Source organism: Cervus elaphus, chromosome 27 (genome assembly GCF_910594005.1).
Source record: "Cervus elaphus chromosome 27, mCerEla1.1, whole genome shotgun sequence".
Classification (NCBI taxonomy): Eukaryota; Metazoa; Chordata; class Mammalia; order Artiodactyla; family Cervidae; genus Cervus; species Cervus elaphus.
In genome coordinates, this window is record NC_057841.1 from 37,389,369 (window position 1) to 37,533,547 (window position 144,179).

The 144,179-nt window shown below is 44.4% G+C and overlaps 2 protein-coding genes and 2 long non-coding RNA genes across 12 annotated transcripts; 3 read left to right on the forward strand and 1 right to left on the reverse strand.

The window, feature by feature from the left end:
- Nucleotides 1-46,194: 46,194 nt before the first annotated feature.
- GATA6 (GATA binding protein 6) lies at nucleotides 46,195-79,026 on the reverse strand. 3 transcript variants are annotated; one of them, XM_043889321.1, is made up of 9 exons: nucleotides 78,886-79,026; nucleotides 78,703-78,779; nucleotides 77,937-78,045; nucleotides 75,355-76,526; nucleotides 70,981-71,147; nucleotides 67,205-67,330; nucleotides 66,055-66,142; nucleotides 65,859-65,962; nucleotides 46,195-47,603 (listed from the first exon to the last, which is right to left on the reverse strand). In XM_043889321.1, the coding sequence occupies exons 4-9, from the start codon at nucleotides 76,481-76,483 to the stop codon at nucleotides 47,436-47,438; spliced, it is 1,782 nt and encodes a 593-aa protein (XP_043745256.1). In that variant the 5' UTR covers nucleotides 76,484-76,526; nucleotides 77,937-78,045; nucleotides 78,703-78,779; nucleotides 78,886-79,026; the 3' UTR covers nucleotides 46,195-47,435. The 3 variants fall into 3 exon arrangements, with proteins under 3 accessions (XP_043745256.1, XP_043745257.1, XP_043745258.1); XM_043889322.1 differs by lacking the exons at nucleotides 77,937-78,045; nucleotides 78,703-78,779; nucleotides 78,886-79,026 and adding an exon at nucleotides 77,253-77,410; XM_043889323.1 differs by lacking the exons at nucleotides 77,937-78,045; nucleotides 78,703-78,779; nucleotides 78,886-79,026 and adding an exon at nucleotides 76,949-77,164.
- On the forward strand, nucleotides 77,987-87,237 carry LOC122684869 (translation initiation factor IF-2-like). Of its 7 annotated transcripts, none has more exons than XR_006338177.1 (6): nucleotides 77,987-78,210; nucleotides 79,456-79,483; nucleotides 80,467-80,548; nucleotides 81,882-82,172; nucleotides 82,300-83,569; nucleotides 87,182-87,237. XR_006338177.1 is itself a non-coding variant. In XM_043889324.1 (5 exons), the coding sequence occupies exons 1-4, from the start codon at nucleotides 79,153-79,155 to the stop codon at nucleotides 82,406-82,408; spliced, it is 597 nt and encodes a 198-aa protein (XP_043745259.1). In that variant the 3' UTR covers nucleotides 82,409-83,569; nucleotides 87,182-87,237. The 7 variants fall into 7 exon arrangements, 1 of the variants encoding a protein (XP_043745259.1); XR_006338176.1 differs by lacking the exon at nucleotides 77,987-78,210 and adding an exon at nucleotides 78,597-79,034; XR_006338179.1 differs by lacking the exon at nucleotides 79,456-79,483.
- Nucleotides 87,238-87,468: 231 nt separating this feature from the next.
- LOC122684871 lies at nucleotides 87,469-105,254 on the forward strand. Its single transcript, XR_006338181.1, has 3 exons — nucleotides 87,469-87,609; nucleotides 89,310-89,556; nucleotides 105,205-105,254. It is a non-coding gene; the product is annotated as an uncharacterized LOC122684871 (long non-coding RNA).
- Nucleotides 105,255-105,284: 30 nt separating this feature from the next.
- Nucleotides 105,285-108,736, forward strand: LOC122684870. The gene is made up of 3 exons (XR_006338180.1): nucleotides 105,285-106,819; nucleotides 106,971-107,039; nucleotides 108,138-108,736. It is a non-coding gene; the product is annotated as an uncharacterized LOC122684870 (long non-coding RNA).
- Nucleotides 108,737-144,179: the final 35,443 nt, after the last annotated feature.

Below are 144,179 nucleotides of genomic sequence, written 5' to 3' on the forward strand. Positions count from 1 at the left end.
CAGTTAAGATCCTGAGCAGCCAAATAAGTTAATTAGTTTTTTTTTAAAAAGATCAGAAGGGAATTACAGAGGCAATTGAAAAAAAAAAGAGCAATGGACAAGTCTTCCTTTATTTGATAAGTGCTTTGAAAATATTTATCCACTTCCTTCTATCCTAAGGAAATAACCTTTTTTGGAGGGAATTACTATTCACTTCCTAAAGACTAGAAATTCAAAAAATAAAGATGATACTCTGAGATTTTAATGTAAAAGTCACATCCAAACTTAGGAAAGAAATACTTGTAAAGCAGTCCTTGACTGTAGGTAGAAATCAACTCATTGACCAGGAAGTCCAGGGTCTTAGTGAGAAATGAAAGTGTAGAAGTAAAAAAAAAAAAAAAAAAGAAAGTGTAGAAGTGTTAGTCTTGTGTGACTCTTTGGGATCCCATGGACTGTAGCCCATCAGGCTCCTCTGTCCATGGAATTCTCCAGGCAAGAATAGTGGAGTGGGTTGCCATTCCCTTCTCCAAGGGATCTTCCCTACCCAGGGATCGAACCTAGGTCTCCTGCATTACAGGCAGATCCTTTACCATCTGAAGCCCAAATAGCGCAGAAACAATGCATAGGACTTCTGAGCTAGTTTATTTCTGAGGTGAGCACTGGAACCAACTTATTAGAAAATGCTCTTCCATCTCTCATGCAAGAGAAAAGACGCAGGGCCCTTGTGATATCGCCACCCCACCTTTTCCCACTGAGGGACGCCGCCTATCTCCATCATCAGGACCATCAATCAAAGGTTCCCTCTTTCACTGAATAAACGGTGAGGGTTTGGAGAGCTGCCTCCCTTTCCTCCGACCCACCTCCTTTCCCGGTGCCAACTCCCATCTGGAGGAGACTTAAAGGAATTGTTTGTGTAGGGCGTGGCTCAGCCTCTCGCTCAGCCCCTGCGGCCACCCCCTCAGCCCCTGAGCTCCACCATCTAATTCCCAGCAGCTGGCTTTGTTGCCGCAACAAATGGGAACTCTTTCTTAATGTGGCCCAGAGGTGTCTGTAGGCAGCCAGCCCTGGGACACCACTGGCCACAGCTGGCTAGATGTGGCTTTAGAAACATGTTTGTGCCCCAGCGTGACTAATACTTACCTACCGGCTGGCTGGCATGAGACCTCCTACTCACCTGGCACTTGGAATATAATCCTCTGGCTTCCCAGCTACTGGCAAACACTTTCACGGGAGAGGCCAGATGATGGGGGTTGGGTGGGACGGGAAGGCAGGGTCCCCTGAAGCCTCTGGACTCAGACACTGAGGTACTTTCTTCCCTGGAGAGTTTAGGTCTTCTCAGCTGATTGGGAGCTTACAGGCGGTCGGAGTACAAAGCAGGGAATACAGACAAAGGCCTTTAACTATTGCTGAACAAATGTCTGTTTGCAAAATAACATCACGGGTAAATACAGAATGCTGGCTCGGGAAGTAGTCAAGAACTTGAAGTGATAGGCAGCAAAACACAGGCTTTGGGGTTGAAAGACTTGGTAAATAAACACGCGAGTGAGTGAGAACAAGACTGATAAGGAGACACGGAGGAGCAGGGGAAGCAAACAGCCTTGTATTCTAGGAATTTACCCAACAGGTACCCTCTGTACAGGTACATGACTAACGACCAGGTTAAACAAATTGCAGTACATCTCTGCTATTGAGTACAACACCATGTGGCTCTTAAAAGAATGAAACATCTGTACACATATGCATGTGAAAATGTCTACAATCTACTTTGTGTGAAGAAGACTAACACTATGAACAGCACGCTAGTATCTGTGTGTGTAAAGATTTTTAAATATATGTTTGTAAACACATGGACTTTTCTGGAATGACATAGTGTAAACAGTCACAGTGGTTGTGTGTGGAAGGAGAAAAAGATGGCTGGGCTCAGAGGTAGATGGAGACTTCTTTGTCACTTCGATCCTTGTTCATATCTTTTTAATTTTACATATATTATCTATTCCAAAAAGTTAGTACTTTTTTATTAATAAAAAATGAAATTAAAAGCATAGGTAGCTTTATTAAGATATCTATAGAAATAAACATATATATGAGAAAAGTCACACAAAATATATACAGTATAAACTATTTATGTTTTAAAAATTACTCAGCATGCATGTGCATCTATAAATGCATGTGTGTATATGTGAAGACTTTTTTTTAAAAAGTCATGGGAGGGGAATGGTAAGAGGCCTTCACATTTTATTCTGTATATTTTTATATTATTTAAAGGTTTTATTACCTGTGATAGCTTAGTAAGTAAATATATAAATTTAAAAAGTGTAACAGCACTATACACATGAATCATTTATCATCTCTAAGATCTAGTGTTAGCTTTAAAAGGGACAACATAGTGTATATATTTTGCAACCATTTGAGTGGGAAATTTGACACAAATATGCAGGGAGTCTCTGAAAGGCTCTGTGTGGACCTGGCATAACAGTTCCCCCTGGGGAGGGAAAATGAGAGGATAAGGGACCCATCAATGGGGAAATTTCCTTCCATGATATATAATTTGCATATTTTGTAATCCTGTGCCTCATGTTGTTGTTTTCAGTTGCTCAGTCGTGTCCGACTCTTTGTGATCCCACGGACCAGTCTTCCCTGTCCTTCACCATCTCCCGAAGCTTGCTCAAACTCATGTCCATTGAGTCGGCGATGCCATCCAGCCATTTCATCCTCTGTCATCCCCTTCTTCTCCTGCCTTCAGTCTTTCCCAGCATCAGGGTCTTTTCTGAGTCAGCCATTCACATCAGGTGACAAAGTATTGGAGCTTCAGCTTCGGCATCAGTCCTTCCAAAGAATATTCAGGGCTGATTTCCTTTAGGATTGACTGGTTTCATCTCCTTGCTGTCCAAGGGACTCTCACGAATCTTCTCTAACACCACAGTTCAAAAGCATCAATTCTTTGGCATTCACCCTTCTTTATGGTCCAACTCTCACATCCATACATGACTACTGGAAAAACCATAGCTTTGACTAGATGGACCTTTGCAGGCAAAGAAATGTCTCTGCTTTTTAATATGCTATCTAGGTTTGCCATAGCTTTTCTTCCAAGGAGCAAGTGTCTTTTAATTTTGTGGCTGCAGTCACCATCTGCAGTGATTTGAGAGCCCAAGAAAATAGTCTGTCACTATTTCCATTGTTTCCCCATCTATTTGCCATGAAGTGATGGGACCAGATGCCATGATATTTGTTTTTTCAATGTTGAGTTTTAAGCCAGCTTTTATATATGTGCCTTATGTACATACTATCTTTTGTTGTTCAGTCAGTTCTGTCTGAGTCTTTTGTGATCCTGTGGACAGCCCTCCAGGCTCTTCTGCCCATGGAATTCTCCAGGCAAGAATACTTGAGTGGGTTGCCATTTCTTTCTCCAGGGGATCTTCCGGACCCAGGGATCAAACTCACATCCCTTGCATTGGTAAAATGGGTTCTTTATCACTGAGTCACCTGAGAGGCCCCCTAACTATCTGGTAATAGTAAATTTTAAAAATTGTCTTAATTTTTAAAATATAGCTCTTCCTTATTACATTAAGTTATGTCAACAATAAGATTAAAAGCCTAAGTGGTTTATTTCCCTCAAGACATGCACATAATCTAGAACATTCTAGAGCCTTGTGTTTTTGCAGGAGCTGGTGCTCTTTGGCACTCAGGAAAACACTTCCTCAAAAGACCAAAACACAACGCCTCTCCTGTGTTCTCAGCACTCACTGAGTGTCTTTGACACTCAGCCTAGAGGCTCCACACTGCATTAAACAATATGGAGCTAAGACTCAAATCAACTACCACATGTGCTCTGAGCTAATTATTCTAATGATTCAAGAATGGTTTGTTGAGTGACTCCATGTGCAGAGACTGGCAATTCACACTCGCATTTGTCTCTTAAATGTGCCAGGATCACCGATATTGAAAGCTACCAAAGAATTGATGCTTTTGAACTGTGGTGTTGGAGAAGACTCTTGAGAGTCCCTTGGACTGCAAGGAGATCCAACCAGTCCATCCTAAAGGAGATCAGTCCTGGGTGTTCATTGGAAGGACTGACGCTGAAGCTGAAGCTCCAGTACTTTGGCCACCTCATGCGAAGAGTTGATTCATTGGAAAAGACCCTGATGTTGGGAAGGATTGGGGGCAGGAGGAGAAGGGGACGACAGAGGATGAGATGGCTGGATGGCATCATCGACTCGATAGACATGAGTTTGAGTAAACTCCAGAAGTTGGTGATGGACAGAGAGGCCTGGCGTGCTGCGATTCATGGGGTCACAAAGAGTGGGACATGACTGAGTGACTGAACTGAACTGAACTTAAAAAAATCAAATTAATACAGTTTGCTTACAACACATAACACATATTATATATATATATATATATAATATATAATGATACAATGTTTATTCTTAATTCTATCTTCTTCAATGCATGGAAAGTGGGTAGAATGTAACCTGTCAAAATTCCCCTCCTCTGGACAAAGTCACAGTTTCATATGTAAGTTCACAATTTGTCTAGATGTTTAAAATAATTGCTGAAGAATCAGCCAGGGACTTCCCTGGTGGTCCAGTGGTTAGGACCCCGAGCTTCCACTGCAGAGGTCTGGGTTCAATCCCTTTTCGGGGAACTAAGATCACACATGCTGTGTGTGCAGTATGTATGGTGCAGTCAAAAAGCAAAAAAGAATTGGTCAACACTTTCAGGAGTCCTAGAAGAAAGTCCCTTCTGTTCCCCCTGCATCCACCCTGACCCTGGATGGGGGTTAGAGGTGGTCAGCTGCTGCTAGCCTCTTCGCTGGTCCCCCCCACACCTCTTCTTTCCTTGCCTCACTGGGCGCCCCTGACTAACAAGTGTGATTTGTGGTTCACCATGAATACCTCACTCTACCCGCATCAGCCCAACTGCTGCCCCTCTCTTCCACCATCCAGAACCCACCATCGAGACCAGCCTCAGCACTTCCTTATTTCTCCAGCCACCGTCCCGGACAGCCCTGTTATTCCTCACTAGAGTCCTTCGGTTATACAGACTATAGTTTCTTGTGTACATCTTGAGACACATGACGCTTCTCCAATTGGGAATTCCGTGACTCATATTTGCTGGTAATAATTACGGTGAGCAGAATCTCGGGCTTGGGAGACTGAAGAGAAGTGGGCCGGCAGGACAGGAGTCTGGTTTCTGTGGTTCAGCCTGGCAGAGAGGAGGGAACCAGGTCAGATGCCCCAGGGCCTTTTCACATCCTTCCTGTCCCTTGGGGAGAAATCTGAACCCTGGAGGAGAGGGTGGGTAGCCTGGCTCCTTGGGATGCCTCAGGCCCAGTTAGGGGAGGGGGTTGTCTAGGGGCAGACACTAGTGCTCCGCCCGCAACCCACCACTCCCTCCCTCCCTCCTCCCACCTCAAGATGCCTTCAAACCCACAGCAGCACCCTCAGGCCCTTCCCTGGAGAACCACCCTCAAGTTACTGGAATCACTTAATGCAAAGGGTAGGAAGCCAGAGGGTTTGGGAATCCTGCCCCCAGGGCAGCCCTGCCCAGTGAAAGACAGGTGATGGGACCATTCTGAGGGTAGCTCAGTCTGTTAGTTCAGTTCAGTCGCTCAGTCATGTCCAACTCTTTGCGACCCCATGGACTGCAGCACTCCAGGCCTCCCTGTCCACCACCAACTCCTGGAGCTTACTCAGACTCATGTCCAACGAGTCGGTGATGCCATCCAACCATCTCATCCTCCGTCGTCCCCTTCTCTTCCTGCCTTCAATCTTTCCCAGCATCAGGGTCTTTCCAAACGAGTCAGCTCTTCACATCAGGTGGCCAAAGTATTGGAGTTTCAGCTTCAGCATCAGTCCTGCCAATGAATATTCAGGACTGATCTCCTTTAGGATGGACTGGTTGGATCTCCTTGCAGTCCAAGGGACTCTCAAGAGTCTTCTCCAACACCACAGTTCAAAAGCATCAATTCTTCTATGCTCAGCTTTCTTTATAGTCCAACTCTCACATCCGTACATGACTGCTGGAAAAACCACAGCTTTGACTAGATGGACCATTGTTGGCAAAGTAATGTCTCTGCTTTTTAATATGCTGTCTAGGTTGGTCATAACTTTCCTTCCAAGGAGTAAGCATCTTTTAATTTCATGGCTGCAGTCACCATCTGCAGTGATTTTGGAGCCCCCCAGAAATGAAGTCTGCCCCTGTTTCCACTGTTTCTCCATCTATTTCCATGAAATGATGGGGCCAGATGCCATGATCTTTGTTTTCTGAATGAGGGTAGCTCACAGTCCAGGAATCTTCAGCAGAGTTGGGCTAAATCTACCCTTGGGGGACTCCTCCTGAACCACACCCCAGCCTGAGGACCCAGCTTCCTTGTCCAACTTCTGCTCCTTTACCTGCTTCCCAGGTGGCAGCAGTGGTAAAGAACCCACATGCCAATGCAAGAGACATAAAAGACATGGATTCAATCCCTGGGTCTAGAAGATCCCCTGGAGAAGGAAATGGCAACCCACTTCAGTATTCTTGCCTGGGAAATCCCATGGACAGAGGAGCCTGATGGGCTATACAGTCCATGGGGTCACCATGAGTTGGACTTGAATTAGCAACTAAACAATAACAAAGCAATATTGTTGGGGGTTGGGGGATTTTAAAAACCAGCCTTAAGATCACAGATTTCTATCACCCCTTTCCCCTGCTCCAACCCCCGCCCTGACTCTTCCGAAAAGGCCTGGATAGAAAATATATCTGAGGTCTCATGGCTCTTCTGATTTCAACTTTATAACTTGACAACTTCCACTTTTTCCCTAGTTATATGTGATTTTTAACTTCTTACCCTCTGTCCTCCTAAAGAAGCCAGGTGAGAATTTTTATAGAAATGTTCTTTGTACACATATAAAAAGTTCAGAGAAAAGTGAACGCTGAGCTTTTCTGGTTGTCAGGAAATGGTATCTACTTTATAAAACCAAACTCAATACATTATGGGTCATAAGAAAGAGTCCCACAAAGATACTGTGCAAAATTCTTCTCAAGAGGACTGCCCTGGTGGTCCAGTGGTTAAGACTCCAGGCTCCCAGTACAGAGGGTGGGGTTTCGATCCCTGGTCAAGAAGCTAAGATCCCATAAGCCTCTCAGTACAGCCAAAAAAGAGAGAATGAAATCTTGCCATTTGAGACAACCTTGATGGACCTTGAGGGCATTATGCTAAACAAAATGTCAGAGGAAGACAAATAACCCATGATTTCACAGAGATGTGAAATCCAAAAAACAAAACAAACATGCAAAGAAGAAACACACACTCATAGTTAGAACAGATTGGTGGTTACCAAAGAGGAGGGGTAGCAGGGTAGGCAGGATGTAGAAAAGGGTGAAGGGGATCAAGGGTACAAACTTCCAGTTATAAAATAAATAAGTCATGGGGATGTAATGCACGGCATGGACTACAGCCAATAATATTGTATTGACTTTGTATGGTGGCAGATGGTAACCAGACTTACTGTGGTGATCGTTTCACAGTGTATACAAATGTCAAATTACTATGTTGTATACATGAAACTAACATAATATTGTATGTCAATTGCACTTCAACTTCAAAAAGCCCATTAAATCATCGGAATTTATGTATCCATTCATATAAGTGTGAATATTGCATATCTCATGTACTATAACTGTGAATATTTTATACTGTGTGGGCTTCCCAGGTGATGCTAGTGGTAAAGAACCTACCAGCCAATGTGGGAGATGTAAGAGATCCCTGGGTCAGGAAGATTTCCTGAAGGAGGGCATGGCAACCCACTCCAGGACTCTTGCCTGGAGAATCCCGTGGACAGAGAGCCTGGGTCCATAGGGTCACAAAGAGTCAGACACAACTGAAACGACTTAGCAGCAGCAGCATACACACACACACACACACATATATATAAAACAAGCAAATAAATGGAGAAGGGAAAGTTCCGCTTACAATGGAATGTCAGTAGAAGGCAGAAGGAATTATAGAAATAGAGAACCATTATTGGAGAAACACCATAGAGGTGGTTGACCAGAAGGAAGTCATTGGTGGAGACTTGGGCTGGTGGGAACAGGGTATTGATGTGGCCTCCTCACAATATCCTCCTCAGTTACTAAGGGAAAATGGACACTTGGCGTTGAGAAACATCTCCCATGGTGAGACAGCTGACACCTGCTCAGTGTACAACATCATTTCTATAGGATTCCTGCTGAGAATACATGGCCGGAGTCTGGACAGGAGAAGGTATCAGACAGACCCAGGGCAGGGCCACCCTACAGAACAAAAGACCAATACACTTTCCACTCAAGGTCCTGAAAGAGAGGGAAAGACTGAAGAGCCATTCCAGATTAAGGCACTGGAGGGTCTTCCCTGGCAGTCCAGTGGCTAAGACTCCACACTCCCAACACTGAGGGCCTGGGTTTGATCCCTAGTCAGGGAAAGAGATCTCTCAAGTCACAACCAAAGATCCCACATGCTGCAACTAAGACTTGGCACAGCCAGATAATAAATAAATAAATAAAGATATTTTTAAAAAGCCACAAGACACTGGAGACACTTGACCACTAAATGCACCACAGGGCCCTGAAACATATGCAGGACAAGAAAAGAAGTGACATCTCTGGGACAGTTTGCAAAATGAGAATGAAGTCTATGGATGAAATGATGATGCATGTGACTTGAATGGCTGTATGCTGGTTGTATAGGGCTGTCCTTGCTGTGGCGAAATACATGAGGGGTGATGGCGCAGTAGGACTACAACCTATTCTCAAGTGGCTCAGAAAATGACTTCATAGGAATTATTTATCTATGTGCATTATGTGTGAATAAACTACATGGAGAGAGAGACAGCAAGACAAAGGGCCTGCACATATAAAATATTAATAATTTGGGAATCTGAAAAAGATATAAGGTTTTTTGTACTGTTCTTACAATTTCTATAGAGTTTAAAATTATTTTGAAATACATAATTTTTAAAATATAGGATCTAGGCAGGACTTGAGGTGACCAAGAGAGGAACTAGAATGAAGAAAGAAAAAAGAAACGCAATGAGAGGTGAAGAGAAGAAAGCAATAAAGCCATATATGACCTTCTCCTCCTTGTTCCTTTTTAAATAAGTTGTTTGTCTACAAATAACAAGTGCTGGGTATGGAGAAAAGGAAACCCTCTTATACTCTTGGTGGGAATATAAACTGGTACAGCCACTATGGAGAACGGTATGGAGATTCCCGAAAAAACTAAAAGTAGAGTTAGCTATGATCCAGCAATCCCACCCCTGGGGAAATATTCAGAGAAACCTATAATTTTAAAAGATGCTTGCCCCCAGGTGTTTATAGCAGCACTAATTACCATAGCCAAGATATGCAAGGAACCTAAGTCTCCATCAACTGATGAATGGATAAAGAAGCTATGGTACATAGATACAATAGAATATTACTCAGCCACAAAAAAGTATGCAACTTTCCATTTATAGCAACATGGATGGACCTGGAGATTATCATACTAAGTGAAGTAAATTAGACAGAGAAAGTCAACTATTAAATCACTCACATGTGAAATCTAAAGAATAGTTCAAATTAACAGATTTACAAAACAGAAACAGACTCCCATACATAGAAAACAAAGTAATGGTTACTAACAGGAAAGGAGGGGGAGGAGGAAGAGGGATAAACTGGCAGTATGGGATTAACAGACACACACTACCATACATAAAATAGACAAACAAGGATTTACAGTATAGCACAGGGAAACATATTCACTATCTTGTAATAAACAACAGTGGAAAAGAATTTTTTAAAAATATAGATATACACATATATATGTATGAGTGAAAGTCGCTCAGTCATGTCCAACTCTTTGCGACCCATGGACTGTACAGTCCATGAAATTCTCCAGGCCAGAATACTGGAGTGGGTAACCTTTCCCTTCTCCAGGGGATCTTCCCAACCCAGGGATCAAACCCAGGTCTCCTGCATTGCAGGCAGATTCTTTACCAGCTGAGCCACCAAGGAAACCATATACATGTATGTATAACCAGATCATTTCACTGTACACCTAAAACCAACCCAATATTGTAAAGCAACTATACTTCAACAACAACAACAAAAAAATTTTAAGCCAGGTGGCAAAGGAAAAAACAAAATAGATGGCTTGGAAAATATCTGGAATATAATTCCAACTGGCTCCCTCGCTGCCAAACCCAACTCTGTTTTCACATTGTAAAGTAAGACAAGCAAAGGTCTGTTGTCAGATGGACCTGTATGCAGACACTGCTGCAGCACTTACAGGTCTACTCCCGGGTACATCAGGGGCTTCCCTGCTGGCTCAGATGGTAAAGAATCTGCCTGCAATGCAGGAGACCCAGTTCAATCCCTGGGTCAGGAAGATCCCCTGGAGGAGGAAACGGCAACGCACTTCAGTATTCTTGCCTGGAGAATCCCATGGACAGAGAAGCCTGGTCAGCTACAGTCCATGGTATCCCAAAGAGCTGGACATTGCAGAGCGACTAACACTTTCACCTGGGCGCAAGAGCTACCTTCTAAACCTCAGTCTTCTCATGTGTATAATGGGGATGGGATGATCACATCTATTCACAGATGGTTGTGCAGATTAGGGAGACCACTAGGAAAACTCACTATTATTGTGGATTTACACCATGCATCAGGGAGGTTCTGATTCCTGCAAGCTTAACTTTCATCCGAGTTTGTCGCTTAACAGTTCATGTTTAAAGTACAGTTTGTGCTCTGAAACAATCCCCAAACTGTTGCAGTTAGACATCAGGATTGTTCTATGCAGAAGATGGGATAAAAGGAACTTCAGGCACATTTATGATTCCAATACCCGGGGAGACGCCCACTGTATCAACAAATGCATAACTTGCTGAATGTTATTTATTTACCCCATGCTTGGCAGGATGTGTGCAGCAAAATTACCTCCATCCACTTCTGAAACAGGTACTCATCAGTCACAGTCCTTCTATTATACCCTGAAATTTATGACATCTCAAATAAAATGTCTGCTTCTGACACTGGCTGGCCTTATGATAGTGTTTCCATATTGACCAATATTGACTAGTCAGGTTTTCTTTTGACTGTGAGCCCCTCAAATTCCATCTTGGTAACCCACAGAGGTAGTCAGCCATGGATCCAGAATTTCCATATCGTAGAGGAAGAGATTGAAAGGAGAACACTCAGGAACTTGCCTTGAAAAAGTGTTTTTCAGAGCAAGCCCTTTTTTTCCTGCATGCTAAGTTGATGTGAGAGTTGGACTGTGAAGAAAGCTGAGCGCTGAAGAATTGATGCTTTTGAACTGTGGTGTTGGAGAAGACTCTTGAGAGTCCCTTGGACTGCAAGGAGTTCAACCAGTCCATCCTAAAGGAGATCAGTCCTGGATGTTCATTGCAAGGACTGATGCTGAAGCTGAAACGCCAATACTTTGGCCACCTCATTGGAAAAGACCCTAATGCTGGGAGGGATTGAGGGCAGGAGGAGAAGGGGACGACAGAGGATGAGATGGCTGGATGGCATCACCGATTCGAAGGATGTGAGTTTGGGTATACTCCAGGAGTTGGTAATGGACAGGGAGGCCTGGCGTGCTGCGATTCATGGGGTCGCAGAGTCGGACACGACTGAGCTACTGAACTGAACTGAACTGAAGTCGCTTTAGTCGTGTCCGACTCTATGCAACACTATGGACTGTAGCCCATCAGGCTGGGATTGACTGAAGGGTCAGGCTGGCTGGGATTAATGGGGAAGAAGTCTGAGGAGGGGGCAAAGTTGGCAGACCCAGGGCTCATTGTTGCTTTTTGCTAATTGAAGACAAAAAGAATGTATCTGATTCATGTTGTTGTATAGCACAAACCAACACAACATTGTAAAGCAATTATACTCCAATTTTTTTAAATTAAAAATTTTAAAAAGAAAGGTAAATGTTCCTTCAGATCCTCTTGCTGAGGTAGATGATTAAAGTGGTCATGGGGAACTCTCTCAGTATTTAAAAAATTGATGACACCTCCCCAAATCGTCTAAATGACTGAGTCACCCCCAAATTCCCAGGTTCAGCCCTTTATTTTTCCCAGGGACTGCGAATAGCCTTGACTTGCCAGTCCCTCTGATGATCTTTCCTGCAAGAATGGAAGCAGGAAAAGCAGGATTTGGAGGTTTGGGCCAGTGGACCCCAAGGCAGGGCCTTCTGAAGGCCACCCTACATCCACAGCTCTGGATGCCATTGAGCCCATGGCCAGACCTCTTGAAGGAACAAAAACGTTTGAAGCTCAGAACATTCTCTCCCATCCACAGAAGCCATCCCATAGATCTGAAACATGTAACTAAGTGATCATGAATCACGAGAAACAGGTTTGGCGGGCAGTCTTTCCACCCACCTGCCATTAACCTGTGTGGCAGATGTCGGGAGGTGAGAACGCTGGGCTCTGAGTGCCAGGAATGCCTCTCGCTAGGACTGGAGGACGGCAAGGTGAAAAGAGAGATTTAGGCAATGCAAGCTCTCTCTTACTCTCTTTTCTTTCTTCCTTGGATTTTTCTCTATCTTGAGTAAAATTCGGTTTTTAGAAGATCAAGCCAGGTTGTAAACACAGTCTTTAAAAACCTTTGCACTGCTTTTACTGCAGAATTTATGATTTGTTTACATTTGAGGCGAGGAGCGGGTGCGCGGGGGTAATCCCGAGGCCTCCAGGAGACTGCTCAAAAGAAAAAAGGGAATGTGGGACACACGAATAAAAATACTTCTTTGTTCCAGCCTTGATTTGTAGGTGCAGAATTCCCCCAGGGAGAGAGGTCATGCCCTAAGGAAATTGGCCCAACCAGTCCTTTGTCACCATGAGAATCAGCCCCTGAGATTGCGAGAGAAACTTCCAGAAATCCACAGATTTCGGCATTCAGAAAGCGCATGTGATGAAAGCTAAGACAGGTGCCTCAGGTGTGTCTTCTGGGAACTACAGGACTATGGCCAGCTGGGCCTGGGATCCTCCCTGAGTGGAAACACAGTGCAGTGGAGTCCAGGACCACACATCGGACACCCAAAATGAGAACCTTCCAAGCAGAAACTCAGGCAATGAATGGGCCTTTTGGTGAAGACTTTCAAAAATCAGAGGTCAAAGAGAATGGCTTAGTAGGAATCAAATAATCCAAGAGTTTTTTCTACATTAACCACAGAAGATTTAAATTCCTCCCCCAGAGTTGGAGAAGGAAATGGCAACCCACTCCAGTATTCTTGCCTAGGAAATCCCATGGACACAGGAGCCCGGCGGGCTTGGAATTGCAAAGAGTCAGACACATTAGGTGACTAAATAACAACCCAGAGTTACACAAGGATTCGTCATCTCAGTAATGGAGGTTTTAATATAAGTGAATCCACCAAGGAAGTTGGGGATTGAAAAGACCTGTGTTCTAATGAGAGCTCATACCTGCTGGTTATATGACTTCCAGGAAACTACACGCTGGGTTTTACCAGCAATATGGGGACACCTAGCAGCTGCCTCTCCAAGCTATAGCAACAATAAGAGTGCATGTGAAAGTACTAGAAAATGTTAGCCCTGTAAAATGTAAAATACTTTATTATTCGTAATGATGATAATGGGGATGATAAATAGTTTTTCTGTTGTTTCGGAGTTTTTTTAGATTTTTTTTTTTTATGTGAACTATTTTCAGAGTCTTTATTGAATCTGTTACAATATTGTTTGTGTTTTAGGTTTTGGCTTTTTGGCCACAGGTATGTAGGATCTTAGTTCCTCGACAAGGATTGAACCTGCATGACCTGCATTGGAAGGCAAAGTCTTAACCACTGGAGTGCCAGGGAAGTCCCTGATAAGTACTCCTGAAATAAACTGTCAGTCCCTACTTTAGAACAAATGTGGTTTAGAAAAAGAGAAATGTTCCTCTTTTCTTAATAGGCCACCCAGGAGAACAGTGGCAGCTTCTCAGGTCAGCCTCACCTGTACGAGTGCCCAACTCAAAGTGAGTTTGAGACTTCTTTTTTCAGTGGGAGTGTTAAGGTCACAGCTGGGAGTGGGGTCAGGAAACCTGGGTTCTATTCCTAGGTCATCACTGTCTCTGAAATCTCTGGGAAAGTTTTGACCCCTTTGGACCTCCAATGTTTAGGTCCCAGATGACCCATAGTTTTCCTAAGTCTTTTCCAGTCCTAAATTCCTACAACTCTCTATCAGGTAACAATAATAAATAGTTGACTTCAGGATAGTTTGTTGTTTTTTTTTTCCCAGTATAAGTCGTGTTAAGTAACAAAAGGGATTAAGTTGAGATGGATTGTGAATCAACATCAAGCAAGAATTAACTTGGGTTTTGCTGAAAAGATTTCTTTTTTTAATTACTGTAAGACTCATATCTACACCAGGCTTGTCAGCCATTCTTACTGTGTGAAAGACAAGATTAAAAATCTTTAATCATTGATTTAAGGAATTTGAGTAATACTATTTGACTTTTTCCCAGGCATCCTCAATGTTTAAGAGAAAATGTGTCAATATTTGGATTCAACAAAAGAAAGATGCAAGAACTTAAGTGCCCTGTTGTTTACTGAGATAGCCGCCATTTCAGAAAAGAGGTATATCTTATGGCCAGCATAAGCTGTCCCTGGTGTCAAGCAGGAAGAAATAGAGCGGGAAGCAATTGGAATCCATGTAGACTCTAAATTCCTTAAGTCTTCTTTGCATCTAAAGTATGTTACCTAAAGTGCATTGGGTTAGGTCACATGAGTATGGAGGGAGCCTGCTATTCAGAGGTTTAGGTTGTACCATGTAAGTCCACAATATAAAGGAGATCATGTGAGGGAGAAACTATCAATACGAAGCTATATAAAAGGAAATTCCCTGATGGCCCAGTGGTTAAGAACTTGCTTTGCCGTGCAGACAATTTGGGTTCGAACCCTTGGTCAAGGAACTAAGATCCCACATACTCTCTTTGATCTGGATTTACAGCCCACCAAACTTTTGGGAATTGAAATTTCCAAGCAAACCTGAGAAAACATAATGATACATGACTTTTGAAACATTTTCAATCCATCAGAGTTTCCTGTTGTCTAATTTCTGGAAAGTTGCATCATTAGTTCATGAGTTCATTCATTCATTTGTGCCTAATAAGCCAGGGCTAGTCTATGGAAGGTGCAAGCTGGAGGAAGGGCCTGGCTAGTCCATCCCAACTTTGGTTGACTGTGAACTCTATTTTAGGATGGCAGGGTGGTAAGGGATCTCTTCTGCACTAGGCTCCTATTCTCTGACATGAATGGGGAAAATCAGTAAGGCCAGGGCCATCAAGGTGTCATATTCCCTGAGAATAAGAGGATTCAGTAGGACCATCAGGGAAAGAATGCTAACAATGTAAAATTCACTTTCTGGCCCCCAAAGACACCTTCATGAATTTCTTTAAAAAAAAAAAAAGTTATGTAGAATGGACTGAAGGGTTTTGTCTGCCTGTGGCACTGCTGAAAAAGTGCCTGACCCTTAGGGGATGTTCAAAACTGGATGTTGAGTGTGGACACTCAAAACACTTAAAACAGAGCTATTAAAAAGGTTAAGTTTCACCTTGTTCTTGGAACTTGATTTATTAACACAAGGCCTCAGACTCACCCACGTTATGGATTCATCAGATATTAAGGCTACAAGGAGCCTTATTGACTACAGTTCCCTTATCTTACAGACAAGGTATCTGAGGCCCAAGCTCCCTACAGTGTCTGGAACAAGATCCCTGGCCAGGGAGTCAGTAACAGATGCCAGGCCTCCTGCCTCTCTGCTCTTTAGCCAGAAGTTCATTTGTAAACCTCTGCAAGCAAGCGGTGCAGTGTGCTGGTGAGGACCACGGGCTCTGAGTGAATCTGGGATTCACCCCAGCTAGTTATATGACCTGAATATTTCTGAGCCTTAATTCTTCATCAGCAGAGTGGAGATCTTGATAGTACCTACCACATTACACTGCTGTAAGTTATAAATAAGGGAAAACATGTCATCCCATTGCTCCCTGAGGAACTAAGAGGAGAAAGACGATTCTTGGTAATTCCCTGGTGGTCCAGTAGTTAGGGCTCTACACTTCTACTGAAAGGGGCAGAGGTGCGACCCCTGGTCAGGGGACTAGGATCCCACAAGCCGCTTGGTGTAGCCAAAAAAAACAGGATGATTCTCTTGTATATACATGCTATAGTGTACATCTGACCCCAGACAGACCAAGGAACATCCGTGCTCTTTCTACGTGAGAAGAAATCATAACCACCATCAGAAGCATCATCTGAGGGACATCAGAACCAATCTCTGCTGGTGAACGGTGCCCACTCTTGGGCATCCACCCAGCCACTGAGGAGGGGACCCGAGAGGCTGGGGTCAGGGGAGGATGGAAGTGTCTAGGTCTCTCCAGGACCCCTGCTGCAGAAGACTGTTTGGAAGAGGGAAAATGATACAAAGAAATGATAAAAAGGCAAACTGGAGTGTCAGAGCATAACCACAGGATGTGCTCAAATTCCAACACTAACACAAAAGGATTAATAATATAATGTAAACTTGACACGGCATCTAAGAGAAGTGCTCCTGGGGCTTCCCAGGAGGAAGGGATTTCCAGGGCATTTGACTGCGGCAAGTTTAAAAATCTTTATTGAATATTTTTATGCAACCTTCTCACCTGCTGTTTCCCCCTCGGCCACCCCAAGCATTTCTGTGTCTGCTCCTACCCCAGGAATGCCTGATCCATGGGCTCCACTCTTTATTGGATTTTTCCTCTTTTGACCCCCAACTTCCAATTCTCCTTACCTCCACTGTGTAGAGCTGGTCCATACCCACCACCTCATATTCTAAACCCGGTGCATTTCCAAAGATAGCACCAGCAAGATGCCATCTAATGACACCCAGCATCAGACGGCAGCTGTGGTTATAGACAGCAAAAAATGACTGCCCCAGTGGCACTAGTGGTAAAGAACTGCCTGCCAAAGCAGGAGACGTAAGAAATGCAGGTTCAATCCCTGGGTCAGGAAGATCCCCTGGAGGAGGGCCTGGCAACCCACTCCAGTATTCTTGCCTGGAGAATCCCATGGACAGAGAAGCCTGGTGGGCTACGGTCCTTAGGGTCACAAAGAGTCGGACATGACTGAAGCGACTCAGCATGAAGCACACACATCTTAACATATTGCTTGTATCCTATAGTGAACATGCTTACTGGTCAACCCAGTAGCCACTTGACCCCTTTTCTTTCTTTTTTAAAATTTTTTCTGTTGAAGTATAGTTGAATTACAATGTTGTGTTAATTACCACTGTACAGCAAAGCAACTCAGTTATATATATATATATAAAATACTTTTTCCTTTTCTGTTCCTTTATGGTTTATAAGAAGTTATTGAATATAGTTCCCTGTGCTATGCAGTAGGACCTTGTTTATCCATCCCATATATACTAGTTTGCATCTGTTAATCCCAAACTCCCAATCCAACCCTCCCTCACCCCCGCTCCCACTTGGTAACCAGCAGTCTATTCTCTATGTCCCTGATTCTGTTTATGTTTCATAGATTGGTTCATTTGTGTCATCTTAGATTCCACATATAAATAGTATCATATGGTATTTGTCTTTCTGTCTGACTTACTTACTTCACTTACCATGATAATCTCTAGCCGCATGCATGTTGCTGCAAATGGCATTATTTTGTTCTTTTTGTGAGTAATATTCCATTGTATATACGAACTACATCTTCTTTATCTATTCATTTGTCGGTGGACATTTAGGCTGTTTCCAGTTGACTTCTTTTCAGTAGAATCTATATTCCCCTTCTGGTATCTTCCATGAAGGCCTACTTTTTGATGGAAGCTGACCTTTATCCCAGCTCCAGGGGTGAACCTATTAATGTGAGCCAGGTGGACCACTCCCATCACTGTTTACCAAATGCTTGGTTCAGGAATGGGTGTGTAACTAATTAGACCAATGAGAAGTGACAGGAGACTTTCCGAGAGTTTCTGGGAAAGGAATTCCCTTGCTCCTCTGAGAGAGCTATGAGAGAGATGACAGCTCTCCCCTACTGGACACAAAGGAGGAGCCTACTACCAGCTGCCATTCTACAGCCCACGACGAAACAGCTTTGGGATTGGCAAGGAGAAATGACTGGAAAAACCTGGGTCTTAAAGTTTTTGAGTCTCTAGATCTCTAGCCTAAAACCAGTCCTACCTCCGACAGCTTATTACGTGACCATCTACTTGGTTAAGCCAGTTTCAGTCGAGGTGTTGATTTCTCACAGTCAAAAGCATCCTGAGATAGGCTCCATTGTTTCCTAGGTACTGATCTTAATATTCAAATAGACCACAAATTCTTGAAGCACACAGGCTTAGACTGCTTTCGTATTCCCCACAGTTCTTGGGACAACACTGCATATACGGCAGAAGTTGGAGTGTTCAACAAGGGGCTGGTTTGTTGTTATAAGATCCTTGAAGCAAGAGTCCTTGGTTTTTGTACATTCACTCTGAAGTGTTAGTTGGAATTCAGACACACCTCAATAAACAATTCTTAGTTAATGAAAATAATGGCTCTGGATATTTTGAAATGTCAACCATTTGGAAGTCATGATTGTAAATTATAACTCTGAACCTTTTTCTCTAGCACATCCTCCATATTTCTAAGAATCAACTTCCACACTGGCAGGATCTGGCCAAAGCCGCAAAGTGGCAGAATCTCAGTGGTTTTGATTAAACATGTTATCAAATTTGGAAACATGGCTTTAATGAACATATTTTAATGAGCTTCAAAGAAATAACCCTTTCAAGGTAAATTCAGCTAAGATTTCTCCAAAGTCCAAAAGAAATAAAAACTAGCTTAATCCAGCAATCAGCCAGTAAGTGGTCGCTCCCATCCCTGAGCTCCTATCCCTGAGTGTAGACTGTATTTTTTTTCCTCAGGAAATGTACAGCAAGCAAAATATCCAGAAGGACCCAGAGCCTTTGCCAAACTCACAGTTCACAGAAGCACTGTAGAGTCTGTATTCCAAGGATCAACTCTGATTTGATGGCGTACATTTCAGTGAACACATTTTCGTTTGCACAGAAAGTCTGCTCAGAAGTCACATACATCTTCTGGAGTAAGACTCTGTGCATGTGTGTTTGCTCAGTCATTTCAGTCATGTCCAACTCTTTGCCACCCCATGGACTGTAGCCCGCCAGGCTTCTCTGTCCATGGGATTCTCCAGGCAAGAGTACTGGAGTGGGTTGCCATGCCCTCCTCCAGGGGATCTTCCTGACCCAGGGATCGAACCCACGTCTGCTGCATCTCCTGCATTGACAGGTGGGTTCTTTACCACTAGCACTACCTGGGAAGCCCAAGTAAGACTCTACTCGCACTTAAAGGACCTGGCATTTGTGCTAAGTTTAGGGGAAAAGATCTATTTATCAGGATTTCTGACAACACGTTGAAATTCTTCTGTGTTAACCCAGGACAGCGTCTTGGTAGTTGATGGAATATTTCCTGCATGTTTCAGTCATTAACATGCAAATTTCTATTTCAAGTTGTAAACCCTCTTTTGAACTTCATCCTATGCCTGGGACCCCCATCACCTCATCTAGACCCTCTTCCATGTTATAAGGGCTCCTAAGGTTATTGTTCCTTGCTGACTCCCTGGGAGGGGACATTTTCAGGCACCCCATATGAAAATGAACTTCATAAAATTTCCCACAACTCATCACCCTACTGACTGTACTTAGCATGAAGGAAATACTTTATTTAACAGGTATGTGTTAAATGTCAACACTATGTTCATATATTTCTCTGTTGTCCCAATGATATTGAGCATCTAAACGGCAATGATCCTGTCAGATTCACTTAAACTGAAAAACTGGGGAAACCAGTGAATATTGGTGCTAAGGGGGTTTTCACTGTTCCTTCTCCCTTGCTCTGTCCTTGCTGCTTCTCAGACTTCTAGTACCTAGGGCACTGCCAATCTCGGGTCATCAGCTCCCTCTCCCCACCTCCCCAGTTCAAAATACATCTGTCCTCTGCCCTTAAAACTGCTCTCAGGACTTCCCTGGCCGTTCAGTGGTAGATGAGTACTCACATGGTTTAAGTGTTAAAAGCCAGCCTTAGAAAAGGCCATCATGACACCCATAAGAAGCAGAGCTTACAGGTGGCGTTAGTAAGAGGACAAGAACAAGAATCACGTGTATTCATACTGCTTTTACTGTTTACAGAGCACTTTCACATATATGGTCTTATTTTGATAACTATGACACTGACACTCATACATGCCTGAAACTAAAATCTTGGTGGCTCTTTAAGCATGCCACTCAGCACATCAATCATCCAAGACAATGAAGTCATTTGTATTTTTAAGGCAGTTTTTACAAACTTTGGGAAACAACTATTTTTGTTTGTAGGTTGACTCTTCTATTTCCTCTAGATGGGCAGGAAGGGACTCGAAGCTGTCTTCTTTCCTATTCTACATCTCTGTACTGTGACCATCTCCATACCTTGGAATGTTCGTGGGAGGGAAGGGGAAAGCCGTACCTTCCTGCTAAGAAGCCTGACAGCAAGTCAAGCAACATGTCAGGAAGCAGCGTTCTTAAGCCAAAAAAAATGTTTATGACACTTTGACCCTTAAATACATAAAGGGAGACATCGTTCTTTGTCTCCTCCCCCTCCACCCCATTACCCCATCCAGGGTGGGATGAGGGAGGTGACTTCAGGGAGAGGGTGGAGGCTGGGGACCCTGGAAAATTGGGCATGGATTTCCCTAGGCATTGCCGGCATGGCAGACCCAACCCAAGACTTGAGTTTCCAGCCAGGACCTCTGCACCTTCACATGAACGTAAACACTGCAGGGGTGTGCCTACCGAACCTCCAGGTGGTGGTACAATTCTGCCTTCTCCCCAAACACACACGTTCACAACTCCCCGGATTCCAGTTAGGAGTAGGAGGCAGAGAGTGGAAAGGCAGGTCAATCAGATACTTCGAGATGAAACATCCCAGGTGTGAGGCCAGCGGCCAGGTGGCTCTGCATGAAAGGAAGGTGGCAGTTTTGTTTATCTAGAAAAGGCAGGAGGGGAGGCCTGGCATGCTCAGATACCCACGTCTCTATACTCTTCATCCAAACTAAGACTCCGGTGCCGCAAATCACTGGAAGAAGAAGAGATTTCACATCTCAGGGACACAACAAATTCTAGCCGCTGCCTTCCAAAATCTCGTTGTTGTTGTTCAATCTCTAAGTTGCATCCAACTCTTTTTGACCCCAGGGACTGCAGCACACCAGGCCTCCCTGTCCCTCACCACCTCCTAGAATTTGTCCAAGTTCATGTCCATTGAATCAGTGATGCCATCCAACCATCTCATCCTCTGTCACCCTCTTCTCCTTCTCCAAAATCTTACCCTTCATAAAATATCCCAGTAGATACAAAGGCTAGTCAGGTTAGGGTTCACAGGAGAGGCAATGAAGGGAATGCAAGAGTATTTCATAGATTTTAGTGTCTCCAAAACTCTGCTCCACAGAATATCTAGGGTTCCACAATCAGACTAGATGGGGAAATGCTGCATGTGATGTCCTGCTCATGAAAATTCCCAGTGCCTATGAGCATCTGTAGTGCTTTTTGGGTGGATGGATGGATGAAAGGATGGAAAGATAACTAAATAAAAATCTTTATATAAAAAAGAAAAGAGACCAATGTTGGTAAGGATCTGGAGAAAAGGGAACCTTTTTTCTTTTCTTTTGGTAGGAATTAAAATTGGTGCAGCCACTATGGAAAACAGTATGGAGGTTCCTCAAGAAATGTGAAATAGAACCATACGACCCAGCAATAACTCCACTTCTGAGTATTTATCCAAAGGAAGTGAAATCACCATCTCAAAAAGGTGTCTGCACTCCTGTGTTCACTGCAACATTATTTACAATAAAGAAAATATAATATATTATATATACATACACACACACACGTATGCATGCATGCTACGTCGCTTCAGTTTTGTCCGACTCTTTGCGACTGTAGTGATTGTATGGACTGTAGCCCACCAGGCTCCTCTGTCCAAGAGACTCTTCAGGCAAGAATACTGGAGTGGGTTGCCATGATCTTCTCCAGAAGAGCTTCCTGACCCAGGAATTAAACCCATATCTCTTATGTCTCCTGCATCGGCAGGCGGGTTCTTTACTACTAGCACCACCTGGGAAGCCTCTCTCTCTCTCTCTCTCTCTCTCTATGTATATATATACATATGGTGGAATGTTATTCAGGAAAAAGGAAAAATCCTGCCATTTGCAACTACATAGATGAACCGTGAGGACACTGTGCTAAGGGACACAAGCAGGACAGAGAAAGACAAACACTGTAGTATCTCATTTACATCTGGAATCTAAAAAAAATCTTAAAAAACAGTATACTCCAAGGGAAATAGGGACAGGTCGATAAAGAGGCTTAAAAAAAAGATGGATGAGGTCTGAGAATCCAATGTCTTATAAAATCATGCTGATGATGATTTTAGATATCTTACAATGTTATTTGTCAATTCTTCATCAATAAAACTGAAAAAAATCAATAAAAATAAATTCTAAAAATTAAAAAAAAAAAAAAAAAAAACACATTTACAGTGTTGTTGACGGCCAGGGCAGGGGATGGGAGTGAAGGAAATGGGTAAAGCTGGCCAAATGTTACATACTTCTAGTTATAAGATGAATAAGTGAAACTTCCGTGATGGCCCAGTGGTTAAGAATTCAGCTTCCAATGCAGGGGACACTGGTTCAATCTCTGGTCAGAGAACTAAGATCCTACATGCTGCAAAGTAACTAAGCCAATGCACCACAACTAGAAAGTCCCTACGCCACAATGAAAGATCCCGTGTGCCACAACTAAGACCCCACACAGCTAAATAAATAAATAAATATTTAACAACTACAACAAAAAAGAGATGAATAGATCCTGGGTATATAATGTACAGCACCATGACTAGAGTTAACAGTACTGTGCTCTATACTTGAAAGTTGCCAAGAGTCAATTTTAAAAGTTCTCAACAAAGCAAAAATATTGTAACTATGTGAGGTGACGGGTGCGTTAACAAACCTTACTGTGGCAATCATCAAGTGGTAGACACACACATAAAATCAGTACATGGTACACCTTAAACTTGCATGATGTCGTACTCCAATGATATCTCCATAAAGCTGGAAAAAAGTGAAACTCTCTAGCCCCGAGATGGCAGCATCTAGGTGTGTACACCTGGACCCTTGAGTCTGCCAACAGTTCACTCTCCGAGCTCCTAGAAACTGCTGGAGCATCCACCCTGGAGACAGCTGATGGCCTTTGATGTTTAATAGTCTGCCAACCGAGGATCTCTCACAGGTATTGAAAAGCTTGTGTCTGTTTGACACCTGCACATTAAACAGGCCCAGAAGAGTTAAATACCTAATTGAACACTAGGGATAAAAGGCATGTGCCCCCCAAAGCTACATTTTAGAAACTTCTCGCAATAAACCCTCTCTGGGGGAGATGAGATCCTTTCAAGCCAAATTCCAGGGACCACTACAATTTCTAGCACATGCTCAGTACACATTAGTTGAAGGAATACATGGAAGAGTAAATGAATTTCAAACCATCTCTCTGAGGCTGGATTTGCAGACACATGTGCCAAGCTTTAGATCAGTCCCTTTTCCAGCTGTTCTCATGCTCACTAGCTATGGGGCGATGGTGCCACTAGCAACTTGAAGAAAAAATCTGAAAGCTAGGGGATATAGACTTCCCATTTTTATTAAAGTCCATTTGCCCTCACAACCTTAAGATTTTCAGAAATTGACCTCTTTCTTCTTTTTTTTTTGCTATGATGGGTCTTTGTCCCCACACGAGGGCTTTCTCTAGTTGCAACTTAGTGGTCTCGAGGCATGTGGGATCTTAGTTCCCTGACCAGGTATCGAACCTGCATCCCCAGAATTGGAAGGCAGATTCTTTACTGCCTGAGACACCAAGGAAGCCACCCTCTAAACTTCTGGCCTTGTCTATCTCAAGGAATGCAGTAAAATCACCGAGTCCTGCGCCAGTCTTTATCCACATTCCCTGGAAGGCCAGAGCCATGAACCTCTGATGGAGAAGCATAGGTCTTCCAAACAGTTCTCTCTGCTATTGAGTTGCTAACATTCCAACAAATAATATCCACAAAATGAATCTGAACCCAGGCCTTCATTTCCCAAGTTCATAAAGTTCCAAAAGATTGAGCTAAAGAAGCCAGTGAAATGAAGAAAGACAGTTGCTCAGAGAACCACCAGACAATGGTCACCTGAATCTCTGTGCAAGACCCTGCTGACATCTGCGATGTGCTGTGCCCACAAATGCAGGCAGCAGAGGGGCCGAGACCCTCACTCACAGCAGCCACACCCACCCCTTCCCTGGTCCACTCCCCACTTAAAATAATGCATCCTGTACAACAGTGTGAATGTATCAGCACTTCATGTCATGGATCCATACACTCAAAATTGGTTAAGATGGTAAGTTTTAATGTTACGTGTATTTTACCACAATTTTTAAATGAAAAAAAATTGTACTCATCACCAGTGGAAGAGCAAATTTGGCATTGATAGTACATGTAAAGGCAAGTTAGCCATTATAATAGTAGTAATAGTTAACATTTATTGAGCCCTAACTAGGGGATTCCCAGGTAGTGGAATGGTAGAGAACCCACCTGCCAATGAAGGAGATGCAAGAGACACAGGTTCAATTCCTGGGTGGAGAAGATACCCTCAAGGAGGAAATGGCAACCCACTCCAGTATTCTTGCCTGGAAAATCCCCTGGACAGAGGAGCCTGGTGGGCTGAAGTCCATGGGGTCAGAAGAGTCGGATCCAACTGAGCACGCCTGCACACAACTAAGGGATTCATTTAAACACAATTGATCCACCTATTAACCATATGTGGTACACACTAATATTATTGCCACTTCATATGGAAATGAGGAAACAGAGGCACAGAGAGGTGAAGTCACTTGCCCAAAATCACACAGTAGTGATACTAAATGTAGTAAGAGACCCTAAAGACAAGAAAGGAATTTATGTAATTCAATTAAAATGCAATTTAAAAACTTACGTTTCTCCAATAGCAGAAAGCAAACATGTTTACTCCCAGAAGGGTCCAAATCTACCAGAGATGAATTCAGCATTATCATGGCAGCTCTGAAGCAGTTCTGGAGCAGTTACAGACTTCCAGAAACACCTTGAAAGAGCCAACCCTCCTTCAACCCACATGTCAGGACATTTCTGTTTAAACACTTCCTGTGGGAAGGATGTCTAATGGTCCTTTAGCTGACCAGGCTTTCCCTCCCTCCTCTCTTCCAAGTTCTGTTTCCTGAAAATACCTGAGGCTGCCATTTCCGGGCCTTCTGTATTGATTCTTTCACCAGTACAAAGTCCAATGGGGTCTCTGGTATTTTAACAACACAAGAATGATACCCAAGAGACAGATAGAAAAAGTGTAAGAATGGGACTTCCCTGGCTGCCCCATGGTTAAGACTGCACCTCCAATGCAGAGGGCAGAGGTTTGATCCCTAGTCAGGGAACTAAGATCCCATATCTGCCGCATGGTAGAGCCAAAAAATAAAGGAGAGAGAGAACATCAGAAAGACCGTAAGAAAAGACAATGGGGACTTCCCTGGTGCCACAGAGGATGAGAATCCACCTGCCAATGCAGGAGACCCATGTTCAGTCCCTGGTCTGGGAAGATACCACATGCTGTGGAGCAACTAAGCCCAAACACCACTACTGAGCCCATGTGTTGCAACTACTGAAGTCCATGTACCTAGAGCCTGCGCTCTGCACCAAGAGAAGCCACTTCAGTGAGAAGCCCATGCACCATAACTAGAGAGGAGCCCCTACTGTCTGCAGCTAGAGAAAGCCTTCATGCAGCAATGAAGACCCAGCACAACCAAAAAATTTTTAAAAAAAGAAGAAGAAGAAAGAAAGAAAATACAGTGGGAATAAATCATAGAATACTCACAAAAAAAGATGAGATTACCCCAGAAGTTACCGTCGTTTCCCTATCAGAGAGACAGCCCACTGGACAAATACAGAACACTGAGTTCAAACTCTGACCACCTGAATCCCTCTCTTCTGCCTCACTGTCCACTTCTGTAAATGGAAGCACACTTAAACTTCTACTTTACAAGTTGTTCTAAGAATAAAGAGAAAATGTATATTACAACACTTGTTGACTATAGAACGATATGTACATAGAATTATAGGTGTCCTGCCCATGCAACTTGTATAAAAATAACAGCAAATTCGTAACAGTCAACACATTTCAAGTACAAGAACAGATTTTGCATTAGAAAGAACCCATTTGTAGAGGCATCCTACTTGTCTAAGCTGTTTTGAATACTGAAGTGAAAGGCCCTGACTAGATGGGATTTTGATTTCTCTCCAACTTGTAATTTCTGTTTAACTCATGAAGGGCCTTGGCTAAAATTATCTAGGAAGGTTAAGTATTTATCACTAGTATTTTAGGATAATGTCAAAAGGGCTTATGGAGAATGGATGTCAGCAGAGAATGGATGGTCCCACCGGCTTGACTCAACAGGGGATTTTTATCCTTGACAAATCCTCTCCAGTTCAACTTCCCTTTGGAGACTTAAAGTATTAAAATATAGAAGCTGTCAAAGGAGCTCCAGTCCCACTGCTCAGTGTTACTGAATGATTATCCCAAAGGTTTGTGTGTCATTTCCTTGTCTATAGCCCTGGACTCAACTTGACAGGACTCAAGTGCTCCATGGAGCATATTCCAGTGGCCAGCACTCCAACCTAGCACCTTCTCTAATTCCAGTATCCGACCCCAGTAGCAGAAGCCCCAGACACTTTTCTGAAAACACGAAAGACACCCTCTTCTTGTGAAGACTCTTCCCTTCATGGTCCTCCCAGGAAGCCCCACTCACTCATTTCTAGCACAGGTCCTATCTCCCTGAACATCTATTCACATCTTCCCATCAACACCTTACAACGACAACATTCCACATTCACCCAGTGCCAGCGGGGCTCTCTGTTCTCCATGGCACATGTAGGGGCAGGGCTCTTGCCTTGAGGGCTTCTGATGTAAGTGGGACAAGAAATAATATTGAGATAAGACATCAGATGCAGAGACTGATATGATTCATATATGTGTTGTTCCCCTGCCTTTTCCACCCCTCTGAGAGCAGATCTTCAGCAAAGAGCCAAGAGTGAAAAGAAGGGTCAGACAAGACCCTTCCAGGGATGGGGAGATGGATATTTATGAGGGGTCCAAGGGGCAGATCTGGGCTGAGGACTGACAGTGAGAGAGGTAAGTGGGGGGGTGGAGGTGGGGAGAAGACAGGAATGAAGGCAGAAGCATAAGTAGGGACTGAGGATGGTATTTTATTGTTTTTTTCTTCCATTTTTTTTTTTTAAGATTTTTTGACTTGGACAATTTTTAAAGTCTTGATTGAATTTGTTATAATATTGCTTCTATTTTACATTTTGGGGTTTTTTGGGGGGGAGGGCCTGAGGAATGTGGGATCTCAGCTCTCCAACCAACAGTCAAACCCACATCATCTGTATTGGAAGGTGAAATCTTAATCACTGGACCACCAGGGAAGCCCCAAGGACAGATTGTTTTAAGGCAATTGAAAAAGCACTTCAAAGAGTAGCCTTGTGAGATGGTTTGAAATCCCTCAGCATCTCCCTCCAGTGGGGACAGAAGCAGAAGCGTGATATCATCTCCCCAGCTGCCTTGTTTTCAGATGCGCCTGCTGGTATTTCCTCAAGAAAACCATTTCAAAGAAGACAAAGTATCTATACTCCAAAATGTAGCTGGCCACCTCAATAACAAAAAAATCTAGAAACAATCAAAATGTTCATCAAAGGAATTGGTCAGTAGATTGAAACTGTCAATCTGATGAAGATGGTGTAGACACTAAAAATTATCACGGTATATGTATGATATGATATTAGGAGAAAAACCACAATTCTAAAAGGTTATGTTCTAATGAACTTGCCACATTGCCAAATGACACGTGTGGTTCAGTTCAGTTCAGGTCAGTCACTTAGTCATGTCCAACTCTTTGTGACCCCATGGACTGCAGCACGCCAGGCAAACCTGGAACATTAAGTCCATGAATCAAGGTGAATTGGAAGTGGTCAAATAGGAGATGGCAAGAGTGAGCATCAACATTTTAAGAATCAGTGAACTAAAATGGACTGGAATGGGCAAATTTAATTCAGATGACCATTATATCTACTACTGTGGGCAAGAATCCCTTAGAAAAAATGGAGCAACCATCATAGTCAATGAAAGAGTCTGAAATGCAGTATTTGGGTGCAATCTCAAAACAACAGAATAATCTCTGTTCGTTTCCAATACAAACCATTCAATATCACAGTAATCCAAGTCTATACCCCAACCTGATGTCAAAGAAGCTGAAGTTGAACAGTTCTATGAAGACCTACAAGATCTTCTAGAACTAATACCAAAAACAGATGTCCTTTTCATCATAGGGGACTAGAATGCAAAATTAGGAAGTCAAGAGATACCTGGAGTAACAGGCAAATTTGGCCTTGGAGTACAGAATGAAGCAGAGCAAAGGCTAACAGAGCTTTGCCAGGAGAACGCAGTGGTCACAGCAAACACCCTCTTCCAACATGTGTGGACAAATATAAATACGACAGCCATATTAGGATGGTAGTGTTGTGAGTTTTTTCATCTTCCTCAAATGTTTTTAGCCTTCTTTTTACATCTATCTTTTCAATTTTAAAAGTCTTGAATGCTATAATGGTTTCATGAATGGAGACTTCCTTTCAGTGTTAATCCAAGTTGCTCAGAAGGGAAGAGAATGGGAGGAGGAGCTGGTCTCCTTTTTAAACACCCACCTACAACCTCCACTGCTTTAATTCGGTAGAGGGGTGCTAATTAGTAATTTCTCACATTTGCTAATGAATAAGCCACCCCCGGGGAAACTGCTCCAGGTGTGGAACACAGGTCACTGGGGGGCCCAATTGAGTTACTGGTTTGGAATGGAAGCTGTAAACTCGAAGATGCTAAACAGCCACCTGGACCATTTGCCTCAAATCCTGATAACCCAGCCTCCCTGAGGGCCCTGTGGTTCCACCCAGTGTCTTCCTGGTTGAGATGAGACCTGAGTCCTGCCTAAACATTTCACTCAGCCTTGTTTTCCCTGGTAATCTGTTTCTTAAAACTTAGCTCCATGGATAAAAATAAGAAGGGCTTATTCAAGGACTCAGCAACAATAGCACAGCCAAATTGGGGGAAAAAAAAAAAAAAAGGCTTTTTAAAGAATGTTTCATTGTTATATTGTTTTTCATCCTGATCCTAAATCTCTTGTGAAAGTCTATCTTTGGAAAATTCCTGCAAATGCAAACACATATAGGGTAAATTGTCTTCTTCAGTGGCTAATAAGTAAAGCATCACCTATTTTGCTGACCTAGTTAGTATCTGGGCTTCCCTGGTGGCTCAGCTGGTAAAGAATCTGCAATATAAAAAAAAAAAAAAAAGAATCTGCAATATAGGAGACCTGGGTTTGATCCCTGGGTTAGGAAGATTCCCTGGAGAAGTGAATGGCTACCCACTCCAGTATTCTTGCCTGGAGAATCCCATGGACAAAGGAGGCTGGCGGGCTACAGTGCATGAAGTTGCAAAGAGTCAGACATGACTGAGCGACTAACACGCGGTGACTAATACACAGTTAGTATTTCAGCAGCATCAGTGGGACCCCAGGGCTTAGAAGACCAGAAACCTTGGGATGCCCAAGGAAGAGTCCTGGGAACTGTGGTCCACATTGCCTACATCACCCATGTTGCCCACCAGCATGCAGCTGAGGCAAGTCACTTCTCTGGCTGAATGTCTGTCTCTTCATCATCTGCAAGACAAGGACCGGCCACTCCGCTATCATTTACTCTCCCTGTTCATCAGACACTGTCGTGAGAATCAAATGAGATATGGGAATAAAAAGTTTTAAAAAACCTTTTTCCATATGTTAGTAATATTATTAAATAAGCCAAAAAGATGAACAAAACTCATCAAAGGGCATATTTCAGGCGTGTTAACCGCCTCCAGGAATTGACAGTGAAGGCCCAGTGTGGGAAACGGGCTGGAATGGCAGTAAACTAAGGTCTGGGCTATTCCGTGTTAGCCGAGCCCCTGAAAGAGCCACCACAGGTTACAACCGTCCACTGAAGAACACAGAGGAAATGCAGAGGAGAGAAGCCAAGGCCAGCAGCCGGCACGCCTGGGCGGGCAGCAGCCCCTGGCCGGAGCCTCCAGGCCTCATTACCCTCCGCACAGCCCCCTCCCACGGACTCGCAGCCCCGGCTGCTCACCGTCAGCGGAGCGGGCCCTGAGTCACCCGCATGTCGACGCCCCGGGTTTCCCTTGGATGCTCTCCCGCGGGTGCTGCCAGATGATGAGATCATGGCACTTGACAAAACCCTCTCTTTCAAAAGCACCTTTTATCCAAATGGATAAAAAAAGAATTTCACAGGCTTTATCTTCCTGGCAGCCCCATCTTTGGCAAAGCCCACAGCTCACACATTCAATTGCTGCTGTTGTTAATACACATCTTCAGAGCAGTTCTGGGCTCACTGCAAAATTGAGTGGAAAGTCCAGAGGGGCCCCACACACGCACAGTCCCAGAGGATGGACGTCCACACCCGGGTGGGACTTCAGTAACAAGCCCTGAAGCTCCTCATCACCACCGCCCAAAGCTGACAAGAGCTTCACTCTTGGCAGTCTGCATTCCGCGAGAGATTCCCTTTTCAAGGAAGGAAACCAGTAAGAGGGGACAGAAAATTCACCAATCAGTCAGCAAGCAAGGACGCCACTCTCCACAACCAGAAAGTCCCTCTCTCATCCTTTCTGGGATACTTTCCATCTTCAACCATCGAGTCAGGGAACACTTGATGTTTATTAACATGTGAGTGAGTGAGTGAGTGACTCACATGACTTTATTCTCTCATCATCACTAATGGCTCTGGGGTTCTCTGTAAGCTGTAGTAGACTCAAGACAAGACCCCACACTCAGACCCTGAGACTCTCAGGACTAGCCTTCTGCGTTGTGGCATGCATTTTTATGAGAGGAATAACAAACATGGGGCTTCTTCTCCTTTTGCCTGGACCCTGCCCATCCATGATAGGCCGTATCCAAAACAATCCCCACCCTCGTCCCCTTGCAGAAAAGCCCCAAGGCTAGAAGTTCATCTGAGTCCAGGACCAGAAAGCTCCACCTGGTGGTGTAAGGTCTTTGGGCTCTAGGAAGTAGACCGGGGAGAAGGAGAGGCCACTCTGAAATAAGATCAAGGAACACAGATTTAGGTCCATCTGGGTCTCAGATCCAGATCATTCTCAAAGCCCTGTAGAGAAAGCAGCAAAAGGTAGGAGAGCTAGAAATCAGTCCAGATTCAGCCCAGCAGCCGAGGGTATAGGAATGGGGTGGGAAGCACCTAAAAATTTTAGAAACCATGTCTGGTGACACACCCAGGAAATAAGAGATTGGCAGGAACACTCATACAACGATGTGGATGGGTGGAAACATCATCACTGCTTTTGAGTGATGAGCAATGGAAGATGCTTCTTGACCTTGAGCAGCAGGGAGACGTCAGAGCTGCTCAGAATGACCTCTCCAGGGGCTCAGTGGTAAAGAATTCGCCTGTCAATGCAGAAGACGCAGGTTCGATCTCTGGTCTGGGAAGATTCCACATGACATGGAGCAACTACACCCATGTACCACCACTGGAGAGTAGCCCCCACTTGCTGCATAGGAAAACCCCACTCAGCAACGAAGACTCAGCGCAGGCAAAAAAAAATTAAAAAGAATGCCCTCTCTGCCACCTGTCTGAAGATGACCGAGCCTACCTGCTCCATCCAAGCACCCAACTTGTATTAATAACTCCCCAGGTCACCCATGGGGCTTTCCAGGTGGCTCTAGTGGTAAAGAACCCACCTGCCAATGCAAGGGACGTTAGAGACATGGGTTCCATTCTCAGGTCGGGAAGATCCCCTGGAGGAGATCATGGCAACCCACTCCAGTATTCTTGCCTGGAGAATCTCATGGACAGAGGAGCCTAGTGGGCTATGGTTCATAGAGTTGCAAAGAGTCGGACACTACTGAAGCAACTTAGCACACAGGCACACAAGGTCAGTCATACAGAACATTTGGAACCATTTACGATGTCCCTCTGGAAAAGGCCAGACAAGGAAGAAGAGAATTCTTGGCAGCAAGACCCAATGTCTGTGTATTAAGGAGAGGAAAGTCATATTTGCAACCTACCCTTCCATCCCCCTTCTTTGAAAGACCCCAAAATATCAAGTCCCTTATGTGTGCTGCCAAGGGAGGTACTGCTGCTTCCTCAAGTCTATAAGGATTCCTGGCTGTAACATCACAGAATTTAGGAAGAATCAGGCAGTTAAGTGGATGTTATTCCTAGAAATAGGACTCTTGATATGGATTATCAACTTATAGTTTTTTGCAGATAAAAGTTGGGGGGAATCTTTAATAGTGGCAAGGGTCAAATAATGAATAGATTTTGGGGAGTAGGGATTTCAAGATTTCAAACCACTAAAACCAACTCTTATCTGGACAATGTTAAAAGAGGTGATAATTTGACATATTTAAACGTAAATGTCTGATGGATCCCAACATCTGGCTGTGGATTAAATAACCACAGGTAACTGAAAACTGCCCCCATGCCCCATAAAATACTGATAATGCTCTATTTCTTAAGCTGGGCTTATTATTATTATTAAAACTGATTTTACACAAACACATGCTCCTTTGATTGTATATTTCAAGAAAATAAAACATTTCATCTAAAATTCTTCTCATAGAATGGGGTGGGAGGTGGGAGGGAAGTTCAAGAGAGAGGGGACATATATATGCCTATGGCTGATTGATGGTGATGGATGGCAGAAACTAACACAATATTGTAAAGCAATTATCCTTCAATTAAAAAAAACAAAAAAACAAAGTGTGTCTGCTCTATTTCCATTGCCCACTCCATGTGAAGTTAACAGAATGCCAATTTCTAGACCAGATGTGAAAGCATATCTTTTCTGTGTCTTTAGGTCTCTCGCTCTGTACTTCTTTTCTTTGTTTGGCTTCCTGTTTCCTGACCCTGCTGGAATGTGAGCAGCAAACCTCCAAGAATTTGTGAGCAGGACTCGGGCCAGTCCCAGCCTTTGTGTGCTCAGGGACTGAGGCTGGACCACTGGAACCCCTGCCCTCCACGCCCGAAGGGAAAGACAGAGCAGATGAGGAGAACGGAGGACTCCCTCCCGGGGGCCCGCCTGCCGCGGTCTCGGCCCCAGATGAGAGACAGAAGCTGTAGGACAGATGACAAACGACAGCCTCTTGTAGCCCAGCCATGGGGAGTGGGCTCTACAAAAACCCCCAACCAAGGCCTGGTTAGCCCTCTTTTTCTCTCTTCCCTCACTCTCTTCTTCTTACCCTATAAACATCAGCACCTCACTGCAGGGAAAGATTCAGAGACTAGTGAAGGAGGAAGGCAAGATCTCCCTTGGAAAAGAAGAGCAAGACCCCTGAACACTTGGCCCTTGGTTACAATCACCCTTGTACGAAACATCTTCACATACACATGGGCTTGAGACTGGTGGCTGGTTAGTAACCAACCTGAAGAAAATGTACAGCTAAGGGCACAAGTGACCCCAAACTGCTACGGCAGCTCTCTGGGACTGACCGTTACAATCACATGACTTTTGGGGGTTTTTGTTTGTTTTTTGTTTTTTTTTTCCAGCCTCATGGCTTGCAGGATCTTACTTCCCCGACCAGGATTTGAACTGGAAGCTCAGAGTCTTAATCACTGGACTGCCAGGGAAATCCCCATTACAATCACATTTAGAATGTAGTGATGTGACCTTGCAGCCATAACTAAAGGAAGGAACAACTGAGAATCTATCTTCTTTGAAGAGCAGAACAGTTGAAAGAAACTGGTTAACGGTAACTGACAGTAATTTAGGGCTCGAATGAAACCAGTTGGAGAGAGGAGCGCACATGATGCTGTTAAGTGTGGTCAGGATTGTGCTCAGCCTGCCTGAGGGGAAGGCAAGCTGGCTCAGCGCCCTAGTACCACGGCATTTCCAGGCAAGTCAGAGATGCTCTCCAGTATCCAGGAGTCCTGTTTTTAGTTGTTCACTTAGTTAGTTAGAACATTATTTACCATTATTTCTTTCACTGACTGTCGTCTAAGTCTTCTGATAAAAGTTATATTTTAAGTAATTTTTTTTTTCAGTCTACAAGCCTTCCGAGGCCTTGAGGAGAGAGTGACAGGATTTAAAAGCCAGGATGAACTAACTCAAAGATGTTGACTCCGACCCTGGGATGGCAATCTCCACTCTGATGCCTCCCCAAATTGCTCCCAACTGAAGGTTCTATTTTTAATTACTCACATTGATAAGGTACTTGAGAAAGAAAACAGTGTTTCTTGTAATCATTCATCACTTCTTCCTAGAATGGAAGAACAGCCAATTCCTAGAAGACAGACTATCTGTTATAAAAGTAAAGCAACACAGCTTAACCCTCCTTTTTCACATCTGACAAGCTCAGAAGGTGACCACATCCTGATGCGGGTTTTTTTTTTTTTTCAAAGGTAGACTTTGGCATGTCAGAAAGTGATCATCTGGCCTCAGACCTCCTAGTGGCACTTCAGGGTCCTAGAATGTCAGAAAACACCCAAAGGAGGAAAAAGGAACTCATTATTTCACTCTGGGTCAAGCTTTATGCTTGGCAGTTCATATAGGCCATTTTATTTAATTTCATGACAACCCCATCATGACATCTCATTACTCCCATTTTACAGATGAGTACAGTGAGGCTCACAGAGGTTAAATACTATGACCAAGTTCACACGACTGGAAAGTGGGAAAGCCTCGGTTTAAGTCCGGATCAGTCTTATTCCAAAGCCTTGCTTCTTTCCAACACATTTTACAGATCACTAAACTCCAAGAAAATGAAGGCAGAGTGTGTGTCTACCTATCATTACCTTGGAGCTTCTATTATGAACATGTCTTTTAAATGACACATACTTTTAAGAATATTTTTTAATCCAAAAAATACCTATGATACTTACTGAAGGTATGACATCATCACATTACAATGATAAAAAGACTTCAGTGTTCTGATCAATAAACACATATGATGTCAATTTTTAATGCTATTTGAAAATCTGGAGCCATTTTCAAAAGAAGCAATCACAACATATAAATTCCTAACAAGTCTCTATGAATCTTGTATCAAAAGAGGAGCAGAGAAATTTGGTGCTAAAAAGTGAGGAAGGAACTTACAGCATCGAGTCTACTCATCCCTCTTTGTAGGCAAGTGGAGGCCCAAGGGAGCCCAGTGACTTGCCCAGGGTCACACAGACAGACCGTGCGAGCCGAGCCCAGAAGTGAGGGGATGAGCACTGGGAACTCCTGCACTTCCAGACAACAACCCCTTCCACAAAACTCCCCCTTGGTAGGAAGCCTGAGAGAGTCCCCAGGGAAATACCCAGCACAGAAAACTGATCCTGCCTGAGTTCTAAAGATCCTAAGGGCCCCTCCAAGCTGTGTCATCACAACATCCACCCCAATTAACCCCATCAACGTTAGACTGAAGCCCAGTTGCTAAGGTTCAATGGCCACGCCTGTGGGATATGATGGTAAACATTACGTGTCAAATTGGCTAGGCTATGGCACCCAGTTGTTTGGTCAAATATCAGTCTCTGGACTGAATCAAGCAGATTACCCTCTATAACATAGCTGCTGCTGCTAAGTCACATTAGTCGTGTCCAACTCTGTGCGACCCCATAGACAGCAGCCCACCAGGCTCCTCTGTCCCTGGAATTCTCCAGGCAAGAACACTGGAGTGGGTTGCCATTTCCTTCTCCAGTGCATGAAAATGAAAAGTGAAAGTGAAGTCACTTAGTCATGTCCAACTCTTCGCGACCCCATGGACGGTAGCCTACCAGGCTCCTCCATCCATGGGATTTCCCAGGCAACAGTACTGGAGTGGGGTGCCATTGCCTTCTCCATAACGTATCTGGGTCTCATCCAATCAGTGGAAGTCCTTAGGTGCAAAGACTGAGGTTTCGCAAGGAAAAAAAAAAAAATCCCCCCAAGGATACAACATAGACGCAGAAGACCTAAACAGACATTTCTCCAAAGACATACAGATGGCCAACAGCCACATGAAGGCTGTTGCTCAATGTTGCTACTTATTAGAAAAATGCAAATCAAAACTGCAATGAGGGACTGCCTCACACCAGTCAGAACGGCCATGATCAAAATGTCTACAAATAACAAATGATGGAGGGGGTATGGAGAAAAGGGAACCCTCCTACACTGTTGGTGGGAATGTAAATTGGTGCAGCCACTATGGAGAACAGTATGGGAGTTCCTTAAAAAACTAAAAGCAGAGTTACCCTTATGATACAGCAACCCTACTCCTAGGTATGTATCTAGAAAAGACAAAAGCTGTAACTTGAAAAGATACGTGTACCCTCATGGTCACAGTAGAACTAATTTAATAGCCAAGACATGGAAGCAAACTAAGCATCCATCAACAGAGGAATGGATAAAGAAGATGTGGTACACATATACAACGAAATATTACTCAGCCATAAAAATGAATGAAATAATGCCATTTGCAGCAGCATTGATGGACCTAGAGATCATCATGCTAAGTGAAGTAAGTCAAAACAAGTATCACATGATATCACTGATAAGGAATCTAAAAAAAAAAAGATACAAATGAACTTATTTACAAAGCAGGAACAGACTCAGAAATACAGAGAACAAATATTTGGTTACCAAAGGGGAAAGGAGGAGGGCAGGATAAGGAGTTTGGGATTAACAGATACACACTACTATATATAAAATAGATAAACAACAGGACCTACTGTATAGCACAGGGAACTGTATTCAATTTCTTAAAATAACCTATAATGGAAAAGAATCTAAAAAGAATATATATATATATATATATATATATATATATATATATATAACTGAATCACCTTGCTGTACATCTGAAAATAACACAACATTGTAAATCGACTATACTTCAATAGGAAAAAAAAAGAATGCAAGGTAGAAACCTTGCCTAAGTTTTTAACGGGCTACCCTGCAGAATTCAGACTCAAGACTGCAACATCAACTCATAACCTGAGTAACCAGCTCGCTGGCCTGCCATGTGGATTTCAGACTCGCCAGCCCCCACAATAATCCTGTGAGTTAATTCCTTAAAATAAATATCTATAGGTAAGTAGATGGATAGATGGATATCCACACACAGAAACGTTTATGTTTGTATGTGTATAAACACATACATATGGTTTCCTTTCTCTGGAGAATCCTGACCAAAAAATGGAGAATGAATGAATGATGCTGTTCTTAGCTGCACACAGAAATTAGAGAGCAACTAATTTAGTAACTATCTCATGAAGGCCCCGTGCTAGCTAGCCCCATGGTCAGAGATGCAAACTCTGCTCTTCCCGTCACAAAGCTGAAATTAAGTGAGGCTTCAAGGCCATCAGGTAATATTGCTTTTTCTTTTCTTTTTTTTTTTTTTGGTGGAGCCATGGCATGCAGGATCTTAGTTCCCTGACCAGGGATTGAACCTGTGTCCCCTGCAGTGGAAGCGCAGAGTCCTAACCACTAGACCACAAAGGAAATCTGCTCTTCTCCTTGAAGAAAGGACACTTCAGCCTGAGAGGTTAAGTAACCTGGCCAAGCCACAGAGCTGGTGTGTGGAGTCAGGGTTTTAACCCACGTTTGCATGACTCAAAAGTCCACAGTCTTTCCACTTCATTGCACCCCTGACTTACCTATAACATCATGAAAGTCAAAAGGAGAAGCTTCAGGAAAAATGGAGTGAGTCCTAGTGTCAAATGCTTCAAAGAGGTCAAGGGAGGCGGACTAAACCGGAAGCAGCTCCCTCCACCACCCTGATCCTAGATACAACCACCAACCAACAGCTTCTCACTGTCAGTTCCAAAATAAAAGACTCTCTCAACTGTTTGTGAAGGAAAGGAGACATCTTTGGGAATTTCTCCTAGAAGGACCCAACTGGAAATTCCACCACTGAAGCTAGTGGAATTAAAAAGTCAGAAATGTCTGTTGTAGACTCAAGTCAAAATGTAAGTGGGAGAATAGAATTTTTTAAGAAGTCCTACAAAAGTACAAAGAATAATAAGCATGTAAGAGAGAGAAAAATAGGGTAAGAGTTATAGAAACGTTAAATATTGTGTAATCATGCAGTGTGTTCCACAGGGACCAATGAGTGATAGGAAATACACAGCAGATGCTCTCAGTGTGATTCTCCATGAATAAGATGCCTTGTGTTCTCAAAATATAGGGTGCTATGAACTAAACAGGGCTTCCCTGGTTAGCTCAGTGGTGAAGAACCCACCTGCCAATGCAGGAGACCCTGGGTCAGAAGATCCCCTGGAGGAGGAAATGGAAGCCCACTTCAGTATTCTGCCCTGGAAAACCCCATGGACAGAGGACCCTGGTGGGCTACAGTCCATGAGGTCACAAAAGAGTTGGACACGACTGAGTGACTAAACAGCAACAACGATGAACTAAGCAGAGTGAGTTTACAAAGTTCATTCAACAAGAGTCATCACTCTCACCCAGCCAGCCCAGTCACTGGTCATTGCCCAGCTGATTGGAGCCAGAGATCTCCGCTCTTCCAGATTCAACAAGAGGAGAGCATGAAGAATGCAGTCTCTTATTTACAAGCTGTGAGGCCTGCAAAAACTCTGCAGCGTCTATCTCTCCATTTGGTGATAAGTGATCTCCAGGGGCTCAGAGAGGGAAACTGTTTGGGTTTGCAAGTGTAGGTGTTTGTCCCGATTTCCTGCTCTCACAATGCTCTCATTTATTCCAGCAAATGCAGCCTGATGATTCACTGGAGACCAACTGTCATTTCTGCAGCTCCTTGGAGGTAACTCAGAGCTGGTGTTTGGGGTGTATGTAGATTGGCCCAAGTCTCAATAGCTTGTTAATTCCTAAACTGATGAATGAAGCAATGCTCAGAGTAGGAAGAAGTTGCCAGACTCTGCCAAAAGCCAAGCTTTTGCTCACAGTGTTTGGTTCTCGAGTTTCATTCTACGATCTCTCAGCCTAGCCCAGAGCCAGGGCTATTGAACAAGGAATCTGGAAATCCAGGTTCCATATCAATTTGCAGGATTTAACCTCTTGAGACTCAAGTTTCCTCAGCAGGACCTCACCAAGGTCCCTTCCATCTCTAAAGTTAAATGAACCCATGATTTAAACAAACAAGTGCACTTATGTATTTCCTCGATCAGACAACACCAAGAATAGGGGTCTCCCATCAACACCCAATACACCAGCCATGCAAGTAAAAACTGTATCTTCTCCCAGAAAATGCAAGAGAAGCAAATGAAAATTCAGAATGAATTTCAGAATTCAGAAAAATTCTGGGAAACAAGCTTAATATACTTTTAGTATACCTAAAGACCAATGAGACGAGTTATACTAACATCAAAAAGTGTGAAACATCTTCCACACTTCCCTTGAAATAAACTTCCCTTGAAATATACACAAAATCTACATGAAGAAAAGTTTAAAATGCTGATGAGTATTTAAAGAAAATACTTAAACAAATGAAAACACACACTTCATTTTGGACCAGAAGACTTAACAAAATAAGATATTGATTCTCTCAAAATTAATTTCAAATTTTAATATTATCCCAATAAAACACCAATGGGATTTTTAACTGAACAAAATGGTTCTAAATGGTTCTATTTTTCTATGAAAAATAAATAAGCAAAAATAGTGATCAAATTCTTATTGCTTAAGAGATTAATAAGAATGGGCTAGCCCTCTAACTATACTGAAAGGTACAATAGTCAAAACATTTCATACCAAAGAATGAATAAATTAACGACACAGAATAGAAAAATCCAGAAATAAACCCAAATATATATAAAAATTTTTATGTTAAATATATATTCACATAAGAGTTTATATACATATGTATACATATACACATACAAGAATACATATACATATGAGAATCTACATTTTTTTTCAATTCCCATTTTGAATCAGTGGGAGGTACATGGGATTATTCAGGAAATGATGCTGGGACAATTAAGTTGCCATTTGGAAAAACATAGGTTAAATATATGTATACTCTACATGTCACAAACAACCAAAAACAAAAATTCCAAATGAAAATCCCAAAAGCAAAAATACAAAAGTCCTAGAAGAAAACATGAGATTTTAAAAAACAATCTCAACAGTGCAGACAGTTTTCGCAAATATTATACAAAATTGCAAACTCAGAAAAAGTTGATAAACTGAATTACCGTTTTTTAAAAATCCTGATTCTTTTAAAAACATAAAGTCAAATGAAAAACCAGGAATAAATATCTTTAAAGTATATTTTAGGCAAGAAGCTAATTTCCTTCTGGCAAAGAACTTCTCGAATCAATGAGATAAATAACCCATTAGAAAAAAGAAGTAAAAAGAGCTAAAGAATATGAACAGAATTGAGAAGAGTTCACACAAAAGGAAATACACCTGGCTCTTATCATAAGAAAAGATGTTCAACCTCAGTCACAGTAAGATAAATGCAAAACAAAGCTCGGGGATAGTAAACGGACAAAAACCAGAATGTTTGATAACAGGCTCATTTGACTAAGGTAAAAAAGGGCACTCAAAATTGCCCATGAGATTGCAAATAGGAAAAACCCCTAAGAGTAATTTGGCAATATCTATAAAAATTTTATAGGTAGAGATATCCCTTGACTCAATAATGCCACTTCTAGAAGCTGATCTTGTAGGTATATTTGCATAGGAGTGAAATGACACAGATATGGGATAGTTATTGCAACATTGCTTAAAAAGCAAATGATTGGAAACAAATGTTCTTCAGGAGGGTGCTGATTAAATAATGAACTACTCAGACATACTAAGTAAAAAAAGCAAAATGCAAAGCAATGTGTATAGTACACTACCACATGTGTAAAAAAAAATGACTATTATAATGCGTGTGTATGCATGGATAGTTAATGTGCATAATCAATGCAAGAAATAAGTTGTATCTAGTACAGGAACTGAGTATCGGGAGAAGAGATAAAAGAAGGGCAATTGTTTTTCACTGTATTCCCACTTATAACATTTTACTTTTACACTATTCAAGAAGTTTCGATGAACACAAAGGCCCCCAAACTGGAGATTCTTCAGCCTTCCACGACCTGCAGAATCAGATTCTCTGGGGCAGGAATCAGGGACTGCAATTCTAACAAGCACTGTGTGTGATTCTTGGGCAGAGAAGTTTGAGAAGCCCCAACGGATAACATCACTGGAAACGCAAGTTATCAAAATAATAATAGCAACAGTGATGTAAGCAGTAATGAACACTTCTTTGGAAAGATAAAGTCCAAAACACCACTGCCAAAATCTTGCACAAGCTTTCCTGAAAAAAAGAAAAAAAATTCTTTGGCACAGCCAAGCATAAAAAGAGTTTACTCCATGACAAATTATTCCCTGTTCTCTCTGGTGTTCGGCTTTAACCACTGTTAATCCTTTCACTAGCTTTTAATACTTTAGCAAAATGCTTTACTCTCATCTTTTGAGCTAGGTAAGAACATAACAAGCCTCACTTGAAATTACATGAAAAGGAGAGAAGTGAAATATTCAAAGACAGCACACCTCCCAATTCACCAACTTTTCAGCTAACAACTATGCACTTTCCGTGTTCTAAAGAAACTGCCGACTGGGAGAAAGGAAGAAGCGTGTACATTCAATAGATTTCTTCAGTCTAGGCATGTCTGTGTTGCAAAGCACAATTGTGTATTTCTGAGATGCTAGAGGGGAGGGCAAGGGCATAGCCTCAGGTTTCACACCGTTTTGGCTCCTCCTCGGTGTTCAGTTTCTTCCCCTTTAAATCAAGATGAAAAAACAGTATGCTGGGGGTGATTAGGAGCTCCAGAGCCAGACGGCCTGGGTTCAATTCCCAGTTCTGCCACTGTGTAACTTTGGGCAAGTTACTTAACTTCTCTGTGGCTCGGCAGACACAACTGTAAAATGGGGATAGCACCACCTCATTCACTTGGCATGGGAATTAGCTATGTTGATATAGGTGCAGCACTTTGTATAGAAACTGGTAAGTGCTGGATATATACCTGTAATTACTATTTCAGAGAAGTCGTAGACTGTCAAGTGGTAAAGAGACAGGGAAGAGAAATCTGTAATAGCTAAAAAGACACAGAAGGCAAACAACAATGAAAAGCTGGTTATTTCCAAGAAATAAAAACCCAACTACAAGATACTGAAGCAATGGGCCAAGCAAAGCAAAGCTGTTTTTTCCTTGTTCGGCTGATGCTCGGTGGCCAGACCTTTCCATTTTCCGGTCTGGGTCTGTATCACTGGATAAGTTTTATATCAGGAGCCTCCAACTCAGCAGGTCTGGCATTAGGGGGTGGCAGGACCTCTTATCGAGCCCCTGTGCCCATGAACATGACCAGGATCGCCACCCTCAGTGTCCCCAAAGGCAACAAGAGGACTTGACCTCCACAGAAAAACCTGAGGTGACAAGGAGCCTGGAAGAGCTCTAAAGGAATTCCAAATCCACCAGCTTCCCTGGTCATGGACTCTGGGAGCCCAGACCGGACCGCAGGCCCACCATGGCCTCATTGCAAATAATCTGCACATGGGATTGTGGGCAGAAAAAGCAGATGGAAGGGACCCCCCAAGACCACACTGCCTGCTTTCTCCATTTTATGGTTGCTGTGGAGACTGAGGTTCAGAAAGAGGAAACGACCCACCCCAAAGTTCAGCAATACCTAGATGATTATCTCACCACAGGGACCACTGATGACTGAAAATAGAAGCCCTTCTACTAATTAAGCATTATTTCATCTTTAATTGTCATATTTTAGCCATTCTTAAAAAAAAAGAATAAGTATTCTTATTACTATGCATAATAAGTATCTCATTAAAATAATGACATCAACCATCAAGCTAGCCCTTCCCTGTAATGACTGCTGAGCAGGGGGCATGGTGATGTATCAGCTGTCTTGCTAGTTCTCCAGGGCAGACTGCAGAGATGCTGCACAATGCCCGGAGGGGTCACCACTCTGACCCGAGTCTCAGAGCCGCCTCTCCATCATCCTAGCTTCCCTTTTGAAGCTATTTGGGACTACCAAGCATAATTTACTTATCCAAAGTTCCTACAAACTTACTTAGACTCTCGGCCTAATATCCTATAGTTGAACCAACTGAAAACATGACTCCTTTCACATTTGACTCCTTTCAAACCACCACATGACTCCTTTCCTCTGCAGGTCCAGACAGTTATCACCTTGACCATGACCCACTGGCCCCTTCCCCAGAGACCATAGCATAGAGGTCTGCTCAGAACCCAGCTCCAGCTAAAGGTTCAGCCACCCAGAATCCAACCTGGAGTTTCAACTGACCAAAGCTGCAGATACCAAATTTTTACCCTCAGACTATGTTTTGAAAGATCTGGACTAGCAAGTTGATTAGTATTTGTTTCTCCTTTTAAATAACCCAAGTCACATCCAATAGTCCATCAGAGCGTCCAAACAACAGAAGGCAACCAGTGTCGCCAAACTGACTTGCTATTTCAACTCAGAACACTGCATTTTAATTATTCTGAGCTGCCTTGTTCTGAAAGAACATTTGATCTCTGCTCTGACCTCCCACCCTCTGTCCACACACCTTCTCAGAGTCACAGGGATCCAAAGACCCCGGTGGACAATGCAGGTAGACACTAGAGCCACCACCCTGCCACAAATGGAGAGCAGCCTGGAATACGGCTGAGCCAAAGGCTGACTGTATTGCCCTCCCATCAGTCAAATTTATCTCTGATCTGAACCTACAGCAAATTTCCAAGGACTGGGGAAAACATTTCCCATGAGCAAGAAGTTAATTTATTTGCAGGGGAAAATGAATGGCTCCCTCCATAGGCACCGGGAAACAACATGAAGTGACCCTGAAGACAGACCCCAGACAGAGCCCTCAGTTATGTAAGATGGCCTAAACTCAGCCAAGGGTGACAGAGGACATAAATTTTGCGATGCTCAGTAAGGGGGTCTGAGGATTCTTTAAACTGAAGCGCACCTTGTATTTAAATATACTCCCTAGTGAGAAATGACTTGGGTTTTGTAGGTTATACTCTAGGGGAGAGTGCTGAATTTGTGTACTTAGAAGAAATTATCAAACGTCTGCTTTAGACAATTACACGTAAGCAAGTTATCACTGAAAAGGCCAGATTAGAGGAGTCCGCTGTGTTAGGACAGGTTACAAGAAGCCCTCTCCCTGTCTTTCTGCCCCTTATATTTCATGAACTCCTTCCCTTTGTGTGTGTGTGTGTGTGTGTTTAAAAAGAAGCAGCACTTTAGAAACTAACTGGTATCTTAGGATTAGAAGGAGCAATATTTGAGACCATCCTCAGAAAAAAAAAAAAAAGACCCTCTGGAAGACTCTAAGAAAAATTCATTTTCCAATCAAAGCATATTAACTTGAACATCTCCCAACCCTCCAGAAAGCACTCAAGGTAATGAGAACCGTAAGAGGAGGAAGGGGGAAAAGAATGAGCCAGTGGGGGTAATTCTCTTCTGCTGTCAGACCATACCAGTTCTACAAAACAATCAGCCGAAACCAGACTGGTATTTCTGAAGCGTCCATCTCTGCCACCAGCCACCTGGGCTGAGGGCGGGCAGGGGGAATCCCTCACTCCACTCTGCCCCACTTTGTTCAAAAGTGCAGGTAAGCCAAGGGACACAACTCTCACTGATCATAAACTTCAGGTACCCACATGGAGTGAAAGTGAAAAGTGAAAGTTGTTCAATCGTGTCAGACTCTTTGCCACCCCATGGGCTATACAGTCCATGGAATTCTCCAGGCCAGAATACTGGAATGGGTAGACTTTCCCTTCTCTAGGGGATCTTCCCAACCCAGGGATCAAACCCAAGTCTTATGCATTGCAGGGGGATTCTTTACCAGCTGAGCCACAAGGGAAGCCCAAGAATACTGGAGTGGGTAGCGCTCCATTTGGAGAAGTACCATATGGAGTGAGGCATAAGTAGCACCATATGTAGTGAGGCATCCAAAACACTCATGCACTGCTAAGAGCTCACGCCCTTCCTTCAGTGTCAGAGTTCACACCGTGCCGGTTATGCACCAGACACTTCACATGGATTATCTCAGTCCTATGAGTTATATGTGTATGTATGTTAAGTCGCTTCAGTCACATCCCTATGGACTGTAGCCCACCAGGCTTCTCTGTCCGTGGGACTTCCCAGGCCAGATTACTGGAGTGGGTTGCCATTCCCTCCTCCAGGGGATCTTCCCGACCCAGGGATCAAACCCGCATCTCTTATGTCTCCTGCGTTGGCAGGCAGGTTCTTTACCACTAGCGCCACAACATGCTTTATGTTATGAGGAAAATGAAAGCTAGGTAGCTTGTCCAAGGTCACCAAGCTCTCCTTGCAGAGCAGGGACTTGAAACCTCGTGGTCTCACTCCAGACCTCACTCTCTTAACCACTGTCCCCGCCCATCATAGGGTATCAGGGTACAAACGAGCTTCACTGCCTTTTCCCCACATACATCCCAGGCCTGCATCTGACTTCCAGCAACACCCCACCACAAAAGACTTCCCTTCTCCTGGTTCAGACTGGACTCCACAGACAGGCTGTAATCAGTACATCATTTACAAAGGCGTCATGTTTAGGGAGCCAAAATGAAAGGCCATCATTTTGTATTGTCAAACAGCCTCCCAATTGAAACTCATGGTGCAATGTAGAAAAAGAGAGGCTACTCAAACCATTTTCTATCTTCTGCTGAGTATAAAGACTTTAACTTCACATGAGCTTAGAGATGTCACCACACTCTGTAAAAGGGAGGAACTAGGAAAGAAATCCTGTCTCTGGACCACAGAGTATATTTCATTCAGTGGAAAAGAAACTCTGGATTTTTTCAATGTTTTTAAGCCTTGATCCTAAACAGAATGTTTGTAATTGCAGATAATGTTATATAATACTGGGTCTTTTTCACTTATAAAATTGTCCTCAATGCAATCAAAGTGGAAACTTGACTCCATGTGGCAACTTCAGATGAATCAAGGTATAAAGCAGCTCCAAGAGGAGAATTCATTGAAAGTCTGTAAGACCATTTGCAAATATCACATGTACTTGCTTTATATGAATGTCTAAAGCCATACACAGTATCAAAATGAAACTATAAGGGAAGGAATTCACTGTACAGAAGACAAAACAATACCCTTTTTATTTTTAAAACTCTGGTGAAATAGGTTTCCATATGACATCCCATTTTTTAAAAAATTAACGTAAACCAACCTGCCTGTGGGTTAGTCACACTATAGAGACTTCATCATGGTGTGTACAGATGCCTAAAGTATTTACAAATGTTATCTGTTAGGTAGTAAAGTTTTGTTGCCATTTTTCCAGCACATATTCCACAGTAAAATAAAGGGGAGATACTGATGTTCTTATACAAAAATTCTTAACAATTGGATAAAGGCAATTTACCTGAGAGAAGATTTGTTCTTGAAATATTTTTTTCACAACTGGAAATATAGAAATGGGATGTAGTTGTAAAAGAAGCATAAGAATGTCTAAGTTTACATTTTCTTCTTTTAAATTATTTAAGTACCATTAAGTTAAAATGTTTACATTCATTATAAAAAATGTTGTTAAATCTTTTATGCAAATGATTTAACACTGATTGCTGCAACGCAAATTGCACTTTTTAAAAAAATTATTGTTTACATGGAAGAAAAATATCTTTTGTTTGCTACCCTGTTTACAAATTCGGACTGACTTCGGGTCAGTCGCACAATGTGAACTTTGAGAAACGTCAGTCACAGTGTATGTTACAGTTACGATGCAGTCCTGCAAACTGAGTGATATTTTTGAAGAGACCTCAAGAACCGACTCAGCCTCCGGAGGTGTGTACCAAACGAAGGATCTTCTCCATGAACTCGTGGGAAATCAGGGAAGGGGGCTGTGGAAAAGGGGCGGAGAAATTCTGGAATAACCAAAACTGATCAGAAGAAGCACATGATTTGGGGCAATACACATAAAACTTTGGTTTAAAAATCTCTTTCGATATTCCATGGCAGGCAAGGCCCCGGGCGTAGTTCCGGTTTCTGCATGTGTCACGATAGACATCCAATCCCCTGGCCGACCCAGAGACCAGTTGCCTGGAAGTGGCCCCCGTGGCCAGGGAGACTGTGGGCTGCCCCGGTCCTTCCCTGGAGAGGCGGTCCCTCTTCTCCCTGGGTCTTCAAGACAGGGTCTCGGGGGCAAGGCAGAGCAAGCCTCTCGGGAGATTCATCTCTTTCAAATAAAGGCACAGAAATCATGTATCAGAGGAAGAAGTCTGGTCAGCATCCTCGGCCCAGTCCGGACTGCTTGCCAAGAGGATCCATGAAGGCGATCCCACGGGCCGGCAGCGTCCTCCTCTGGTCCCCGCGGCCGCTCAGGCCAGGGCCAGGGCGCACCAGGAATCCTGCCTCACCGACGACGTGACTTCGGCCGGCGAGGCCAGGCTGACGCCGATGTACAGCCCGTCTTGACCTGAGTACTTTAGCTCGCTGTTCTCGGGGTTGGTGCTGTCCCCGGCACCGGACATCACCGAGCCGCCTGCCTGGTGGAAGAGGGGGATGGAGAGAAGGAGAGAGATAGTTACCAATAAATGTGTCAGGCAGGGCTTCCCTGGGGGCTCAGTGGTAAAGAATCCACCGCCACTGCAGGAGACGCGGGTTCGATTCCTGATCCAGGAAGATCCCACTTGCAGCGGAGCAACTAAGACTGTGCACCTCAACTACTGAGCCTGTGCTCTAGAGCCGGGAGCCAAAACTCCTGAACCCCACGTGCCCCAGAGCCTCTGTTCCACAGCAAGAGAAGCCACCGCAACGAGGAGCCCAAGCACCACAACTAGAGAGTAGCTGTCGCTCATCTCAACTATAGAAAAGCCCATGCAGCAATAAAAAAAATAATCAAAAACATATTAAATTATTATTTTTTAAAAATATGTCAGGGAGAGACAATCGAGATGGTTAGACTAGCAGGCAGAGCTGCTCACTGGGCGGTGAGATGCCCTTGACCCAACCCTGGTGATTTTCAGCTCTTAGAATCAGCCTCCTGCTCATGTTATTAACTCATGGCAGGAACCACCCAGCAAGATTTGCATGGACACAGGTAGGAAGGGGAACTGGAGGCAGCCTATTTGTAAAAAGTGCCAAATGCTCAGATCTCTGACAGTGAAACAAACCACACCACGTAGGTCCACAGGCCCTAAGGATGCCCGCACATTCTAATCTCTGCAAAAGAGAAAGTGCAGAGCACTGCATGGACGCGCGCGCACGCGCACACGCACACACACACACACACACACACACACACACACACACACACAGAGCAGAACCATGAGGCTTAGCAGTTCTATTAAAGTCTAAGAAGGGAAAGATACATAGTTCAGCAAGGCCTGATAAATGAAATTTTTGGGCACTGACTTCATGGAAAATTAACCCATGCATACACAGGCTTTAATTCTTCCCAAGAAGAACAGATCATGTTTGAAGCAGGCCACATGATAAAGAAAATGCTAGCATCTTATATCTGCCACGATCATGACAATTATTTCTTGAAGCAAAAGGTCATTTTTCTCATTTCATTCCTTCCATCTAAATTAAAATGTCAAATAGCAAATGATATCATTTAGTAAAATCAAATCAAAATAACTAAAATCATGTTTAGATCATGGTTTGAGAATATAGTTGCATTTGGGTTTTTAATCTAATCAAATTCACATACTTTTAAATCACTTTGTCCTCCTTCTAAAGCACTGTAGTTGTTTAGTCATTAAGTCATGTCCAACTCTTTTGGGATCCCACGGACTGTAGCTCAGAAGGCTCCTCTGTCCACGGAATTTTTAAGGCAAGAATACTGGATATGGGTTGCATTTCCTTCTCCAGGGGATCTTCCCAACCCAGGGATCAAACCTGCGTCTCCATCGTCAGGCGAATTCTTTCCCACTGAGCCACCAGAGAAGCCTGGTATTTCTTCTTTTCAGGCTTTCCATAAACTACAGGATATTTGTTTTTCTGACACAGGTAGAACATCTTGCACTTTTCAAAGCATTTTTTTTTTACATTCACAAGCCCATTAAATCCTAAAACATCCATCTGTCTGGCCAAGCTGATGTTACATCCACTTCAGAGAAACACAGGGCACCAGACACAGAACAAATGAATGGAAGTTTCGCAGAGTGTCCCTGGCTCCACTCAGGGGCCTGGAAGTGGATGCAGTCCTACCCTCTCCTCTCCGGAGAAGATCTGGTTTTGTCTCGAACCCTCAGAATAACTGTATGGGGCCGAGAGGCAGGACTGCAGGAAGTCCGACCACGGAACTTCCCTCCAGCCGGACAGACCGAAACCGGCCCCTCCACGGCTAACCAACCCTTCCCCTGCCTGGCCAAAAATGAAGGTGTGTGAAAATCCAGCAACAGCACACCCCACCAAAACTTCTTTTTAAATAACACGAGCTTAAAGATGTAAACAAAGGGCTCTGGGTGCCTAAAAAAAAGGAAGTTTCACAAACTCATTGAGATGTCTAAAATTTAAAGTAGGTTCTTGTGAAATAGTTGAAATAACCCTGTTAAACAAACTAAAGCTATGGATTTACATACACATACAAATATGGTGGCCTTCCCAGGAGGCTCAGGGGTAAACAATCCAACTACAATGCAGGAGATCCTGGTTTGATCCCTGGGTCGGGAAGATCTCCTAGAGGAGGGCATGGCAACCCACTCCAGTATTCCGGCCTGGAGAATTCCATGGACAGAGGAGCTGGGTGGGCTAGAGTCCATGGGGTTGCAAAGAGTCAGACACAACTGAAGCGAATGAGCATGCAAATATGGTGATTCCTTTTAGAAAACCTCAGCTATAAGCAAACTAACCATGGATCCAGACTTAACTCCCAAAGAGATACATAAAAGGATGCTATTCAATTATAAAAGGAGTCTTCATTTTAGAAAAGAGCTATCACACAACTAGCAGAGTGAGGTCCCTTGTACACGATTGTCATACCCAGCTTTATATTACCTACCTATTCTCCGCAAAAAGCATTTTCTTCCCATTTGTCTGACCAATCTCACTTCACCACAGAGTGCTGCTTTCTGGAATGGAGGGGTGAATGAATGGACTGGCCCAGGAAGCAGCTCACCTCAAACGGCCAGACGTGCTGTGCTGTTACGGCAAGTCACAACCAGCAACATCAGCAGGGCACATCAGAGTCAGGCAGTGGGGCCGTGAGCCCCAGACACAGTCGCTCCCAGCTTGGGTGGGGAAACCAGGACAGATACACTCAAAAGTAAGTCCGCTCAACCCCTGTCATGAGTCTGACTGTCTGAGACAGGAAGGTGGAACCAGAGGTCGGAAAAGGAATTGCAAAGAAAGGATACCTGGGGGACAGCCGCAGACAGCCTGCCTGGTGGGACCAGCTCTGGCTTTCCTATTCTACCCTGGTTTCAGCCACCCACCTCCTGAGCCTCCTCCTCAGGAAACCAGCCCTACCTCAAGTATGTTCACGACAATTAAGTGAGCTTATGTTTGCAGACGCGTCAGAAGGCCTTGCCATGTTAAACATTCCTTCAAGGGAAGCTATTGTTGTGGGTAAGGAAAGGGTGTTCAAAATTGGAAGAATGCAGGATGTGGGGAGGCCTGCTTGCAAGACAAGACGGCTGAAAGGGAAGGACATGAAGCAATGAGTCAGAAGAGGCTATGGGAGAGGGAAACTGGAAAGTCTGACCTAGAACTTTCTCAGTTTCCTCACCTGGAAGATAGAAATAAACAGGCAGCTACATCAGGAAATTGTTGCAAGGGTTAAATTAGAATATATAAAGAGAGCCCTTGTCTCTGACAATAGTAAAGACTGAGTATATGCATGCTACTATGAAAAAGTGTTAGTCACTTAGTCGTGTCCCAACTCTTTTCAACCCCATGGACTGTGGTCTCCCTGTAGGGGAACCTGGTGGGCTACAATCCATGGAATTCTCCAGGCAAGAATACTGGAGTGGGTAGCTCATTCCTTCCTCCAGGGGAATCTTCCCGGCCCAGGGATCGAACCTGTGTCCCCTGCATTGCAGGCAGATTCTTTACCATCTGAGCCACCAGGGAAGCCCTATGCTACTCTGAAATCTCCCCAATGTCATTCTTCGCCAGGCAATTTGCAGCCATGGATGGGTGGGAGCAGCCCTAAGAACTCAGCCAGAGCTAAGTTCACTTCAACCAGGACATTATTCTAACCATCAACGACGGCTCTCCCCAGAAAGCAAGCCAGGCCCTCCTGCACCCCTTCAAAAGGGTCACTGGCCCTTTATCAAATAAACCGCATTAAAGAAATATTAATACCCTGAATACTATTCTTACACCTGAACACCAGTCCTAAAAGCTACTATTGAAATGTTTATTGTCTTCTTTGTTCAGACAAAAATGTTATATGGCAAACAAATCCCAAATTACATGGGTGATGTGCCCCTGAAAAAAATATCAACTTTGAAATCAAAAGCAATATCTGTTCCCTGTGAGAAAAAAAATAAGTACTTGTGCCCAGGGTTTGAGAAACTTAATTTTTAAATGAGGATATACTATTTAAGGGCTTCCCTGATAGCTCAGATGGTAAATAATCTGCCTGCAATGCAGGAGACCTGGTTTCATCCCTGGGTCGGGAAGATTCCCCTTGAGAAGGGAATGACTCCCCACTCCAGTATTCTTGCCTGGAGAATCCCATGGACAGAGGAGCCTGGGAGGCTACAGTCCATGGAGTCTCAAAGAGTTGGACACGACTGAGTGACTATCACTTTCACTCACCACATACTATTTAAGCAAGGAATGTGGCAATGCACAGCATTTTTTTTCATGTCAATCATACCTCAATTTAAAAAAATATTTATGTCATGATACATAATGAGATCGTGATGAGATCAGATGGGACAGATAACGCCAGACCCCTCCATCCCTGATTGGCGGGGCTACACTCTGGCACTAGCCTTAGAAGGCAGTTAGCAGAACCCATCAAGAACTTTATACCTTTCTGAGTGCTGTAATTTCACTTCTGGAAATGGATTATAAGGAAAGAATTCAAAGGGAGGGAAAGACGCCCCACAGGAAGACATCCATTGCAGGGTTATTATAACAGTGGAAACCATGGAAATAATCTAATGTCTCATAATATGGGGATGGTCTGGGAAAGCAAGGGATATCCGCTCAGTGAACAATTATGCAATTATTGAACCTAATAAGATCCTGTAATGCAATGTTAATCGAAAAACCACAGGAAAGACATTCTCACTAAGTCATAATTACAACGTATCCATGGGCATACATAGGTATTTCAAGAGAACCCAGGTGAGGAGGTGAGGGACCAGCTGCAAGGGCCCAACCTATTACTAGCCATCTGTAGCTTCCTTTTGAGTATTTTAATGGAGTGGCACAGCGCAGTCTAACTCTGGGGGAGAGTGGAAGACATTAGGTCTGGAAACGCAAGGCACCAGCGCTTGAGAAATGAGCCAGGCTGGACAGAGTCATAAAGTAGCATGAAAAACAAGGAGGAATCAGAATGTAGGGAGGATCAGAAGGGCCCCCACGCACCCAGAAGTCACCTCCACACCACCTGGCACAGACTGGAACCCAGCCAGTCATACATGTGTGAACACAGTTTCAGGTACCTGAAAACATCACAGAGAGTACAGAGATGGGCCCATCAGTATAACCTGAGCTCCTGAAACTGGCATCTAACTGCAGAAGAAGTCTAGAACTGGCATAACTCTCCTTCTTAAGAACCTGGCTTGTCACATTGTCATGTTAAGTATCTTCCCCTCACTGGGCATATGCGAGCTGCCTCTCAAAAAGCAGTTTATTATGTTTGCCGGTCAGAGGGGTGGGGGAAGGGATAGTTAGGGAGTTCGGGATGGACATGTACAGACTGCTGTGTTTAAAATGGATAACCAACAAGGACCTCCCTTATAGCACAGGGAGCTCTGCTCAGTGTTATGTGGCAGCCTGGATGGGAGGGGAGTTTGGGGGGGAATGGATATATGTATGACTGAGTCCCTTCACTGTTCACCAGAAACTATTACAACATTGCGAATCAGCTATGAAAGGGAAAGTCATTCAATTGTATCCGACTCTTTGTGACCCCATGGACTATACAGTCCATGCAATTTCTCCAGGCCAGAATACTGGAGTGGGTAGGCTTTCCCTTCTCCAGGGGATCCCCCCAACTCAGGAATCGAACTGAGGTCCCCTGCACTGCAGGCAGATTCTTTATCAGCTGAGCTACCAGGGAAGATTCTATAATCGGCTATATGCCAAAACAAGAAGTTTTAAAATAAAAGTTAAAAGGAAAAAAAAAAAGAGAGAGAATCAGTTCAATTTGGGGAGAAAATCAGAGATCACTTATTACGACCCCGGGCCCAGCACAGACACACACAAAGACAAGTCTAACTGTCAACCGGGTAAGGTTTTCTCACATCTACTTAAATCCCTGAAAGGATCAGTACGCAGACATCTCAAAGCAGGCACGTCACTAACCTAAACCAGTCTAATCCCCCAAAAGTTCCTGAACAAAAGCAGGAGAGAGCATTCCGGACGCCCACAGCCGAGCCATCCTTCCTCCTCCGGGAGGCAGCCTGGCCAGCCCAGGTCCTGGCTCTCTCTGATCAAAGTGCAACCCGAGGGTGGAGCAGAAATCTGTTCTGTGTTTCCACTCCCAGCTTATCGGCCTCCACCCTCCCACAGACTGAAAATGGAGGCACTTCCTGTTGAAAAGAATGTGTTATCAGCCCCGACCCAGGCCGGGCTTAGCACTGAAAAGCAGGCCAGGTCAGATGGGGGACCCAGAGCAATCAGCCGGACACCCGACCTCCTACAGGAATAAATTAATTTAGGGACAAGTAGCAGCTGCAGACGCGAACATGGAAAATCTCCCCTGGCCTGTGAGGTGACACAGTGATTTCTGGCTCACCCAGGCTGTTTTCCTGTGAGAATGAGCCTTCGCTCATTTTTCAGACACAGATCTGCAAAGTTGAGGATTTCTGACTCAGTGAGCTCCTCCAGATGATGCCCAGCGGCATCTGACCCACCATGGGGCTCGCCAGGACTTCCCTGGTGGCTCAGTCGATAAAGAGACCACCAGGAATGCAGGAGGCCAGGGTTCCACCCCTGGGTTGGGAAGATCCCCTGGAGAAGGAAATGGCAACCCACTGCAGGGTTCTGGCCTGGAGTCCCCACGGGCAGAGGAGCCTGGCGGGCTCCTGCCTGGAGTCTGTGTCAGTCAGCTCTCTTCCTTCACTCGTCACATCCCATGAGAGGCAGGCCCAGAGAAAGCCTCCTACGGTACCGAGGGAGCAGTCCTGGGAAGGTGACAAGTCAGAGCAAAGGGAAACCTTCAAGGACACAGCCTGTCCAGAATTACAGAGGTTCTCTGGCTTGTGGATTATAAATTTCGTTTTTGAGGAAGCAAACCAAAAAGGAATGGGCTGATCTGGAGAAACAAACCCAGCACCCCGGACAGGTTGGGGGAAGTGTGACCATTCCCAGAGCACAGGACTTTGAAGATGACCACACTGCCTCCTCCACGTGGGTTCAGGCTGTCAGCTTCCATGGCATCTGATCTCTCCTTCCTACACCTCTAAATGAGCTGTGGTTACAGCTATTTCCTGGGTGAGGGGAAGCCAGCCACCTCTCACCGCCAAAGCTGTCTTCTCGGCTAGGGCTTTCCAGGTGGCTCAGTGGTAAAGAACCCACCTGCCAAGAAGGAGACTCTGGATCCTTGGATCGGGAAGATCCCCTTGAGGAGGAAAGGGCAGCCCACTCCAGCATTCTTGCCTAGAAAATCCCGATGGGCAGAGGAGCCCGGCAGGCTACAGTCCATGGGATCGCAGAGTGGGGCACGAGTCAGCAACTAAACAATAATGCAGGTAGATAGGAGAGATGTGGATTGGGAAGATCCCCTGGAGGAGGGTACAGTAACCCACTCCAGCATTCTTGCCTGAAGAATCCCATGGACAGAGGAGCCTGGTGGGCTACAGCCCATAGAGTTGCAAAGAGTCAGACACAAATAGAGCCACTTAGCCCAGACTGCTTTTGTAACCTCTAGGTTAGACCCTGTGGGGCTTCACAGCAGCCTTCCTCAAGAAAAAAAAAAGAAGAAAGCAAGCAAGAAAAACTAAGTGTATGTTTCAGCAAAAGTAGAAACACTTTCAGATAAACCTTAACTTCCATGGTCATTTCAGTTTGGATGGAGGGAAGAGGGGCAAGACACAAAAGTGACCCAGTTGACAGTTGCGGAGGTAACACCAGGAAGCTACACAAACACACACAGGTTCCGTCTCCACCAGGACGTGTGAAAGCCATCCATCACAACAAAACCTCGAATTCTCCCACAACTGCTCAACAAAGCTCAAGAAGAGGGTGTCACGGTCACCTCAGCCGATGACCCAACTCAGTGTTTTGCAGAAGAGTTTATTTCTTTATAATTTAGCAAAGAAATTCCTTACTGAGAAGAGTTCATCAGCCACCCCTTTGACCCCTCTTCCCCCTTCCAGGCCTGAGTTGGCCGGGCTACATCCATAGGCTAAACGCTGCTATTTTTAAGGAGGAAAAGAATTCTTCTATAGACACACTCTACTCTGGGCAAAGGAGCAAACCGTTTTACACGTCCATACACACAAACAGCAAGAATGTTGTGATGAAGGCGTGGCCCCAAGTTTATAAGGAAGGACCCTGGGTTTATCAGTAAGAGCCTGATGTACTGAGTTGGCCAAAAAGTTCCTTTGTTTTCTTCCCCATAGCTTCCATAAGATGTTACGGAAAAATCCGAACTACCTTTTTGGCCAACGATACAAATTGCAGGGGGAAGAGGGTTTGTCCCACAGCTTGAAGTCACTGGCCTCCTGAAGAAAAGGTTTATCTTCTGAAATGAACCAAAATGGATGACTTAGTCAAATTCAGTGGTAAAAAGATCCAGTGGCAAGATAAAAATTAGCTATAGGAGCTTGGATGAGCCCCCTGCTCTGGCCATCTCTGCTAGACAAAATGGACAGCAGTCCATGGATCCAGCAACATTGACAAGAAAGCATTATTTAAAAAAAAAAAAAAAGTAAGCAAGCATTATGAAACTGCTAAGAATCACAACAAATGAAATATCGTTGCTATCAGGGAAATAAAAGTATCAAAACACAGTTACTTTGTTAACATAATAGCTTTATGTCTCTAAATTCCCTCCATGAAGAAAGTAAAGATTTATGTCTAATGTCTTGGGATGGAAAAAAAAAATGCCATGCAAATAAAGCACATCACTATCAACTTCCAAGGTCATATTTAAACAGTGCCAGTCATCCTGAACTTCAAAGCTGTCTGCAGGCATCTCCCACTTATGCTACACGCTATTCCTAAGGACCAGATGGTGGGAATTATTTTTCCCCTTTAGTGAAGGGAGGAAAACAGGGGCTTTACAAAACCTTGGCAGCTCACTATAGTCACACACAGAGCTGGAGCTAGCGCCTGGCTGCCTGACTGTGTCGTTCCAGCTGTTAATCCGTGAACCCAGAGAATAAACTTCAGACCATACTCAGGTGCCACCATGAATCAGGTGACTAAACGTAAGGAGAGCTTTCAATCACAAGTATTGGTTCCCTGGTGGTTCAGCAGTAAAGGATCCGCAAGCGATGCAGAAGACGCAGGAGACCAGGGTTCGATCCCTGGGTGGGGAAGATTCCCTGAAGGAGGGCACGGAAATGCACTCCAGTATTCTTGCCTGGAGAATCCCACGGACAGAGGAGCCTGACAGTCTGCAGACCATGGGGTCGCAAAGAGTCTGAAGCGACTGCGCGCTTGCTCATGTGCTACGTTTAACAGGATAAAAATATGATTGTGGAGCGTGTGCTCCAGCTCTGGTCAAACCATGCCATGCTAACAGCTACCAAAAGGGGCCGTACACCAAGCAAATTATCACTGAAACATTGTCAAGTAATGACTTGGAATTGTTTACTCAAAAGACTCCAACAGGACATTGAAATCAATCTGTTATTTGTTCAAATCTTTCTTAAAATCTGGGGTGAATAAAATCATCTCTTTTCGCTTCAGCTCACAAACGCTTGAGTATGTGCCCTGATGTTGTAGGTAGCTGAATCATGAATGATCGCCTGTGTCAAGACCTGTCTTTGGAGATGCTTTTTTAAATTATTCAAATTTCAAGGAAAATTAACAAATTGGTCTAAACGCAGAGCTAACAGATTGTATTTAATTCATATCCATTAGATCTTCATATTGCTAGTAACTCTTTTGGCAGACACCCATGAAATGCATAATAAATTACTTTTTGTTCCAGTAAAGGAATTCATTTTCTTCGAAGATTCATTTAGCAATAACATTTCAGGGCACCCTTAGCCAGATTTCTTAAATTTGGCTGTGTTTTCCCGTAACATTATTTCATGTTTTATGACAATTTTGTATATTCTTATAGAGGTGGAAGAAAAAAAATCGCAGAGTTGTGTGCTGAGATGAATCTGTCTAACTTGAGGCCATAACAAAAAGGCAACACCCAACCCACGCTTATTCTTTACCTAGCATTCTAGCTTTCAGATTGTGATAATGAGTCACTTATTAAACAAACCACAGTACTGTGATAAATTGGGTGGACACATAGGTTACAAACTATTTAAAGAGTGATACAGCTTTACTGTTGCCTAACAGACATACGGACTCATTGGATATTAGTGTAGTTAAGTGTATTTCTAACCACCATCCTCCTCAGGACACAAGCACACAAGAAGAAAAAGAAAAAACGGGAAGTCTAGAAAAGGCCCTCAAATCAAAACGAAACTATGCAAACTCCACATGCTTCCACGTTCCTTGCCAGGGTGACGTGTGACTTTCTCAGTGAAGGCCAATGTGGTCAGACAGGAACGTGAGTGAGTTATTAGAAGGGGCTGTGAAAGAAGAAAAGAAAGGGAGCCTGGCACGTAAGGAGCTTGAAGATAAAATGCCAACAAAATATTTATGTTCATGGCTTGCAGCAAGTGGCGAGTGGTATATTAATAACTGCGATGATGGGCCGACTCCCTGGGAGCGGTGGGAGACGTCGGCTCCAGCCCCGGCTGTAAGGCGGGCTTGTCTTGTGACCTTATGGAGTCACTCCGGATCCTGGTTTACAAATGAGCCCCTCATAATACCTAAGTGCAACTCTCTCCCAGACCCTCTTGCGAGATTAATGCCTTTTTAACTCTTTTTATTCATTTAGAGAAAAAAAAATATCTTGGACCATAAACTCTTGGGTGGGGGAAATGGATGCTTGTCTCTTTAAGAAATGCTTTTTAATGATTTTGTAAAAATTAAATTGAAGGCAATTTGCTTATTCTGCAAGTTCCAACTCACTTGGCACTCACTAAGCATGGGTTTAAATCCCACTTCAAAAGGATTTTGGTACCTCGATCTTGTATTTCAAGGGAGACTTTTTACCATCACATTAGGCATGTCAACAACAGTAAACTTGCCTACCTATTATTTTTTTTCCCATTACCCAACTAACAAAGCCCTAGAAATGCAATGGGTTTTATTGATAAGTATATTTAACAAGAAAATGTATACAATGTAGCTTATATATTTGGTCATGAGCAAATCATTTCTATGGTGCTATTCTCCTAGCTATACCGTCAGCTAAAACTAACCAAAATTAATCAGGTTTCTTTAAGAAAATGCCATTTCTTCCCTCTAAAGACTTCAACAGTGCATATAGTATCACATATGAACTCAGGGTGCTGTAAGGGTAAAAACACTGACTCTGCATCTCCCAGGCCTGGGTCCAATTCCAAGCCCATCGGAATAATAATAATCGGATTATAATAATAATAATAATAATAATAATAATATATTATTATATATATATAATCGGATTATAATCGAATAATCGGATACATAACCTTGGGCCTATTATTGAGTGTCACTCCCCAAAATAGAAAATAGAAAAAGATACCTCATTTGTCCAGTGATAATTGGGAATAAAAAAGATACATGAAAGAACTGGAACATAAAAGGTACTTGGTAGAAGTTAGTCTCCTGCCTTCCTACGTCCCAGAATCTTACAAATGAGAAAGTACAAGAAACAGAAAACGCCTCAAAGCAACCATTATGGTGATTAATCCACCAACACCCCGATTCTCGGAGCGCCCTAAAGGTGTGTGTGGAACATTCAATGTAAGAGTTAAGCAGGAACTTTTGGCCCCCACTTCAGCAGCCTCTTAAATCTCTTTCTGACACGTGAGGTCCGCTGAGTGAAAGCAACTCGGACTGTATGTGTGTAGGTCCTTCGTGAATGTTCCTTTGAGCTATCTAACCACTATAAGGATAATTAATAATAATAGAAGCTATAATTGTGTGACCAATCATTATGTCGAGTAAATCCAAAGTGATTCAACTACTCAGCGGAAAAGACAGTGGAATATAAAACTTACTAACAAAGAAAGAAGCTACGTGACTCAAGGGATGTTTTCCCGTTTTCATCATAGGATGCAAATATTAACATATAAAATCCATAAAAAGAATATAAAATATTAACTTGCCAAGTACCTAACCTTTCTTCAGAGGCCTTATAAAGACATCCAGACAGCCCAAGAAATGTCAGTCCCTAAATCACTGCCCCTCATCTAAGAGCACTTAAGCACTTAACTCTTTCAAACCACTTCTAGCATGAGATTTAGCACCATGCAGCCCAGAGGTATTGCTTCTGACAAGGTCATTGCATAAAGCTGTTACCAAGGGGAGGCTGCAGTAGGGAAAAGTTTCTCTAGGCAGACAACCTCCCTGAAGGTTAAACGAGGCAGGAACTGAGGTACCTATTCAGCACAGAGAAAGTGACCAATGAGCAAGGCCCGACCAATGAGCAAGGCCCATCCAAACGCAGAGAACCAGCCAGAGAGGAATCTGAGGCATGATCCCCTTGTCTCAGTCTAAGGATGCCTGCCTCTCTCCAAGGAAGCTGTCTATCACAAACCACCAACCACAAAGTGAGGAAATGAATCCCTATCACTAACACGCCCTCCCTAATAGTCTCCATTCCGAAGGGTCACCTGGCAGCCACCCTGAAACCATCTTGCCCCCAAGGAGCCCCTAGGGACCAAGAAACTCAACATTCTAAGGTCAGGACACATCACGAGTTTCAAGGAGGGAGTTTTCCTTCGTAATTGTGAGAGGAAAACCCGGCTTGTAAAATGTACAAAAAAGGATCATGCGAGCATTTGTTTACATTAATTATCAAAACACGCCCAGTTCAGGATGGTTTTAATTGTCAGACTATAACTACATGGTTGATGAGAAACCACAGTAGGGGTTAGAGAAAGTCCACCATTTAGAAATGAACTTAGTGTGGACCCTACCTAAGGCTTAATATGGACTTGAAAGCAGTTTGAAATATCTGCCTTCCACCTAATTGATCCATCTCATCTCCTGCTATATTGGCTTTTTACACCCTACGCTCAGCCATACTGAATTCCTGAAACTGTGCCCTTGAAGCATCATAGCTACCCATGCTCTTCTTCTTCCTGGAGATTTCAATCCCAATTTTTCCCCTACAAAAATCCTCCACAACTAATTTAGATTTCCTCTCCTCTATGAAGCCATTTCCAACCCTTTAGTCAGAATTCATGGCTCCCTTCTTTTGACTTCTACTTTGTTGTTCATTTATAGCTTTTTCAATGTACAGACAGACGTATGTCTGTACATACGTGCTCCCACCACTACCACCACATTATGAACAATTCAATGTCTGGAACCTTGTTTTACTACATGAAGAACAGTGTCACCCCAGCACAATGCTCCTTAAATAGAACAATGACTGCAAGGCAAAGGCTACTCAGATGGAGTTTGTGTTTATTTCAACATTATGTATTCAATGAGGACGTCAACATTATATTTGCAGTATTAATATAAATTTAAGTAGGCTTTAACTTTTTAAAATAATCATCAACAGAACTACTTTCAGGCGGGCAAAATAGGTCCAGTGATTTCTTATTCTCAGACATTGTCTTAGTGTTCATTTTCTCACCAAATTAATCCTCCCTGTCCCAAAGAAAATTAAGAGAAATATCCTTTATCTAAAAATTGGGGGATGAGTTATAAACATATGGTACATGCATATGTAGAATATATATATACACACACACTTTATGTGTGTATGTACATACCCAGAGTATCCTCCAGTTTTATAAATTTTTAGTTACAAGTCCTAAGAGGGATAGGAATCTACAGAGGCTACTTATTAAATCTTATTTGGGAATTGCTAAAATAAAATGTTATCATGTTTATCTAATAACAACAAGTACCATAAAAATATAACTCAGTCAAGAAATGGAATTCAGTGAAAGATTTAAATATTCTTACAATTCACAGAGAACACAAATGGCAAAGAAAATCTTATGTCTATTCAGGTCCACTAAAGACTCAAATTTTTCAGTAAATTTACAGGTATAAGCAGTTTTTACACTTTTTACACTGAATAAAAGAACTATTCTGGAGAAATTTAAGTTCCAAAGTCACAAAATTAATCAACATATCAAAAATTAAGTTCAACACATTTCTTAACCCAAAGAATTCCATACAAGAAACTGATTCTAAAATTCTGATCAACACAGGAAAAAAATAAGGAAAATAAAAATGAAAGATAGTACGGTCTAGTGAATAATAAGTGTTATATAAATGAAAGCAAATAAATCATTTATTGCAATCATTTTTTTAAAATTCTAAAAGGAACAAGACAGGGGTTATTTTACTATCAGGCTGCGCGGCAGCGGCAACAGGTTTTCCTGTTTTCATAAAGGAGACAAACTGCCCTCCCTCTCCCTCCCAAACCACACCCCACCACACGGGCACAGCTTGCAACAGAGAAACTGAGTTCTAAGGGATCCAGGTCGGCGAGCTGATGACCATGAGAAGGAATGAGACAGAAGTAAAGCTAAAACACAAAGGAGCATCGCTTCTCAGCCTTTTGGCTAAGATCAAGTGTAAAACACAAAGGAGCAACATAAAGCTAAGACATGCCAAAAAGTCAACAGCATGAAGCTTCAGAGCAGTGCAAAAATGATTCTCCTGTCTCTCCCCCCAGAATACTCCGTTCCAACCAGATCTGCTCAGGTTCCAGGTCCTGAGAGGACCACCGCTGAATGTGCCCACAGGCGGAGACCTCAGAAAGTAAAGAAAATCCTCTAGGACTGCCTGCTGCTGATCTCCAGCAGCTGATTCCTCAGACGGGAATTAACACAGCCAGTCTGATAGGTCTCTTCTCAGACTTCTCTGCTTTAACTCACTTTAACTCTCTAACTCTCTTTAAGGAAGGCTGGAGGAGCAGGTATGCAGGCACTGACGTCTCTAAGTAGAGCACATGGCCCGTTTCCTTGTTCCATTGGGAATGTTCCTATGATCACCCTTTGTTCTGGAGCTCGGCTGTCCCTATTAAACTAGGACTTCCCTGCAGGACTAATTTCCACCCCGCCAGTCACAGGGGCCGCTGGAGATCCACGGTGCAGACCCATCACCACAGGAGGTTTAAGGGTCAAGCCAAAAAAGGAACCCTGTGCTACAGACCAGATACACCTTTGCTACGGGGATATAGCAACATCCCCTTTACCTACAGCGCTCACAAAATCCTATAAGCAGTCGGTCACAACGACAGCTGTCCTCCAACATCATAAACTGAGACCTAAGTGGGAACATGTCACATCTTCGTCAACACAGCCGCCTTTCACAAATGCTTCTGCCAGCTGCCCACAGATAACACCTCCAGCAGACTCTTCATGGCACCCCCACTGCCACAATAGCCACGCGCACGCAGAACCAGTCAGCCCAGGAGGGTCTGAAAAGTGTCAAGGGACCAACAAAGACACACCCTGGCGCTCATGGGGACACCACGGAGTCGGCGTCAATTATCCTTGGAGGGGGCAGGTTCCATAAGGCGGCCAGCAGGTTGGCTTCTGCCAAATAAGCCTGCTTCCCCCAACGGCCCCGTCAGGAGGGCAGCGAGGACTCCATGCTGGGCTGGCCACCGGGGAACATCCAGGAGCCCAGATGCCAGCCCTGGCCGGGGAGGGGCGGGTGCATGGAGGGAGGAGGCGATGATGGGCCGTCCTTTCCGCCACTGGGCCACCCCCCACCCCAGGCCACCCCCCGCTCCGCCCCGCACTCCCAGCTCTGGGAAGAGCTATCAGGACGCATTTCTGAGGCCACCTGGGCTCAGAGAACTGCCCATCTGCGGCTTGCACGGCTGTCTCCCATGGAAGGTGCCCAGGCCCCGAGAGCAATGGGGACCTTGTAGGGAACTGCTCTCCAACTCCCCCAATCTCTAAAGTACTTTTTTTTTTTAATACTAAAATTGCTTTGCCGCCTGGCTGCTAGTGGAAAACTGAGCCTTCCTCCAACGGCACCGGCCGGCCAGCCACCCCCAGGAAGCGGGCTCCCAAGTGAGACAGATGCCGAGATACCAAGGCTGCCTTAGGACCAGCCTCCAGATTCCCAAGGTCCCACTTTCAGACGTGCTCAGGCTAGATCCCGTCACCGCTTTTGCACTGTTCCTCCCCTGGACGGCAAAATTGATTGGACTTGCAAATAGTCAATTTTGAATTTTTACATCACAGAACCACCACGCGAGCAAAACAGATTCCACCCACCTTGTTTCTAAAGCCCTTTGTCGGGCAAATATCTCTATTTCTGTGCCATTCATCATTCAAATTTAGCTTTTGCCTCACTAAGCTTGGACTACAGCACTGCCAAAAGTGAGCTGGAGCAGGCAGCAACCCATTTTTCAGCCAGTAAAGATGGACCACTGAGGCTGAAATGGTAGCTGGTCCCTCAATGATTTGGAAAATCAGAACATTGTTTTGCCTCACATAAGCCCCATAATTGGCTTCCGTGGCAGTTCAGATGGTAAAGAATCTGCCTGCAATGCAGGAGACCTGGGTTTGATCCCTGGGTCAGGAAGATCCCCTGGAGAGCGGAATAGATACCCACTCCAGTATGCTTGCCTGGGAAATAGAATGGGCAGAGGAGCCTGGCAGACTACAGTCTATGGGGTCACAGAGTAGGACACAACTAACTGACTAGCACACTTTCAAGCTACATAATTGCTTCTGAGGACTTAGGGCTTCATAAAGGAAATTTTAAAATAATATTGATCTTTTCATTTCCTTACAAGTAACTTCTATTTACCAATTTAGACCCTTTAAGTTACATGTTAGCCTCTTGTAAAAAAAAAAAAAAAAAAGTCCTTCACCAGCATTCACCTTTATGAAGGTTATAAAGGCAAGAATGTTCTTTAAGAACATGTGTCTGCAACAAATAAAAACAGCAAAAAAGCCTTTTCCATTTTGAAACTCTGAACTTTCTTGTATTAAAGAACCCCCCCCAAAAGAGCTTGAATTGGAGGATAAAGAAAATATCAAATATACTTTAAAGCAGTTTTTTAAAAGATTTTTTTAAATGTTAGTTTAAGGCAGCAAAAATACCAGCTCCAAGGTTCCCAGTTCAAAGACACCTCGAGGGCAGTAGTTTCAATTTCACCTGCGGTGATTGTTCAAAAACACCAATTTCCAAGCCCCACCTCTAGAGACGCTGACTCAGAAAATCCAGGGCGGAGCCCAGGAATCTGTAGTATTTCAAAGTACCCCAAATAAAGTAAAATTCAACAGAGAAAAGAATTACTAAGTAGGGATTTTAATGCTAATGTTTCATCCTAAACTAGTCTCAGTGTAATCCTCACCCGGGGCACTCTGGGAAAACCGGCCGCCCCGGGGGCCAGCGTGCATCTCTGAGGGCCAGGGTGCGGCTGGGTCATTTTTTTAAAGGGCATTCCAGGTAAATTTGGGAAACCCTAGGGTGGGAAAGTGCTCTACTGAAACTAACACTTGATCTGCACCAAAACCCAGGCATCCTCGTAGGGGTGTGAATCTCTCACAAACCCAATTGCTCACAGGCTGATCACAAGGCTGAAATAAGCCTGGGTACAATCAAGGAACATTAGAAGAAGGCAAGGCTGCCCAGCCCAGCAGAGGACTAACAGTTAGGTGAAGATCAGTGAATACAGCAGCACGTGACTCATGGTGATGACGTTTTACTTTGGGTAGATGCTTTCCAAAAAAAGAGAAAAAAGGAAAGAAGGAAGAGAAGAGGAGAACAGAGAAGGCTGGAGTCAATAAGATTTGTTGCTGTTTAGTTGCTCGGTTGACTCTTTTGCAATCCCATGGATCACAGCCCGCCAGATTTCTCTGTCCTTAGGATTTCCCAGGAATAATGGAGTGGGTTGCCATTTTCTTCTCCAGGGGGTATTCCCAACCCAGGAATCGAACCTGCACCTCCTGAGTCTATTGGCAGGCAGATTCTTTACCACTGAGCCACCAGGGGAAGACGTTGATAAGATAAGCAAAAACAATTTAAATGTCATGGGCACTGGGATACATAAAAACCATGGAGCTGGTACTTTTCCTGATCTACACTAGAAATACATTGATATACATACATATGTACGTATACACACACACACATATATAAACTCAGATAAAAACCTGGAAATAAAACAATTTAAAGCACTTCAAACCCAAACTCCTTGCTTTTACTTAGGTTAATTCAACCATAAAAAAATGATATAGATCTTAATTAAGAGGTTTGTAAAGTACTTAAGTTTGTCATTTTGTTGACATTTAAATGTAATTTCCTCTAAAAACTATTCTTAGGTATCAGCTAACTAAACTGAACTGTTGGTTTAGATTATTGTACTACCAGATAAGATAAAATTGGAGATAATATACAGGAGAGCAACTCACTAGCTCAGAAATAGTCTGTGCTGTTTTAACACTTACCCCTGAGGCTGCCGGTTGTGTGGTGGGGGAAGTATTTTTGCTGCAGTCATCTGCGTTAGAAGAGGTGGAAGTTGGAGTCATGGGAACAGAATTATTGCTATTACCTGCAACGGTCAAAATTAACCTCATAAATATACATATATTCTACTAAGGTTGGCAAATATTTTACAGTCAAACAGCATTTTCTTATATTTACCAGAGCAAGCTTTTGACTTATTTATGTTCTTAGGTTTTCGTTTCCTGGTTTGAATTCCCTCTTTTTTCATAGCAAGCGGTCGAGGCACCTAAAAATTTTTTCACATAGGCCATAAGTTTAATAAATATTATACTGCAGAAAAACCAAACTAACTAAAGCCCGAACGTCAGTACTGAAAGCCCTCATTTAAAAGAAGTTGGCATAAATTTCAATCCAATTTTTATACACACTTCATAGATTCCAACTGCACAAAGACTACACTTTCCCCATCAAATGCAGATTCCTCCAGGAAAAAAAAAATGGGGTGATTTGCCAGGTAGAATCTCTTCCCTCAACTTAATATTTATTGTTTTAAACAACTTCAATTACAGAGTGAAACCAATGAATTACATATTTTTATTTCAAAGAGATCGTGAATTCTTCTTTCTACATATGCCAAGGTTATTTTTCTTTTTAAAATTGGCATATTTTATAATATCTTGTGCTATGCTTAAAATGCAAAATCTTTTTAACTAGAGCTACCCAATGTTATGACTCTTCTGTATAGATGTGTTTGAATGCATTCACATTTTTAAGCTATAAACTAGTTAGTGTGCATTTCTAGTAGGTTCCATGCTTTTTTTCTTTTTAAGTGTACAGGTCTTTAAAATACACACTACTATATACAAAATAGATAACCAACAAAGACCTCCTGTACAGGGAACTATACTTAACATTCTGTAATAACTTAGGAGGGAAAAGAATCTGAAAAAGAATATACACATTCACATATGGGATCGCTGAATCACTGTGCTGTACATCTGAAACACAACATTATAAATCAACTAGACTTCAATTTTACAGCTTTTTTAAAAAAGATTACTACCATGTATCAGTTCTAAAAATGCGTATTTCCACATTTTTGTATTTCTACAATCTGGATGTCTGACTATGGATGTGTGTGAGTTTAACTGGCAGCATTTTTTTTGTTTCTTGCCAGTATGATAATAGTTTCTAGTATAATTGACAGGCCCCCTAGATTCACAAACATGCATATACAAAAATCAGATCCTTCACCCCATGCCCTCTCGTTTGCTGATTTTTTTAAGCTGAAACCAAGTACAAACAAGACACTGCAGGTGTATACACAGAAGCGGAGAAGGTAGCGCACCCCATGGAGCTTCATGTAGAGTCCACACGCATTGCACACAGGCTCGCCCTCGGCGTTTCTGCGCCACAAAGTGGTGGTCGTGGTGTGACAGTTGGCACAGGACAATCCAAGCCGCCGGGAGGAAGGCTAGAAAACAGCACAAGAGGGTGGACAGACATAAGTGCTTTTCACGTATATGCTACACACGTCCATGTGTCATGTCCCTGCCAGCAACAAGCATGTACCTGGTTATTATAAATAAGCAGTCCCCCTTGAAGCAAAAAAAAAAAAAAAACCTCTTTATGTGTAATTAGGTTGACCTTCCTGGACCAAAGTGTGCTCCATCTAATACAGATCAATGGATCTGCCCCAGCTCATTAGCATAGATTAGAGCAGTCACAATACTGGCCAATGCCGGCGCTCACTGTTGTTGTCAGAGGTCTGAGGGAAGAAATGCAGTCACAAACTGCCTGCCAATGTGTTAAGTGGCTTTGGGGAGTCTCTGCCTCATCTGAAAACTGAGATAACCAGGTCTATTTCTCAGATACGTGCAGAGGAATAAACCAGAAACTGTAGAAAAGCCTATATATATTAATAGAAATGAATTTTGGAAGATGCACAAAAATTTTGTAAAGGAACATATTTTAATACATCTCATTAATGATCATCACGATCGCCTATTGCCTGAATTTTCTGTATTATCCATTCTCCAAAGGATAACCAAATTCTACAACACTGTGTTAGTGCTGGCCTTCTCTTGGTGATGCTGTTTCATTTGATTTACCCTGTCGGTATAGTACTTTTCCTCACGTGGTGGTGGTGGTTTAGTCGATAAATCATGTCAACCTCTTGTAACCCCATGGACGGTAGCCTGCCAGGCTCCTCTGTCCTTGGGATTCTCTAGGTAAGAATACTAGCGTGGGTTGCCTTTTCCTTCTCAGTACAAAGGGTTAAATTTATCAGAAAAGGTCAACTGTCTGTCACTCTGATTTTTGTTTCCTTTATACCCATAACATCCTTATGTGGAGTTTATCTCCTCTGAACTATTATGTGTGAATTATAAAGAGGGACTTCTTAAGCTAGTCTAAGTTCCTACCTAGAATGACAAAAATCTAAATTTGCTTTTCAATTACCTAGATAGGCAACTAAAAAAATCTGCTATGACTTCAGTTAAAAAAAAAAAAAACCTATGGGGAAAATCCAGGGACCAAAACAAGTTTAAAGATATAGAATTAGGGAAGTTGGCCATGATGATTAATTTAAGAAAAGAAGTTATAAAGAATACACAACAAAAACATAGATTGAGCATGTACTAACTATTCAGATTAAAAGACAGATTTTCAAAATCTTTGTTGGCAAAGTCAAAGCTAAAAATTGAATTTTGTTTTTACAACTCACGTCCTGTTATTGCTACAGCATACTCTTTACAGACAAGTTGTAAAACCAAAGAGACACTGGGAAGCCTCTTAGCACTGCCACATTTTTAAGAAGTCGGTGCTAAGAAAGAATCACTTTGACTTTTGGTGGAAACGAGTATGTTTGGCTGGGAATTTGCTTTGTTAAAATGATGAAAACATGAAATCTTACACATCAGGGCTTCTTTTTTTTTTTTCTTTATCCTTAAAAGAGAATAATTTCCCAGAAGAGCACTCCTTTCTCTTCATAAATATGAAATAAGTAAATTAGGGACAGGAAAGTTCATTTTATAAACAGGCCATTTATGATAGTTTGCAGTGGAATTTGGAGCCAATGTGAGGCAAACTTGTTATCAGAATTTGCCATTATAACAAAGAACTTTATGACTGTCAACTGCAGATCATAAGTGAAGCCAGTCTCCATAAACATGTGAAATGAAGGTGAGCAGGTTATAAAAGTTCCTTGTAACAAGCGATCTCAGTTATATTCATCACTGACAAGGAATTCAAGTTACACCATAAATCTCTTATTTTGCAATGTATTACAAGTTCAAATTCACCGTGATTGGTCCTGTACTGCTAGCTAAACAAACTTGGGTTCAACATTCTATGTCTGAGAACTAACTAGATCCAGCAAAACCATAAATAAGAAGCCCACAGGAGAACTAATTGATAGACACACCCTTCAATTGGTATCATTTATAACCCATTTACAAAGCACACTGTCGGACCTTGGTCACTGCCAAGACACCTGCCATGCAGAAGGAAAACTAATAGATTCAGAGATGTTAAAAAAAAAAAAAAACTGGGTTTTGTGTTTCCTGTTATCAAATTTAAAATGCCACAAGAAACGAAATGGCTACTATTCTGCCAGTTTTTTGCTAAATCTTGAGAAAATGTTACCTTTCTAGGCTCAGCCAGGACTCTGTTCAATGTGCCTTTCCAAAAAAATAATAATCACTTTCATTGCTCATACACTGGCTAATGCATGAAAACAAGGAACTTCCTTGGAATATTTACCAGCAGTACTTTTTAAATATGATGCATGTAAGAAAAATGAAAACCAATGGGAGTCGGGCACAGAAGTTAAGGATGCCCTTTGAAGCAAAGTCTAAGCTTTGTGGGTGACTAACAAGTTTAAGGCACATACACTCATTAAATTAACCCCAGCCACTTTATTTTAAATGCATTAAAAACAAAACAACCATAAAACTAATTGCTTCTCTTTAAGGTGGCAGACTCAGATTGTGATGCAATTTCACTCTAATCTATTTAACACGAACAACATGTGTAGCATTTGTTCCTGCTAATTAGAGTATAACAATTAAATAAATTACTTGGATACTTAAGATGTCTGGCATCTAACTGTAAAATATTTTACTTTAAAAGGTATTAGAGTACCAGTACTTGGCTAAACAAATGTTAGCCTTACAGTGGGGCGTGTGAAAGCTTTCATTTATTTTCTCTAATCAGGACAGCAGTAAATAGCCTTTCCTTCTTAAAAACACAGGGGACAATAAGAGATTAATCCCTGAAGAAAATCAGAATTCCCACACTTTAAATCATAGTGAAATGTGTTGGGATGGTGAAAATCTTCCACTTGAGAAAAATGTGCAGACTGCATTTTTTCCCCCTCAAGTTCTATGATCAGTAGTTCTCTGAACAGCCAGATTTCAAAATAACAAAAGTTAGAGTAAATAAATTTTTCACTAGACTCAAGGACAATCCAAAGGACGGATGGAATTTGGAGCTAAAACTAGTCTGAAGAGGTGGAAGGGGCCCAGAGGTGGAAAGGACAGAGTCAAAGGGATTCAAGACAAGCCTGTGGGGACAAGAAGGCTGTGGGTTCCATTTTAACATCCATTTTACGGGATGTTACAGAGGAGCTAGGTCTCTTCAAGAATCGACTCCAAACCAGACAAGAGTCCACAGTGAAAAGAAGCCTTAACCTGACCTGGGGCTGTAGCCTCAGTTTTTCTCCCAGGAGGCTACTAACATTACTCACTCATTCCTTGGATCTCCTTCCAAAACTATTTCAGTGCATTTGCAAGTACATCTAGAGATGTGTAAAGATAGGGGGTTGGTACTTTTTTTAAAGGCAGTAGCACACCACACCTTCCTTCCTTTCTTTTCTTTTTTTTTTTTCCATTTAAGGATGTCACTCCCCGTGTGAATTTGAGCACAGGGCTGCCTTCGTTCCCCTGTGGCTAGTTTCGGGGACGATCTGCCCCGGTGGGCGCTGAAACTACCCGGGACCCCCAATTCGGGTCCGCTCTAGGCCGCGGGCACAGGTGCGGGCCGGGTCGGGCGGGCAGCCCCGCTCCCCGCGGGCAGCGCGCGGCTCCCGGCCGGGCCGCGGGGGAGGGCGGCGCCCGCACTCACCACGCGCTTCTGCGGCTTGATGAGGGGCCGGCTGAGGCCGTTCATCTTGCTGTAGAGACCGCAGGCGTTGCACAGGTAGTGGCCGGTGCCGTCGCGTCGCCAGAGCGGCGTCTGGATGGAGCCGCAGTTCACGCACTCGCGGCTCTCGGGCAGGTCCTCCAGCAGGTCTGCGGGACGAGAGGCCGATGAGGTCCCGCCGCGCGCGCGCTTGCCGGCCCGACCCCGCGAAGCCCCCAACCCGCACCCAGAGTCCCCGGGGCCCGCTCCTACGCCCTTCCCCAACCGGCCTTTCTACTCGGCGGCCCGGCCGGGAGCCGGCTGTTGATGTCACCGCGCCCGATCTGTTGACCAATTATTTGTCCAATACTTCTGCACCCCTGGGCGCGCCCCGTGCAAAGCCCTACAAAGTCTGGTGACAGAGCTGGAAGCCCGACCCGTATCATCCGCCTTCCGTCTCCCCAAGGACTTCGGAGTTGAGATGAGCCGTGGGGAAGTCGGTGTGGGCCCCCTGACCTCTCCTTTCCCGCTGTTCCCAAGCTTTTCAAAACTGAAATCCATCATAATTACAATATACCACTTGCCAAAACCCGAGCAAGCTTTGCAATATTAACAGTGATCGCTCACCCCAGCCCCCACCCGCAAATATCCCCACAAATACCCCGGGACATAACCAAGCTGTCTTCTTTTATCTCAAGTAATTTTTTGAAAGTATTTTCTATAACGACCACTCTTCCTTTTCCTCCATAAAGAACAGACAACTGAAATTAGAAATACTGTTCTTGAGCGCTTTTGCCAATTAATTAATAATGACTCCTGGGGGGAAATGCAGTAGGAAATTTGTAAGAACAGAGATGAATGTTGGTTTGATTTTCATGTCACAAAAACCAAACACTAAAATATCATTTTAAAATGGGTCTAATTGCTACAGTCTACAAAATTTCTACAAACGGTGGATACTGAATGGATTGAGAAAATTACCAGCACTGTTACAGTGCTAAATCAAAGTTTTTCCTACTTTCCTACACTAAAATTTCCAACTTATGTCATCTATTTAAATTAATATTTGTCATTTTACTGTTTGGTTAGTTTTCCAAAGTTCATAATTAACCTAAACCTGCTAACTTAAAAAAAAAAAAAAAAAGCCTTTAGAGTAAATGAGTTTAACATTTATTACTTCCCCTTAAATCAGCTAAATATGAACAATTAACTAAAGTGAGATGGGTACTTATCAAGTACTTTTAAAATACTTTTAAAAATATTTCCTTTAAAATAACTGTTTAGAGTTATTATATTACACAAAATTTAAATGTTACAATTTAGCTTTCTTCAAGGGGCATTTTGAATCAAATTTTAAAGTAAATAAACATTACACTTTAGAGTTTATTTGAAGACTGTGTTAGCAAACCTTTCTATTCTTTTTCTATTCATCAGTGGTTGGTTTATAGCTTGTGTCTATCATCAGCTTTTGTAAATATATTTCAGTCTGATTTGGATGCACAAAAATCTTTAATTCAATTAATATTATTTTCCCTGCAAAACAAGTTTCCTTCCTCCTCGAGAAATAAATTTAAAAGAAACTAGCACCCCCCATAACCCCAGTTCAAAGTTGTCATGGGGATACTGCAACTTAGAACACATCACAAAGATTTATTCTTCTCCGCCCTAAAAGCCACTATTGACTACGGTAATCAGTAAAATGCTCAGGACTTCAAGGACACTGAAGTTAAACAAGGTATTTGTCTTTGTTGTTGACTTTAAAATGTTACCTATCAGAGCCCCTCTCCATGGAGAAGTGGGGCATTCCCTGGAGAACCCAGCCCCATGCCTGGCCTCCTTCTCGCAGGCTGGGAACAATAAAGAAACTCCCAATAGAAGACTGTGAGCACCCCAGGTAAATCTCTTTGGTCAGCTGAAAACCCAGAGACAAAATGTAAAGCCCTGCTTGGATAAATAAAATTTAGGAAGTTTGCCTATTTTTAGTTAAGTAAAATCTACAGTTCCCATTCCCTCCATACTTTTCCTGCTCCTCTTTCAGTAGCTTCGATTTTACAACCGAAATAAGCAAAATGCGACTTTTTATAAAGCACAAAATCTAACTGTGCTGGAAGCTCTCTCACCAACAGGCCCCCAATAGGCCCCCTATTCATCCTAACTTGTCTGCTTTGGGTGCCCCGGGCAGTGACAGACTCTGGGGAGAAGGGTGAAGTCATCCCCAGACTGAGAATGGAACCCAATTCAGCAGGAGCTTGGAAGCACACTGGCCTCTGGGGACAGAGCTCACCCCCAGCCTCCCCATCACGCACCCACCAGCACCAGGGAGAGGTGAATACACCAGGTTTCCAGAGCACTCAACCACACCCCTGCCTTCGCACTGAGCCCAGCCATTCACTCAAATCAGTTAAAAGAGTGCCTCCATTTTTTTTTTTTTTTTTAAATCAGATTGGAGAAGCAGAGAATCAGGAACCTGGGAGGAGAGGGGCTGGGGGTCAAGGTCTCTCTAGCAGGGGAATATCTGTGGGGACAAGCAAAATTAGGGTCATTCGTTTCCCCAGCTCCCAGATTGGCTTATTCTCAGCAGCTTCCTGCCTTCTTAAAAGACTTTTTAAGTTTGATGTTCCCAAACTCCTCTCCTTTAAAAAAAAAAAAAAAAATTCTGAATCTATACAAGACTTTTGTAACTTTGCAGCGTCCTACCCAGAAAGTGAAAAAAATAGTGAAAGGATAGACTACGTTTCACATGAAATAACTTATAACTTGTCTGTAACTGCACCCAACCCCTCTAAGAGGGTTTTCTTCACAGAACCAATCAGTTTAAACATCCCAAGGCAGAATGCCTTTTGGACTGCTGCTCTTCCTCTGTCCCGTGAAATGCTGAAACGGGGCAAAGGGAAATGGAGGTCAGGCTAAGGTGTGTCCGCCAGGCCGGCAGAACTGCCCCCAACCCAATTCACACCACCTTTCAGATTCCCTGCTGGATTCCTGACTTGACAAGCACCTCACACCCCAACCACCACCTCCTCCCCATCCTTTGAAGATCCTGTCTCCCAGTCTCTCTGCTCCCAGGAGCCAGACATGGGTCCCCATGCAGCAGCAAGGGTGACCTGGCTCTGTCCTCTCCAGTCTCCAAACCTCAACGGGGCCCCTCCCCGCCCCTACTCTACACACAGACCCACAGGCTGTAAAGATTTTCCACCCAAAGTTACTGAGAGACGGAGGTTCGAGTCAGAGGCCACTGGTATTCCCAGACTGTCCCTGAGCACAAGGCTGGCTGTGCCTCACTTGACCCTCACTAATTAGGACCCCCAAAAGTCCTAAATGGAGGACCCCAGCCCTGGGGAGTGCGAGTCCCAGGTGGGATAACTTAGGCTGAAAGGCCTCCTTGCCTTTGCCACCTTCTGACACCCACAACACCCCTTAAAGAAGCAATGGGCCAAAAAACTTTTTTTTTTTTGGTCTTAGGAAACTGTCAAGTTACATCAAACGCGTGAAATACAAAGACAGACCCCTGAATGCACGAAGAAGGATCCAGAACCCTGCGGCTGAGGAAAGAAGCCAAAATGCCTCTGTCGGGCCAGACAACAGTTCACACCCTCCTGCTTGAGCAGGACAAACGCTCTTCAAGACCGCGCATTTGCAGGAATTTTGACAACTTTTCCCAGCTCACTCCAAACTGCCCCCAGACAGTGGAATGGAAAGCATGAGTGGGATTGGAAACTGAAAAATTATTGGCGTGCACTCTGGCGGAGGAATAGGTGTGGGTGCCGGCGTACCCCTGGGCCCAGCCTGGGGGTGGGGCGCAGACGGGAGCAGCAGCCGCAGACACCCTGCCTGTCGATGCCAAGCGAAAGGGCCCTTCCACCAGCTTTCCCTCGGGACAGTCACGAGGCTGACCTCTCTGCCTCCCCTCCCAGAGTGGCAGGGAGATGCCAACTAGGTCCTTTTTTCCACCGTGGAGCTTTTTTAATAAAAACACTGTCCTTGAGAAAAACACACTCAACTCCCGACCTTTGGAGAGGTGAATTGGGTACGACTCTATCTGAGAGGGTGACTGCCACGCTCAGCACTCACCTAAAGTCACCCTCCCAAATGGGAGTCCCGGGTGGAAACCCGGGAAACTGGGGTCTGCGACCAGGCTCAGGCCCTGTCGAGTCCCTCCTGGGCTCACTGTTTCCAACGGCCCACTGCAGTCCCTGGCCTGAGGCGTACCGGCGCATCTAGTCTCTCTCGTGCAAAACAGAAGCACCATCGCAACGCGGCCGGACTCCGGGCACCCACACCAGGAAAGCCCCGGAAACAGGGTCCAGGTCAGAAAGCTGCTCCACACCCGCCTCGCGCCCTCCAATCCGCACGCCGCGGCGCGACCCTGCCCCTTACCTGTGCCGGGGCCGCGCGGCACCTGGAGCGGGGCTCCGGCGCGGCTCTGCAGGCTGTGCAACACCGGGGTCTCGAAGGGTCCGGCGGGCCAGGCGGGCGTCAGCGGGGCCCCCACGTAGGGCGAGTAGGCGCTCGGGTGGTGGTGGTGATGGTGGTGGTACGTCCCGTTCAGCGGCCGCGCGGCCGACAGCGAGCCATACTGGTGCTCGCGGCCGCCCATGGCCGCTAGGCCGCCGCCGCCCCCGCTCACGCCGCCCGCGGCCCCACCGCCGGCTGCCGCGTAGCCCCCGGGGTCCCGGGCCGCGCCGTTGGCCATGGGCGGGCTGGGCGAGTAGGGGAAGCGCGCCGAGACGTGAGCCGCGGCCGAGCCGGCGCTGCCGGGCCCCGCCGCCCCGCCGGCTGCCGCGCCGCCTCCGCTGCCGTACGGGGGGCTGTCGGCCGAGGCCTGGGGCCAGCCGGGGTGAGCGCCCGCGCCCCCCGCATGATTGGCGGGCCCGCCGCCCGCCCCTTGTAGGTACGGCAGGCCGGGCAGCATGGAGCTCACGCGCGTGGTGGGGACGTAGACCGGGGAGCTAGCGGCGGCCGCGGCTGCAGCGGCGGCGGCCGCCGAGTGCACGAAGCCACCGGGCGAGCCGTCGTAAGCTGCAGGCCCCTGGCTAGAGAGGGCGGCGAGGGTCTGGTACATCTCCTCCGGCTGCTCGGGCGCGAAAGGGCTCAGCTTGGCGCCGCGGCTGGACCACAGCAACTTGCTGGCGGTCGCGGCTTGGTCGAGGTCAGCGAAGAGCAGTAGGTCCTCCCAGCTCGACAGGGCGCCCGCGGGGCCCGAGATCCCCGGCGCCGAAGGTCCGTGGGGAGCCCCGAAGGGATGCGAGGCGTAGGGACTGAGCAGCAGCGAGCGGGCCGTGGGTCCCGCCGCCGCCTCCGTGTCGAGCTGCGGCGTCCTGCAGTTGCTGGCGCCGCCCGGGCCGCGCTCCCCACCCCGAGAGCAGCAGGAGGAAGAAGAGGAGGAGATGGGGGAAGGCGGCGTGGAGGGCTCCCGCGCTGGAAAGGCTCCGGAGTCGCTGGCGTCCGCAGGAGGCGCGGCCCCAAGGCGCTTCGGCAGGCACCAGCCGCCGTCAGTCAAGGCCATCCACGGTCCTGCGCCGCTGCAAACTGACTTTTAGCTCCTGAGACTAGGTGGGGAGGGAGACAGGGTCGAGAAAGGAAATTTTAGGAAGGACTTATCAAAGGCGCGGGCTGCACCGCATCTCACCTCCACTGTTCTCTCCAGCTAATGAGATTCCTCAAAACTCCCATTTTCTGCCCCGGGTTCCAGGGGTGAGGAAGGAGCATGGAGCCTGCGCAACCGCCGCAGGGTCCTCCCAGGGCCAGGATACCGGCTCCTCCTCACCCGCAAGGCTTGTATCCCCTCTAGCTCCCCTCCCACCCCCGACGCAGCATCCTTCATCCGCGAGCGCCAGATCCCAGGGGTGCCTGGGAGACTGGCCGAGCTTTTCCTTCCGCCCCAAAGTGGCTCCCTCCGGGCCAATGGCACACACAAAGGAACTTTTTAAGGAGCCATGCGTGTCTGCGCCGCCTTATCCTGCCTCCGTACCGCGGTCGCTCGCCCGAAATGCCTCGGGGTGAGGGCTGCCCGCGTGAAAATCATTAGCGTAGGGAAGGCAACCTGTCCCCCGAAAACGAAACCGCCGCGTTCTCCTACTCGGGCTTTCCCAGAGCTTCCTGGACTGCGCTGACGAGACAGAACGCGAGCCCCGGAGTGAAATACAACCCAGCCTTGGGAAGGTGGGGCGCCAGGGCGGAGACCGGAGTCTCAGACCTTAGGGACACACAGGCTGTGCGGGATGTCCGCTGGGCCGGAATCTCCTGCCCACCCCCACGTCCCCGGCGCCACGCACCTTAGGTACCGCTTGCTTATGCAGCCGCCAGCGCGTGCGCTCACGCCGGCTGGGCCACGCCGGCCAGGCCACCCCGACCCACCCCGCGGTCATCCCCAGCCACGGAAAGGCCAAACCGTTCTGGAATCGGACGTCGCGGGGTGGAGCGGAGTGCAGAGAAAAGGAGGGGGAAATGCAAGGGGGGGTGGGGGGGACGTGAGACCGCCCCGGAGCCGAGGCCACCCCAAAGGGGAGAGCAGGAAGAATGACAGGGAGACTGGGAGGGGGTAGAGGAGGGAGTTGAACGCAGCCGGACTGGCCTTCTCGGGGCCGCTTCCTCAAATCGCTTCGGCTCATCGGAGATAACCATACTAAAATTAATACCCACACACACAGACCCGGGCTAGATAGCAAGAAAGAATTCTCTGCCTGCCTGACTGCCGGCTCCCGCCCCTTTGCGCCAAGATAACTCTGAGATAAGGCTGAGCGCAGATAAGCGCTTCGGGGAGAGGAAAAGACACCAGAAGTTGGTCCGCGGTGTCCCGGGAACCTGGGAGCCTGCCGGGAATGGAGAAGGTAGACACCCCCGGAGCCAATCGCGGCCCGCATAGGGCCGGAGAGCCGAGGCCGAGGGGCCTGCGACTAGGGAGGGGAGGTGCAGAGGAGGAAAGAGGGGAGTTGGGGCAGGAGAGGAAGCAGCCGAACCTCGGATGGGCGCTGCGCATGGAGAACAGCCGTGGCGGAGGGTGCTCCCGAGCGCGGAGAGAGGCCGAGGGCGCCGGCAGGCGAGCGCGAGTCCGGGGTCTGCGCGGTGCTGCTGGTGAATAAAAAGGAGAGAGGAGGCGCCTCTTACTGCTCTGCCGGAAAACTGCAGCCTGCGCTCCTGATTGGACTCACCGAGCCCTAAACAAACAGCGCTCGCCGAAGGGTGCCAGGCTGTGGGTCGGAACTGCGCTCTGCGAGCAGCTGGGCGCTGGAGGTGAAGAGGAGGAGGAGGGAGCGAGGGGAGGAGAGAAAAGAGGGTGGGGAGGGGACGCCGAGCGGCGGGGGGAGGGGAGCGCGCCGCCCCGGCAGACAATGAGCCCCGCGCAGCCTGCGGGTGTGGGCTGAGCCGCGAGCGCCGTCCTGGGAGCAGGAGGCCAGTCCACACAGGGGGCGCCGATCCCGGGGACGCCGGGGGAGGGGCGGAGGTGGCAGAACGCCTGATCTGGCGGGCGACCCACACCCATTCCTCCGCCCTCCGTTACACGCGCGCTCAAGGGGGCGGGCTGGAGGGGAGGGGAGGGCGATGGCGCGGGAGGAGTTGACCATGCACAGCCCCACGCAGCCACCGCCGCCGGAGCGACGCGCCAGCTCCCGGGTCAGCGCTCCCCCCGAATAAGAGGGGGACCATGCCTTCCTACGCCGGCCTTCCCCTCTCCTCTCGACCCAGTAAATGGGCTTTTTTGCTCCACAGTTGTGTGTGACCGACCTTAAACTCTCCCGATCTCTTCTCGAGACTCTGGGGCTCAGGTCGTGGTGGCCGTCGGGGGTCTCGTCTCCTGGGATCTAGGAAAGAAAGAACTCGAGTGTCCAGCTCCCTATCTCTGTCCTACTAAATGTGATAAATTCCTGGGAAGTTTCGGGAGGTTCCCGTCTGCACTCCCCAGCTAACCTGAAACTTTCAATTCGGGGTCACGGTGCACGAAAGGTTAGTCCATGAAGCGCGCAGAGTGGAAAGGGGTTTCCACGCCAGTCGCGCCCGGAGGTGCTCTCCGAGTTTGGGTGTCCCGTTTGCTCTGAACTTTCCCTGGAGAACTTCAGGTAAGTCTCAGATAAGTCGTTGGCAAGAGGAGGGGGTCACCTTCCCCGGTCCCAGCGAGAAATACCTCTTCCCCACGCCCCCGCCTTCACATACACACCCCTTCTTCGCTCCCTCCAAATGGTTATCACAACTGTGTACAAACTGATACGGTCCTTGGCCGGCAGAGGGGCTGGAAATGAACGTCTCGGGGTTATCAGCGCCGATCTGTCAGCAGGGCGTCGCGGGGCCGCAGGTTCGTCCTCGGCAGGAGCCGTGATGTATGTCTCGCTCCCTTTCACTCGCAAAAAGGATTTTTCCCAACAGATGTGACCTCGGGAGGCTGTCGAGAGAGAGAGAGAGAAGGAGAGAGAGAGAGAGTTTTAACTAGGGCAAGAGGAGTTGTTTTGTGGGAATGGATTTTTACACTTTTTTTTTTTTCAGATAAATCGAAGTAAATGATTTTCTAAAGGTCAGTCTCCCTGAAGTGTGTGTGTGTGTTTGTGTATATGTGTGTGTTTCCAGCTGGGGAAGGGAGAGGCGCCTTAGCAGAGTGGAACCAAGTTATGTAGAGGCTTAGTAAAATAGGGTTTCTAGAGATCATGAGACCTCCTGGCTAAATATATGTTTCCTCTGGATGTAACTGTGAACCTGTGGGTCCTAGGGGACAAGGGGACAGAGCCTGGCAGCCCGAGGGAGGAGGGAACCGAATGGAGAAAGTCGGCGATTCTTTTTTTTTCCCCCATTCTTCATTGTAAATTGCTGCTAAACACTTCTGAATTTCAAATTGCTACCGAGAAGGTCCATAAACCGTTCTCATCCAATTTAGTCACTTTTATTACATTCCTCTTTGCCTCCCCGGATCACTGCGGCGGCTCCCAGTTTCAGCGCGGCCGCAATTCCGAAAGGCTGAAGACAGAAAACTCTGGAAAGGAGACTAGCGACTGAAGCAGGATCCAGGGGCTTTAAATTTTAACCTGGGTTCGATCGAAAGCATCTACCCGAACAGATAACCCGGCGTCCACCGTCCACTTAGCTCCGACCAGGGCTTCCAATGTCTTTCTTTTTTCTTTTCTTTTTTTAACCTGAGTTCCGACCTAATTTTTACGCAGACTGTTTTGCAAAAGCTCATCTGTAAGCCGTTACAGAACGGTTGTGGGCATTTGATTTTCTCTGAGTCCAAGGGTTCTTAAATGTTTCTGAGGTCTGTTCTCAAAAGCAAAGTTTTTTTTTTTTAAATACATACTCAAGTGAAGTGATTTCTAATGAAACCAAGTTAACAAATAAATCCTTTGGTTAAGTTGGGAATACAGGCTGTGAATGGCCTCCAAGTTTGAACCCCAAAGAGACCGAGCCCCCTCCCCCACCCCCCACGCAAGAAACTGATTCCTGCTGTGTGTATTTCTTTATATTTGCAATTACGGGGGTAACCTTGTAAATTTCTTTGGACAACAGATGATCCCCAGAGACCTGCTTTTCCGGCCACTCCGCAGCAGCCGGGAGAGGGTGCCCTGGCCCCCGCACGGCCGGGACAGAGGTGAGAGGCGGGACGCACACCAGTTTCACTATATGCCATTTCTAAGGCTCGAGAAAGGACCTGACATTTTACCACCCCCACCCCCACCCCCAGAACTCCGATTGCATTTGAGTATTGCTCAGAACAAAGGTGGGGGCAGGGAGGTAATTGTTTGCTCTCTTGCAAGGTCACAAATTTTTTTTTTAAAGACTAGTTTTGTTTTTCTTGCCAATTAACTAAGAAATAAAACTGTTTGACCCATGGAATTGATTCAGACACAAAGCCAGATTGCCTGACCCTTTCAGTTTGCAGTTTTCCCAACGCGTCGACTTTGGCCCTGGGGACAACACCCCTGGGGAACAGCACATTTTCAAAGCCACCCTCCCAGGGGCCCCAGGCCCGGCGCTCTGAGCTTCCTCTGAGAGCCCCAGCTGGTCCGGGAAGGTGGGGGATATTAGGGGGCGCAGAGGAAGAAGGGCACCGCAACAGCTTGCGAAGGCCTCCACAATGCTCCAGGTAGACGGTCCTGTCCTTAAAAGTTGTTTCCTTTCCTTTCTTTTTTTTTTTTTTTCCTTTCCTTTTCCTAACGCCTCTCTCTTCCTTGGGGATTGGCTAATCTGGAACGAAATCGTTCCTCTCGGGACCATTTAGACCCGGGGAGTGGCCCCTCCAGAGAGAGCCTGCCTCCCCGAGCGGCCCTCCTCATCCCTGGAGGGGGGCTGGCTCCCGGGCGCGGCCTGTCCCCAGGGCTGATTTATTTGGGCCGCGCGCGCCACACCGTTCTTCAACACTCGAATCCAGACGAACCCAGTCGCCAATCGGGCGGGGGCCGGGGGCCTGGCGGCCAAACGGGGAAGGGTGACGGGGGCTGGGGGGCCGTCGTGCGCCGCTTCCGGAGGAGTAGCGAGACCCGGAGAGGACGCGCGATCACCCCCGCAAACGGCAGCGCATCCTCTGTCATTTCACCGATCTCGGGTGCTCCAGCGACGTTTCAGGAAGAAAACGAATACATGCAATTTCTGACTTAACAGCATGGTTTTAATTTGAGAGGTTTTTTCTCTTCTTTTTCTTTTTCTTTTTTTGGTTTTGGTTTTTATTTTTCAAACCAGATTTACGGGACCTTCTCGCTTGTACCATATTTCTTCCCTCCCCGGGGACGCTCTGTGCGAAGGACACGGGGTCACCTCGGCGCCCCCCTCCACCCCCGCCAGGGCCCGGGCCCACTCGCCCGGGTGGGATGGCGCGCCCCCCGACTCGACTCCACCGCCGTCACTCCGACGCAGGTCATCGCCCAGAGAGTGCTGACAGTGATGGTGATGGGGTTTGTTGTTGTTTTGTTTTAATTCTCGAAAAGCCCGAAATACTGCTTGGAAACGTCAGGTGGCGGCGGCTGCGGAAGCGTGGGCCGCGCGCAGCCTGGAGGTGGCCCCACCGTGTGCCCTGGGCCCCCCAGCCCCCTGCCCGCCGCCGGGTCCCGGGCTCCGGGCGTCAGGCGCTGGCGATCGCGGCCCCGCAGCCCCGCGCCGACCCCGCGCGCCGCCGGCGGCCGCCAGCGCGGCGCGGAGGTGGGCGCGCGAAAGGTCACCGCGGTGGCATTCCTCTCCGCGCGCTGTTTACGTGACTTAATGTACTTCGTCCGCCGCGGGTAAGTTAGGGCCGCGATAAGGGGGCGGCCGGGGGAGGGTCGTTGTAAAAGCCCCACGCTGGGCGCCTTCCAGCCCTCCCCTCATCCATTAACCTTTTTACTTTCTTCTTCCCTCTCTCTTTTAAAGCTTGTTATCTAGGCCACCCAATGACCGACGAAAGATTTTCTCCCTCGCTGCTTCTCCCCAGGCCGCTTTAAACCAAATAAATTTAGCTATTAAGGGCCAAGATGTCTGACAAAAGATCGAAAGGTGTCTCTCCGTGATCGCTTAAAGAAGCGAAGGAGAAGCTTGCGGCTCCATCTCGATAAAGACATTCCACACCGGCGCCGGCCTCCCTCCCCGCGGCCTGCTTGCCTCCCGACACCCTGACAGTCCCCACTTGGCGGCCCAGACCTCGGATGGGCCGGGCGGGACCTGCGGCCGCTGCCCGGTCAAAGAGTGCCGGGCCCTAGGGACCCGGGAGAGCCGGGGACTCCAGGCCTGAGCTGGACTCCCCAAACGTGCCCTCCCCCGCCGCCCGCACTAGACTGAAGACCTAAAGCGAGCTCTTGCACGCTACGTCGCTTCAATTATGTCCGACTCTTTTGTGACCCTTTGGACTGTGGCCCGCCAGACTTCTCTGTCCACGGGATTCTCCAGGCAAGAATACTGGAGTGGGTTGTCAATTCCTCCTTCAGGGGATCTTCCGGACCCAGAGATCGAACCCGGAGCTCCCGCATTGCAGGCAGATTCTTTACTGTCTGTGCCCCCAATGAAGCCCCAAATTAGCTCCCATTTGAATTATTTGCTGATGCTGAGTTTATACTACAAAGCCAAACCACACCTAACCTCTCGCCCACTTCTGCGGTTTTGCTGGGGGGCAGTGTTACTCCGCATCACTGGTCCTCCGAGGCAGACCTGTTGAACCCCAGTCAGAATGTAGTGGGTGGAAGGGACCCGGCATCTGGATCACACGGAGGCTAATGGGGAGGGTGTGGACGGCAGAACGACAGTGTGCACCTGAGAGGCAGCAGTCCAAATATTCAGGCATCCCCAAGTTGAGTTGGGTTATGAAGTGTGGGATATATTATTATTATTATTATTATTATTAAATTACTGCTGTAATCACTGCTTAAAGCCTTGGACTGCCAGCCATGCTGAGGCCCGCCCCTGAGTGATGCCTTCCCCTTCACCAAAGATGAAGCAAAGAATATCCAATTTCCTGATCAAGGGCTGAAAACTGGGCTGTGCGGAGTCAGATGCTGTGTTTTCAGTTTCCTTGCACTGAGTCGCTGCTTCATCCCCTAAGTGAATAAAGACTCCTCGTACTCCAGGTCCACATAAGCCTTTTCTAACCTCTTTGAAATGGGCTTCCCTGCTGGCTCAGCTGTAAAGAACCTGTCTGCCAATACAGAAGGTTCGATCCCTGGGTGAGGGAGATTCCCTGGAGGATAAAATGGCAATCCACTCCAGTATTCTTTCCTGGGAAATCCTGTGGAGAGAGGAGCCTGGTGGACTACAGTCCATCGGTTGGCAAGAGTCAGACCTGACTGAGCCACTGAACACCCATGCTCCACTTTGAAATATGGCAAGGCAAGAAACTGGGGGTAGAAGCTGAGAACCCTCTTGGCTTCCCTGCTATGGGGCCTCTTCCCACATTTTCTGCCTTTTCAGTCTTTTCTTCTCTGGCAGCGTTAGAGACAAGACTCAATTTCAAAAGGCCATTGAACATCTTCAGCTTCTTTTTGTCATCTCATGCTAGGCTCAAGGAATTAAAGATGCCTCTTTTTTCTCATCTCTTCACCGAAATAAGGTGAACTCCACCTCATTTAATTCTGAGGTGAGGATCATTCCCCTCATCTAATCCTGAACCCTCACCCAGCCTCCAAAGGTGGGAAAAATCAGACCATCAGACAGAAAGGGACCATTTATGTCTCAAGAAGATGAGAAAGATGCAGAAATTTCCATCCCACTAGACAGGTGAAACCCAGGCTTTCTCTGGGCTTTGCAGGTATCACTGGGTGTTTACTGATGCCCTTTCTAGAGTCAGCATCCCGTGCCACTGACCCAGGGCTGTCTCAGCCTAGAGACCTTTGTGACTGGTTTTCTGGTGGGGCAGGGGGCATTGGAGAAGCAGAAAAAGGCGATGATAGACATTTGGAAATTTGCTAAGTAACTTATGCTCCTCCATGATTCAATCAAAGGGGGGGGGAAAGTGCCCAAGAAAATTTTTTTTTAAGTACTACATTTGCTACCCAGAAATATGACCTCTCCAGCTATGTTGCAAATATGCAGAGAATTAGGACCAAAAGGCTGTCTGCCCATATGCAGTCCTCCAGTTTCCTGCCCTTGCCCAACAGGACTGAGTGTGCACTGCACAAAGAAGAACTCGGAGAGGCACCTACTGGTTCTGAAGTGTTTACAGTCTAGAAGGTTGGCACTTGTGCAGAGCCGGTTAGGCAAAGTACCACAGACAGCTTTCAAGATAGAGGAAGATGTCTGAGCCCTTTTTTCTTTCTCTAGAAAAGCACCCATGCTCAGATTTTCCTCTAGTCTTCATGATGAACATATGAAAAGGAGGGAGGGTGGTATTTGCTCTAGCTCACACACTGAGGGAGTCCTGTGTGAGCCCAGGGAGCTCAGACTCTGGGCCAGCCTTCCTGTTTGAGTCGTGACCTCACCCCTTCCTAGCTGAGTGACCAAGACAATTTGCCTGACCTCTCTGCCTCAGTTTCCTCATCTTTAAAATGGGATTGAGAAAAGCACTTCCCTTACAGGATGGTTGAGAGGGTTAAAAATGGTCTTGTGTGTGAGGGGCTGAGGGGACCCAGCACATCGGAAGCACTGTGTAATCATGAACTATTACCAACATCTGTATTGTAACGAACTCACACCTACTACATCAGATTTCAATTTGGGGGGTGACCCACCTATCCCCCTGGAGCTAAATTAGTTCCCAGAAAAGAACTTCGAGCACTCATTCAACTTTGAGACCCACCATTCACAAGGGTTCTTAGGCTTTTTCTATGTACAGCAGTGGGGACTTCTTCATCGCATTATGATAGGAAAGGAAGGGTGGGTGATACAAGCATAGATCTACTTGTTTTTGTTTTCTTTGAAGAGGAACAATTCCTTGTTTCCCTTGCAAATGCCATCAGCAGACTACTACTGGACAAAGATAGTAATCTTGAGCCTTGTCTCTGCTCCAAGAACTTCAATCCTCAGCAACATTGCCTCCCTAGAAGCTTCTTTCTGGCAGGAGATAGGAGCAAATTAACAGCTGGGGCCGTGAAGGAGGGCAGACTTGAGGATGGGCATTAGATATAAGGGGTGGGGGGAGAACTAATTAAATTGACCTGGTTATTCACTACTCTCATGCTTTTTACCTTTCAATTTTGTATTGCTGTTTATGCAGACTTACTCCACACTAATCACATTGTGTTAAGGAATAAAAAAAATAAATAAAGATCTATGAGAGAGAAGCTAGGGGCCTCAATATTGGTAGAGGAAAATCCAGATCATTCCAGACTTTTTTCCAACTGATTTCCTTTCTTTTTGTTTTTCTTTTTCTTATAGCATCCCATCTTCTAAAACAAGACCTAAACCTCAATAATGAAAACTTAAAAAAAAATAATCCATGGGACATAACAAAGAATACTGTTTCCTAGATAAAATGGCAGGGAAAGGGGTTTGTTTTTCAGGAGGCAAAGTCTGGAGGGAACATAGAAGTCTTCCCTCTGTGCAGGTTTTCAGCCAGGTTTTTGCCCAGAGTCTGTTTTTCTCTTGTCTCTGACAGTCTTGATCTTCTCTCCTTTTGATTTACTAAGTGCTGTCATTTCTCTGCTCTTTACTTTCACAATCACACATTCAAACCTGATAAAGTTCAAGACCCTGAAGAGTTGCAGCCTTCCCAGATTTACAGTCCTCTGCCCCCCACCCGGGCCAGTGGTCCCCTGGCTGATTGAATCCTCATGGACGGAAGCCATGCAGGATCAACAGGGGAACAACAGCACCCATGTCAGCTCTGTCAGTCAAGGCGAACCTTGGTAGCTTCCTTCCCCTGGAAAGTGATGGCAACCTTCTCTCATTCTATTTCTAACTTCTAGTTTGTAACCTTCCTGTGGGTAGGAACAGAAGTGGTAACTTGCAAATTTTACAGTTGGTAAGAATTAGATGTAAAATCCTGGTCAGCTTACATAATTTTCTTTCTTTTCTTAAAAATCACTTAATTATTAAATATTAACAAATTATTATTATATTTATTAATTATGAGTATAATTATTGACTTAGAAAACAAATAATAACATCATTGATATATATTTATTATTATTTATTTATTTATTTTTGCTGTACCAGTCTTAGTTGTGGCTCTCTGGATCTAGTTCCCAGACCGGGGTCAAACTTGGACCCCCTGCAGTGGGAGCATGGAGTCTTATCCACTGGACCACCAAGGAAGTCTCTCCATGGTTTTCCTGGATCTATGAAAAAGCCTTATGATCGAGGGCAAGCCACTTAACCTCAACTGGAGTTGCTCAACTGGAGCAACTGGAGTGTCTCAGTTGCTCCATCCATAAAATAGTAGAAATATTACTTTCTACACATGTTAATCACAAATCGGTGACTGGAGTCCTCTTCCCTGTGTTAGTTCTGTTAGAGCCCCAGGAAGACCACTAGCATGTATCTGGTCTGGCTGTTTGAATTCTGCCAGGCTAAATACAAACCTACTAGTTAATCTAAATACTATACCAAAGTGCTAAATGAAAGGAGTGATTCATCTTCAAAGACAGAGCAGTTAAATCAGGCTCAAGTTTTCAAACCACTTAAAGGTCTTCCAATGGAAAATGTCATCTAAATAATCTATTCTTTGCCTATAAATATGTCGTGTCAACTAAATTACAAAACAGTGACAAAAAGCAGTCACTGACTATGAATGTCCTTATTTCCGATATGGTGACTCTATGGGGACTTCATATTTACTACGTAAGTAAATATTTTACGTAATTTAATGTTTTCATTTATCTTGACCTAGTTGGACCATAAAGAAGTCTGAGCACCAAAGAACTGATACTTTCGAATTGTGATGCTAGAGAAGACTCCTGAGAGTCCCTTGGACAGCAAGGAGATCAAATCACTCAGTCCTAAAGGAAATCAACCCTGAATATTCACTGGTGAAGCTGAAGCTGAAGCTGAAGCTCCAATACTTTGGCTGCCTGATGTGAAGAGCCGACTCACTGGAAAAGACCCTGATGTTGGGAAAGATTGAAGGTGGGAGGAGAAGGGGACCCAGAGGATGAGATGGTTGGATGGCATCACCGACTCAATGGACATGAATTTGGGCAGACTCCAGGAGATAGTGGAAGACAGGGAAGCCTGGCTTGCTGCAGCCCATGGGGTTGCAAAGGGTCAGACACAGATTAGCGACTAAACAACAACAACAGTCAGAAGTTTATGAGTAAGGTAAGCAGAAATTTATGTAGGTCGTTTTTTTTTTAAATCACTGTTCCAAAGCCATAAATTTTAAAAGGTATATTTTTCCCCCTTTAAAGCTCATATTCTGAAAAAAAAAACCTAAACTCTCATAATATCTAAGAGGAAAATTATATTTACCTATTAGAGAAAGAAGCTGAATTATTGCCTATGTTCTTTCGAAGGCTTTTTTTTTTTTTTAACCTATCCAGTCAGGAGATGCCAATTAGAGTATATTATGATGTTGCTTTTCTTTCCTGATGGTAAGAATATTCGCTTCTACAGAGGTGTCTAAAAATAGAAACTTGACTTAGTGGATATCAAATAACTTTTTCTGGCTACTCCAAAACTGGGTTACTGCTCTGTTTATAATCCCACAAATTAAAGACATGCAATTATCCAACAAAAACGGTGGGAATATTACACCATTTTTTAAAAGACTGACAACCACATAGCCCATGCCCAGCCAGCTCTAGCCAAAAACCACAGTGTGGATCCACAAATAAAGCTGTCAACCTGTGCATTTCAAAGGCACCTTTCTGTAGAGAGCTCAGCTTGCTTTGGGCAGAAGTGAAAAAGTCTTGATGAATAGAAAAGAGCCTCCCCAGTTGTTGAGCTGGTGGGCCGGCAGCAGAATTCATCCACACCTGAGTACTATGGCTAGATGAAACTCTCCTGTGGAGGTTGAGAGCTGGAGGTCTGAGTTTAAATCCCAGCTCAGCAGCTCATTCTCTTTGTGTGTCCTTATACAAGCTCCCCAATATCTCTTTTTGTGATTTTCCTCATCTGTAACAAAGAAGGTGGTAAGAACAGTAGACTTGGGCTTCCCTGGTGGCTCAGCGGTAAAGAATCCACCAGTCAAAGCAGGAGACATGAGTTCAATCCCTGGTCTGGGAAGATTCCCACATGCCTAGGAGCAACTAAACCCTTGCACCACAATTACTGTACCGGTGCTCTAGAGTTTGGGAGCCACAACTACGGAATCCTGAACACCCTAAAACTTGTGTTCCACAACATGAGAAGGCACTGGATTGAGAAGTCCACGAACCACTAGATAGTAGACCCCACTCGCCGCAACTAGAGAAAAAGCCCACATGCAGTGACGAAGACCCAGCGCAGCCAAAAAATAAATAAAATTAATCAATTAAATCTTAAAAAAGAACAGTAGCCTCCTCCTCAAATAATTCTTATGAAGACCTAATGAGTTAATATTTATCAAATGCTTAGAAGAGTGTCTGGCTCAACAGGCAGACTATTTGAGCCATTTGATAAATAAGGAAAAACACAAATTTCCATTTCAGGTCACCTTTCTAGGGGAAGAGAGATGAAGGGAGAAGGGAGGATATCCCAAGGTCTCAAAAAAGTTAGGTAGGAAGGTGATCAAAGGCAGAAAGAAAAGGTATGGGAAAAAGCCTATAAGTATGTCAGACATTTCCTACTGGGGATTGTTTAAGGTCATAAACTCACTTTTCTGTGCGTAAAACCTTCCAACGTGCTGTCTTTACAATGATGAATGTGCCAATGTCTTGAGCAGTGAACAGAGTCATAGGTTCTCACCCAGCATATTGTGTTTATATCAGAGACAAGAGTGAAGGTTGCAGAGGCAGTAAAATTCTCAAGGTGCAAATATTTTAACAATGAGCAAGTGTAAAAAGTTCCTCCTGGCGAGTCAGTAACTTTTCTCACTCTAGGAAACCCTGCATGATGGCTAGAAGTTGGCCTTGGGGTTACATCCTCCACGTTGTCCTGGGGAGCTTCTGCAGTGTCCACAGTCATGACTGGTGTGACTCTGATGGTCGTGGGATCCATCCTAAAACCAGTGAAGGCTGTCATCACACAGTGGCCCTCTTCTTTCTCCACTCACCCCACGACATTTCCACAATTATGGCTGCCTTCTTGATGCTCAGGCAGTGCTTCTTGTGGTCACTGGGACACAAGGTGGGTCATAGGTGGCTAATCTTTACTGCATCCTTGTGCTGCTCTGGTCGGTGAGATCTCGGGGGCTTGGATCATGTCTTGTTCATCTTTGTATCCTCATGGATACACAGTGTCTAGCCAGACTGTTAAGTGTGATGACTTTGAAAGCTTTTTGTTGTCATTGGTGTTTGTTTTGTTTTTGGCTGCCCTGGGTCTTCATTGCTGTGCGTGGGCTTTCTCTAATTGCGGCGAGCAGGGGCTACTCTCTAATTGCGCTGTTGGGGCATCTCATTGCGGTGGCTTCTCTCATTACAGAGCACAGGCTCAGTAGTCATGGCACACCGGTTTAGACTGGGGATCGAACTTGTGTCCCGGTATTGGCAGGCAGATTCTTAACCACTGGACCACCAGGGAAGTCCTGAAAGTTTTAAGCTACCACGCTCTAAGCCCAAATAGTGAATTCCAACAATATTGATGTCACATCTTTCTATGCTAAGATAATTATCTCTTTATTTGAAGAGAGAAAATTCCTGGAAAATTCTTTTCTTTCTCCCTCTCTTATATCCTCCTAAATAGAATTCTCAACAGAGGTATGAACATCAACTTTGGGGGAGGATTCCAAATTGAATAATGCTGATTATCAAATGATACCTTTATAAGACACTTTCTGATTCAATCATCTTAATACAAACAAATCCCAGCTATAGCCTGTGCAAATTCTCTAATCCCAAGCATCATATCATTGGTCCTTAATAGGAGCCACTGTGAGGCTGTAACTGCAGCAGACATATTCCTTTACTTTCCAAACTCCATCTCAGTTTTTATGGACTTTATATTTCACTACATTCTACTACTTCCAACTTCTAAATACTTTCCACATTTTTTTCCTCTTAATTCAACCACTTAAGAATATTATATTGTCTGTGTTCAGAATTCTTTTTTGGCCAATAATTTATTAAGCCAATTAGAAAGAGCACTGTAAAAAAAATTTAAAAAAAAGAAAGAGCACTGTAAAAGGGGAATCAATGGTGAACAGTCAGCAAGAATGTATTAAGCAACGCCAGCATCGCCAACACCATGAACACGAAGTGAGGTGTAAATTCTGTTCTGAGTACTAGTCACATGTTCCTCCTTTGTTTTCATCATTCTAATGTTAACAAACAAATGTCAGTCTTGAGAATAACTGCCTTTTGCCAGTAGTTATAATGAAGGAACAGATTTATAACTGGCACCTGCCAAAAATAAAGTAGGATAAGTTCACATCAAAAAAAAAAAAAAAAAGGTTAAACAGTACTAGAGAAACAAGGGTCCCTTCTGAAGGATTCATTGGAATTCGGTGTCAAATGCCTTTCACCTACATTTTCTGTCCTGTGGTTCAGGGCAGTGTAGATGTCTCTTCAGTGGTAGGGATATGCCTAGTGTGAGAGCTGGTGACCTACCTAGAGAAAACCGGCCACCATCCACACCATGGTCCTCCCTCCCTGGAGGCCCCCAGATACATGGGAAACCAGGTCAGACACATTAAGAAAATGAAGTTCCAAAGTCCTCACACAACAAACACCATGAAAGATGGAGCACCTTACTAGAACACTGTCGATAAAGTTCCTCCCTACAGAATCCTTTTCTAAAAGAATTGTCACCCTAAAATGTCCCACCCAGTTAGAAGCACCCCAAATCGATTCACAGCACAGTTGCAGGCCCATATCATCAGCTATACTTCTCCTGTAACACACCATCAAGAGCAAACATCACTGCCTGTGTGCCACAACTGAAGCCTGAGCACCCTAGAGCCTGTGCTCCCCAACAAGAGAAGCCACCACATCTTCTCTTACCTGCTTCATCTCTCACACTGATGCAGGGACTATGGGCTTATCACGAGGAAGAGACGAAGGAAGAATTGTCTCTCGCTCCCTCCCTCCATGTACCAAACCAGGGGCTCACTGAAGTGATGTTAGCTCCGGGCATGACCCTAAGGAACTCATTCAAGAGAGAGAAGCTGCATCCATACAATTCTACCTACAGAGCAACTGCTAGGCCACATACAGGGGTCCTGGTGCGACTCCTTTGTAGGTGAGGTGGTTCAGATAGTAAAGAATCTTCCTGCAATACGGGAGACCAGGGTTCAATCCCTGGGCTGGGAAGATCCCCTAGAGAAAGAATGGCTACCCACTCCGGTAATCTCATCTGGAGAATCTCATGAACAGTGGAGCCTGGTGGGCTGTAGTGCATGGGGTGACAAAGAGTCAGACAAGACTTAGCAACTAACACCCCTTGGGGAGGTCCTGGTCCTATGTAATAAGCAACAACAGGGCAGAGAACAAGACTGATGGAAAGGGAAGAACTATTCCAGTCCATATCCTCTGAACTTCAAGAAAGAAGATGAGATGTATTGACTTCTTTAAATCAAGATATGTAGGGAAAGCCCAAAGCAATGCTATGAAATAGGTCGGATTATCTCCAGTCTCTTGTTTCCACACCCAGTGCTGTGAAATCAACAACAACTCCCATCGGTTACCCCACACTCAATCCTTCCTTTCTTCCCTTTCCCACCCCAAACAGGTAGACACCAGGCTGATCTAAGTTAAGCTACTGGGAGTTCATGGGCTTATAATAACCAGCCCATCAGAGGAGACATAATCTTGTTTCCATGGAGACTTTGTATAGTACAGTTTCTATAAGGTGTGATTGGTGAAATTTCAGACTTGTTGGCATCCTTGGGAGAAAGGTTTTGGAGGAAGGTCTCCTAGTCATACTTAATTCAGGTAGGTTATCACCCATGATTCCAAGCATGGATCTTTCATTTCAGGTCACCCTTTGAGCTCACTTGACCACTTGTTTTTCAATCTATAACTTAACTATTGAGCTCAAAGTTTTGGGGGTTTTTTTGTTTGTTTGCTTTTTTGCTTTTTTAAAAAGAGAACTTATAATTTAAACTGGAAAAGGAAATGGCAATGCACTCCAGTATTCTTGCCTGGGAAATCCCATGGACAGAGGAGCCTGGTGGGCTACAGTCCAAGAGGTTGCAAAGGAGTCAACTTAGTGACTTAAACAACAAAAATAGTTTAAACATGGCTTTTTACAAATTTCAAATTTATTACAAATTATAAATTTATTTACTTATTATTTATTTTGGCTGCGCTGGTTCTTCGTTGTGGCTCAGGCTTCTCTATTTGTGGTGCTTGAGCTCTAGAGCACGCAAAATCAGTAGTAGTAGCAACATGTGGGCTTAGTTTAGGCATGTGGGATCTAGTTCCCCCACCAGGGCTTGAACCCAGGCCCCCACAGTGGGAGCACAGAGTCTTATCCACTGGACCACCAGGGAACTCCCTGAACCCAAAATATTATGAACTATTACATTTTTGTGTTGAAACCATCTAAAGATGACAAATACCTCTATTCTTAGAAAAAAGTCCCTGCTTTGACTAACCCATGGGTGGAGAATGAGAAAATTACTATTTGCTTTTGCTTAGAAATGTGAGCCTGTTTGGGTCCTCAGGTTTTCATAAAACTGACAAATCAAAAACTGGGTTTACTGTAGGAAATAAGGTATTCTGTATATACATATTTAGAGGCAAGATGTGAGCACTGTACTAGAGTTTCAAAAGTGGTTAAAATAATGACAGCAAATTCTCAACTGCTGTGAAAATGAACATGATAGAACTTGCTGAAGGCCAGTGAACAACTGTCAGATGCCATATTATTCAAGAATGCCGCCCTGTTACAAGGACTCACTTTTACTTACTTTCAAATGGACCCATAAGAAAGAATCAAGAAAGCTAGGAAATGCCTTAAACCTCACCTCATATTACACTCTCGTGAGAAACCTAAGACCCAGAGGATCCCCCAAAGTTCATTGGTAAGTTGCTTATTTGGATGTTGGAGCAGATATTCTCATAGAAATAATGTGATAAATGATGGTTAGAACCCAAAATACCATCCTTTCCCTTATCGTTATACAATATTGTGTACTTGAACATTAATTGTTTTCTAATATTGTTCACTGCAAGTGTGTACTGTTTAAACTACATTCTTGGTTAATATGCACAATTGACTACCATTCCTAACATGTCAGAAGGAAGACACAGCCCTTAGAGATGGGCCATATGGTGGCTAGATAGAAGACACTTCCAACCCTCTCTAAAACTCCCAAGATGCAGAAACTCCTCTCTAACTGGATTGAGCAGTGAGAACATTCATGTGTTGATGTAACTAAAGTTCAGAGTCACTTTAATCCAGGAGTTCCTGCCCCGTTTCTCTGCCACGCCCCTGTATGTGTTTCTCCCATTTGGTGACTTTATCTTCAGGTCACTTCTCTCAGGTGGCAAAAGGACTTCTTACATCCAAAAGAAGAGAGAGGAAACCCAGGTCACAGGATTCCAAGCAGGAGTCCTGAAATTCATTTTAATTGGATCCTGTAAGTTATACATCCACCCTGAACCAGTGACCTTAGCTTGGGAATGGAATGGGCTAATTGGGTTAAGCTAATCAAGAATGATGCTTGAGAACATCTCCCCTCAAAGTCCACAGGTGAGAACGACGTAAACTAAGACAAAAATGTGGGTCCATTGAGTTGGGTGAAGGGGGGAAATGGATAGATAAGCAACAATATCTTCTAAACTATCTTTCCCCGTTGATCCCAGCCCCAACTGCTGCAGGAAGGTATTATGTGGCTGGTGGAGCTAAGGAAGCAAGGTTAGCAGGGCCAGGCACATGAGTGTCAGTCAGTGGGTCAGCTCAGTCGCTCAGTCGTGTCCGACTCTTTGCGACCCCATGGACTGCAGCACAACAGACCTCCCTGCCCATCACCAACTCCCAGAGCTTGCTCAAACTCATGCCCAGTGAGTCGGTGATGCTATCCAACCATCTCATCCTCTGTTGTCCCCTGCTCTTCCCGCCTTCAATCTTTCCCAGCATCAGGGTCTTTTCCAATGAGTCAGCTTTTCACATCAGGTGGCCCAAGTATTGGAGTTTCAGCTTCAGCATCAGTCCTTCCAGTGAATACTCAAGACTGATCTCCTTTAGGATGAACTGGCTGGATCTCCTTGCAGTCCAAGGAACTCTCAAGAGTCTTCTTCAACACCACAGTTCAAAAGCATCAATTCTTCGATGCTCAGCTTTCTTTATAGTCCAACTCTCACATCCATACATGACTACTGGAAGAACCGTAGCCTTGACTAGATGGACCTTTGTTGGCAAAGTGATGTCTCTGCTTTTTTCCCCACACGAGTGTGGGGAAGTGGAAATGTTCTACTCTGTTTGCTCCATCTTGGGGTACACTCTACCCCCATCCTCAAGGAGCCCTAGGCCATAAGTCCCTACTCTGTCCCAGATCCCAGCCCCTAGACCTTCACTCTACCTTAGAACTTTAGGATCTACCACCACCACTAGAAAGAAAAATACCAATGGAAAAATTATATCTTTTCCTACATCATTTAAAAATGTTTACATTTTCCATCTTCCTCTTCATTCCACTTCATTGTAGAAGGGAAACTCAAGGGCCATAGAAATTCGACTTACGCTTTGTCCCCTGACAAAGTGGCTTAGGCACCAATTGACTGATCAGTATGCTTTGGGACAAAATTGTGGTGGCTTTTTTTTTTAAGTTATTTATTTTATTTTTGGTTATTCTGGGTCTTGGCTGCTGTGCATGGGTTTTCTCTAGTTGTGGTTACGTGGGGACTGCTCTCTAGTTGTGGTACTTGGGCCTCGGGGTATCTTCTCTTGTTGTGGAGCATGGGCTCTAAAGCTCGTGGACTTAGTTGCTATGTGGCACGTGGAATCTTCCCAGACCAGGGATGGAACCCATGTGCCCTGCAGTGATAGGCAGATTCCTATCCAGTGTACCACCAGGGAAGTCCTGTGGCTTTTACAAAACATACATTTATTTATTTGGTTGTTCGGGTCTTAGTTGCAGCATGGAGGATCTTTGGTTGTGGCATTCAAACTCTTAATTGTGGCATGTGGGATCTAGTTCCCCAAGCAAGGATCAAACCCTGGCCCTCTGCATTAGGAGCATGGAGTCCTAGCCACTGGACCACTAGGGAAGTCCCTGTGATGGCTTCAAATCCACTGTTTAATGGTCTATCTGTAGTCAATCGGGTGCTAAAAATTGCAAGGTCAACATGAGACCATCTAAAGAAATGTAGAAAGTGAGATTAATACTTCTTTCCCAATTACCTCATGTTAATAAAGCTACATATGCCCAACTCTGCAGAGCATCCTCTTTTTGACTAATGCTGGGGACAGTGTTTATTCCTGAGCCATGAAGCTGTAAAATATAACAAATAGACTTCTGATTGGAAAAATAGTCTGGGACTGGATTTGCAACAATCAATGAAAACACAGGAGTGAAACAGAGAAAGGGTCAGATACTCGGGCTTCTCAGAGAAATTGTCCCACATAAAGACTGATTTCAATCTCACTCCACTGTACTCCAAAAATCCCACTTTCTAAAATGGTGGTTTCCCACTGCAGGACTGGCTCAGAGCCCAGGCTCCGTGTCTCTAGAGCTTTCCACCGAGTTCCAAGTAATGCAGTCTTCGCTTGACTGGAAGCGGAAGGCTGGAAATAAATTGTCCTATTAAGTGTTCAATGGAAAAGAGTCTGTTCTATTGCAATAATAATAATTTAGCTGTTTGCTATGACTCACTGTCACATGAAATGCTGACTTCATAAAGAGATGTGCAGCTGCCGTATTTAGAAACTGACTTACCTGCCGTAGATGCTGAGCAATGTTGACACCTGTTCTATGTCTTGGGGGTGTAGTATGCAGTTGTCGAAAAGACAAGAACCAGGAATTTTCTTTCTGATCACGGCAAATAACTCCTGAAAGTTTTGGCTTTTATTATATATTATTTTTGAAAATGAAGTTTTTGTTTCTGAGTAAAACACATATATTCTGCGGAGTAGAAGTGAATTCCCCCCAACTCCCCATCCCCCAGCATGGAAGATCTTACTTCTCCGACTAGGGACTGAACCCATTCCCCCAGTACTGGAAGCTGGAGTTATATCCACTGGACCAGGGAAGTCACTAGAAGTGAATGTTTTTTTAAAAATATTCCTTTTCCTTTTGACTAATTTCTCTCTCAAATAGTTTCTGCTTTTAACTAGCATGATTTTATCTTCTGTAAAGAAAATTGCTTTTAATTTGGGGCCATGAATACAGGGACAAAGATCAGTATAACAATATTAGTTGTTTTGCATTATTATCGCTCAGTTTGGGGTGTCATTGCCCCTTCACTTTATTACACAAGCTGTTTTTTTTTTTTTAAAGGGTGAACTCTCTCTCCTCAATTTAGATTGAGGTTTCCAGGAATGTTTTCCAAATTATCCCACTCCCCTGTGACTTTCCCTACCCTTCGAGGGGCCCATAGTTAAGCCTGGAGGAAAAGGTTAGTTCACAGCACACTAGAGGCTGTTTAAATGGAAAGGAGCTGTTTCGAAACCCTCATTTCTCAACTGTCAGCATTTAAAATATATGGGGCAGTCACAAATGGACTTAAATGGATATAGTCTTTTGGAAAGTAACGTGATAATCAGCTTTAATAGCCAGGGAGTTTATTGTGCAACATTACAACACCTACTCCAGTGGTGGCAAACTTTAAAGAATTTATATGACCCACAACAAGGAAATGTTAAACGTCGCACATGCATACAATGGACCATTCTATTGCCATTAAAAACAGGTTTTTAAGGAATATTTAGTCAATGGGCAAATGTTCACCTTTATGGCATAATCATCTCTGTGGCTGGTGAGATAGGAAGGGCTTGGTTTTCTCTGTGTGTGTGCTTGAGTTTCTCTGTTTCACATATGTCTAGAATGAGCGTGCATTGTTTTCGAAATAAGAAAAAATAAATTCCAGGAATTCAGGAAGGTTGAGTTTGGACCCTCACCCTGAGCGTGAAGTCTGGCTGTCAGTGGGTCAGTGGATCAGGCAGCAATATTTATCCAGCACCTACTTTGTGCCAGGAGCAGGGACGAACACTGGGAACACAAAAGGACAAAAAGAAAACAAAACAATGCCAATCAGCAGGGGTGGCTGGGCTGAGGCACTTAGAGTTCATGGGTCTTTTTTTTTTTTTTTTTTAGATTTTTTAAATTTATTCTTTAAATTTACATAATCTTTAAAATTGATTTGTATCTCTTTTTTTGGCCTCTCCATACAATATGTGGGAACTTAGTTCCCTGACCAGGGACTGAACCCATGCCCACTGCATTGGAAGTGTGAAGTCTTAACCACTGGACCGCCAGGGAAGTCCTCACAAGTCTTAATTGTGTGAACAAAAGTGGATGCTGGGTGTCCTGTTAGTCAGTTCTAATTGCTGGTACCCTAAGGAAAAGAAGCTGGTGTAATAGCAGCTATATTATCCAATCAACAGAAAGTCCACTTTATCAAAAATTTCTTTCTCCAATATGCTATTTTTAGGAGAAAAAGATAAATGGTTAAGGAAGCAAGGTACTGTAGAAGGTGATTAGCTCATCTCCCACTGTTCAACGAGAATCGCTTTTCATACTAATGTAAGATAGTGTCTGATTTTCTTCCATCCAAATCTCATTCTCTTTTTATTTATAGCAACTTGATTAATCCTGCACATCTAAGGAATGGCCTAAAATGTCTATTCAATTTTAAAGAAAACTTTTCCTTCATCTTTGTATTTGGATTCTTTGAAGAGTGGGGGGTCCTGCTACATACAGAAAAGTTTAGTTAACTAGAACCTCTCAACCATTCTGGATAAATAGAATTCTGTATTTAGAATGCCAGGTCACCTTGAAGAATTCAGCTTGAGATAAAAATAACTTTTATAAATTATATCTGCAAGAAACTTCTGTTTAAATAACTACTATTGTTGTTGCTTGTGAAGAGAAGACTGGATTATTATGGGTGAAAATATACATAATAATTAGCCAAAAGAGTGACTTCCCAGGTATTCCAGTGGCTAAGACCCTGATCCCAATGCAGGGGGCCCCTGGTTCTAATCAGCAAACTATTCATAGATCCAGCATGCGGCAAGAAGATCGAGAGTACTGCTTAAGACCCAACACAGCCAAATAAATCAATAAATATTTAATACATTTAAGAAAACACCTGTGGGTTTCACTTTTCTCATCTGTAGAGTGGAAGTGGCAATGGCTACTTTCTGATTACTTTACAGTGATGACTTAAGGATAAATCATATATTAATAAGTGCCCATAATTCCTTGACAGAACAAACTATAATTGGCTGAAACTCACAAAAGTGGTAGTCAATGCAGGTATGAAGATGCCTCACCAACTCCAAGCCTTTGTCTGTGCAACCCACCTTTAATGATCTGCCTGTGTTTGGATTACAGAGTGAGCAGAGGATAAACATTCTCTTGCCTTTCTTTTTTTTTTTTTTAAGGATAATCTAGGGCTGTATAGGTAAGGAAAATCTATAAAAACTGTCTGAGGTAAGTCACAACCAACATTCATAGTAAGAATAATGAACACAGAAAATCACCATCTGGAAAACACCACAATCATTGCTTAAGGGATGAATCATCACTGAAAGCTAAAATTAGTCAGTGAAAGTATGATAAGAAACAAGATTTCTATTTAATACATAGTCTCAAAGTAGAGCCCTACAATACTTATTAAGGAAAAAGCAGTAACTTGACAGCGGAGGAACCTAACAGATACCACCTTAACCAGATTGATTAAATTTATCATCTCTTATAATGAGATGGATCAACATAACATGCCTCCACACACAGATGCTCTGAGAAGGGCCCAACCTCATTCTGGTGGTACAAAAACTTCATGAGGAAATACAAAATGACCCAAGTTGAGGGTCCCTCTATTAAATACTTGGTCAGTACTTTTCAAACATGTCAAAAGTTGTGAAAAACAAAGGACTGAGAAAGTGTTCTAGATTAAAGGAGACAAGGAAATGCAGGCAGCTACTGCAACCTCTGATTCCTCATTGGATCTGGGGTCAGAAATCAATGGTGATATTTGAATCAGGTCTGGAGTTTGATAAGAGTGATGCCTCAGGGATTTCCCTGGTGGCCCAGTGGCAAAGACGCCATGCTCTCAGTTCAGGAGTCCTGGGTTTGATCCCTGGTCAGGGAACTAGTTCCTACATGCTGCAGTTAAGACCCGGCAGAGCCAAATAAATAAATAAATGTTTAAAAAAAAAAAAAAAAGAGTGATGCCTCAGAAATAATGTCTCAATTTTGATCATAATGATATGTAAAATGTTAACTTTGGGTGAATCTGGCTGAAAGGTATATAGGAATTCTTGTTTCTAATTATGCATTTTTTCTTTCTTTCTTTTTTTTTTTTTTGGTACATCTGAGGGGGGAAAAAAAAAAAACCTGTTCAAGTTAGGCAAGTAGATTTTTGTTGTTGTTCAGTCACCAAGTCATGTTCAACTCTTTGCGACCTCATGGACTGCAGCATGCCAGGCTTCCTTGTCCCAGATAGAAATTTCTTAAAATCATTTTTGTGAAAGTGATACTCAGAGGAAATAAGCAGAAATATGACTTGATGTACCATGTCAGGATGTCTCAAAAGGCCCCTCTTCAGAATTTGAGACAGAAGTTTTGAGAAGTGGTTTTCTCTTCCTTTTGCCAAACATAAAATCATGGAATCTCAGTACTGGAGGGAAACTTGGGGGGAGAATATTGATAAGGAGGAAACTAGCCACAACTTTAATATCCAGCAATAGGGAAATCATTCATTATGCTTCCCACACACTCCCTGTACTTACATAGCCAGTAAAGGTTGTTCTCATGAGAAATCATACAGCAAAATGGGAACATGTCTGCACTATAATTTTATTCCTTTAAAAATCAGGATGCAAATTACATATATACACTTTCTAAATCCAAGTACCTAAACTATACATCCATGAAGAAAGGCAAAAGAAATACTTGGTAAATTTGGATAAGATGATGGGATTGTGGGGACATTTTTTCTTTCCCTATTTTCCAAATTTCTTATGATATTTTAAATGTCAAAATATTTTTAGAAAGAAAAAAATGAAAGATCTCCTAACTTTGAGCCAAAATTTATTCTCTACAACAAACTCTAAACCTTCTTTCACATGACTGCCTTGCCCACAGTCCCTCAGCTGTAGGTACGGGAGACTTTCATATACACTCCAACCTGACCCAGACACTGGGCCACTCCCCAAGGAGGCAACTTACAAAGAATTTCCTAGGCTCTTCCTGACCTGAATTTGATGTCGGCTCTTTTGAGTTTGGGAGATGAGGCCTGGGAAAGCCCATGAGTGTAGCTTTAACTTCCCTGATTACGCCCCCAAATTCACTGGCTTTGTCTCAGTTCCCCTTTCACTTTCATCCATCCATGAGGCTGAAGTTTCACTCCCTCACTTGGTTGGTCCTTGCTGGTCCCCTGCCCCCATCCTCTGGGAGCCGAGCCCTGTTCCAGTGTATTGGTTCGCTAGCCCTGCTGTAACAAAGCACTACAGGCTGAGTGACTTAAACCACAGAAATCCATTGTCTCACAGCTCTGGAGGACAGAGGTCCAGATCAAGGTGTCTGCAGGGCTGGTTCTTCCTGAGGGCCGAGAGGGAGAGCTCTGGTCCAGACCTCTCTCCTTGGCACCAAATGTCCACCTTTTCGTTTTGTCCTTCACATTGCCTTCCCTCTACATGTTTCTCTGTGTCCAAATTCCCCTCTCCTTAAAAAGGCACAGAAGAGTCAAACTGAGCAACTAGTCACAACACAGTCATTGGATTAGGGCCCACCCTAATCCAGGATGACCTCCATGAAACTTGATTACATCAGCAAAGACCTTATTTCCAAATAAGGTCACATCCTGAGGTTCTGAGGAGTAGTAGGCTTTTCTACATATGAACTTGAAGAAGGGTGGGGGCAGGACAGGATTTAACCCATAACATCCTGAGGCACTGGTGGACAGTGACTCCAAATGAGATGAGAAGACCTGAGAGTATCAACAAGCCTCTGGCCTGACACTTTCTAGAGCTCTCAGATAGTGATTTTTTTTTTCTCTGTTAACCACACAGCTGAGAGGCTTGTGGGATCTTAGTTTCCCCCCCAGGGGCCAAACCTGCACCCTTGGCAGTGAAAGCGCAGAGTCCTAACCACTGGACCACCAGAGAATTCCCCACTGATAATGGATTTTTTATCAGACTCCTTTTTAACAGACTTGTGCTGCTTGGCTACAGGGAGTTATTCTGCCTGCTGGAGGGTTATCCCCATTGGATGAGTGACAAGTGTATCTGCCCATCATAAAGAATCTGCTTGCCTGGTCACATGAATTTCAGCATCATATTTATCAATGAAAAAAAAAAGGAATTACTGTTTGATATTCTATAGTCTCAACTGTACATTTTTTAAATCTTTATGAAAATATTTTAATTTTTTTCACCCACATAGACAAAGAAATTCTTTTCTCTTGATGGAGACAATTAGAATTTCAAGAGAACATTTTTTTAAAAGTCTTTTTAAGGAATGACATGTGCCTATTTCAAACATAGAAATGGGCATAGAAAAGTTGTGTTCGCAAAATCAGGGTGAGATTTTCCATTAAAGTTTTTGAAAGGATTTTATCAGAATATTTAATTCAGATTTGATATTTAATATTTTCCCACTCATCTTCTAGGCAAATGGTGTGTAGTAACTGCTTTTATGTTCTGATCCTCTCCTCCTAAATATTCATCATTATGCTCTTCCAGTTAGTTCCTCTGCAACATCCAGGTAAATATACCCTAATAAATAAGCTTCTCTGCCTCATAAATATGGGCATAGGTTTCATTTCATCACTGTATGTCAGTCTTTTTTTTTAAAAAAATAGTACTAGTTCTTTATTCTACCAAAATTGGATCTCATATTATGTACATCTATATGTAACTTACTTTGTTTACTGAATATGTTTTCGCATTTTTCTGTGTAAATGTACAAGAAGTTGCCTCATCTTTTTTTTTTCTAACTTTTTTAAAATTTATTTTTTTATGGAAGTATGCTTGACTTACAATGTTGTGTTAATTTCAGCTATATCCCGAAGTGTGTCTATAGGCCCCAAGCCCTGTCTACAAGGTTTCTATGAGGTCATCTTGTCTCTGCCTGGTGTTAAAATCTCAAGTTTCCTTTGCTTGTTACCTGTGCCCTATGTGTTTGTACTTAGACATCTGAGGCCTTAAGTATTGTTTCTGGCTTCCTTCCCAACTGGTTTCTCACATGAATCACCAGGCACCTCTCACTCCCTTCTTTCTATATTGTACCTATTACTCTTCAGAGTAACTAGATTCGAAGGTTTACCTGGCTGCTTTCCTCCCTTCCCTCACTTATTCTCTTTTCAAGCTCCATGGATAAATTACTATTTATCTGGTACACTCCTGGGTTAATTATTATTCCCAATCATGGGAGATGTCCTCCATCTCAAATCAAAAGTGCACCACTTCCATCACCTAACTACCCAGTACTAAGATCCATAAATCCAAATACAGTAAAATGAAACCATCTTCAGGGCCTGCCACTCAAGTCTCCGACCTTCAAACTCACAAATGTCACTGTGTGCTCAGTTGATCAGTCATGTCTGACTCTTTACGACCCCATGGACTGTATTGGCCATCTCCTGGATTGGCAGGTGGGTTTTTTACCACTGAACCGCCAGGGAAGTCCACTAATCAACCAATCGGGCTACCAACTCCTAGCCTTTGTAGTCTCTTTTTTTTTTTTTTTTTTCATTTATTTTTATTAGTTGGAGGCTAATTACTTTACAACATTGCAGTAGGTTTTGTCATACACTGACTTGAATCAGCCATGGAGTTACATGTATTCCCCATCCCGATCCCCCCTCCCATCTCCCTCTCCACCCGATTCCTCTGGGTCTTCCCAGTGCACCAGGCCCGAGCACTTGTCTCATGCATCCCTCCTGGGCTGGTGATCTGTTTCACCATAGATAATATACATGCTGTTCTCTTGAAACATCCCACCCTCACCTTCTCCCACAGAGTTCAAAAGTCTGTTCTGTACATCTGTGTCTCTTTTTCTGTTTTGCATATAGGGTTATCATTACCATCTTTCTAAATTCCATATATATGTGTTAGTATGCTGTAATGTTCTTTATCTTTCTGGCTTACTTCACTCTGTATAATGGGCTCCAGTTTCATCCATCTCATTAGAACTGATTCAAATGAATTCCTTTTAATGGCTGAGTAATATTCCATGGTGTATATGTACCACAGCTTCCTTATCCATTCGTCTGCTGATGGGCATCTAGGTTGCTTCCATGTCCTGGCTATTATAAACAGTGCTGCGATGAACATTGGGGTACATGTGTCTCTTTCAGATCTGGTTTCCTCAGTGTGTATGCCCAGAAGTGGGATTGCTGGGTCATATGGCAGTTCTATTTCCAGTTTTTTAAGAAATCTCCACACTGTTCTCCATAGTGGCTGTACTAGTTTGCATTCCCACCAACAGTGTAAGAGGGTTCCCTTTTCTCCACACCCTCTGCAGCATTTATTGCTTGTAGACTTTTGGATAGCAGCCATCCTGACTGGCGTGTAATGGTACCTCATTGTGGTTTTGATTCGCATTTCTCTGATAATGAGTGATGTTGAGCATCTTTTCATGTGTTTGTTAGCCATCTGTATGTCTTCTTTGGAGAAATTGTAGTCTCTTTAAAATGCTTCCTTTCTTTGCTGGTGAAGTCATTCATTCCCACAGGAGGCAGAGTGATCATTTTTCAGAGTCCTAGGTATTACCTTCAAGCAACCAATCTCCTCCACTCACTTCAGCCAATCCATTGTCCTGTTAATTCTTCCTCATAAATGCTTCTTGGGTCTGTGATATTTCTATCTCTACTGTATTGCCTTAATTGAAGCCCTCATTGTATCCTGTTTCGTACATTGCCCTGCTCTCTTTTGGGGCTTCCCAGGTGGCAGCAGTGATAAAGAATCCACCTGCCAATGCAGGAGACACAGGAGTCAATCCCTGGGTCAGGAAGATCCCCTGGAGAAGGAAATGGCAACCCACTCCAGTATTCTTGCCTGGAGAATTCCATGGACAGAGGAGCCTGACAGGCCATAGTCCATGGGGTCTCATAGAGGCAGACACGGCTGAGCACGCATGCAGCACAATGCTCTCTGCTCTCTCTTACGGTGTAGTCTCCACCCTGCCATCAGTTATTGCTCGAGGCTTCTCAAAAACTGTTAGTAGCTCACATTACTAACCAGTGAAATTCATCACCTTTGATAATATGGCCCCAACCCTCTGTTCTGGCCTCAATATACATTTGGTGCCAATAATCTTGTGCAAAGTGAGCAATCTTCAATTCACAGAATGTATCATATGCTTCCATGCTTTGGGGCCTTCCCTCTTGTTCCTTAATGATTATTCCATCTTTCCTCAAAGCTCATGTAAGGAAGCTACTCTGAGTCTCCTCCTTCCCCACACCTTGCCAGAGCTAATCTCGTCTTCCTCTAGTTCCTCTTTTAGCGCCCCCACTGTATTTTTGTTGTCTGGCAGACACGGATTGCATCATAATCTTTTCTCCATCTCTCCCCAGCACTTGACTCAGAGCCTGGCATGTAACAATTGCTTGAATTGTTAAATTTCCAAGAATTTGTGAGCTAGTTGCCTTGACTTTGGTTGCTTAAATTAGCCATGAAAGTGAAAATGTTAGTTGCTCACTCATGTCCCACTCTGTGACTCCACAGACTGTAGCTGGCCGGGCTCCTCTGTCCATGGAATTCTCCAGGCAAGACTACTGGAGTGGACTGCCATTTCCTCCTCCAGAGGATCTTCCCAACCCAGGGATCGAACCCAGATTTTCCGCATTGCAGACAGATTCTTTACCATTTGAGCCACTTGGGAAGCCTTAGTGGAAGTATTTACACCATGGAAAACACTGCGATAAAACAACACTACAGTATAACCTTTTATTTTTTGGAGAAAGTTGCTTCTTAAATGTTTTTTTAGAAATCACAGTAGAGTTGCTTCACAATGTTACGTTAGTTTCTGCTGCACAAGGAAGTGAATCAGCCATATGCAAACGTATCATCTCCTCCCTCCTCCTTGGACCTCCCTCCCACCCCACCCTCAATCCCACGACCCTAGATCATCACGGAGCAACAAGCTGAGCTCCCTGCACCATGTGGCAGGTTTCCACCAGCCATCTATCTTAGACATGGTAGTGTATATACGTCATTCCCAATCTCCCAATTCATCCTCATCCTCCATGTCCACACGTCAATTCTCTGGGTCTGCGTCTCTTTTCCTGTCCTTCAAACAGGTTCATCTGTACCATTTTCTACATCCCACATATATGTGTTAATACAGCACACCCCTGATTATACAAGTAATACTAGTCATTTTTTTATTGGACACAATCAGAATCAACTGTCCTCTTTAGTACCTCCCATACTCAATCCAATAAACAGTTTGGTGTGTTTCTTCCAGACCTTTTTCATACATTTATGTATTGTGACATTTGCTGAGTTTAAATGTACTGGCTTATTGCCTCTCAGCTGGGAAGCTTTCTCAGACTGCTCCTGCTGCCACTATTATGTCTTTCCTCTGATCTCCTTCTACACCCACTACATCTTTTCTAACTTCTGTGTGCCTTGTTTTTTCTTAAGATTTCAAGCTGTTTGGAGAAAGGTATCCTTAAATGCCTGTATTTTCTACTCAACGGGCAACCTTCATTAAAATGAGTACGTTCTAAGGATCCAATGTACAGCATGCTGACCACAGTTAACAATACGCTATTGTACACTTGAAAGTGGCTAAGAGAGCAGATCTTAAGTGTTCTCACCACAAAAAAAAAAAAGGCAGTTATATGAGATGATGGTATTAACTAATCTTATTGCAGTAATCATTTTGCAATGTGTATGTTCCTCACATTGAACACCTTAAACTTATACACTGTTAGGCATCAAATTATATCTCAATAAAGCTGGGGGGGAATTAAAATGAAATAAAAAGAACCGACCCTCCAAAATGTCACTCGTTTAATTCTTTGATCCAAAACCGGCTAGGAATCATCCAGTGCCGTCTGAATATAGCATTAGATAGACAGAATCCAAGCAATAAGCCCTTTCAAGGTGTTTTCTTTATTTTTTCTCTCTTTCTTCCTTTGGCTACCTCGAGTCTTAGTTGCATCATGCAGAATCTATCACAGTGATGCACAGATTCTCGAGTTGCTTCGTGTGGGCTCAGTAGTTGCATGCAGGCTTAGCTGCTCCACAGCATGTGGGATCTCAGTTCCCCAACCAGGGATCGAACTCAAGTCCCCTGCATTGCAAGCTGGATTCTTAACCGCTGGACTGCCAGGTAAGTTCCTCTTTAATTTTTTATATAAAGGGCAAACTGTTTCCTCCGGGTACTGCAGTGCCTCAGTCATGAAGTAAAAGACAAGAGAACGGTACCATGTTTTGATCTGTTATCATGTCCTCAGTTAGGCAAGGCTTCCATCTCTTCCCAGGTCACCCTGTGGACCGGGAGCCACACAGAGTAAGAACGAACCTTCCGGCTCTCAGCAGAGATTCTCATGGTAAGTAGACCCTCCCTGTGGGTGTGGAGCTGCCATCTGCCCAGTAAATCTACCCCTCTGTGCCCAGGAAAACACTGTGATGCAGCCTGAGGGCTGAAGTGGGATCCCAGTTGGATGGCAGACCTCAATTTCAGATGCAGAGAAGAGGTCTTTTTGTCTTACACTTGCTCTTGCCCCATGAGCCATGAGGACCTTGAGCTCAGGCAGCAGAACTCACTCATATTTGTTTATCCAAAGGCTACCAGAGCACCAAGCATACTGTTGGATGATCAATAAGCGTCAACAGAATGAATTATGAGTCTGTGTGAAGGATATCACAATGTCCCTTGTACTGTTCTTTCAACTTCTATGTAGGCTTGAAAGTTTTCAAGCAAAAAAGTTGAGGAAAAAAATATCCTCCCAACCCAAGGATCAAACCCTGGTCTCCAGCACTGCAGACAGATTCTTTACCATCTGAGCCACCAGGGAAACCTGAATTGAATGGTGGGAGGGTCACTAAATTTTTGAGTGACGGTGCCTAGGATGTTTAGTTCAATAAATTTAGTTCTTCCTAAAGAGCAGCCATCCTTACAGGATCTAAAAGCCTCTGAAATGTTTAAAGGTGATTCTGTCTGGCGTGAGTGTGCCCTGGAGGGGGTGGGAGAGGGAGGGGCAGGAGCTGCCAGGCAGGGGCATGATTATGGAGTAAAATATCACAGCTTCCGCCAGGGGAGGGGGTCCCTCCCCAGTCTGGGGTCTGTCCAAGGAAGGCTTGAATAAGGACATTGTAAGTGGAGTGAAAATCTGAGATGTGGAACTCCACCCACTCCATCCCAAGGAGCAACCGCTCTACACTCTGCCGCAGGTACAAGACCTGCCCCTGGGAAGTGGCCACCTTACCTGGCTCCACGGGTCTCCACCTCAGGGCTCACCTTCTCAAGTTCAGAGCCCTCTGCTAGCAGGCTACACCTGCTAATCTCAGTAAGTCAAGATCACCTACAGCTTTGATTTGGCCGTCTCTCTACCAACCTAAATCTTCATTTCAGATTCCAGGAGCGCTTGAATTGTTTGCCTCTTGAGAAACTAAACATTCACCATTTATCTTTGCTCACATTTTAGAAATCTCCAGCTCCAGGACTCAACCTCCTCTTCTCTTTTTCTTGACATCCAATGGTGATGTTGTCCGGGTGACCTGGTCTTCAGCACATGCCCAAGCCCTCCCTAATGTAATTCCCTCCTCCAAATTGTAAGCTGTGGTTGGTTAATATCAGTAGTAACCACAGAAGAACACATGAGAAGTCAAGACACTTTTCATTGAGAACTATTAGTGATATGATTAGTCATCATCTGTTGAACTCTAATGGGGCTTCCCTGGTGGCTGAGTGATAAAGAATTCACCTGCCAGTGCTGGAGACACAGGTTCAATCTCTGGTGCAGGAAGATCCCACATGCCTAGAAGGAACTGAGCCCGTGTGCCACACTATTGAGCCTGTGCTCTAAAACCCTGGGAACCACAACTAAGGAGTCCCCACGCCACAACTACTGAAGTCCGTGCACTCTAGAGTCTGTGCTCTGCGACAAGAGAAGCCACTGAAGTGAAAAGCCCAGGCACCATAACCAGAGAGTAGCCCCTGCTTGCTGCAATTACAGAAAAGCCTGTGTAGCAATGAAGACCCAGCACAGACAAAAATAAATTAATTAATTAATTAAAAAAAAAAAAGAATCCACCTGCAATGCAAGAGACATGGGTTCAATCCCTGAGTCAGGAAGACCCCCTGGAAAAGGAAATGGCAATCCCCTCCAATATTCTTGCCTGGGAAATCCCATGGACAGAGGAGCCTGGTGAGCTGCAGTCCATGAAGTCGAGAAGAGTCACATATGACTAAGCGCGTGTGTGCACACACACACAGACACACACACACACATGCACACATTGAACTCTAAAACCTCACATCTGCTAAACACTAATAATAACAGTGTTAGATATGTATTGAGCATTTACTATGTGCCAAGGATTGTGGTTAGTGTTACCTTAATTTTCTCATTGAATTCTAACATAGGTTCTTTCCAGTGAGTGTTATTTCTATCCTACACATAAGAAAACTGAGACATACAGAAGTCAATGAGTGGTAGAACCACAATTGGAAGCTGGTCACTGTTTCTAAAATCTGTGCTCTTCATGAGTTATGCTAAAGTGTCTTTCCCTAAGTAACTTATTTTGAAGTGAAATGAGTAACTTTAGTTTTAAAAGTGTTGCGGGAATTCTCTGGCAGCCCAGTGGTTAGGACTTGGCCCTTTTTCACTTTCACTGCCTTGGCCTGGGTTTAATCCCTGGTCGGGGAACTAAGATCCCCCATCAAAATAGTATGGTACTTGCATAAAACAAATGGAACAGAATTATGAGCCCAGAAACAAACCCAAGTGTACACAGTTAACTAACATTTGACAAAGGAGTCAAGAATATTCAATGGAGAAAAGGCAGTTTTTTTTTCAATACATGGTGCTGAGATAATTGGATAGTCACATGAAAAATAATAAAACTGAACCCAAATCTTACATCACTCATAAAAGTTAACTTAAAATAGATTAAAGCCTTAAATGTAAGACTTTAAATCATGAAATTCTTAGAAGAAAACCAAGGAATAAAGCTTCTTTACATGGGGGTTGGTAATCAGTTTTTAATAAGACAGCTAAAGCACAATTAGCAAAACAAACAACAAACAAGTGGTCCTCCATCAAACTAAAAAGCTACTGCACAGAAAAAAGAAATTATCAACAAAGTGAAAAGAAAACCTGTGGAATGGGAAAAAAAAAACCAACATGTGAACCATATATATATTGAGAAGCTAACATCCAAAATCTCATACAACTCAGTAGCAAAAAAGAGAAAAATAACCCAGTTTAAAAATTGGACAAAGGACCTAAATAGACATTTCTCCAAAGAAGGTATACAAAAGGCCACTAGGTACATGAGAAGATGCTCAACATCACTAGTCATTAGGAAAATGCAAGTTAAACCACAAGGAGAGGTTAAATCACCTCTTACCTGTTAGAATGGCCATCGTCAAAAGGATAAAAATAATAAATCTTCCTGTGAATGCAGAGAAAAGCGAATCCTTGTGCACTGTTGTGAAACTATAAACTGGTGTAGTCACTATGGAAAAGAATGTGGAGGACCCTCAAAAAATTAAAAATAGGCCAACCATATCATCCAGCAATTCCACATCTGGGAATATACCCAGAGGAAACAAAAATATCAACTTAAAAATATATCTGTATCCCCATGTTCTTTGTAGCATTATTTACAGTAGTCAAGATGTGGAAGCAACCTCTGTGCCCATCAATGGATGAATGGATAAAGAAGTTGAATACATAATAGGAGATCCAGTCATTTACAAAGAACTGTGCCAATTGACACTCTCAGGAGACTTATATGAGAGTCCTGCATCCTCGGCAACACTTCATATTATCAGTCCCTTTAACAGTCGTCATTCTTTTAGGTGTGTAGCAGTATGTTACTATGATTTTAATTTGTATAACCCTTATGATTAAAATGAGGTTGGGTACTTTTTTACATGTTCACTGGCCATTTAATATCTTTTTTAAAACATGGACCCATTCAAGTCTTTTGCCCATTTTTTTGATTGTCTTTTTCTTATTAATTCCTAGGAACTTTTTAATATTCTAGATATGAGTCCTTTCTCAGACATTTCCATTGCAAATATCTTTTGCCAAGTATGTTTCTGCTTTACCTTCTCACTCTCTATGCAGTTTGCCTATGTTGAATTTTTAAAATATCATTATGTGAAAAAAAAAAAAACTGCACAAATAACCTCAAAATATCACTTTAGATCTTTTGATTGGTGGAAATATATGTGACATTTTCCTTCTTATTTTCACTTCTTAATATTTTCCTAAACTTTTATTTCTCATTATAAATAATAAAATTTCTATTTTAAAACTAATTATATGAGACTCTAACAATGAAACCATGAAATGCTAATGACAATGTAGAAAGAAAAAAAAAGACAAGAAACAAATTTTATTTCATCATTTGAAGTGAAGAAGGAGTTTCTATTCTTATTATTAGAAAACAAAAGCTTAAATAGATGATTCTTAAAGTTCCCGTGGATAACACTATGGATTGAAGAGAGCATCCCCAAAGTGATACTTGTCTAAGGATTGTGTGTGCCTTGGCTTTCCTTGGCTCATCACTCGCCTGCCATGACATCCAGCTGCTTCAGAAAGCCCAGGAGTCACTGTTTCCTTTGTGGGACCAGAAGGACTAAAGCAAGTGGCAGATAGAGGGGCAGGCTAGTCGGTGGGAGCCCTCTTGGTCAAACTTGAAACATCCAGTCAGGACAATATATGAACTTGTTACTTATCTTGACATTTTGGAGCTTTTGGTTGAACATAAGACCTTGAGTTTAAAAGAATTTTAAATGCAATGTCTACTTAAAATTTTCTTTCCTGAAATGAATTAGAAGATCCAATTTTTGAGGAGGAAACCAGTGGAAATAAGAACTATTTGGATGTGTGGTGACATACTGTTCCATTAGAAATGGTTTTTTTAATCATGCAAATCTCACCCATTTGTGCTCAGACACAAGGCATAGCTTTCTTCCTTTGCCATTCCTAAAAGGTATTTTTCTTTCTTCTTTTGAATGGAGTTGTTTTATGGGGACACAGTTACTTTCCTACATTATCACATGATGCTGGAAATATCCTTGACCTGGAAAGTCTTTTCTTTTATTTTAATATGACTTGGAAGAATTTTAGAAAGTGCTACTGTCTGCTAAGAAACATAGTAATTCTATTTTGTTCTAGTCCCTGTCTACCTCTGTGCCTTAAATGCTCAAATAAGCTTATGGATTTCTTTATTTAATATTTTCCAACCATCTAAATCTACAGTTTCCAACTGTAAAATAGGGAGCAAGAGACAACATGAGACAATGAATGGAGATTCTTACGCCCTACCTTCCTTGTGCGTCTGTGATCATGGTGATAGCTTCCATTATTGTTGTTATTATTTTGGCCGTGTTGGGTATTTGGCTGTGAGGGGTTTTCCCTAGTTATGGCTAGCAGGGGCTACTCTCTAGCAGTGAATGGAGTTTTCAATACAGTGGCTTCTCTCGTCCCAGAGCTTGGGCTCTAGGGTGCCCAGGCTCGGTAGCTGCGGCCCCCGCGGGCTCTTAAAGCATGGACGGACTCAGTAGCTGTGGTACACGAGCTTAGTTGCCCGGTGGGCATGTGAAATCTTCCCAGACCAGGGACTGAACTCATGTCCCCTGCATTGTCAGGTAGATTCTTAACCACTGGACCACCAATGAAGTCCAGCGATACCCTTCTTTCAAATTTCATGTTCGAAAGCTTAAAGCAAAGTTTGATTTTTGTCCCTCAGATGTGTGTGTACTCCTCTTTGAAAATATTCATTTTTGAATCTGGAAAGTGTTGGGGAAAGAGGCAGGATCCTGGGCAGTTTGAAGGGGCCCCACACACCCCCCAAGCATCCTGCCTGGGTCAGTTAACAGGATAAACGTCCTTTCCACAGCCCACACCTGGACCTTGTCTAGAGTCCCCTAGCCCCACCTAGGAGGTGCTAGACCCCTCCCTTCTCACAGTTCCCAGGGCACCAAGCAGTTTCCCCACCCCTTTCCTCTGCTGTCCCCTCCAGCCTGACCAAACCCTTCCTTCCTACGTGAATATTCACAAAGCACCAGCACAGACTTCAAAGCTGCAAAGTCACATGACCACCACGCCTTGACCATCCTTTTATATTCCTTACTCAAGTCCATGCTGAAGTCTATTTTCTTGTTTGCTTGTTTTGAATTAGTTTCTTTCTTGCACCGTCTCTAAATGTGACTATATCAAATCTTGTCAGTGATCCGGCTCAGCCAGGGTGTGTAACCTTCTTGGTTGTGACTTCAATTAGATTTTCCTAAATGTCCTACACGTTCAAAGAGATGTGAATGCTATCAGCAGTTAACTAAGCAGTCTGTTTCTCAAGGCTTTCCTTTACAACATCACCACCAAGACATTCATCAAATGACAGTTACCCAGAGGAACGACAACCATGTGTTTTGGAATGATAAAAACCACGCTGGATTCCCAAACGCACCTGAAAGAGTGTTTCCCCATACAGTCCATCTGCTCTACCTTCCCAGGCTTTGGCTAAAGCTCCATTCAAACTAGGATACTCAAAAAGGCAGTGGCATCAGGATTTATATTCCCCTTATAACTACCTTCCTTGTGCATCTGTGACCACAGTGATCACAGATCTGTTATGGACTACCTGTAGCATCAATGGGCTTCCCTCATGGCTCAGATGGTAAAAAATCTGCCTGCAATGCAGGAGAACTGGGTTCGATCACTTGGTGGGGAAGATTCCCTGGAGAAGAGAATAGTTACCCACTTCAGGATTCTTGCCTGGAGAATTCCAAGGACAGATGAGCCTGGCGGGCTACAGTCCATGGGGTCGCAAAGAGTCTGACATTACTGAGGGACTAACACTTTCACTTTTCATTGTGCCATCAACAACAACAAAATTCCTTGAGTCTCTAGTTCTCTCGAGACCTAGTTTTCCCTCCCCTTCTTTTTTACTTATGATTTATTCTGCAGAAACACAAGTCAAGGCACACTTTAAAATCAGTCATCAAGAACAATTAAGTCCCGAGCTCTCCCTACTTCTGATTCTCCAGCCATCTGTCCCCTGGAGATTCCAGCTAGGATGTGGTATGATCATCATCTCTGAGAGAAAGTTAATCCTCTTCTCTGGAACACACCAGGGCTCTTTTCTCTTTTGTGGCAAAGCACAGAATGACATTTAGACAATCCCACTTCCGTCCCTGAGATGGCTTGTGCAAGAGAAAGGGGCCGTTTTCTTGCTCTTGACCTTCCTCCTCATTGAAGTGACTGCAAGCAGGTGTATAGATCAGGAGAATGCTAGGTTAGAAATGCCAGCACTTCAGACCCTGCAGGAGGAATCTTCAGCTGAGGGAAGAGCTGCTTCTGATTGGTCAGAGCATCCCACATTGACTTCTGTGTCATCAGGCGGGCATCATGCCTAGTTCTGTTTCCTAACACTGCCAGTGGGTGGCAGGTAGGGGAGGTGAATGAGATGAGATAGGCTTTTATTTGGGTCAACTCCAGGACAACTAATTAAGAGCAAGTGAGGCACTGGAGGGTGGTTTCAGAAAGAAAAAACCTGCTAGGATCACCGTTTTCTCTGATTTCAATTTATCGAAGGAACTATAAAATCCTTAAGATTTTGAGCTCTCCAGATGATTCTATTAGGCAGCCAGAGTTGAGAACCACTGGTCGACATCTACCATTGTATTTATTAATAAGGCTTTTAAAGATAGAGCAGCAAGCAAGTCCATATGTTTTTGAATGTATTCAAATAGGTAATTTCTGGAAGCTCACTCCCAGTCCAGAAACCAGTGTGCTAGAGAAGCAGCCATCCCTGGCCAGGTACAGGGCACCCACCACCTCTCTCCTTCCCACGAATATGTTCTTACAGATGACTTTGCTGCAAGTGAACTCAGAGCCCAAGGAGGGGAAAGATGCCTCAGGAGAACACCACCAAGCCAGAGGGGTGTGGAGGAGCACAAGACATTTGCCTCCTGGACTGGGATGCCGATTATTATGGGATGGTTCCCATAATACATAATTATTATATGTGTTATATATATGTATATATTATTCCCCATGTATGTATATATTCCCCATGTATGTATATATTCCTCATATATATTATATATATGGGGAAGCCCCCATAATACAGGGGCTTCCCTGGTGGCTTAAACAGTAAAAAATCCACCTGCAATGCAAGAGACCTGGGTTCAATCCCTGGGTTGGGAAGATCCCCTGGAGAAGGGAACAGCAATTCACTCCAGTATTCTGACCTGGAGAATTCCATGGACTGTATAGTCCATGGAGTCTCAAAGAGTCGGACACAACTGAGCTACTTTTACTTCACTTCACTTCTGACCTACAACCCATATACACAGCAACCATCCCATAATAATTGGATGCCCCATCATTTATTAAATAAAATATTGGAGCCCTGTAATTTTTCCTATGTGAAAGCCTTTGACTGTGTGGTGTGGATTATGATAAACTGTGGGAAATTCTTAAAGAGATGGAGATACCAGACCACCTTACCTGTCTCCTGAGAAACCTGTCTGTGGGTCAAGAAGCAACAGTTAGAACCAGACATGGAACAATGGACTGGTTCCAAATTGAGAAAGGAGTACATCAAGGCTGTATATTATCACCCTGATTATTTAACTTATATGCAGAGTACATCATGCGAAAGGCCAGGCTGCATGAAGCAAAAGCTAGAATCAGGATTGCCAGGAGAAATATCAAACATCCTCAGATATGCAGATGATACCACTCTAATGGCAGAAAGTGAAGAGGAACTATAGAGCCTCTTGGTGAGGGTGAAAGAGGAGAGTGGAAAAAGCTGGCTTAAAGCTCAACATTAAAGAAACTAAGATCATGGCATCCAGCTCCATCACTTCATGGCAAATAGATGGGGAAAAAGTGGGAACTGTGGCAGATTTTATTTTCTTGGGCTCCAAAATCACTGTAGATGGTGATTGCAGCCATGAAATTAAAAGAACTTAAAAAAAAAAAAAAAAAAGAACTTGCTCCTTGGAAAGAAGGCTATGACAAACTTATACAGCATATTAAAAAGCAAAGATATCACTTGCTGACAAAGGTCCATATAGCCAAAGCAGTTTTTCCAGTAGTCATGTATGGATGTGAGAGTTGGGCCATAAAGAAGGCTGAGTGTCAAAGAATTGATGCTTTCAAACTGCAGTGCAGGAGAAAACTCTTGAGAGTCCCTTGGACTGCAAGGAGATCAAACCAGTCACCCCCCCACCTCCAAACCCCACCCTAGACCTTAGTGAAGTTCCAAATGGACTGAGCAACTGAACAACAAGAAAGGAGAAGGCAGCAACCAAGGCTGGGACTCACCAAAAGACCAAAGTCAGTTGGACAGCCCAGTGGTCAGTCACCCTGGGGACAGGGCAGGAACCTCCACTGATCCAGAGTCAATGGCTAGAAGAAGACTTTAGAACTTTATGATGGTCTGGGGTGGGGTTTGGAGGTGGGGGGCGCCAAAGAAGGAGCAAGCCCACCCACTTAACCTTCGGGGGGGGCCATGTTCCCAAGAAGCGCCTAGTTTACTGTACACGGTGACATCCCTCACAGATCACTGAAAGAAGGTGCAAACCAGCAAGAACACAGTTTTTGAAAATGGAAAGTGTCCGATTCTGTGAGCCCATGGACTGTAGCCTGCCAGGCTCCTCTGTCCATGGGATTCTCCAGGCTAGAACACTGGAGTGGATTGCCATGCCCTCCTCCAGGGGATCTTCCCTGCTCAGAGATGGAACCCAGGTCTTCTGTGTCTCCTGCACTGCAGGCAGACTCTTTACAGTTGGAGCCATTGGGGAAACCCTTAAAAATGGAAGGAAAGTTAAAAGCCTGGCATGGCAAGCCAGGACTGAGCCAGCCCCGTCCAGGGTGAGGAGATTGTTTACCCAGGGACCGGCCCCAGCAGCACCATCTGTTGGTGAGCTCCCTTCCTTAAGGACATTTCACGTGGGATCAGTCAGGTGGTGTTTAAAAAACAAAGAAAGAAAAAAGCTGTTCAAGGACATATCCTGTGCAGGCGTGGTCATGTGAGGCAGCCACAGGGGAATGATGGGGGTGGGAGCCTGGGGCCCTCCCTGAGGCTACAGGGCCGGGAACCCAGGGACTCCTCCTCAGCCAGGACTCTGTTGGGGCAGGAATTGGGTGGGTCAAGTCAAGGGAAGGCTTCGGAAACTTTAGGCTGAGTGAAAGTTTCTGGCTTATCTTTCTACCATACCCTACGGTATTCTTCTCCATACCTGTTTTTAAAATATACAAATACCTATGCACAGAATATACATGTATGCGTAGCATGTGTCTGAAGTTTCAGGTGAGTGGGGCTGGACTGGGATGGTTGGTCCCTTCAAAGATCTTTCTGAAATACAGCATATTTCCTCTCAATTTTATCCAAAGACTCAATTTTATCCAAAGAAGCAATAAGCCTTAACATGGAAGAAGCTTAACTTTGCTAACGTCCAGGGATAATAATCATAGCTCATTTATATTTGTTTTAGAATCACTTTCAGTGTTGATGTAACTTTAGAGTTCAGGCCATCTTCATGATCTCCTCCTGCTCCCAGACCTCCAAAGTGATCATCAGAAAACACCAGGGTAATTCACACACACACACACAGACACACAGACACACACACACACAAAACCCTCCATGGCTCCCCATTGCCTACTGGAAAAAAGGTCACACCCTTTGAGTTGACACATAGTTCTGCCCCTGTCTGTTTCACCTCCTTGTTCCACCGCAACTAAAATAGGTGCCTTCTTTCCTCCATGACCTTGAACTCCCTGTTCCTTATTCCTAGAATTGCCTTTTCTCCTTGATCTGACCTTTAAATTCTCCAGGATTGTCTTCAAATATTGCCTGGTTCCAGATAATTTCTCATTCCCCAAAATGATCATTATTCTCCTTTCTGTGCCCCCACTTTGTAACTTAGTAAATTTATTTAATGGTCTGTTTGCCTGTCTCTGCTGCTATGTTGTGACCTTAACAAACAGGAACTTGGTGTTCACTAATGGATGCCACCAGAGCCTGTGTGCCACAGGCTCACAAGTGCTGACTAAGCATCACTGTGATGCTACTTCTCAAGATTTTCATGAGATTAATATCATATGAGTAGAAGATCTAGCTGCCTAGAATATAGATCTAGCTATTAGTATTATACATTTGTTAAATGAATGCTCAAATCTCACTTTATCAAATTTTACTCACATGGCCATGCAGAAAGTTCACATTTAAATTCGTGCAAAGTGGACTCAATCAGAGCAGGCAGAGCCTTGGGATGAGCCTGGAATGCTCACTCCCTTGGCCCCTCTACGGCTCAGCTTTCTAGCTCTACAGATTCACCAAAAGTATTAGTCACGCCTGCCCCACAAGACAAGCAGGTCCAGGAGTGCCTGCCGATAACATTCCTGGAGTTCTATCACCAGCATTGAAGACTTACTGTGACAATAACAACAAGCTAGAATTTGGTGACTGTTGTCAGACAGGTACAAGCAAAGTCTATTCACAGCATGAGGGAGGGAGAAGGTGGGAGACGGGAGCGGCGTGGGGGCGATGCTCAGGTATATTCTTTGCCTGTCCTGGGCTGTGGGGGTTATGTGTTGCCTTGTTTAGTCCTCATAATATGGCAAGGTGAAGATTGTTAGCCCATCTTAGAGATGATTGGAGACTCTGAGAGGCTAAGTCACTTGACGAAACCATGCTGATGATACACGATGCTTCCAGTTGTGATGCCAGCCTGGTCCCCAAGTGGGATGGAAAGGCCTCCTGAAGGTGGTGGGACCACACGGGAAGAAGGAGTATCTCGGGAAGAAGGAACCAAGAGGACAAAGATTCAGAGGATAAATGTAATTTGACAAAAGGGATAGCCTGTGTGTGTGTGTGTGCGTGTGTGTGTGTGTGTGAGATGCGGGAGTGGGAACAGGGAGTCATAGCTGAAAAAAAGACTGTGGACCAGTAGACTAGGGTCAGATTGTGGGGTGCTTTGGGTTTCAGGCCTAGGATAAATTTTTTCACTAATGATAATTATATATATATATATATATATATGCATATACAGGCCATACCACATGGCTTGCAGGATCTTCCCCAGCCAGGGAATGAACCCATCCACCCTACATCTCTGCACTGGGAGCTCATAATCTGAACCATCTGAACTGCCAGGCAAGTCCAATAATGATCATTTTTAAATTAATAGTAACCATACTTTGTGATGATCGAGGTGCCTTTCTTATGATCAACTTAAAGGTCTTTCCAAACTGTGAAGTCAAATTCCCACTATCATTCACTCCATTTTATGAATCTGGAAACAGAGACAAAGAACATTTCAGAAACTTGTGCAAAGTCATGACACACGAGGCGCCTTGAACACCTAGTCCCTGGCAATCCGAAATACCCTATGCAACACTTAACAGCATCTGAGCCCTGAGCCTCACTTTTCTCATCTGTAAAATGGGCATAATAACATCTACGAAGTGGTCTTAAAGGGCTTTTCCAGCTTTGTAAGATAGCACGCGCAGAGGTAGGATGCACAGATAGGGAGATAAGCAAAGTATTTCCTGTCATCCTGGAAATGTCATTAGGGCCCTTTGGAATAGGGGTCTAATGTTCAGAGAGATTTATCTGGAAGACAGAAATCTGCAGCTCAACGAGGCTGTGCTGGTGGGCCCTGGGGGAGGAAACCACCACCTTTGCACATTGAACCACTAACAATTGCTGAGTGTGCTCCTTTGCTCCCGCTAGTAAAATCTTGTCAAACAGGAAACAGGTTTTTAAGGCAATGGGGTCCCCGTGAGTTCAAACTTCTGCTTTCAAATGTTCTTCCAAGATGCACAATTGGCACAGACTTACAGGAAATATTTAATTGGAATCGGAAGGCGCTGGCTCCACGGGCCTTGTTTTATATTGTCTGCGGGCTTCTGCTGAAATGACTTCGGTGTGGAAGCAGCGGTCACTCGTTTTTATATTTGCTGATGGGGAGTGAACTCAAAGCAGACTCTGCGGGGGCGGCTGGGGCCCCAGCGCCGTCTCCCCGGCGGTCAGGAAAAGAAAGGAGGAGGAAAACTGTGGCAGGAGAATTACGCTCAGAGGAGAGACGGGCTGAGACGGACTCCAAGTGACATATTTATGAGCTTGGTATCAGTTGCTTGTGTTGATAAGCATTGGTCATTCGAGGAAGGAAAAGTCACCTTTGTGTATATAAAATACACAAGATTCATAGCCTGAAAGGACTGAACAGGAAAGCATTAGGTAAATAGAGGATTTCCCTTCAACTATAATGTGAAAATTAAATGACTTCAAGAAGGAAGAAGGGAGGTGTTTCTGAGTCAAATGTTGAGAAAACCAGCGATTCCTTAATTTGAAATCAAGCTTAACTGGCTTTCAACCATTTTTGGCCCACTTCCGAGAACACAGAGAAGACATTCCTTCTTCCCAAAAGCCCTTTGGTCTAGTCTCCCTTTTACATGTCCCCTGCTTAGCCTCAAAATGAATACACGGGTTTTAGAGTCTAATGGATGGAGTTTAGACTCTCAGATCTGCCTTTAACTGCCTCAGTGGGATTGGCAAATATTCACTGGAAGGATTGATGCTGAAGTTGAAGCTCCAGTACTTTGGTCACCTGATGGGAAGAGCCAGCTCATTGGAAAAGACCCCGATGCTGGGAAAGATTGAAAGTAAAAGGAGAAGGGGGTGGCAGAGGATGAGATGGTTAGATAGCATCACTGACTCAGTGGACATAAATTTGAGCTAACTTTGGGAAACAGTGGGGGACAGAAGAGCCTGGTATGCTATAATCCATGGGGTTACAAAGAGTCTGACACAACTTAGTGACTGAAAAACAGCAACAACCATCAAGTCTCCCTCCTGTATTTGCAAATGATGGTTCATCATCTCAGATTTTCGTGAGGATTACATGAGAAAATGCAATTTCCTTGCCTCCTGAGTGCCTGGCATCTAGGAAGTGTTCTGTCAAGGTGACCCACAATTATCCTGGTACCACAGACTACTAGTTTTTCCCAGAGTTTTCCAATCATGGGACACCCCAGAGTTTGGCAGTTATTCCCTGTGAGTGTTAAGAACTTCTCCCAGGGTCCTCCAAAACTAGATTTCATTTAAAAATCTATGTTGGATAAGACTTTCCTGGCAATCCAGCTGTTAAGACTTTGCCTTCCATGCACGGGGTGCAGGCTGGATCCCCTGGAACCCACATGCCTCAAAACCAAAAAACCAAAACATTAAACAGAAGTAATATTGTAACAAGTTCAATAAAGACTTTAAAAATGGTCCACATTAAATAAATAAATAATAAATAAAAATCCATGTTGGAGTCCAGAGCATTTTGATAGAGGAGGATGGTGGGGGAGGGGATAGAAGAAGAGCTTTTCCTGGAAATTCTCTTCTGATTTAGTTTCCCAATCCCCAAACTACCTTGATCCCTGGAAATGACCTCCATACTTTGGCTTTTAGAGTGTTCAATGACACCTGGATTAACCCTCCCAAGGTAGATAAAAGTCCTTCTGCCCCACTCCAGTGACCCCCTAAACCTTCCCCTTTCCTTCTCCCAACTTCCTCCTGGAACTAGCGAGATTCTGGTCTGATAAGCCTATCTCCATTCAAAGTCAGGCTTTGCATATCTCAGAATCCACCTTAGTGGCAGAATATTCTCCTCTGTGAGCCACTAGCTGACTGAGTCCCAGTTCAGGCACCCCTGTAGGTTCCTTCCTGATGAGGGTTTGTGACAAATGTTCTTCCCTCAGGCTGGGTTAGACAAGATATTCTAAGAAAAAAAGACAGGAAAAGACCTTATCTTTATAGAATCTTCTATCTCAGGGGATAACCTCCTGTTCATTTGCATCTACCAAGTATATTCTCAGAAGACCCCTCTCAGTGACTCCTGGGTGTCAACGAGCTGAATGCATGGAGTAAACATTACTCACAGAAATCCTTTTTATTTTATTTTTTGACTGTGTCACATAGCTTTCAGGATCTTAGTTCCGCTACCAGGGATTGAACCCAGGCTCAGGGCAGTGGAAGTCCACAGTCCTGATCACTGGACCCCCAGGGAATTCCCTGAAGCCAATGTTTTGTTTCTCTTTCTAGTTTATTCAAATTTTATTTATGATTCAGTGTTTGTAGGTTGTACATTTCAAGGAATTTATCCATTTTCTTCAATTTGTCTGATTTGTTGGCATGTAATTACCTCTTAGATTCTTTCCATATCTGTGGTATCAGTGGTAACATCTTTTTCATTTCTTATTTATTCAAGTCCTATCTCTTTTCTCTTTTTAAATTTTTTATTAATTTATTTTTTATTGAAGCATAGTTGATTTGCAATATCATGCTAGTTTCAAATAGACAACACGGTGATTCAGATACTCTTTCCTTATAGGTTACTATAAAATATTGAGTATAATTCCCTGTGCTATAGAGTAGGTCCTTATTGGTTATCTGGGGCTTCCCTGGTGGCTCAGATGGTAAAGAGTCTGCCTGCAATGAGGGAGACCCAAGTTCGATCTGTGGGTTGGGAAGATTCCCCTGGCAACCAGGGGTGGCAACCCACAACTGGAGTGGCCATCCACTCCAGTTTTCTTGCCTGGGAAGTCCCATGGATAGAGGAGCCTGGCAGGCTACAGTCCATGGGGTTGCAAAGAGTCAGACACAACAGAGCAACTAACACTTCCACTTTGTTGGTTACCTATTTTTTTTAATTGGAGAATAATTAATTTGCAATATTGTGTTGGACTCTGTCATACATGAATATGAGTCAGCTGTAGGTATACATATGCCCCTTCTCTCTTGAACCTCCCTCCCATCTCCCACCCCATTCCACCCCCTCTAGGTTGCCACAGAGCACTGGATTTATAAATCACCTTTTCCCTCCTCAAGCCTCTCCATGACCTCTGCCACAGTAAAATATATCTCTAGCTTTTAATTTTAAGTCACTGTCTCAGAACTCCTTACATGGGACTTGCCCCAAATGAATACCTCCAGGGCATCCTAATATTTATTTTTATTTCATACCCCACAGTCCATCAGCAAATTCCAGTTCACCTCCATTTATGTTTGGAACACAGCTCATCCTCTTCTTTGTTCCTAACCTGGGAACCATCATCTCTTACCCAGTTTACTGCCAAAGTCTCCTAACTGGACTCCCCACCTCCACCCTGCCCATCTTGAGTCCATCTCACGCAGAAGCCAGAGGGGCCTTTTAAAAGTTAAGTCATCACTTCTCTACTCAAAGCTCTTCCTGAGTCCCCATCACATTCTGAGTAAATAATGAAGTCCCCTGTGAGGCCCCCACATCTGCCACTTCACTTTCTATGGCTTCAGTTACCCTTCAGTCAGAAAATATTAAATATTAAATTCCAGAAATAAGCAATTCACAAGGAGGTATGTTTGTTTTGTGTTTTGTTTTTGCTACAGTGCGTGGTTGCCGGGAAGTTAAATGTTAGCTCCTGACCAAGGACTGAAGCCAGGCCCCTGCAGTGAAAGCGCTGGGTCCTAAGCACTGGACCGCCAGGGAATTCCCTTGTAAGTTTGAAGTTGCCCGCTGTTTTGAGTCATGTGATGACATCCACTCTGCCTCACCCAGGACGTGAGTCATCCAGGGTGTCTTACCTGTGAGTCACTTAGTTATCAGATGACTATCTTGGTTGGGGCTTCCCTGGTTGCTCAGACGGTAAAGAATCCACCTGCCAATGCAGAAGACTCGAGTTCAGTCCCTGGGTGGGGAAGATCCCCTGGAGAAGGAAATGGCAACCCACTTCAGTATGCTTGCCTGGGAAATCCTATGGACAGAGGAACCTGGCGGGCTACCGTCACAAAAAAGAGTCCGACACAATTTATCGACTAAACAACAACAACAACTATCATGGTAGCACAGGGCTTGTGTTCAAGTGACTTACTTTACCTAATAATGGCCCCAAGGCACAAAAGCAGTGATGCTGACAGTTTAGATACTCTCTTACCGTGGCTAGTTTATAAATTAAACTTTATCAAGGTGTGTATGTGAAGGAAAAATATAGCATATATAGGGTTCAGTACTATCTGATGTTTCAGACATCCACTGAGGGTCTTAGAATGTATCCCTTGAAGATAAGGAGGGACAACTGTATGGCCCACCCAGTCTGACCCCACCCAGGCTCCATGTACTCCTCTCGTCTCATCTACCACCCTCCCCCTCGATCAGCTACTTCTGCAGTCACACTAGTCTTCTTTGGTTCTGTGAATGTGCCAAGCACACCCTCACCTCAGGGCCTTTGCACGTTCCATCTGCCTAGATAGTCCTTCTCCAGATAGCCACATGGCTCACTTCCTCACCTCCTTCAGCTCTTTCTTAAAATCTCACCATATCAACTAAGCTTTTCCTGACTATTCCATTTAAAACTGCAAGCCCTGCTCTCATATCCCGTATATTCGTGTCCAGACTTATTTTTCTCCATATCATAGGTCACCACTTAACTGGTATGTAGTTGATCATTTATTTTGTTGATTTTACATCTCATATCACTGACCTCACTAGAATGTAAGCTCCAGAAGGGCAGGGGTTTCTGTCTGCACTGTTCCCATAGCTCCAGTGTCTGAGACAATGTCTGGTACCCAGGAAAAGCTATCATCATATTCAGGCTCAGTAATTGGATGAATAGGGTGAATGCCCTTCCTTCAGTGGCTCAGTTCTATGGGAGGCAGACATTATCATTCAAGTCAGAACAGGAGTTAGAACTGGTCTTAAACTCCTTTGGTTGCCCTTTACTACCTGTTTGACCTTGAGCAAGACACCTAAACTCAAAACTTTACGTTCTCAACAGTAAGATGGGAATAATAACATTACCCATCTCATAGGACTGTGTGGCTAAATAACTTCCAGAGAGTGCTTTGTCCAGAAATTCAATAAGTGATAGATATAGTTATTGTCATTGCTATCATTTTGAGGTGCCATAAACAACAAGAATAAAACTCTCCGGCCATGGAACGGAAGAAATAGAACACAGAACACTTTTTAAACTAATTAGCAAATAGAACAACTGTGACTCAGGAATGTGTTGGATTTCTCACTGGAAATTGCTGCGTTTTCATTATTGTAAAGCATACCACTAATAACTTCCTTAAAGAAGCAAAAAAGGGCATGGCAGGAAGTAGAAAAATATTTTCCAACCGCTGCAGACTCCCCGCATCAATCAAGTGTTTTCTTCTTGCAGTGGGGTAATCTCAAGTACATGACACAAGATAAACACAGAGCCATGCTCCATTGAATTTATGAAAGGATGTTGTTTATTTTTATCACATTTAGTAGACTTGAAAGATATCCTTTAGTTCTCAGATCAACATCGGCATCCATGTTTATTTCTGGGTTTCTGAGTGCTTTAATAAATAATAGAAGGCTGATCTTTCACCTTGTGCAGCCTAGTCAAGTGCTTGAGTGCCAGGGTTGAAGATGGCTCTGGGGGGTGGTGCACTGATGTGTTGGGGGGTTATTATTTTATGTTTGGCTGTGCTGTGCAGTTCACTGGATTTTAGTTCCTCAACCAGGGATTGAACTCAGGCCTTCAGCAGTTAGAGTGCAGAGTCTTAACCACTAGACCACTAGGAAATTCCCTGTTGTTATTGTTTTCTACATTTATGTATTATGTATTTATGTATTTGGCAGCACCAGGTCTTAGTTGCGGCACATGGGATCTAGTTCCCTGACCAGGGATGGAACCCCAGCCCCCTGCATTGGGAGCTTGGAGTCTTAGCCACCAGACCACCAGGGAAGTGTCCCCGTTGGGATTTTAAAACAACATTTTTTTTTCTGGTAATTTAAGGCAACCTGGAATTCTGTGAGATTCAAAAAAATAGGAATGGTTCTTCTACTTGCCGGGAGAATCAATCAACTCTGCTAGGCTGTTGGAGCCTACTGGGCATTTTATGAACGGTGAACATACTGTTCAAGACTCAGAACAGTTTGGCAGTCAGCCACTGCCTATGGGGCCAAGAAACGGTTCTCAGAATCCTTCCCCAGCCATCCCCTGCTCTCCTTTGCCCTCAGCACTACTGTCTTCCCTTCTGGAGAAGTCCAACGATGCAGAGGTCATGGCTAGGGCAGTGGAAGTGTGATCACACACGCGTCCTCTCCAGCCCCACGATTCTGTCTTGTGGGACTACTACACTCTCATTCGTTCCCTCATCTTGGGGTCCCTCTGCTCTACTTCTGCACTAAAAAGGGGGATGATGAGGGAGTTGTTAGGGAGTGAAAATTTCTCCATCTTTTATCCTTTACTATCCTCTTAATATGTGTGCTCAGTCGCTTCTGTCGTGTCTGACTCTTTCTGACCCCATGGACCTTAGCCCGCTGGGCTCGTCTGTCCATGGAATTCTCCAGGCCAGAATACTGGAGTGGGTAGCCATTCCCTTTTCAGAGGATCTTCCCGACATAGAGATCGAACCCAGGTCTCCTGCATTGCAGGCAGATTCTTTACCATCTCTGGAGACAGAAGACATTAAATATAGATATTCTTTTTCATGTCTGAAAAGGCTCTTGTCCTCCATGAGAGATGCTTTATGATTAAAATAACTTTTAAGGCTAATTATAAAAGGAGACTTGAAGCTTCCTGACTGTGCTGAGGATGCAGTGACTTGGGGAACTGAGTTAGGCGGGGTCTCCAATCTTCCCTGTTGCTGTCTAACAGCTCCTGCCTCCTGCAACCTCTGGCCACAGCCCGGTGGGCTGCAAAGCACCCAAGACTCAGTCAGCACCCTGTAGTTCCAGCTTGGGAAAGCCACTCAGTCAGCCCAGACCTCAGTGTCTTCCATTATGAAACTGAGACCTTGGGCTCAGGCGCTTTGCAGTCCCTCTGCTCTTCAAAGTTCTGGGGTTCTGTGCAAGCAGTGACACCCCCTGTGATGCTTTCGGTCCTGGAGTGATGTCATCGGTGGTCATCAGTAGTAAAGTGGCCCCTGAATCTAAAACGTTTCTCCTCCAGGCTGTATGTCCTTGAAGAGTCAGTTCTGCAGAGCCTACCAGGAAGCCGCTGGCCTGACTCCCATCCAAAAGGAGTCTTTCTGAGGGCTGAGATCACCATGGTGTCAGCTCTGGGTTAGAGATCAGAGTCCCTGAGATGGGTCCTGTCTCATCTAACAGCTCCGTCATTTAATCACACTTTTTTCTTTCCCCTGAAACCAAAGGTGGGGAGTAGCAGTGGGTCAGAGGCACAAGAACAAAGGACACCCTCCCCCACAGAGGAAATACAGTGAGGATTATCCCTTTTCAAAGGTACAATAATGAAATACTTTCCTTCTCCTGGACAGGCAATTTTATCAGGGTTCACTGCAGGGGAAACAAGATGCTATTGTCTCGATTTAATTGGCATAATATCTCCCCCTCCTCCAAATGATCGTTCAGACGGCTGCTAAAGGCTTTCTGCTGGAAGATGAAATCTCTTTCAACTTGGCACCTTTCATCCTGGCCAGGCCCCTCACACTGCCTTCTCCCAGTGACTGCCTCCTCTGGGTGCCAGAATCTGGAACATTCTCCAGGTTATCCTTACCCCTCACCTCCACACAGCCTGGGTGTTAAACCAGCCACCAAGGGAGCCACTCCACAGTCCCCACAAAAGTCACAGAATTGCTAAAATCCTTTCTGGATCTGTTCTGAGACTCGGCAGCTGTGGTGAGGGCAGTCCAGAGTGAGGACTCCTAGAGAATTCTATCATGAAGACCTGAACTTTTTTTCTTTTTTTTTTTTAATTTAAAAGACTTTTTTTTTTTTTTTAAACTTTTTATGTTGCATTGGAGTATGTGTGTGTGTGTGAATTTGGCAATAAGGAGTTCATGATCTGAGCCACAGTCAGCTCCCGGTCTTGTTTTTGCTGACTGTATAAAGCTTCTCCATCTTTGGCTGCAAAGAATATAATCAGTCTGATTTCGGTGTTGACCATCTGGTGATGTCCATGTGTAGAGTCTTCTCTTGTGTTGTTGGAAGAGGGTGTTTGCTGTGACCAGTGTGTTCTTTTGGAAAAACTCTATTAGCCTTTGCTCTGCTTCATTCCGTACTCCAAGGCCAAATTTACCTGTTACTCCAGGTGTTTCTTGACTTCCTACTTTTGCACTCCAGCCCCCTATAATGAAAAGGACGTCTTTTTTGGATGTTAGTTCTAAAAGGTCTTGTAGGTCTTCACAGAACTGTTCAGCTTCAGCTTCTTCAGCATTACTGGTCAGGGCATAGGCTTGGATTAACGTGATATTGAATGGTTTGTCTTGGAAATGAACAGAGATCATTCTGTCATTTTTGAGATTGCATCCAAGTACTGCATTTCAGATTCTTCTGTTGACCATGATGGCTACTCCATTTCTTCTAAGGGATTTCTGCCCACAGTAGTAGATGTAATGATCATCTGAGTTAAATTCACCCATTCCAGTCCATTTTAGTTCGCTGATTCCTAGAATGTCGACATTCACTCTTGCCATTTCCTGTTTGACCACTTCCAATTTGCCTTGATTCATGGACCTAACATTCCAGGTTCCTATGCAATATTGCTCTTTACACCATCGGAGCTTGCTTCTATCACCAATCACATCCACAACTGGGTATTGCTTTTGCTTTGGCTCTGTCCCTTCATTCTTTCTGGAGTTATTTCACCACTGATCTCCAGCAGCATATTGGGCACTGACCTGGGGAGTTCCTCTTTCAGTATCCTATCATTTTGCCTTTTCATGAAATCCTTATTGCCAAATTCTGACTTAAATTGAAGAAAGTAGGGAAAACCACTAGACCATTCAGGTATGACATAAATCAAATCCCTTATGACTCTACAGTGGAAATGAGAAATAGATTTAAGGGACCAGAGCTGATAGACAGAGTGCCTGATGAACTATGGACGTAGGTTCGTGACTTTGTACAGGAGACAGGGATCAAGACCATCCCCATGAAAAAGAAATGCAAAAAGGCAAAATGGCTGTCTGAGGAGGCCTTACAAATAGCTGTGAAAAGAGAAGTGAAAAGCAAAGGAGAAAAGGAAAGATATTCCCATTTGACTACAGAGTTCCAAAGACTAGCAAGGAGAGATAAGAAAGCCTTCCTCAGTGATCAATGCAAAGAAATAGAGGAAAACAACAGAATGGGAAAGACTAGAGATCTCTTCAAGAAAATTAGGAATATCAAGGGAACATTTCATGCAGAGATGGGTTCGATAAAGGACAGAAATGGTATGGACCTAATAGAAGCAGAAGATATTAAGAAGAGGTGGCAAGAATACACAGAAGAACTGTACAAAAAAGATCTTCACGACCCAGATAATCACAATGACGTGATCACTCACCTAGAGCCAGACATCCTGGAATGTGAAGTCAAGTGGGCCTTAGGAAGCATCACTACCAACAAAGCTAGTGGAGGTGATGGAATTTCAGTTGAGCTATTTCAAATCCTGAAAGATGATGCTGTGAAAGTGCTGCACTCAATATGTCAGCAAATTTGGAAAACTCAGCAGTGGCCACAGGACTGGAAAAGGTCAGTTTTCATTCCAATCCCAAAAAAGGCAATGCCAAAGAATGCTCAAACTACCGCACAGCTGCACTCATCTCACACACTAGCAGAGTAATGCTCAAAATTCTCCGAGCCAGGCTTCAGCAATACGTGAACCGTGAAATTCCAGATGTTCAAGCTGGTTTTAGAAAAGGCAGAGGAACCAGAGGTCAATTGCCAATATCTGCTGGATCATGGAAAAAGCAAGAGAGTTCCAGAAACACATCTATTTCTGCTTTATTGACTATGCCAAAGCCTTTGACTGTGTGGATCACAATAAGCTGTGGAAAATTCTGAAAGAGATGGGAATACCAGACCACCTGACCTGCCTCTTGAGAAACCTATATGCAGGTCAGGAAGCAACAGTTAGAACTGGACATGGACCAACAGACTGGTTCCAAATAGGAAAAGGAGTACATCAAGGCTGTTTATTGTAACCCTGCTTATTTAACTTATATGCAGAGTACATCATGAGAAACGCTGGGCTGGAAGAAGCACAAGCTGGAATCAAGATTGCTGGGAGAAATATCAATAACCTCAGATATGCAGATGACACCACCCTTATGGCAGAAAGTGAAGAGGAACTAAAGAGCCTCTTGATGAAAGTGAAAGAGGAGAGTGAAAAAGTCGGCTTAAAGTTCAACATGCAGAAAACTAAGATCATGGCATCTCGTCCCATCACTTCATGGCAAATAGATGGGGAAACAGTGGAAGCAGTGTCAGACTTTATTTTTTTGGGCTCCAAAATCACTGCAGATGGTGATTGCAGCCATGAAATTAAAAGATACTTACTCCTTGGAAGGAAAGTGATGACCAACTTGGGTTGCATATTAAAAAGCAGAGACTTGACTTTGCCAATAAAGGTCCGTCTAGTCAAGGCTATGGTTTTTCCAGTGGTCATGTATGGATGTGAGAGCTGGACTGTGAAGAAAGCTGAGTGCTGAAAAATTGATGTTTTTGAACTGTGGCATTGGAGAAGACTTTTGAGAGTCCCTTGGACTGCAAGGAGATCCAACCAGTCCATCCTAAAGGAGATCAGTCCTGGGTGTTCATTGCAAGGACTGACACTGAAGCTGAAACTCCAATACTTTGGCCACCTGATGCGAAGAACTGGCTCATTTGAAAAGACCCTGATGCTGGGAGGGACTGGGGGCAGGAGGAGAAGGGGACGACAGAGGATGAGATGGCTGAATGGCATCACTGACTCGATGGACATGAGTTTGAGTAAACTCCAGAGTTGGTGATGGCCAGGGAGGCCTGGCGTGCTATGATTCATGGGGTCACAAAGAGTCAGACATGACTGAGCGACTGAACTGAACCGATTGGTGTGTGTGTGTGTGTGCTCAGCTGCTCAGTCATGTCCAACTCTTTGGGACCCCATGAAATGTAGCTTGCCAGGCTCCTCTGCCCATGGAATTCTCCAGGCAAGAATACTGGAGTGGGTTGCCATTTCCTTGTTAATCTGAGTATAGCCGATTAACAATGTTGTGATAGTTCAGATGGACAGTGAAGAGATTCAGCCATACATCTACATGTATCCATTCTCCCCCAAACTCCTCTCCCATCCAGGCTGCCATAACATGGAGTAAAGTTCCCTGTGCTCCACAGTAAGGACCTGACCTTTTTGTCCCTTGGAATGGAAGAAAGGGAAATGTTGAGTAATCAACAAAGTATTCTGCTGGCCAGAGCTTTACCCAACCCAGTCGATCCATCTCTGTGGCCCCTCTGTGCTATGGCTGGATACCTAAGCCAACAAAGTCAGCGGGCCCCCCCTGGGCAGGGCACCACTTTCTGGCTAAGAAAACACAGAAGCCAGCTGTCTGGGCGTGGCAGCTACCTGCCTGCCACCTCCAGGTTCTTCTTTCCAGAGGGATTTGAGAATAGAAACTTGAAAGGGGATCAGGTGGTGGGTTGGAAGGTGTAATCTCCAAGGAGAACAATGTGAAGTCCCAATATCAAGCAGACAGATAGCAGGACACTTGCATACAGAACTCCTACTACCCAGATGCTGAGCTCCCTTGATAAGCAAACCCATGACTATCGACCTCCCACCCCGCCCACTGCTATATCATGCATATTACTGAAGAAGACTCAAATCTCCCGTTAGAACTTCAACCCAACAGCAGGTTAATAAATTCTTACAACTTAAATTAAACTTACTCATAAGACTGCCACTCAATCCCCCCACCATTTTCCTCTTCCCCACCCACCACACCCACCCTATTCTGCAACTAGTTAAAGAGGATTGAAATCTCTAGGATTTTTTTTTTTTTTTAATCAGGACTTTCTGTTCAAGATAACTTGTCTCTAACTCAACTTGTCCTGAGAGCACTTTGGCACAAGTATCTCAAGAACCTTGTTTCTGGTGAGTTGTGAGATCTCTGAGAAAACCTGGTCTCTGAATCAGACTTTTAAACCTGACGTGAATTACCCCTAGAAAGACAACAGATTTAAAGTCAAGAAACAAGAGTTTGTAGGTGATTTTCTTCTTGTAGTGTTTCATTTTGGGGGGAAGCCTTGAAAGCTCAGGAAGACTTGGCTGAAGTGGGGGAATTTCTAACATTATCTTCCACCAGGATTACATTTCACACAAGACACTTCTGATCTCCAGACCAAAAAAGGAAAGAAAAAAAAAAAAAGATACAAGCAAATAAAAACTAACTCATGAAACAAAGCCTGTTTCTTCCATTTGGTTGGAAGAATATATGATGAACTTTCATTTTTAAATTTTAATTCTGGAACATAAGATTACATCATAAGTTGCCCAGGATAAAATCAGTGGCATCTACCTGTGTACCAGACCACCGTGATGCAGGTGTTTGATCTAAAGGGGCTTTTTCAAAACTCTGTGAGTCAAAGAAAGGTTGTGGAGGCACATGTCTACCAAAGCTCTCAGACTTATGATTGGAAAGGATTCTTTCCTTTGAAGCCTCCCCAGCTTGTGTGAGCAGCTGAGAAAGCAGAGTGACTGTCACCTCATTACATGAAGACCCCTGAGCCAAGAATGACTCAAGCCTGATGAAGCCTCCTTCTTCAGTCACAGTGATGGCTACCCCATGTTCACATTCCACCACACACACACACACGTACAGAGGCAAAAATAGCAGTCATTAGTTGCTCTAAGAAGGGATATCGGACTAGAATGGAAAGAGTTGTAAAATAAGAACTTGGACTTCCAGTATAAGATGATAAGTCCTGGAGATGTAACATACAGCACGGTGACTGTAGTTAACGATATACCTATTCGATCTGAGATCCAAATCCTATCATAGAGTGGCAATTATAATGTTACCTGAAAATAAAATGGTAAACGATGAAGTCCCTATGACCACATAACTGCTGCTTCCCCCTTGGCGTCATGCCATCCATTTTCTCCAAGGGTGGATGCTGGGCAAATGGACAACCCCACCATTCTAGACAATGGCTTAGTCATTATCTACCAGAGATGCAGATGTCCCCTGGCCTTTTCCCCAAATCCTGGGTCACTCATGTGTATGTATTTTTCTATTGCCTCTTGCACTCATACATAAATAATAGTATTACTTACAAATTTCATTTCAGGAAAAAAAAAACTTAGGCATCAGATTTTCGTTCTCTTCTTCCCCCATGTGCCCCCATACACTTTTCCATGGTGACTGGTTGATTTTGTTTACTTTTCTATTTTATGAGCCTTTCTGCCGCCCTCCAGAACACGGCCACAGTATGGTTCTCCTTCTGCATTTCCTTATAACAAGGATGTATTAGTTCCCCTCTTGTAGACACCTCAAACCACCAATGACCTGTTTCATCATGAGGGCTAACACTTTTATTTCCTCAAACTATCTTCCTGGGTTTGTTTTTTAATACTTCTTAAATCACAAAAAATTGAGTTACTAATCCTAGACATACTGTTCCTGGTGTCTATGTGTCATGTACCCAAAAAAGAAAAGGAAAAGTGGAGAGGGAGCAGATAGTAAGAGAAGTTTAATACCTAAGCACGAATGGGGTGTCAGCTCTTCTCATGAAGGGTTTAACATCTTGTTTCCAAAAATGCGTTCTCAAAAAAAAAAAAAAAATGTGTTCTCAAGGGAGGTTAGCAGTAAATTGTCAAATACTTTTGATGCTCCTCTTAGTTAGCAAGTTCCATAATTAACCAATCGTATCAGGAGGGTTTATAGCCCACATTTGTTGCTTTAACTGTAATTTGGTTATTTCACACAAGTCAATGGCTCCAGTCTGCAAAGTCGACGGAGAAGAAGCAGGCAGCCATCAGTATCCCCGGCACCATCTCAGTTTGCTGTGTCACTCTGAGTAATTCACTTAGCTCGCTGGGTCTCCATTTCTTCGTTCAAAATGTGCTTTCTTCCTGCCTACCCACAACTTAGGGCCATTTCAGGATTAATCAAAGAGTGCTGACAAAGGAATGCTGCTTGAAGAAAGAAAAGGAAATCACTCATTCACTCGTTCAACCAGTGTTTCATGTGGATGCAAGTTGTGTGTAAGACATGTTGCCTGGCATAGGAATAAGGAGCTGTGTTGGGTCCTGGAGCCCTAGACGGTTTTGCTGAGACATCAAATGGGCCCCACACGTGCAGGGGGACAGCCACGGGGAGGAGCAAGGTAACCATCTAGCATGAGCCCAGTGATGAAGACTTGTGAGCAACAGTCCTGGGTTTAAACCCTCTGACTTTGTCCCTATGAGCATGCTTGTCTTGTCAAATGATTATCAAATAAAAATCCTCATTATCAATCTTAGATTGGGAAAACTCAGGCCCCGCAGCCTGAGAGGCGACTGTTGTGATTGTGGGGCCAGTCACCTTTGTAAGCCAAATGGAATTGATGACAGTCTATGTGGAATCATCTGTCAAGTTCCTCCTTACAGTCCCAACCTGTCCTGTGATGTGAAATAGCACACTTCTTGCTCCAGAGAAGAATTTGACTTGGAGAAGATGCTGTAAAAGATCCTCTAAAGTTATGATAGAGACTCATGGAAAATGCTTTTTTCATAATCCAGTGGGATTCTTTGCTATTTTTTTTTAAGTGATAAACTCTTTAATCATCTCTACTGGTGCATTTAATAATAAATCTAATCCACTACCAGTTATGGCATAGGTTTTTAGTTATGTCTACGAAGAGACTTTAAGATGCATTTAGACAAAACTTGGAAAAATTCCTTGGTGGTCCAGTTGTTAAGACTGAGTGATTTCACTGCCATGGTCCTGGGTTCAATCCCTGGTTGGGGAAATAAGAGTCCACATTTTTTTTAATTAATTAATTCAAAAAAAAAGAAGAAGATTTGGGACTTGCCTGGTGATACAGTGGCTAGGATTCTGTGCTCCCAGTGCAGGCAGCCCAGGTTCAATCCCTGGTCAGGGAACTAGATCCTACATGCTGCAACTAAGACCCAGTGCAGCCAAATAAATATATATATATATAAGAAAAAATTTGAATAAAACATGGATGCTAGGGGTGTGCATGGGGGATCCCTTCTGACTGCTCATGAGAGGATTACTCCTAGCTGGTGTTGGGGCATGTGCACCGTCTCTGACCTGTCACATCCAGATTGAGCACACAGGCATGTGGGGAGCCAGGGAGAAGTTTCCTTTGGTCAGATCAGGGGGTCTCAGTACCCCAAGACCAAGGCAAAATTAGGAGGAATTTTAAAACATCAGGGGATTCCCTGGTAGCTCAGACAGTAAAGAATCTGCCTGCAATGCAGGAGACCCAGGTTCAATCCCTGGGTCCAGAAGATCCCCTGGAGAAGGGAATGGCTACCCAAATCCAGTATTCTTGCCTGGAGCATCCCATGGACAGAGGAGCCTGGTGGGCCACAGTCCATGGGGTTGCAAAGAGTTGGACGCAACTGAGTGACTAGCACTTAAAACATTCTAGCATATTTATTCTGATATTATCTATCTACATATGTCTCCCCCCACCAGACTATCTCCTTGAGACTAGACCCCTCCTTCCTTCCTTCCTTCCTTCCTTCCTTCCTTCCTTCCTCCCCTCCTTCCTCCCTTCCTTCCTTTCTGCTTTCTTTTGCATTTACCTCTAATGTCTCCCTCTATTCCCAGGCATTCAGTAGCTGCTCAAAAATCACTAAGATGGACTGAGCCCAGATGGTCCCAGCAGATCTCCACGTCTGTCTTCCCTTTCCCCTCTCACTGATGCTGTAAGGAAGGGGCTGTCACCTCCCTACAGAAACTTAACTCCTGGCCATCCTGTGTCCCTCCCCCACCCCCACCCCCAGCCTCTCTAATCACAAGGGTTCGGCTGAGCTCCTGGAGAAAGGACTCACACCTCCCTGGCTCTGTGCCCCTACTCGTCACTCTGAATGCATGAGAGACTGTGGCCTCTGAAAGTTCTCCCCTCCTTTTTCTTCTGAAACAGATTCCGGTGGACACAGTGAGAAGCCCCATAACCTCAGTGCCCCTGGCAGGGCTGGCTACAGAGCTGACAAGGACCCCAGGCCTGGTTCAGCGCTCTGCTCTCACTCTCTTGAAACTCTTTTTTTTTTAAATTGTTTTTTAAGATTTCTTTTTTTTTTTTTTTAATGTGGACCATTGTTAAAGTTTTCTTTGAATTTGTTATAATAGTGCTCCTGTGTTGGTTTTTTGACCTCAAGGCATGTGAGATATTAGCTCCCCAACCAAGGATTGAACCCATACCCCCTGCATTGGAAGGTGAAGTCTTAACCACTGAGTCCCTCTGCTGAAACTCTGAATAATTCTTGAACAGAGGGCTCTGCATTTTCATTTGGCACTGGGTCCTGGGGAATAGGTAGCTGTCCTGTCTCTCAGGCACAGGGCACTTACAAGGAGAAAATGGAAGGGTGAATCAAACTGTGTTTATCAAATAATGTCTCCCAGAGTTGGGGGAAAAAAGGCTCCATGTTAACTTTCATCATTGGTCAGCTTGTAAACAGGAAGTACCTGTAAATGTAAATTTGGGGCAAATGAGCCTTTTCTTGTTGGAGGAAAGGTGTTGAGGACAGAAGTCACATTCTTTGCTTCCTGTGACCCTTTCTGGGTTTGACTCAGAGGTTGGTTGGCAGGAAGCATGAAGAAATTTAAGTCGTGATGTTTGGGAAGTGGGGTCAAGGGAAAAACCATTTTACCTTAATTTTTTTTTTTTAATTTACCCTAAAATCTTTTAAACCCTGAATTTAATGGTAAACAGACATTTTGGTGGAAGAGAATCCTAGGCTTCAGAGAGGAATACCTTACATAAATGGATGTTATCATACAGTGAACCTGAGCCTATAGATTCTTCCTATCATATTTTATCCTCTTCAAAGAAGAAAAATAAAAGATGATTATAGAGATGAGGGTCTAGGAAAACTTGGTTAGTTATATCTTTGCATATGTGGATGCTAAGTCACTTCAGTTGTGTCCAACTCTTTGCGACTCCATGGACTGTAGCCCACCAGGCTCCTCTGTCCTTGGGATTTCGAAGGCAAGAATACTGGAGTGGGTTGTCATACCTTCCTCCAGGGGATCTTCCTGACCCATGTCTCCTGCGGCTCCTCCTTTGTAGGCAAATTCTTTACTGCTGAGCCGCCGGGGAAGCCCAGTTTTATCTTTAACCCTTATATTTTTAACCATTATCAAAGGTATTTTAAAGTGTTACAAGGAAAAATTACTTGAAATTTCTGGATGGATTTTGTTAAGATGTTGTTGTATCCACGTGTTCCCCCCACAACCCCGCCCCGCCCCGGGTTAAATTTCTAGGCTACAGGAAAAAAACCACAACTTTCAATATCAAATAAAGGGAGATGGGAGCCAAATTATTGGGTGTTCAGTGTAAGAATTCTTTCTAGTCAGCCTCTTCCTTATACCTGTTCTTGTGGAGTGCCTTCTGTCAAAATCACCATAGAAATTTTCATCCCCTTCAATGGTGAATTTTGCAACATGTACTCATCTTCTAAAGTGAAAAAGTCACTCAGTCGTGACTCTTTTTTCGTGACTTTGCAATTATACAGTCCGTGGAATTCTCCAGGCCAGAATACTAGAGTGGGTAGCCTTTCCCCTCTCCAGGGGATCTTCCCAACCCAGGGGTCGAACCCAGGTCTCCCACATTGCAAGCGGATTCTTTACCAGCTGAGCCACCAGGAAAGCCCAAGAATACTGGAGTAGGTAGCCTTTCCCTTCTCCAGGGGATCTTCCCAACCCAGGGGTCGAACCCAGGTCTCCCACATTGCAAGTGGATTCTTTACCAGCTGAGCCACCAGGAAAGCCCAAGAATACTGGAGTGGGTAGCCTATCCCTTCTCCAGTGGATCTTCCTGACCCAGGAATCAAACAGGGGTCTCCTGCATTGCAGGCGGATTCTTTTAACATCTGAGCCACAAGGGAAGCCACCTTTTAAAACTTTGTTTGTAAAATAAACTTTTTAACGTTAAAATTATCTTTTTAATTCTAATCTGTATTTTTAAAAATTTAATTAATTGATTTGGCTGAGCTGGGTCTTCATGGCTGCACGCGGGCTTTCTGTAGTTGTGGTGAGCAGGGGCTACCCTCTCGCTGTGCGTCAGCCTCTCACTGCGGTAGCTTCTTCTGTTGCAGAGCTCAGGCTCTGAGGCACCAGGGCTTCAGCAGTTGCTAGGCACAGGCTCCGTTTCCTCCCTGCATGTGGAATCCTCTCAGACTAGGGATGGAACCTGTGTTCCCTGCTTTGGCAAGTGGATTCACTGGACCACCAGGGAAGATCCTGAAATGGTTGTAGACTTACAAAATCGTTGCAGAGGTAGTACAGAATGTTCCCATGTACCTGGCGCTCAGTTCCCCTATTGGTAACACCCTCTGTCACCACGTACTTTTGTCATAACTGAGAAACCAACTGGTTTTCCCCCACATTTTGTATGATTCTATTTATATGAAATGTCCAGAATAGACAAACCCTTAGAAAGCAGATTAATGGTTTCTGGGAGCTGAGGGCAGGAGAGAATGGGGAGTAACTGCTTAACAGGTACGGAATTTCTTTGGGGGCACAAGGAAAAGCCTCAGAACTTATACTGTGAATGTACTGGAAGCTCCTGGTTTGTGTGTTTTAACATGGTTCACTGTATACTGTGTAAATTTTATCTCAATTTTAAAAGAGTGTCCAGACAGCAACCTAGAAATTCTGATTTCACAGTTCTGGGACAAGGCTTTTTGAAAGCTTTCCAGATGTTTCCAAAGTGCAGTCCGGATTGACTGAAAACTACTGACTAACTGGGAATTCAAATAACAGTAACAGAGATAGGTATTACTGAGCACTCCAGGTGTGGTTCACACAAAGGGGATGGAACTTTGAAAGATGAAGGACCAACCCCACACTCTGTCACTTTGCTGCTCAACATTTGTGTTTCAGCAGCATCAGCTTCGCCTGGGAGCCTGTCAGAGAGAGACTTTTCAGCCCCACCCGAACTCCTGAATTATAAAGCTGCCTTTTCACAAGATCCCCATGGCTAAGAGGGCTTCCCAGGTGGCACTAGTGGTAAAGAACCCACCTGCCAATGCAGGAGACCTAAGAGACACTGGTTCGATCCCTGGGTCCGGAAAATTCCTTGATGGAGGAAATGGCAACCCACTCCAGTATTCTTGCCTGGAAAATTCCATGGACAGAGGAGCCTGGTGGGCTCCATGGGGTCGCAAAGAGTCAGACATGACTGAGCGACAGAGGACACGCACACCGTGGCTAAGAAACCAACATTGGTGAATTACTATCAACTAAACTTCATGCTTTTATTCTGATTCCTTTAGCTCTGTAACAGGATACCACGTTGCATTTCATTGACACGTCTCTTTAGTCTCTTCTGGTCTGTGACAGGTTATCAGACTTTTCTAGTTTGCCAATAACCTTGACAGTTTTGAGGAGTACTGGTCGGGTATTTTGCTCAAAGTCCCTCCATTTGGGTCTATCTGATAGTTTTCTTATGGGTGTATGGGTTGTGGGTAAGACCACCATGGAAGTCAAACATCCTTCTCACCACATCACATCAAAGTTAAAGCCATCAGCATGATATATCGCTGCTGATATTGACCTTGATCACCCAGCCAAGGTAGTGTTTGCCAGATTCCTCCAAGGTGAAGTTACTCTCCCTTCCCCTTCTACCCTTTGGGAGGAAGTCAGAAACAAGCCACTCTGCACAGCCCACACTCAGGTGGAATGTGAAGGGAGCTTAGCGCCACCTCCCAGTGGAAGCATCTATATAAATTATTTGGAATTCTTCAACAAAGATTTGCCCCTTCTCTCCTCATTTATTTATATCAGTATGGACACAGGGATATTTATTTTATGCTTTGGGTTATAATCCCATTTGTGGTTTATTGTTGTTCAGTTGCTCAGTCATGTCCAACTCTGCAACCCCATGGATTATACCACTCCAGGCTTCCCTGTCCTTTACTATCTCCCAGAGTTTGCTCAAACTCATGTCCGTTGAGTCAATGATGCCATCTAACCATTTCATCCTCTGCCACTTTCTTCTCCTTTTGCCTTCAGTTTTTCCCACCATTAGGGTCTTTTCCAATGTGTCAGCTCTTCGGATCAGATGGCCAAAGTATTGGAGCTTCAGCTTCAGCACCAGTCCTCCCAATGAATGGTGGTGGTTTAGTTGCTAAGTCGTGTTGACTCTTGCAATTCCATGGACTGTAGCCTGCCAGGCTCCTCTGTCCATGGGATTCTCCAGGCAAGAATACTGGAGTGGGTTGCCGTTTCCTTCTCCAGAGTATCTTCCTGACCCAGGAATCAAATCTGGGTGCCCTGCACTGCAGACAGATTCTTTACTGACTGAGCTATGAAGGAAGCCCCTTTCAATGAATATTCCAAACCAATACTACATGGTTTTATTGCTCAAATTGTTCCAGCTTTGGCCACTGGGAGCTCTCTCAGATTGGGTCTTGTGTCCCTTTGATGCGCCTCATCATTTTGTTTCATTTTGTTTTACTTCTTTATTTTCTGACACTGCAAGATGCTTCAGGCTTCTCCTGTATTTCTCTGCTCCAGCTTTCAGTTCAGTTCAGTTCAGTCACTCAGTCATGTCAAACTCTGTGACTCCATGGACTGCAGCATGCTTGGCTTCCCTGTCCATCACCACTCCCAGAGCTTGCTCAAACTCATGCACATTGAGTCGGTGATGCCATCCAACCGTCTCATCCTCTGTCGTCCCTTTCTCCTCCTGCTTTCAATCTTTCCCAGCATCAGGGTCATTTCCAATGAGTCAGTTCTTTGCAACAGGTGGCCAAATATTGGAGCTTCAGCTTCAGCATCAGTTCCTCCAGTGAATATTCAGGGTTGATTTCCTTTATATTTGACTGGTTTGATCTCCTTGCAGTCCAATAGATTCTCAAGAGTCTTCCTCAGCACCACAGTTCAAAAGCATAAATTGTGTGAGGGTGGCAAAGTTATTAGGAAGCATCTATAACTCCATTTTCCAAAGAGAGAGGACCGAGGTCCAGAGCAGCAGACCATCTTTCCCAAGGTGACCCAGCAGTATAAATTCTGCAACCCTGCCATTCCAGACAGTTGCTTAGCAACCCATGCCCACCCCCCCACTCCCCGCCTCTCAATAACTTTATTCTCACACGACACACACAGGATGCATCTAGATAAGCAGGCAGTTCAAATATAAGATCAAGGAGTGATCAAATAAAAGATGGAAACTAGACTGCAGATTCCCAGAATCGAAGGTGTTCTCATGACCCAAATGTCACCACAACCCACTGTTTACCATAAGAAGCCAAACAACCGTGCCTCTCAGTTATCAAGGCATGCACAAGTCACATTTCTCAGTGACCCCCTGGGGGAATTCATAACCTGCTAATCCCAGCCAGAACATTCTTGGAAATGTCACCTGCCAAAGCCAGCCGTTCTGAGAACAGAGGGGTGGGTTGCAGTCGTCGGTGAGGGAGCTGGAGAAGTTATTTAGGGAAGAGTGTTTCTGCGAGAACATTGGTGCCTGCTGAGCAACACCCTCCCCGCCACCACCACCAAGGGAGTGTTGCTCTGTCTGCACTTAGCACAGGCTTGGCAGCATCTCATATCCTGCTCTTTCCAGGACCTTGGCCTTCTCCCCTTGTCCTGTGGCTTTCTGGTTTTCCAAGAAGGAGGAAGTCCCAAAGCAGAACTTCTGACCCCTGGGAGCCAGAGTGCCTTCTCGCTCTCCCCTGCTCTGCTCTGACTCTTCGGGGTGTGGACAGTGGTTGGCCCTGCAGGCTGTGGTTCCCAGGATCTGAGTCAGCTGGCTTCTGTCAGACAAAACTGGGTCATTGGTAGTGAGGTGGATGTACCTAGAGTATGTCGTACAGAGTGAAGCAAGTCAGAAAGAGAAAAACAAATATTGCATATTAACACGTATGTGTGGAATCTAGAAAAATGGTACAGATGGACCTATTTGTGGGGCAGGAATAGAAACGCAGACATAGAGAATGGACATGTGGACCCAGGGGAAGGGGCAGGGGAGGGTGGGATGAACTGGGAGAGTAGCCCTGACATATATACACCACCAGGTGTGAAACAGATAGCTAGTGGTTGGGAGGGAGGCTCCAGAGGAGGGGATACGGGTGTACTTACAGCTGATTCACGTGGTTGTACAACAGAAACTCACACAACGTTGTAAAGCAATTATATTCCAAAAATAAATACATAAATAAAAATTAAAAATAAAACATTGGCTTCTGTCTGGGTTCAGCAAGGGCCCATGAGAGTTTCCAGTTGGAAATGGGAAGGAGGACGAGCATTTCTCCCCACTTCCCTCTTTGCCAGTAAAGGAGGCATCTCTCCCGCTCCACCTCCTACAAGATGGACTCACTGTGGTCCCAGCTTCTGCCAAATGACCCAGCCCTGCACTCAAGGAATGCCAGCTCCTTCTTTGGTCCCTCCAGCCTGGAGCAGTGGGGGCTTCCTGCTCCAGCTAACCCCTTGGCTGTCTCACTGTCCCCTCTTAGGCGTCTCAGCCGTTCCTTCACCCACACAACTGATTCCTGGCACTGAAGTCTATCAGCTGCAAATGCTCAGGATGGGTCCTGTCCTCACTGGCTGCACATTCTCCTGACAGGAATGGCAGATACCATCTCAGTGACCTTCTGTCTTGTTTTCATTGCAAAGGTCCAAAAGTGGGAAGAAATTGGTCTGAACGGAAAGAAACCATGTTGCAGACAAGCAGACCTTCCAGTGAAAATTTTCCTCACAGCTTCTGGCCACGGCTTCCCCAGGACAGGGGCACTGAGAACTAGCCCGGGCTTGTGAGCACCTCTGTTGTGCTCACCTCACACATGGTGTCATTTTATAACCCACCTGTGAGAACACGTGGCAAAACGTGTTCCATAAATTCTGTCCAGAAAGTCTAGGAAACCTGGGCATGATCAGTCCTGTGGCTGATTTTCTAGATAGTGTTAGTGTTAGTCGCTCAGTCATGTCTGACTCTTTGTGACTCCACAGACCATAGCTTACCGGGCTCCTCTGTCCATGGGATTCTCCAGGCAGGAATACCAGAGTGGGCTGCCATTTCCTTCTCCAATTCTAGGGAGACTTTCCCCCAAATTTAGTTCCTCCAGTATCCATCCCTGAGGAATTCCCCAATGGGGAATCATCTTCCCAAGGGATGGGTCAGACAGGGTTTGGCAAGTGTTCAGGGTGACCTCATGGAAGAGGAAGGAAGAGAGAGGACCCAGGGAGCCATTCACGACAGCAAGAACACTCCAGAGCCTCTGGAGGAGGGAGCAGGGCCACCATGGCGTCTTTACTTTGCAGCCTCAAGAGCTGGACCTGAAGGAGGCAGGTGGCCCCGAGGCCACACTGGCGGCATGCAGGGAGACGGGCAGAGGCCTACCTGGTGGCCGAGGATCCCCTGGCCTGGGAGGAACAGGATCAAATGAGTTCACCTCCTCCAAAGTGCTCTGCTGAGTGAAGATGTTTGAAGCCAAGGCCCCAAGGGCACATTTGTCAAGCTCTCAAAAAATAGAAACCGGGATCAAAGCAGAAGCACTTTCCAAATATAAACATTTGTCACCTACATTCACTTTTGATGTGCTCCATTTTGAATACTTTTCTCCTTTATAAGAAGGACAGCTTAATCTTTCCGTACACACACTTGGGTCCTTCAAACGAAGCCCAGGGACAATTTGGGGTGAGTGGGGGGAGGTGAGAAAGGAAGTGGCAGCCAGGCAAAATAAAAGACAGGAGGAAGGAGAGCCCCCCAGAAGAGAGACAGGAAGGAGAACAGGAAACCACGATTTATGGGGCCCCCGACATCCCGCGTGTCACTGCATATTTTCCTGCAGACTAACTCTGGGAAGAGGACATCAATAGGCCCACTTTATAAAGGGCTGCTCTGGTAGCTCAGATGGTAAAGAAGCTGCCGACAATGCAGGAGACCTGGGTTCAATCCCTTGGTTGGGAAGATCTCCTGGAAAAGGAAATGTCAACCCACTCCACTATTCTTGCCTGGAGAATTCCACGGACAGAGGAGCCTGGCAGACTCCATGGGGTTGCAAAGAATTGGACACAGCTGAGCAACTTTACACCACATAAAAAGTGTTAAGTCATGAATCCGAGCTCATAAGATTGGAGTTAGAATCTCTTCCCAGCCGTGTCTGACCCCGTGGGCCTTGCTGCCACCTGTAATAAGTGACCTCAGCTAAAGAGAGGTAAGTGGCCTCAGGTTGACGTACTGTCCGTTGGGCATTCAGGGCCCACTCACGGCTAGCTGTGCATCTGGAAGGGACCATGTTTTAGAGTTGAAAAGCACCCTCATGTTTCTCCAATCCAGCTCTCACCCAAGATCTGCTTGCTGCCCAATTTCAGAAGCACAACTTTTCTGTTTTTAATTTTTTGTTTTTGCCACACAACATGTGAGATCTTGGGTCTGCCGTGGTGGCTCAGTAGTACCAGGTAAAGTCTCTGCCAAGCAGGAGACTTGGGTTTGATCCCTGGGTCAGCAAGAATACTGGAGTGGGTTGCCATTTCCTCCTCCAGGGGATCTTCCTGATCCAGGGATCGAACCTGCATCTCCCGGTGTCTCCTGCACTGCAGATGGATTCTTTACC

Excerpts from the sequence above, each read along its gene's own strand:
- GATA6 (XM_043889321.1), bottom strand. The coding sequence starts at position 76,483 with ATGGCCTTGACTGACGGCGGCTGGTGCCTGCCGAAGCGCCTTGGGGCC. Across the intron at positions 66,143-67,204 it reads TCTACATGAAGCTCCATGGG|GTGCCTCGACCGCTTGCTAT; the intron begins GTGCGCTACCTT and ends AAAAATTTTTAG. Across the intron at positions 47,604-65,858 it reads CACAACCGGCAGCCTCAGGG|GCAGGCGGCTCGGTGATGTC; the intron begins GTAAGTGTTAAA and ends CTCTTCCACCAG.
- LOC122684869 (XM_043889324.1), top strand. The coding sequence starts at position 79,153 with ATGGTTATCACAACTGTGTACAAACTGATACGGTCCTTGGCCGGCAGA. Across the intron at positions 80,549-81,881 it reads CCCGCACGGCCGGGACAGAG|CCCGAAATACTGCTTGGAAA; the intron begins GTGAGAGGCGGG and ends ATTCTCGAAAAG. Across the intron at positions 82,173-82,299 it reads ATGTACTTCGTCCGCCGCGG|CTTGTTATCTAGGCCACCCA; the intron begins GTAAGTTAGGGC and ends TCTCTTTTAAAG.